The following is a 116,875-nucleotide window of genomic DNA, read 5'->3' on the forward strand; positions in this document are numbered from 1 at the left end:
GCTCTTAAAGCAAATATCTGACCTTGAGAAAGAGATGTCAAGAATTTGTTGTGGAAACAGAGGGGAGAAGAGAAGGAGATTGCTAATACAAGGCTAGTGCTTAATGTCTAGATGAGCTTAAAACACAGGAAGACATAGGATGCCATTGCAAATCTTCGGTGCTTCACTTTGAACCACAAAAAAGACTTGGGCTTAGTCACTCAAAAATATTCACTGTTAGATGTGGGCAATTTCTTTGAAAAATAAATATTACTATGGCTCAGCCATACACCAGTCAATTTTTTGCATTGTAAATAAATTATAATCCTGATAATTTAATTTTACTTGCACAGATTTCAACAGTTTAAAGACTTCTTAATATTGATGAGTTTCCATATTAGATTTTTTAATTTTTTTAAACCAAAAAAGACCCTTCCCATGCACACATATTTAAAATACCAGCATTTTTTTGAATTAGACCAGTGTCTACTTTTCATACTGTATTACTTTGGTTCAGGTGCCTACTTTCAAGGTTAAAAGTGTCCATGTTCCTTTCCCACTGAGAGATGTGCTTTGGAGTGCTTTTGTACCTGCTGAGAAATCTTTGGAGGAAAACAGTAATTATATGACAATGTTCTTTTTTTGTCTTTTGTATTACAATAGCAAAGAAATGCACAAAAGTCACAAGATCTGACATCATCGCTAGCCCTGGAAATTCAGACTGCTTTAAATAAGACAATGTCATGGATGAGACAGAGCAAATGACAACCCACCATTGATCTGGGAACTGAACATTACTTAAAAACCAACCAGATTAGAATTTTTACCTTTCTTAATTATTTCATATACTCAGTCCTACTGTCACCTCAGTGTTATGTCCTCTAAGTCTCAACTTCACTTCCCAGCAGGAACATCACTATTCAACCAGCAAGTGCATCCCCTGGTATTGACATACACGCAGCCCCCAGGTCTCTAGGATCTTCCTCCATGTTCAGGACCTTTCCTCTAGCCAAGATCTCCACATTTCTTTTTGCAGGCCACCTTCTTTTTATTGAGACCACTTCTTATTGGGAACCTGTCATTTTATCACCAGCTCTTCTTTACAGAATACAAGGACCCCATTTTCCCCAGTCTCAGTAGTCTAAGCACAATGAATATGATCAGCCTTGAACTGGTGGCTCTGTCTTATGTCTCTTCATTAATTTCAGGATTCAGGATGTACCACTTCTTTTTAATCTGGTTGTTACCAAAATTTGCTACCAGCCTGGACCAGTTGCAGTTAGTTGCTAGCTTCTAGGCTGGGCTTGATGGTGCAGAAGTTCAGCTTTAGACACTCTCTCCCATACACATACATCGAATATCTCTTCCCTGTAGCTTTCACAATGTAAGTAATTTTTTCACCTAGGGCAGACAGGGTAGAGACTTCCTCACCCAGTGTTATCCTGGACTAGGATTAAAGTTCTTGGGACGAATGCTTGAGGACAAACAGATACTGAAGTGTAATCTGGCTGGGGAAGCACTGCTGAATCCTACCTGGGTTCTACTGGAAGAAGGAGACTAGCTGGGGGTAACTTGTACATTTCTATCTTCCCTAGTAGACCATGAAGGCCACCCTTAGGTTGCCAAACCAGACTCAACAGCACAATCCTGCAAGTTTAGTCATGAGGGAGGTGTTAGGATGAGTTAGACTAGACAATAACAGAGTTAATAAAAACACTGGTAAAAATTGACATCAGCACATGCAAAGAGTAGGCAACTCTGTATTACAAGGCTATTACAAACTAGCATAAATTCAATGCAGCAAGCTTTAGAGTGCATCCTCATAAGAGTACGGTTATATTGCTTCCAGATCCAACCCAGCTCCCATGGAGCCCATGGGGACATCTCCACACTGTGAGCAGTTACCATGCCACCTTGTTAATTCTCTACCAGCTGACTAGGATGAGACTGTCATTGTTTTGGGTTTGGATGGGTTAATACAAACTAAAACTCACTTGCCATTATTTCATACAAACTAAAAATAAGACAAGAATTAATCTGGTGGCTAGGGTGATATTATTTTACCGAAATTTGCTCCATATTTGCAGTATTTCAATGCAGATTTTATTAGAGACTCTTCTGCCTTTTTCTTCTTCTGTATTTCCAGGAGCTAATTTCCATTTGCAAAGTTATTTCAGCTGGATCAGATAGCTAAGCTTCACTTCATTTAAAATGGCTGAAAATTATTTAAGTCTGTTCATTGTGAAAAGAGGCCCCAGAGTGTTGGGCATTCGCAACAGAAAACTATTTTTAGTCTGTTTTCTTAAGGAAGCAATGCCTGCTTGGCAAAGTTGTTTGTTCATCCATCTATCAATTTAGCTCCAATAACTATGAACATCATACTGATTTCAGGCAAATTTGGAAAATTTGCAACATTCCTGCAAATTGTGTTAAAACTCTGTGGTTAGGTAGAAAAAGCCTATTATTTCCTTCATAATGCAGGGAAAGGAGGTGCTCAGGCACTGTTCTTTTGGGTCAGAGCAGGCTGACCTGTTCATCTTGTTATTGATTGACTAGCTGCTGAGCTTGAATTCAGCCACAGCACATCTGGCCTCTTCCCTGCTTGGTAATTGGAGGACCTGGAGTGAGTTAAAGCTATTGTAGGAGAGCTGAGGGACGTGTAGGTAAACTTTGCAGGATGAAGGGAAATCCATGGTTATTGAGCTGAGCTTTGTGAGAAACATGTGGAGAAACAAATCTGTGAGAGAGCAAACTTCATTAGTTCTGCTACCCATGTCATACTGTCTTCTCTTTCCCTCTGAAGTTTCTTACTCTGATTTTTTTTTTTTTCCTTCCATTTATATTCAGAAATCTCACCTGAAAGATTCAGGTCTTTTCAGCTGCCAGTTTGAATATATTTGTCACTGCCATTGAGCCTACATTTCCTGAATAAAAAGACAGTCACCTTTCTGGGCACCTCCTCCCTGAGCTGCTTGGGCTCACAGAAGCTTGAACAGCAGATCCATTCTTTGCTTTGTGTCACTTTCCTTCCTTTTATTTTTTGGGAAGCAGATACTGAATATACAACTCACATTGACACTGGGGACCTCTTATGATGACAGTCAGGATTTGTCATGCTGGTTATGTCTGGGTAATTTTCTTTTAGGTGGGAGATTTCAGTAATTGAAAGCATAGAGATTTTTAGCAAAAAGTGCTTTTCAAATTCAGCCTCAAATATGGAAGTGATAGGATGGCCACTTGAGGAGGTAAGAGAGAAAAAAAGGAAAAATAATAGAATTGTTTAGGTGTGCACTTCAAGTATATGTGAGTATGGAGAAGGAACAAAAAAGAAAGAGAGTAACAAAATGAGGGAGTGGAAATGCAAAAAGCCACACAAAAAAAGCAATGTGGAATGTTTTTGAAAAATGCCTTTAAGTTTCAAGGGCTCTGAGGCAGCCTGTTGTTAACTGACAGTGAGGGCCAAAAGAAGGCTGCATGGTATCATATTGTTTTATTACCTTTCATTTTCATCTTAAAAATGTTAATACTTCACTCATTGCTTGACAATTGCTGAACACTCAGCAGATGTCTTGGATGAACTGACAGTATGCATTTGCATCCTGACTACGACAAATTGATTTGACAGCTAAACTGGACAATTTAAACAAAAAAGTGGTTGCAATCAAGACTATAGTCTATCTTCTAGTCAAAAGAATCCCTGGAAAACACTGGTTCATTTGACACAAATATTCCATTCAGCCTCAGAGAAATACTTTGCTTAGAAGAAAAATAGAAGAAAATATAGTCTAACCCTCCAGTTTTACTGTTCCTGCTTCTTCAGTGAGTAAGCATGAAGTGGGAGCCCTAACCTCCTGTCTAAAGCATTTTCTGGAAATCATGCATTTCCTGACAGGAATCAAGTTTTTTTGGTGGGGGAATACCACTAATGAAACACACTGGACTGGTAAAGATATTAAAACACTGCATCTTCTTAGGAATAGTTTAATCACTGACAAGGTCAGGGATTCATTCTTTTCCTTTTTTTTCTCCAATGAAATGAAACAATTCAATCTGCATCCTTTGGCACAGCTTATGCTGTGGTAGCCCTGTGGCATTCCCCCAGGACATGTGGACTTCCCTTACAGGAAGGAAGGGGAACTAGTTCTCATGCATCTTTTCCAAGTGCTTCAGTTACTACTTCCCTTTTTTGAGTCTGGCCCTTGACATTTTTTGGGTCTTTTCTTGCTGAAACTATTTGGCTAGTCAGTTCATATTTGCAGTCTCAAGATGACTGCACCCACGCTGGCAGTTTTACTGGTGCTTTTTTAATGGTCTTCTTGCTAGTTGTGCTTAGAGCTGTCCTTGGAGATTGCAGTTCAACCAGAGCCCACTGCACACAAGCGTGCTACAACTGACATTCCTTCCAACAAACCTTGCCTTGAACTTTCTTTGTTGGTGTCCTGATTTTGGCTGAGACAGGGTTAATTTTCTTCCTAGTAGCTGGTGCAACACTGTGTTTTGGATTAAGTATGAGAATAATGTTGACAACACACTCAGTTGCTCAGTTGTTGCTAAGTAGTGCTTTCTCTAAACCGAGGGCTTTTCAAGTTTTCCATGCTTTGCCAGTGAGGAGACACAAACAAGCCATGAGGGAGCAGCACAGCCAGCACAGCATCTGAACTGACCAAAGGGATATTCCACACCACAGAGTGTCATGCTCAGTATATAAACTGGGGGGAGCTGGCTGGGAGGGGCAGTCTCTGCTCAGGGATGGGCTGGGCATCATTCAGTGGATGGTGAGTGATTGTATTGTGCATCACTGGGGTTTTTTACCCTTGAGTTTTATTTCTCTCTCACTCTCTTTGTTACCTCCCTTTTCATTACTATTGTTAGTAATAGTATTAGTATTATACTTGACTTTATTTCAGTTATGAAACTGTTATTACTTTAAACCACAAGTTTTATCCTGTCCCAATTCTCCTCCCTGTCCCACTGGGGTGGAGGAGTGTGTGAGCAGCAGTGTGGTACTTAGTTCCTGCTAGAGTTAAACCATGACAGTTGGTATTTCATTTACAATTATATTGCTTCCAAACGTTTACAGTAGCTTTATTAGATCCATCTGGTATTCTTCATAATCCTCCCAAACTGTGCCAAACCCAAATAATTTGTATCACAAGCAAATTTTACTACCAGACCATTCATCCTTTCAGACTCTGAATACAATACAGAACAGTGGCTCCAGCCAGGGTCCTTGGGCATCCTGCTATTAACCTTTTTCCATTTGAAGAGGCAATAATTTATTCTAGCTCTTTATAGTCTCTCTCTCAGATAGTTTCTAACTCATGATATGACTTTACCTTTCACATACACTTCTCAAGTTCCTTTACAGCCCCTTGGAAAAAGACTTTATTGACAGTGTTTCAAGGCTCTCAATTAATTTTGTCTCTTCATCCTTCACTAGCCAGTATTTTAATACTGAAATAATGTTTGCATCTTAGAAAAGAAATGTTCTTCTTGCCATTAGTAAGTGACTTCATTTTGGCTTATCAAAACCAGTGCATGGGAGGCACATTTGCTAGTTTTTCTCTCCCTACTGTTATGACTGTTTGTTCCAGTCTACAATAGTCCTCCAGATGCCTCAGAAATACACCTTTAATTCTTTACCTCTACACTGACTGAAACTCTGTAACCAGTGCAATTCCTAAAATCAACATGAGTTCCACTTTAGAGAGTGAATATTGTGTTTTTTCATTTTCTCCTTGCAAAGTAAATGTTTGCCATAACACGTTGCCTTAACTTTTTGAGGTCAGTTTAACAGCCCGTTTAATTAATTTTGTGGGATGGATTTTTGAATTCAGCTGCTTCTTATTTTAGTTTTTACTAGACATTCTTATATCACCTGCTCCCAGTTATGTAATGTGATTTAATTTCACCTTTAAAAGATGTCTCCAGGAATCTTTTGCCTCTGTTATTGTAAAAACCAAGAAAGCCCTGAATTCTGCACAGGTAGTTATTTCCTGCCATTTGATTATACTAATTACTGTGAAAAGAATACAATCTTTAGGCTGGAGAAGGCCTTTAAGACGAGCTATTAACCCAGCACTGCCAGGTTCACCTCTAAACCATGTCCCAGAGTTCCACATCTGTATGTTTTTTAAATACCTCCAGGAGTGGTGATTCTACCACTTCCCTGGGCAGCCTGTTCCAATGCCTCACAACCCTTCTGGTGAAGAAATTTTTTCTAATATCCAATCTAAACCTTCCCTGTACAACTTTTACTCTCATTCTGTGATGTGTTACTTGGGAGAAGAGGCTGACCCCTACCTGGCTACAGCCTCCTTTCAGGCAGCTGTAAAGAGGGATAAGGTCCCCCCTGAGCCTCCTTTTCTCCAGATTAAACTCCCCCAGCTCCCTCAGTCTCTCCTGTAAGACTTGTGCTCCAGACCCTTCCCCAGCTCTGTTGCCCTTCTCTGGACACCCTCCAGCACCTCCTTTCTTGTAGAAAGGAGTCCAAAACTGAGCACAGGATTTGAGGTGTGGGCTCACCAGTGCTGTGTACAGGGGACAATCCCTGCCCTGGTCCTGCTGGCCACACCATTGCAGAGCCAGGCCAGGCTGTCACTGGTCTTGGCCCCCTCGGCACGGCTGGCTCTTGTTCAGCTGCTGTCAACCAGCACTTCCAGGCCTTTTTCCCCTGGGCAGCTTTCCAGCCACTCTGCCCCCAGCCTGTAGCACTGTCTGGGGTTGCTGTGACCCAAGTGCAGGACTCAGCACCTCACCCTGTTCTGTCACAGCCTTGGCCTTGGCCCATCGATCCAGCCTGTCCTGATCCCCCTGCAGAGCCTTCCTACCCTCCTGCAGATCAACACTCCTGCCCAGCTTGGTGTCTGCAAGCTTGCTGAGAGGCAGTCCATGTCCTCACCCAGGTCATTGATAAAGATATTGAACAGGAATGGCCCCACTGCTGAGCTCTGGGAGATGATGACTGTGCATAAACAGATCTGTATCTCTGCCAAATATTTTCCTTCTTCGATTATGAATGGAGGACTTGGTGTTTTTAAAGATTATAGTATACACTTGTTCACCCTCAGTTCTTTCAAATGTGTACAGACCAATCACCTCAACATTTTGGTATATTTGCTGAACTTTTCAACAGGTTTGGTTTTAGGTTCATTAAGTTCATTAAAATAAAAATCTTAGCAGCTGGCAAATCTCTACCTATTTGTATTCAAGAAGAGATTTTAGAAATGGCTGACTTTAAAACTTTATACAGATATCTCTTTCTGACACCTCTTCTGGAGGCAGAAAAGTGGAAAGGCAGCTGCACATCCCTGTCATGGCTGGGGGCACTGTTAATTGAACTTGTGCTAAGTGACAGATCAGCAGCTGAGTGGATTGAGGTGACTGAAGAACTGGCTATACCTGGGCTGCAGGTGAGCAAACTTCCTTTCATACCTTTTGCTCATGACCTCTATATTTGTATTTGCCCAAGGCGGACTGTGTGGGAGGTTTGCTTTTCCTCTATTTTACTTTGTCAGCCAGTTGTGTCAAAGTGTGGCAGTAATGCCATAAATACTCTTCTTCTTCTCTTTCTCAGCAATCATCTTTGAGCTCAATTAAAGGCTCTCATTGCTCTATCATTGTCAAAACTTTCTTAACCATGGGGACCCATTTGCAGCAGTAAACCCTTAGAAAAACAGCATGGATGAAAGGATGCATTGAGCAATAGCCTGTGTGGCCCATCTTGCCTCAATTATCATGAGGCAATAGTCAGGGGGAGTACTTGTCTTCCCACAGCTGCCTGGATTCTCATCAATATCTTGAGATGCAAGGGAATATCACAGACACTTAACATTTTGATCCATTAGATGAGGCATCTGACACAAAACTCATTGAACTTAAAGGATGATTTTTCCACTGATTTCAACAGCTCTGATGCTGCTGCCTGGAATGTTACTTCAAACAAAGCAGAAGATTTGATTCCTTGGATGTTCCTTCTGCCTGGAACCATTGCTGACCTCTGGCAAATAAAAAAAACAAAGTCTGCCTGGACTTATTGACTTGTTTTGTGTGGAGCCAGTGTTATGATGTCTGGGAAGACATATTTTTCTGTCAAGTAAGGTCTACTTGCAGCAGTAAAAGTGGGAAGAAAGCTTACTAATATGCATCTGAACTGTTTTGAAACTCAGGCCATGACACTAATAGTTGCAGTACAGAAAGAGGAGGTGCTGTACCCCAGCAGAACTCAACCCACCTAGCTTAGTTTTTCCCCCAGCTAACACTAACTTGGCAGTCAGACTGAACAGTTTTCCTGATGGAAATTTCCTGATGCAAAATGAGCAGTTTATTCACAGCAGCAACAAGCATGCTTTCTACAGTCATCTGGTGAAATTCTTACCCATGAACATGTGTCTAACAGCTGTGACAGTGGATAGTTTTGCTACATTAAATGTTATTAAGGTGCAGGTCTGGGGGGGTTGTGCTTGTTTTAGCTGGGGTAGTGCTAATTTTCTTCACAGTAGCTAGATTTGGGCTGACTTTTGAATTTGTGCTGAACACAGTGATGGTGATATGTTTCTGTTATTGCTGAGCAGGGTTTGCACAGAGCCAAAGTCTCTTCTGCTTTTCATACTGTAGTGCTGGTGAGGCTGGGGGTGCATGAGAGGCTGTGAGGAGACACAGCCAGGACAGGTGACCCCAACTGGCCAAAGGGATGTTCCAGACCATGGGACATCATGCTCTGCATATAAAGTGGGGGGAAGAAGCAGGAAGAGGGGGACATTTGGAGTTTGTCTTCTGAAGTTTGTGTTGAGGCATGATGAGGCTCTGCCCTCCTGGGGATGGCTGAACACCTGTCTGCCCCTGTGATGCAGTGAATTAATCCCTTGTTTTCCTTTGCTTGTGTGTGCAGCTTTTGCCTTGCCTATTAAACTATTTAAATCTCAACCCAAGTGTTTTCTGTCCTTTATCCTTCTGATTCTCTCCCTGATCTCACTGGTGGGGCAGTGAGGGAATGACTGCTTGGGGCTTGGCTGCTGGCTGGGGTTAAACCACAACAGGGTGAGAAGTATCAGTAGGCACAAATGGGATGTAACTATGCGCAGTCTGAGAACTAGGAGACTATCTGATCACTGGAGCAGGAAGGCTTTGGAACAGCTCTTTGGTTGGAGGCCAGAAGCCTAACTTTCAAGTGAGTATGAGGAGAACTGGTTCTCTGTTCTTCTATTTTGACGCCAGTCAGGAATAACTGTTGGCTAAGTTCAATGTCTGTAGCTGGACTTGCACACATTGTCAGAGTCATGCTTGTTACTGCCATTATTGACACTTGCTGAGCATCACATGCACTCAAATGAAGTACAAGCAATTTCAAGGAGTTCACACAGTGGAAAACTTTGTTCATGCTGGCAGGAAATGTACCTTGTAGTTCCAATTTACAAGGTTTGAGCAATGTAATTTATTTTCCTTTGAAGTGGAATGCAAAGGTATCTATCCCATAATTCAGTGTCTTATCTTACCTTCTGTGTTCAGGGTCCCAAAAGAATGAAGTAACAGCATCAGCAGATTTTTGCATTAGTGTTTCCACATTTTTTTTCTGTTGTATGTATTCAAAGGAAAGGAGCAGCAAAGTTAGTACTAATAAGAGAAACTGGGATCCTACTTTTAGAGCAGAAAGCGTGACAGTCATCAAAGATTAAAGAATCTGTGTGCAGATCCTCTGAGAAAAGAAGATCAGGGACCTAACCTCTGGATTTGAAGGGCTCCATGCTGTGTGTGATACTTGGAGGAGAAAGAATAGCACAATATGTATGCCTGGGCCTCACCCAGAGCCCAGGGAAGTAATAGAAACTCTTTTTGCAATGGACAATATTTAAAGTCTTCCATCTGCTTTTAGGTGAGACTCTAAAAAGCCGAAGGACGCATGGGTGTGGAATACCTCTGCTAATCCTTTGTGCCCCACGGGAGGTTTCTGTCTCTCCTGCTCCAGGCAGAACCCCTCACTAGCAATCTGAATGACCAGACCTGCATCAGTAGGGAGGGATAACCTGGCCCGTAGTGCACTGAATTCCACTGTTGCCCAATAGCTGTATTGCCCTCTGCCAGCTGAACGGTGTCTGATTCTGCAGAAACCTGTGTCACATCTCTGTAAACATGCTGTCTGAATATGGTAAATCTCCATGTACTCTGATGTTTTCTCCCTTAAGTAGTACAAAAAATAATGGGACTAATTTTTTTTTTTTTTTTCCATCTGACTGCCTTCTAGATAAATACTAAAACTCCAGAACACTGGGACAAATGAGTAATAGTCACCAATGAGGGGGAGGAGGATAAATGTTATAAAACAGCATCTGGTATGTATGAAACCAGCACAAGACTGAGAAATCCAGAATCTCCAATTGCCAGTTTGTTTAACTTCTCTCCTTAAGGAAAATGCTACAATAAAAAAAAAATCAGAATAACTTTCTCTTGAAAACCTTGAAGTTTCCTCTCATTTCCAAGGCAGTATTAAGTTACTGCTTGAAAAATGTTCTTGTCTGTGTGAAGAAGAAACTCAGTGATTCTTAAATCCCTGTTTCTCTTGAGGTCTCAATGTTAATTTTACTCATCCACCACACAGTGACCACTTGACATTCGAAATTGGCTCTCAAATGCAGTAAGCCTGGGAGCCAGACCAAATGCAAGTGGGCCCTCATAGTTTCCTTGGAGCTAAGTAAAATAGACAAATAAAACTTAAATCAACAGCAAGGAAAGTACTTTTAATACTCATGATGAATGTTACTATTTGGAATTCAGTGATTGCCAAGTCCACAGATCCTACTGTGGCAAGTAATGCACAAACACACACACTCACAAAAGACAGGGTTCTTGAGAGTCTGCGTTTTTGGCTTTTGGTTCCTTTTTAAGCAACATATGTTACATGCCTTCTCTGTTTCTTTGGTGTATACTGGTGCCTTCTGGGACAGATCATCAGTGTTGTGGAAAGAGGCTGTGAAGCCACATTATGTTGTCGTGTTATATATGTCATGTCATGTTGTGTATATCATGTCGTTACGCAGGTATACACTGTGCATGGCCATGGCAGCTACAGTAAATCTGTGGATCTTTTTAATATTTGCTGCCTGGTTCATCCTAACCAGCTCTGTAAATTTTAGACCAGGTCAAACTTATTTTGACCATTTGTCACAGGAACTCTCTTCCTGAGTGCCCAGCTGGGGGATATTCCTTCCTTTTTAGTTTTTCGCCTTCCCATTTTGACTTACTTCTGGCCACACACATGCTTTGCCAGCATGGAAAGACTACAAGCCTCCCTGCTCTCTCTCTGCCCTCATAAGTAAACAACAAACAGTTTAGCAGTTTGGAAGAAGAAAAAGAGTAAAGGGTGCTGTGACATCAGGTCTGCTTTCCCCCACAGCTGCAGGGCTCTGATCACCAAACAAATGATAAGGCACAATCAAGATTGCTGAAAGTACTGCAAAAATTAATGAATATTGCAGCACATATGATATGCCTTAACTCAGAGGTATCCAGAAGGGCTCTGAAGGGAATTTAACAAGGCTAATTCTAGCTGGGCTGCCAGACAAGTCATGAAAGACCCTGTAACTATGGTCATGTGAAAATCGGCCTGGGCAGCCTAGGGAGATAGGCAAACATCTAGAAGTACCAGCATGAAAGACACATGAAAGGTGGTGCCGATAGCTTCCATAATAGCAGCCAGTAAGTGCAACAGGACAACAGCAATGTTTGCCAAAGCACTGTCAATGGCATAGAGGCTCCTCAGTGGTGACAAAGAATAACATAGAGGGTACTGGCATAAAGACAGAAATTACATCATGGGGAGGGCTGGTGGAATGAAGAAAGCTCTCAAGGACAGATTTATTTTTGTGCATGAAGAAATGTTTCTGAATTTCAAGATAGATAACTCCTGCCTAGAACTGAAGATATATGTGCATAGTCATCAGGAGGATTAGACAGATGAAGCCAATAACTTTGCAAATGTGTACAACTCTTCTGCTGCTCACACCTCAGTCACATGAATACTGATAAATATATCCATCTGCTATAAATGTAGAAGCTCTTTGCAAAACTTATTTGTCAGTTGCTCAGCTCAAACCACAGGACAAAACTTGTTTCTCATAATGAACCTTTCTCTTTGTGGTGGAAAGATACATGGAATATATTCCAGGTACATCATACATGGAATGGAATGGAAGCTGGCTCACTCACCAGACTAAGATTGCTTAAACATGAAACATCATTGCTTGTCTTTGAGTTCAAAAGGGATGCAATCATTATTTTTACCTAATAATTAAAGGAAAAAAGATCAAGCTGGAAATCAAAAGACAATCCCTTTCATTGCACCACTGGAAACATTATTGTGAACAGTCTTTACAAAGCCACAGGAAAGACCAAGCTAAAAGAACACACATTTTGGTAGAGTTTTAATTCAGACCATGTAATTTAATTCTGAATTATAAAAAATCAAAGGGAAACTCAATTTTAAAAAAATACCTGTTGGATTATGCAGAATGGAGTTCCTCTTCTTAATAGCTCTGAAAATATTACTGTATCATGAGACTCCATCAATCAGAACAGAAAACCCAAAGAGCAAGGATAAATCGAAGGTTAAGTGCATGTTGCTGAGGAACACCCTGACCACCTTCCTTTTAGGATTATAAACCGGATGAGTTTGTGTTGATGGATCTATTAAGAACAAAAAGCAGCAATCTATATTTACACAGAGGCTTTCTGCCCATGCATTTATCCCAGTGTGTACAACCACATTGTATTTTGCCATCTCAGTTAACAAAATGACACTATTTCTCTGTGTGATGCTTTTCTAACAGAAAGAATGATCTTAATCTCAAAAGGCTGGTTAGTACTTTATTTCTAAACTTTCCTTTAGCACAGAAAAACAGAACACTCCAATATTTTTTTGTTCTTTCTTTTTGACAGAAGTGAAGAACAAAAGGAAAGGAAACAAAGCCCTAAATCCATAAGATCAAACTCCTTCCTGATGTAACTCCAGTGAAATAATGTAATACCGCCCATGGATGCACCCAGTCCACTTTTTTTTTCTTTTTACACAGGAACCATAGAAGTCCTAAATATTTCAGGAATCTCAAATAGGGCAATGTCTATACAGCAGGACTCAAGATGGAGATTTTGGTCTGGAAGAGAATTTTATTTTTGCAGTTTGTGTCTTTTTTTTTCTTTTTTTTAAATTTATTTATTGCAGGGCCTGGAGGTTGTATGTCTTCAGGGAGACACATGGTTGCGTTCTAAATTAAGAGGTGGTCTGAGTTTGGTCTCAGTGGAAGTTGGAACAGGCCACACATGCATGGGAAACATGCTGTTACCTAACAATCTTCTGTTATATCAGGGGAACACTAGAAAGGTGTACCATCAACATACTCCAGGAGTCTAATTTTTCCTTAACTGATTTGATGCTGCAGGCTGTTTGGTGCCTTTAGTTCAAAAATTGTGCTCTTTAAAATTACAGGGGTTGTTCATTTTGTCCTAAAACCTGGATTTATAAAATCAAACCTTTATAAAATCTGAAACCCAAGGAATTGCTACATGTTACTGTTAAACTACTTGTTTGCAGATTGATATATACCCTCTGGCAATGCCTGAATTCTCGTACAGCAGTGACTTGGAGCTACATTAAACAATACAAGGAAAACTAAAACTACTTTTATTGCTTTTCAATGACTTTGATGATTGATGCTGACTAAAGAGTCGTTGCTTGAGCTTTCATTGTGTTGGCAGCACCTCCTTAAGCTACCGTCAGGCTGTGTCGCTGCGGTCAACAGCAGAGGCATCAGAAGCCCTCTCTGCTGCAGAATCACACAGGCCAGCTCTGAAAGGAGCTTTCAGGGGGTTTGGGTCACTCTGCTGCTGATGGTTTGGGATAGTGTTCTTACTAAAAGTGATACTCTGTGGCCTTTCTCACGCCCTTACAAGATTTTGTTCAAGATGCTATGTACTACTCTGCCCCTAGGTTATATGTTACCTCAAGTTCCAATCTGTGAATACCATTCCTAACTTTTGGAATGTCACTTAAGCTTACTCTTCCAAATGCTTCTGCTCTTTTTTAATGCTGTATGAATGGTATACATGAAAAAAAAAAGGTTTCTGTTTCCCTCCAGTCGAGAAAAGCACCGAGTTCTGAATGGAGAAGCAGCTGATCAGTTTTGGGCATGTGAGTCTGAGTAAAGAAACCGGGGTGGTTCTTTCCGCCCCCCTCCGTTTCTCCTAAGAGTGGATTAAATCGCACTTTTTAAATCAAGACAGTGTGAATGGTGTGCCAGGTCACATCCCGTCTACCTCCTCACAAGCCGTAACAATTTCTGAAAGATTTAGCGTACACATTCAGGGTTCATGGAAGACGTCCAGCGCTCTTCTAACGGCTTGGATCTAATTAGTCATTCAAGTTGTTTATTTTTAAATAAGGTACAGAGGAACGCGATAATTTTAGGATGCCGGTGCGGGGTGGGGGAAGGCGGGGAGGGGTGGTTCTTCCACGGAGGAGCTCTTCCCGAGGCGGATGGCGAGGTCGGGCGCTGGAAGCGCTCCCCGTGAGCGGGAAGTGATGCCCGCAGGCTGCTGTGGATGCGGCCATCCCCCGACAAGCCCTCGCTCCCACTGGGGAAGCCGCGCCCTCGGGACCAGGCGGCTCAGGGATCCATCGCTCCCAAGACTCCCTCAAGGCCGCTGCGGGATTAGCTCCGCGCCCGCCCTGCCCCGGCTGCTTAAGGCGGGCTCCGGGGCTCAGCTCCGGCTTAGCGCGGGGCTCCTGTCCCCGCGTCCCCTCGGGGACCGCTCCCCACCTGTCCGGGGCGCTGCCCGTGACGTCATGGAAACACCCCTTCCCCCGCCCCGCCGCCCGGGAAGGCGGGCGACAGCTCCGGGCGGGGCGGACGAGGCTCCTCCTGCCCGGCGCGGCCGTCAGTCGAGCGCGGCGATCCCGCCGCCCGTCCCGCTCCTGGGCGCTCCCCGGCAGCCGGAGCTGAGCGCTCAGCCCGGACCGGCTCTTCATGCCGGCTGCTGTCGCCCCTGCCAGGCTCCTTCTTCCCTCCCTCCTGCCTGTGGGGCGCCGCAGCCCGGGGGCCATGGCGGGGGCTCCCGGCGGGCCGTAGGTGCGGAGCTCAGGTGGGTGTCCGCCGTACGGATGGGACGGGACGGGGCGCAGCCCGGCGGCGGCGGCCGCTCCCCTCGCTGGAGCGCCGCGGGACGAGGCGGGGCGGGGGGCGGCAGCCGGCGAACTCGGCACATGAGAAAAGTGGCGTTCTGGCGCCCAGAGAGCGCCTTTCTCGCCCGAGCGGCAGCGAGAGCGCCCAGGGCTGCCGGCCGGGGCGCGGGCGGGCGGCTGCTGCCGGTGCCGCGCCTTATCCCCCCTGCCCCGCCGAGCCACCTCCAGCCTCCTCCTGCGGCCCTCGGGCTCTCCGGCCGCGCTGTCACAGCCCCACGCGGCTGTTCTGGAGCGACAGCCAACTTAGCCACCTTCCCTGCTCCGGAGAGGTGCTGCTGAGGGGTTTGTTTGAGTGCCGGTGCTCTCCATGTGGCGCCGGGACGGAGCGAATTCCAGGTGAGCTGGGGCGCAGCGGGCGGCCGCTGGCCCGGGGGTGGGCTGGAGCAGCTCTCCCCGCGGCTGCGGGCTCCGGGGAATCGCCCGGCAGCCGGCTGGCTGTCAAATGGAACTTCAGAAATCTTGGGCGTGTTTGCAAACCTATCGATCTGTGCTCAATCTATGGTTCTCTGCGCTCATATAAAGTAACGAATTTTAAAATTTATTATTTTATTATTTTTTTATAATTTTATTATATTAGTATATATTTTATTATTTTATTATTTTTATTTCTTGCCTCTATCTTAAATAGGTTAATTAAATCCAGATTGTTTCCAGGTTGATTTAATTTCCGTTTGAGGACCAATTAAGCAATATGAGCTTTTAAATAGTCCATTATTTGAAAACTGTTTGGTGTGAAGTTCAGTGACAGTGAAGTACTCTTTGTTGAGAGTGGTGTTTTTTTTTTACTAGGAGAATATCTAGAAGAGCTGGAGGAAAGGGCGTTTAATAAATGTAAGGTAGTTTTCTGCCTTATATTTTTGTCCTAGGCCGCTAATGATGATAACAATGTTCTTCTGTCTGTTTTCATGAGAAGGGACAAAGGGAACAGTTGCTTCATCCCTTGACTTTCATCGATTAATCATAGAGTTCAGAGTGTTTCACTCATAGAGTTCAGAGTGTCTCACTCTACTTAATTTCAACACAGCTTGTAAATCCGGTTTGGGTATTTAAATCATGTGTTTTTATGAACATTTTATATAAAGCTGTGGGTAGTGACAGTTTTAATTTCCATGAGCTTTGTTTTGTTATTGTTTAAAATGGTTTTTTTTAAAGATATCTTTAAATATTACTTCCCAGTCTGCACTCCCAATAGATTAAGCTGACTAGTTTTCCATTGTGGCTCCTATCCATTTTCAAAGCAACAGCATTCACAAGTCTCAACTGTCTTTCTCTTTGCTCCTATTTTGCCTTCCCCACACATTGCACTAGGCCCATTTGTGTCCTCTCTTTTATAATTTTATATACTATCTGGGTTTGCATGCAAGAAAGGTGACACGGGACTTTTAGATGTTGGAGATGCTCTCTGTGTGTGCACTGAATAGTTGTGGTTGTGCTGAAATTATTAGTGTTCACCTCCTGTTCACCGAGGACAGGAAATGATGGTAAGACTCAGCTGGAGTCTGCCTGTTGCAACACTCTATGTGTGGCTAACTCATTCACTGTTGCAAATGTAGATATTCTGTATTTTACTCAAAACCTTATTTGGATTTTTTAAGTAGATGTGTGTACATTGTTGTAAGAAATTAGGTCTTGTTCAAACCACATTTATTATAAACACATGCATGTCAGCTAAATTCCTGCATTTGTTGCATTCTCTAGGTCTTGTTACATACTGAGGAGAAAATAGAGTCAATTGGGCCATTTCCCAGACCTTATGGTTTCTAATTGCAAAACTGAGTTTTCAGTTTCTACAAATGGTGCTCTTAGCTACCAAATGAAAAAAGGCTCTCTATAGAAAAGTTAATTCATATCTAAGGTGCTGATATGCTTTAGGTTGAAGTTGGATTTGCTGCAAAGTGTATTTCAAAACCATGCAGTGATGAACGAGGCAGCAGAATGAGTATGTTACTGTGCATGAGGTACTTTTACACGTCAGAAGCAGTGTAGTATCTGTAGCAGCATATTTTGATCTCATTAAATTTAATCTACTTTAGGACAGTTAAGATTTGACTTACCAAAGTAGCAAAGTTTTGCTGGTAAAAGGCTGGGGTATGGATACTGTGATACACTGCTACTAAGGTACCAAAGAAACTTCTAGGAGAATCTAATTGCTCTTTTTCTGTATCAAGTTTCAGATAATAGGATGCAGATACACTGAGATCTGACAAACAACTCTCTGGACCAGGACTAATATGTTACCAAATATACCCTGCTCTGCTCTTTGAGATGCTGGATTTGCATGTCTGTCTTCTGCATTAGTGATTATGTTCAAACGTTATACTTTGGGGGGCAGACACTGTTTTTAGGCTCCTGCAGCTGTCACTTGTGCTATGCCCTTGAATACTATGCCTTGAAATACATATTTCATTGCTAAAGTTTCTCATTTATCTGAAGGACAAGGAGGTTTTGTGTATTTTGACATTCTGTCCTGTTGTGGGTACTTGTCTTTATTCTGCTAACATAAAATGTATCTTCTCCATGTTAATTTCTGATTACCTTAGAGGGAGGTTTTCTGTCTGCCTTCAAGGTTGAGTGATGTGGGTGTTGATGCTAATGACTATGATAGCCTAAGTAAAGGTGTAGGCATAATAGCTAAGAAAAGCACAGCTCTGGGTCTCACCCTGGGAGGCAGGATATCTGTAACTCCTTCTTTTAATCTGTTTTAGCTTGTTACTCGTGCAAAGTTCTTGAAGATGCTTGTGGCTTTCACATAGGGTATATCTTCAGAAATAAATTCTATTATATATGAAGCTATGACATGAATGAACAGCGTTGGGGTTTTGGAACTCTGTCAGCACGAAGCTCATGCATGTTGTTACAAGTCACTTGAAACCTTTAAAAGTGAAGTTGAGGGCAGCTTCAGCTGGGGAAGAAAACGGAGAACTTGAACGAATTCTTTCTGATTTTCTGTGTTCAGCTGTTGCAACTGAGATAATTATTAAATGATCAGAGCTGTTGTGGCTGCTGGGTTTGCTCGTTTGTTCGGGGGGTTTGGTTTTGGTTTTTTTCTGAAATACAAATTCAATTCCAAGTCTGGTACCTGCCTTGCTGCTAAAAGCAGTGAGGACTCTAGGAATGGTAGCTGAAACTGAGAAGTGTACTTGGCCATTGCAGCTCAGTCTTTCCTGTCCTGCCTGTCTGGTGTGCCTGACTCAGTGCAAGCTCCTTAGGGTAGAAGTCACATGTTGGTGTGTGGCACTGAGCACAGCAGGGCCTAATCCTATTTCAGCGTCTGGGCACTCCATGATGTTAACCATGAAAGAAAAGAAATAGAGTTGATCTGCTTTCAATCTGGCAGGTGCTGAGCAAACAGCAAAAATGTCTGTTTGCTATTTGCTAATGATTCTCAGTCTTTGAATGCAGGCTGTTCTAGACATGCCTTTTGAATTGTGGAAAATACGTACTGATAAGCAAGACTTGACAGGAATCCCTGTTATGTGCAACAGGAGGAACAAATGAGAGAGAGAAAACTGACTTTCACTGACCACTAAGCCCTAAGTTGAACTAGCACATTGAGAGTTGCTATGTGCATCTAGCTCTTAGAGATATCTCTGAACTAAATAATTGTACATCTGGCTGTGAGACAGACATCCTGACATAAAGATAGTGACTGCCTAATAGCATCTGGTAGGTCACAGGGGGAACGATGCAGATAGAATGTTTTATGTGTCTCTATCGATATTGTAACTGCTTCGACTGTGAAGACTGGTCCTTTGAAGTCACTGAAAAGCATACTAGGCAAGCTCTGCATTCCTTGTCTAGCCATGAGGTGTGTGTATATATCTGTGTTTTTAGATTTGTCATTTTCAAGTCCAGTTTTTAAACTCCAAGTACCTGAACTGAACATTTCCTCTCTAGTCTTTAAGTTACGGGGTTTTGATACCTGAATCATGTTTAGTTTGGCAAACACAGCTGCTGCCATGTCAACACTTAATTATTTCCTTCTGAACATTTTCTTTGGCAATTATATTATCACGAGTGTGTAAACAAACCTCCCTCTGCTTTCCAATGTAATGCATAGATTGAGATTTAAAGGCATTTTTCTATTGATTAATCTTTGCATATTAGCAACTTTTTAAGTCATCTTCACGTTCTGTCTGTATGCTGGTTGAATTTAAACCTGAAAAAAAATCTCAGCAAAACCATGGTATGTGGTACTACAGTTGTCATGCAGCAATTGTATGTAATTGCTGTACTTAGAACAAAAAAAAAAAAAAGTTGGGCTTTCTGGCCGTTCTATGTATCCTCTGATGAAGGTAAAAATCTAAAATATTACCTTTACTGAAAGTAGTCATACTTTTCTCCCATCTTATTTGGAGATAATTATTTTATTATTGCTCATGATGATACTGCAGAGTCTGTTATCATGACTGTAATCTCCTATCTCTTGTGCCAGTCACTTAGGTCGCTTTTAGGTCACTTCTCTCTTATCTGATGCCACTTATTCTCATCATTCTGAAGGCTTTTCCTAGTCACAGTGAACACTTTTTTACTGTTCCAATTTTGGTCTGTTCCACTTTCATGTAGTTGTTGATGAAAAGGAATGAAGCTGCTGGTGTTAATGGCTCTGATAAGGAGCAGCTGTGTGCATATACTCCATTTGCCTCCCGTGTCTACTCTGCCCAGAGAGTAGCTGAAACCCCTGAAGAGACAATTTCTGAACAGCCTGGCAATCAGCAAAAGAACCATGTGTGCAGGAGACTTTATCCTTCTCAGTGCACAAGCCCATCTGTGTCTCTGTTAATTCTGCTAGTTACAGAAGGTTAAGTCCTGCCCTTCAAGTTTTCATGTGAGAAGAGTAGGATGTAGGTCTCTGGTACTACTTTTTTCCATCTTGCCAGTCACACATGTTAAAAACATTTTATTGTAATGTCTCTCTCTTCTCCAAGATAATTGCTTTGCCAGTGGGCCTAGAAAAATAGCCTTGAGGAGGGATGGAGTTACTTCATGCTCATAGTTGCCGAAGTGAAACGTACAATTCTTATTTTTACATAACTTTTTCTGTCTTGTCTGCAGTGACAACATATGACTTTGAGACCAGTTATGCTAAGTGTTACTGGCAAAAAGGTTCTAGTGCCACCTCAGGCTGTGAGGCATAACCATGGCATCTGCCCTGAATATGATGTGGAATGGATCTTGCTCATACTGGCAGCTGAGACTACATTGGCTGTAACTGTGCTGCCAGGAAAGAAGTTTGTTTAATAGGCTGATAAAATACTATGCTCTGAAGGAGAGTGAATGATTCTATTACTTTTCAATATCTCTTGCTTGTGACAAATACGAGTGCTGAGATTCCCTACACAAAGCTTTGGTAGCATAAAATCTGAATTTAAGTGCAATTTATGATGGGAGGAAGGGAGGAAGTTTCACTGTGAACACGATTCAGTCACTGACAGTCTCGTATACCTTAACAGACACTCGCTGTTTCTTTTTTTAATCTTCTGTGGTAGCGCTCGACTGATTTAAAATAACAATGTGTAAATCAGCAGCAGCAACAGCGATCCTGAAGGCGAGAGATTATTGTCTGTGTCTTTGGGAGCAGATGAAGTGAGCTCCAAAGGATGTGGGCTACTGAGTCTCTGCTAGCTCAAGATAACTGTGGTTAGGAGTTTGTGGTGCCTTTCTCAGGTTCACTCCCTGGTACCTTGCTGCTTGCCAAAGGAAGGCAGGCTGGTACTTGCTGAGAGATGCCTTTCTGCAGTTTGGTAGCTGTGTGGGGTTTCCCCCCTCAACTGGATGTATCTGTGTGTGCAGTGTAGAGGCACGTGAGCTCTTAGTTCATGGGAGATGTGCAGCCATTTAGGTAGCAGGTCCATCCTTTTAGCAATGACTTCACCACCTCCAAAGAAGGCAGGCCACCTAGAATGCATCATGCTATTTGGAGCTGACAGCATTTTTGCTGAAAGATTGAAGGTATTTGCTTATTAAATAAGCAATATTGGAATAAAGAAAAAAAAGATAAGGAAAAGGTTTTAAGACTGTGCCTGAAGAGATGGCTTCTGCCTAATTTTTTTTTTTTTTTTGCTAATAAGAGTAATTAATAGGACTCTATGGTCTACCCTGGGAACTTGTCAGAACTCCATCTTACTTGCTGCTACTATTAAATAGGGTTAGATTAATCACTCAGAACAGCCGTGTTCAGTTTCCTTAAAAGATAACATTCTGATAATGGCTTTGTCACCTCTTAATATATGTGCTAGGACCAGAGACAATTGCCCATTGAAATTGGGGAGGTTCCATCTGAACATCAGAAAGTTTTTCCTTCACTGGGAGGGTGACTGAGCACTGGCACAGGTTGCCCAGAGAAGATGGAGTCTCCCTCCTTGGAGATACTCAAAAGCTTTCTGGATGTGATCCAGAAAAACAGGAAAACCTGTTTCAAGTGATTCTGCTTAAGTGGGGGGGTTGGACCAGATGCCCTCCAACTGGGGGGTCCCTTCCAACTTGAACCATTCTGTGATAATTTTACTAGGATATTTTGAAGCTTAGTGTAGTGCAACTTTACTCTTCAGAATCTTTGATGAAGAAATTAATTTTAAAAAGCCAGCCAGAGTCTTGGTGGGTTTTTTTTCTGGTCTTGCCTGGGCCTTAATAAAGCCAATAATAACCTTGTGATTGGGATACAGGTCATGTCATACAACAGAGTGCATCCATGATTGGAGTAGGCTTCTTGTGGAGGATTGTTGATGTTTGTCTGAGAGAATCTGAGTTTTAGAAAGAGCTAAAACTACTGGGGTTTTCTAATTCTAATTTCTAATTCTGCTTGATACTGAAGTCAAATAACAGCAATATGTATATGAAGAGAGAAGAATCTAGGCTAGATCTTGTCCTATTATTGAATTCTAGTAACAACCATGTCAGGAAAGAAGAGTTAATATTTCTTGTTTGCTTTCTGATTAAGGTCATGGTAAGGATTAATAGAAGGAAAAGAGTTTGAGTGTTTGTCTACAGGACTTTGTCATGTCTTGGCAAGAAAGATATTGGTTTTTAAGTTGTGAATTCAGTATGTGTGCTCTTACAGAAAATTTCTGTGCCAAAAATATCGGCCCAAAGTATTATGATTGATTCATGTCTTCCTTAACTGAATGGTACTGATATTGTTTTACAGAGTGACCTAACTAGGAAGTTAACAATTCATTGTTCTTACACTACTGCCATAGCTGCTGAAATTCAGGAAGTATAAAACACATTCATTCTTTCCTGTTGTTAAAAAAAAAAAAAATTACATCAATGAATTCACTTGCAGATTTCTTAGTCTTTCAAATCTACCAGTTTCAACTGTAAGACATTAAACCAGAAGCACTCACGATTTTAACTTTATAAACCTTATAAAACTAATAATAAACTAATAAAACTAATAATAAACTTAAAAACTTATAAAACTAATAATTATTATTAAATATCTCCCAGTGCTTAGAGGGTATCAAATTGTTGAGGAAGGAGAACTTGCTGAGGTTGGGAAGTACTACTGTGGATAAACGAAGTTCTTGCATTTTAGCTGATATTCAGTTTGTTTTGTTGAAACAAGCTTTTTTAACATCCTATTTCTTAGAACAGGAATACAGATGCTTTGCTGAAATCATGTTTTTTCACTCACTGAATAAATATGGAACTTTAGATTCGGAGATAAGATGTTAGAATTTTCCACAGGATGGCTGAATCACAGTCTTCTCTCCACACAGGGACACAATTTTACAGCTTATTTTCCTGTGTATAATGCTATATTGTACTTTACTACTTGAAGTTCAGCAGGACCAGTGCTTGCACTTGAAAATCAACAGCAGAGCCATTGCCAGGATAACACTTTCACTGATGACACTTGCTGTTTGTTTGCTTGTTTTTGAAAGAAGAAAAAGGAAGTAATGTCAGGCTTTGACAAAATGGCCTATTTGATAAATGTGGTTTATAAATTCTGTTTTTTCCTTTATTGTTGGAACACTTAAGTATACAATTGAGTACACTTTCTTCTGCCATGTCATATGTGTGCAATTGTTAGTGTAGTGAAGATCCCTTGCAGATAATATTATGTTTTAAAAGATCAGGTTTCAAGTAATGGGATCCCATTGAGTATCTTTAAATGCATACAAGTAATTGTTTTCACCAGAGAAGTTTAATAACCTGCTTTTAGTCCTAGTTGATTACTTTGATAAGCTGAACAGGGAAAATGCAACTTCCCATTTATTTCTGGCTGTAGTGTCAGCCATCTGTTTTTAAAGAAGTGGTTTTCATAATTTCATAGTAATTTGGTGCTAGAACAGTGGCTGTGTCTCAGTGACATCAAGTGACTGTTCTCACTTTGGGAGGTAACAGCTTCCTATTTGAAGAGGCTTGGGAAATCTTGGTTTCTGGGGCGCAGCTCAGCATTTGAAGACATTGGTGTTTTCCTAGCTGTGGATGCTATTTCAGTGTTGGCATTCCAGACATGACAGTTCACACTGAACTACCAAACACTCTTGTCAAGTGAGTTTGCATTATTTACTTTAATATGACTAGAATGCATGGTTAGCATAAACACACCCTTCTATTCAGTGCAGAATGAGAGTTGTTTGCTTCTGGTTTGCTCAAATTTAAATAGTAGTTCAGTCTCCAGAGCTCTTCTACAAAAGGTTCATATTTGCTTGCTGTTAAGTGAATGTTGTGTTCTAAGCTAAAAAGAAAAAAAAGTTTGTCTCCTGACCATTAGAAAGATGCAATCCCTTTCTCACTGTGGCCTGTTTCCCAGCACTCACGTCTTAGAGAACTAGAATTCTTGAGGGATTTTCTTTCTTAATATCATTACTCGACACTCTGCAAGTGCATTGCTACTTGATCTACCTTGTGATGGCTTACTTAAGAAGAGAGATGGTATAGGCTGTGCATTTGTTGTACACTAATTTATTGATAAAATCATGTCTTACAGTAGCCCAGCATTATGCACTTACAGCTGAGAGGAAGGGTGGTATTCTGTAATGGAACAAGGGATGAAGGGCAGGAAATTAGGATTTTATATTTTTTCTTAAATATTAATGTACAAAACTTAAATTCTTCTCTTTTTATTCTGGTTTACCGACTGCTTTTTTATTTCCTTGTGGGTTTTTTTGGCCCTTGAAAATCATGAGGGTGTTTTGAGTAAATACAGCCAAGTCATTTTATGAAACTGTTTTGCCCAGTCTTTGAATGCCACTGACACATTTGCATGCAAAAATGCTTTGCAAAGTGTAGGAGGAGTGCAAACAAAAATTGCAAGGCATGGGTAGGTTAGATTTGTGCTCAGATTGACTTTGAAGAAGGGAGTTGTTCTAATCTCCTAGTTCCTCCTTGCAGTGCGATTCTGAAGTGCTGGTTTCTCCGAGTCCCAGAACTCTGGGGGCTGTAGTTGTCTTTGGAAAGGCAAGGACATGCAAAGCATTGACATCAAATCAAGAAGAAAATAGGTGTAACTTTCATTGTCAGAATTGGTGTAATTGAAGCTACCTATGACTGGTAGCCTAAACATAGATTCTAAAACATACCATTTCCTTAATCTGCCACTTTTAAAAATTATCTTCCTTAAAAAAACCCCCATGAAAACACAAAAACTTTGCACAGAAGAAATACGTGTAAGCGAGTAAAGATGAAGTAATTTCTTTTTATTAATGGAAACCTAAGAGTATTAAGGCAAGGTCAGTTTTCAGCCCAGATTAAATCAGCGATAGTAACATTGGCAAGTGGTATATAAGGACTTCCTTGCTGAAGGTGGCTGTACTGACACATAATATGACTGGAAGAGAGTTCCTGGATTCTCATGTTCAGTATTTGCTGCAGTCAATGCATTTGTATATTCCTTTTTGTAAAGTTCCCAAGCATCATCATAAAGTAGTCAAAGCTTGTCTCATTAACAAATTGTTTAAAAGGTTACGTGCTTGGACTAAAATTTTATTCCAGGATTCTGGCTAAAAGTACCCACAATCAGTTTGTATGCCCAGCTGGATAAAGTTGGTATTTAAAAGAGCATGTGCACCCTTTGTAAAGTGGTTTTCTCTTTGTGTAGGGGACACTCTCTTTGCCCCTGTCATTTTAGGAGGTTTGCATTTAGACTTGAAGAGATGCAGGGAATCTTGTGATATAGCTGATTAGAGATGCTCATGGTGTTCATTTCAGGACAATATTCTTGCCAGTTTCTTGTCTATTCTTGTCAATCTTCCTTGCATAAACTTACATATATCTCACATGTGTCTTAGGTGCTATTTTTGAGTTTTCTGACCAGATTAGCTATTGGCAGTGCCTTTTTTTTTTCATGTTTCCCTATATGGCTCTGTAGAAAATGCCTTCATTTAAGTCATGGGTAGCTCTTTTCTCTTTTCATACCTTCATCAATTTGGTAATGAGTTGATCAGACATGTATTCCATGCATGTGAGTACTTTCCTTGGTCACTTCCCTCTGTCTCAGCAGAATTTGTGCTTGGCTCACTCCTTGCCTCCAGGGCTGATGAATGGCTGTCACTGCTTCTGTTCAAGTGGCTCCTCTCACCTGCTGTCCTACTTGCTCAGTGCATCAGATGTGCCTCTCTACCTTTTGTCAGCAGCAACTTTTAGTAGACTCCTCCATTCCCTTGCCAGTAGTAGGACTATTAACTAAAACTAGCTCTAATTAATAATTCTTGACAACTTCTTCTGGTGATCCATGTCCAGACTGATAATTTTTTATTGTCTGTGGCCAGTCACTTCTGAAATCTTTGACCAATTAACACCATTACTAACTTTTTTTTTAATGCAGCTGTTGTCAAGTCCAGATGAGATCTAAGATTTCTCCGGTCTGTTTTCAATTCTTTGTAAAAAGTTACTCTGTTACTACTGTCTGCATGGTACTGATTGTAGTAGGGCTGATGTAATTTTGCTTTTTTCCCCTCAGCTTCAACTCTGAAGACAGGTATTCTGTTTGCTGTCCTGCTATCAGAAAATATCTCCAACTGGGTTTTTTTTTTTTGTCTGCTTTAGAAATACACATTATAGGTTTTAAATTATTTTATTGGCTAGAGGTGAAGTAGATGCAAAAGCTTGAGAATACATGAAAGTTTTGTTTGCAGCTCTATGTACAATTTAATCAGCTTTTTATTTTATTTTTTTTCAGAAATCTTTTAGTGATTTGATGTGTTTTTCTTCACACATGCTCAGGAAGATATTACTTTTAATTTCATGCTGGTTTTGGTAGTTTCCAAGTCTGTTTGTGGTCAACATCCTAGACTTGTTTCTTTATTAAGAAATTTTCACTTCCAGGGCTCTACTTCATAGTTTGTATGTGTTGCTGAAAAATTTAGTTTCTGATATCTTTTAAATCAAAATTTTTTTAAGCTCTAACTTTATTCCTTTATACTTTAACATCTGAGGTGCAACTTCTTTAATCAACTTCTTCTCTGCCTTTTGGGAGCTGTGGTGGTGTGCTTATCTAGTCTGGCCTATTTCATCTTTCAAGTTTTCTACTGCATGCTGCATCCCATGAGGCATTTCCAGATCTGTTTATGCACATTTAATGAAGCAGCAACTCAGCATTTTCAATTCAGAGAGTCTGAACTCCTCAATCTACCTGACTACTTAAACTTCATATGAGTCAGAAGTTAATGTCTTGTAATGCCCAACTTACTGGGATATTTTTTATTGTAATAAAGTCTGTAGCAATCTACTGCAGACTTTGAACAAGGCTGTCTTTTTTAAGTGTGCTTGGTTTTGGTTTGGTGTTTTTTATTTTTTTTTTGCTCAGATTCCATAAATTCTTTTGCAATGGTGTGTTTGGGATTTTTTTTTTTTAATGTATCACAATATTAAGTAGTGTATGCTTGAACACCCCCTGCCTCTATGGGCTTTTTTTGAATAGTATGTACATTTCATTATGCTTTAGCCACTAAGATGCTGTTGTCCCTATGATATTTAATCTTGTATTTAGTTCAGGTGTATTAGTATTGCAGTGGAGGCCTGTTTTTTGTAAGTACACAAATACTTTAGAATGTTTTATCTCGTCATGCCTGTTTACCCAGGCAGACTACTTGTCTACCTGAACCCTGTTCTAATCAGTGCTAGGACTTTCAGCCCTGTATCAAACATCAGAGATAAGAGTCCTTCTTGGTCACATTCTCATTTTCCTTTACTTGTGCATAGGGGTTGGATGTAGAGGTTGTGTGGGTGCCCAACAACTCTCACTTCTCACTTTCATCTGTAACACCCTCCCTGGGTGTGTCACCTTGTCCTTCATGGTCAGTGTCCTTGTGTCATAATTGAGAGTCCTTGAGCAGGAGAGTCCTGCTGAGTGACTCTGAAATGCTGCAGTGTTTCACCCATCTTTCTCTCTCATTATTTTAATGCCTCTTTATCAGGTCACTTGAGCTGGATCAATTGTTTGAAGTCCTGCCATATAAATAATCTCTAGAGTCTGTCCCCCCTCCTTAAGTAACCTTGAACACCCAGATAGAATATAGCTTTGAATCAGCAGGGAACTACATAAAGAGCAAGGGAGAAGGAGAAAGCCAGTATATGTGAAACTGCTCACTTAAATGTGCCTTTTTATATTTTATAAACATAAAAAAAACCCTCATGTTGCATTTAAGAGAGTATAAATAATTAACTGAAAGTAGTTATGTCATTTTCTTTCAATCATAAATACAGTAGTAGATGTAGATGTTGCCAGGGTTTATCAGCAACTATTGCTACAGTAAGGCAAATTTGCAGGTCATCAGATGTAGAGAAAAACATCTGGTAAATAAATAGATTCTGGAATTTGTCAACATCTTGACTGATCTTTTTTTTTATTTTTTTTCTTTTCAAGAAAATGCTTCTGAATAAACTTACTGATTAGGTTGGTGCTTCTGTAGGATGGTATATATTTATTCTGGTAGATGTTATATATTTACTCTGATGGATCTGTTGTTTTAATGTGATTGCTTTTGAATTAATGCTTTCATGACAGTTTTGTGAATATTTAGGCCACAATTGTCCTGACCTGAGGCCGATAATGTCTTTTATTTTTGTGTGTGGCTTTCTTTATATACACATAACTCGTAAGAGGGGAAGGAGTTACACTGTAGGTGTTCTAATTTTGGAGAGGAGGGCAAAATCTCTTTAGTATGATGGATGGCAAGAAAACAAATTACCTTTTTCTGGTATCTTTTCTCTCCTGTTAATCCCCAGATCCAGATTTAGAAGCATTATGTGTCTGTCCACCGTAGCTGGGTGCTTTCTTTCTGGTCTGACGCTGCAGTTGTATTGGCTGATCTCCACTGTTCCTCCCTCCTTTCACTTGCGTGGGATTTTCTGCTGATTTCTTAAAAGGCATCGTGTGGTGTGTCTGTACTCACTGCACCTCACATGGTGATGGATTTCAGGTGTGGGAAGAGGGTGAGAGGCTGCTTGGTGCTCAGGACTTGTGCAGCCCTGGCTGACAGCCTGCCTGCCCTGCCTGTCTGCTCGCTGCTGCCTGACAGCGGAACAGCTCAACTCGGAAGAGCCCTGTGGAGGGCACTGAGCTCTGATTCACAGCAGCTAACACACAGCACTAAGACTATATTTATCCACAGTACATGCATGATGTTTTTTGTACACTGTGGGTTTTCTTAACCTTCATTTGTTCTAAGTAGTCTGTTGTGATTGGCAGAGTTTTAAAATAAAAACAAGTTCTATAAGAGTAACCAGACCCGGTATACAAAGTGCCTCCAGTACTCATCCCTATTTTTGATGCTATTTATCCACACTTTGATTTGTTACTTCAGAAAGAAAAATCTTAATGGGAATGAGTGTCATGACTTTGTACTTCACCAGAAATTGGTAAATGAAGTCTGCACCTGCACTGACCCTGGGGAGCCTTTGTGTTCTGGGGCAGCTCAGCTAGCAGTAGAGCATAGATGTCCCAATGCAGAACATTGCATGTCAGGAGGCTTGCTCTCAAACCTCTCTTAAACATCAAACAGACATAGTTCCTTTAGCCTGTTTCATTCAGCCTGGTCTGTACCTCAGAAATGGTAGGTCAGAGGGCAGGAAATCAGTGGCATACCACCTTTGGTCTTGTTCAGTGTGGTAGGTACTTCTTGGCAGCCCTCCAGGCAGTGTTTCTAAAGTGCTTGCACAGCTCTAACACAGGCAATCCTGGAATTTTACAGCTGAACTGAAGGGTCAGGTAATGTGGCATTTGGTGATTCATAAAGTCTTGTAAATACTTTATTTTCCTTAAGTAGCATCATCCTTCTTTTCTCCACTCAGTAAAGGAGAAGGGGATGAATGAAACCAGAAAGAAAATAGTAAGGTGGTCAGGTGATGGTTTGGAGGGGAGAGAACAAAATTTTGAGTTCTAGCCTGAGGGAAAGTGGGAAGACTTGTCATTGTTACTTTTAATTTAACTCCATGGACTGTAGAAAAACTGTGAGCACTTTAATTACATAATGACCTCTAAAATGAAGGTGAACAGAAATGCTGACTTTGTAGAGCACATTTCTAGGTCTCAGCCAAATTTTCTGAGTGAAACCCGTTATCAGCTTGGAGAGGGGAAAATGAAGCTTGCTATATGGAACTTTTCGTCACATTTTTTGAGATCTTTATTGGGTGTTAGAAGGCAGAAGAGAGAATTTGTTTCATGCCTTTATCAGAGTGCTGCAGTCTCAGCTGTTCCAGCAGATTTTGGACCCTCTTGTGTAAGTTGTGCCAGTGCAGTGGCTGCAGGGAAGGGGCAGGCTGTGTCTGAGTGTGTAGCCTTGTTCCTCTTCCTGCCCCGTGGTGCCCAGCGAGGTGGTGGCACAGGAAGAAGTGTGCGGGCACCGCAGCAGCTTTCTGACAAAGACAACATCTCTGACTGGAAGCACAGGGCAAGCAAGATTTGCAGTCTGCTTAAAAAGGAGCAAAATGGCTTAGTTTGAAAAGGTATGCGTGCTTCCATCACCTGCTGTAACTGGAACCAGAGTGGTGGAATGGGGAAACATTTGGTCTCTTGAAAAACAGGAGTTCTGAATGAGTGTTGGAGACTAATGTAATCATCTTAATGGTTTGCTTCCTGCTTTGCTGTGGTAACATGCCACTGTGTATGCCTGTGTGCTTTTCCTAACGAGAAGATTTTTCCCTCCTTGAAAGACAGAAAATCTGAGGGGGAGCTATTAAATTCTGAAAGCTATATTTAGCTGGGAGCAATTAAAGCTAGCACTGTATAATGACACTTGAGACTAGCTTATCCATCAGGCAAACGGTAAGATTTTAATGTTTGATTTCAGTCAGACTTGGCGTTACTGTTAACTTCTGCTTACATTCACTAAATTCTGCATTTTAGAAGGTGTCTGGTTGTCCTGGTTTAGGGCAAATTTGGGAGAAAACCTCCAATGGGGCTCCCCCCGGGAAGCAAACCCACGTGGCCCTTTTCTCCCACCCCCCAACCGGTTCGGGAAGAGATTTCTCTGAGAGAAGTGGAAAAAACCTGTTTATTTCACAGGCACAGCACTACCCAGCACAAGAATGAACTATATCAAATTACAAAACCTCTCGCCCTTCAGAAGAGATGACAGACTTCAGAGGGTCTCTTTCCTGTGGGTGTTCGCTCTGTTATCAGTCCCTCTGGCGCTGGAAAATGCCGCTGCCCAGGCTGGGCTCCCGGTAGTCCACGGGTGCAAGCTCCCGGTGCTCCCCCGAGTCCCCAGTCCAGAGCAGGTTTGATTCGTTTCAAAAAAGGGAAAGAAAACAGTCCAGGAAGACCTCTCTGCTCCGGCTAGTTGGAAAGCCAAGGCGATCTGTGCCTTGTTGTCTGTCTGTGCTGTAGTCAAAACTCCCGATGCGGGGGGAGCAAGTGCAGTCTCTGATAACAGACTCGGTGCTTCTTTTCCACTCACTTTTACTCTCAGATGGAATTTTAAGAATACAAAACCTGTGTCTGGGTTAGGTGGACGAATGGGGATACAATTTAACATCATCAACCCAGGACACTGGTGCAGGTCGTTTTGGAGAAGATATTTGCTTTCTTACTGTTCCTGCTTTGTTCCTACTTCCATTTTCAGTGTAAACCCCATAGTCCCATGTGGCCTTTGAAAGTCAGCAGGTGCCTGGTTTGCTCTTTTCATCATCTTTATGCTTGCAGCATGTGGGTGCAGTGAAATGACTCTGCAAACACTATGGCTAAAGATTTGGCTTTTTCCCTCTTTAGTTATTAATTGGATTAACTTTCCACTCTAATTTCTGTCTGCAGTCATGTTGATACTGGCTTTAGTAGAACTTGCTGTGGGGATAAATGGCCAACTTTGAGATGGGGGAGAATTAGCTGGTTCCTCCCCAAGGGCCCAGTTCTGCTTGATGCAGACTTGCACCAAATTGCACTCTATTGCCAGACTGAGTCTTTGCTACACTTCTGGTAGGCTCTTCTGGAAATAGTCAGAAATGCATAGCTTCCTTAGGACCAATAGAGTACAAAACAGCTTAATCAATTGCTGTAGAATTGTTGAAAGGTCAGTTACTGCATGTTCATTCTTTTTTTTTCCCTTGGGTACCAGATAATTAATTTTCTCAGTTCTGCATTAAATGAACATCCCTCTATGATGCTCACATGAGCTATAGTCATCCACTGTGAGATATGTTTATTGCTCAGTTTATCCTTCTCTACCAGTGCATCAGACTCTAGAAAATTTCTGATGTCGAATGCTTGTATGTCTGTACAACTGTAGGTTACTTTCCTATTACACAGACACAAAAAAAAATTATAAATTAATCAACAGTGCCATTGAGCTTATCTGGATTTCCCAGATGATTTTAGAAATTGTGTAGCGGTGTTGCAAAATATTCAGAAACGTAATCATACAAATGCTCACTGATCAGAAGAGATCTCTTGAGACCAGTAAATTGTGGGGGAAATTTCCTCCTTTTGGAAGGAGGAAAACTTGATGTTTGTGCAAAAATGTGGAAAGATTGTGGAACAACAAAGACATGACTTGGCTTTATGGGGTGACTAAGTGGTTGATACAACCATTGGCTTCCTAAACTGCTGATGGCCTAAAGTGTCCAGTGAAGGATGCTCAGGTTGTGTCTCTTTATATCTGTCCCTTTCCTTTAAGGTCCTTCTGGGGTCCCTGTTACTTCAATATGATATGTAATATACTCCAAGTAACTAACATAGTTCTTTGTAGCCTATATCAGATTTTTTTTTCCTGTTTTTCTTGTGTTTTTCATGCAAATAGCACAGAATTAAAGACAAAATTTTCAGATCTACCTCATTGCGTTTTTTTCAAAAGCTTTTTATAAGGTTATTCTGTTGCCTTAACCATGAGAAGTTTTTAATATATGATTGGTTGGAAGTTTCAAATGTAGAACAGCTTAATTTTTGAGTTACTGGGAAAAATGCCAGCCATAGATTTGGGAAAGTCTGAGTAATAAAATCATAAAGCTGGTTCATTGCTCAAATATGTTGTTATTTCAGCTGCCTCTGCCCACTGCATGTTCCTACAGGCTAAAAATGTCAATAGGCTTTTATATTAATAGCTATTTTAGGATTCTAATCTTAAAAGGCAGTACAATGAAAGAACCTTAGATTAATCAAAAATATCAAAGTTAACACATCAAGTGTTCTTTCTTACTCTAGTTTAAAAAACTTCCACCCTTAATACTTAGATGATTAAAAATGCACAAGTTCATGAGTTGAACTACCCTAAAATTAAATCACAGATGTTTAAACTACAAACCAGATGGGGACAGTGGCATTTTTAGGAATCGATATAGAAGAAGCGAGAAATTGAGTGTAAAATTAGGAGATATTAAATGTAGACAGCTGTTAGGAGAAGGCAAAAGTATAGCTCAAAACTCTTGAGTTGAAAACAGGGAAAAGAATTTCTTCTTTCCTTGGAAAATATGCTAAGACTGTAAGAATAATATTAAATAAGGGCAGTAATGTCAATTCAAGAAATGCAGAAGAATTTGATTTCATTACTGAATTAAAGCTGTAGTCTATGACAGCATGTAGAAGTAATTGCTAAGAAAAAGTTAAATTGTAATAGGAATCTAAATTCAAAACTTATCACAAGTAATCTGAGGAATTCTGTTTCTCATATTGATTTTGAAGAAAGATCAGGAAAGCCTCAGCATTGGAGAAAGCTTAACAATGTGCTGGTTCCTATAAACCGTATGTGGTACTCAGACACTGGTTAATCTGGGGCTGATTGATTGCAGACTATTGGAAAATTCATCATCCAGCTGATATGGTAACTGACTCGGTGCAATAGAAATCCAAATCTAATAATTGGAATGAAGGACCGTGCAGTCCATGAATATAAAGGCAGACTAAACCATTGTCCCTTTTTGGCTCAAATGGAGCACGTTAAACTTTGTCATAAGCCATTTCTGTTTGGTAGCGTTCACGTTGTACAGGGAAGTCCTGCAGGCTGCTAGAACTGTAAAATTGGATTGTCCTCAGAAAAAGTGCATTTGACTAAATGTCAAAACCCTGTGTTAGTTGCTTTAAAGCAACAGCTGAATAATGATACAAGTGTGTCAAGGAGTGTAGTACCCTGGCATCTATTTCTGTTCAGGATTCTTCTTTCTTGTTTTGTGCTGACAGGATGTTTGGGTGGGTTCCCCACAGCCTCAGTAGAGTTACACATTTGTGCAGAGTTCTGGGTCTTCAGAGCAGGAAGGGTTTCTGTTGCAAAATGCATTGCTTTCAGACTGTATTAGTAGACTAAAACTCAAGTTGCTTAGTTATACGGGAGAATGTGGCTAACCTGGCTTTTTAATGCTTATCTTTCAGAAAACAATGTCAGCTGTAGATACTGTATATTAGGGAAATATTTTGGGAGGGGAGACTGCACAAAAAAACAAGGCAGAAAAATGTTCAGATACTCCTATATTCTACTTGTTACTTCCCTTGTGCTTCTCAGGAACGAAAGGATGATGCAGCAGGAAGTTTTATTTCTCATCTGATTCTTTTGGTTTGTTTTTCAGATCCAACACAAGACTCATGTGAGCTTGCCACATCTTGTCTAATGGTACTAGCTCATATTTTCACTTCTGCAAGAGAAGAGATTTGTATTCTTCCTAGTGGCAGTGATGCTACCCACTCACTGTAAGTCAGTCATCCTTCTATCACAGCTGTCTTACCCTCCTTCTGGGCAAGCAGAGGTTAAAATAGTGGGGAGCCTGTTTTAGCCTAGAGAGCAAGATCAAGGAAGCTGTGTAAAAGCTTCCTGGTATGAAGAATCATTTCATATGAAGAATCAGTGGAGAATGGAAGAGGACTACAGTATAGCTGTGAAGGGGCAGCTGTTCAGTCCCCTTCTGGGGTAAGATATTGTGCTTAATTAGGTGTCTAGAAGAATAGAAGGAAGTAACAAGGAGATAGAATAGGTAAACCCAAAGTTGTTCTAACCTTTTATTCTGCTGAGACAAGGGTAATTGTTCAAAAATACCTCAAAGCTGTGTTACTTTTGAGGGAAATAGGGAAAAAAAAACATTTGTTGAGTTGTACTGTGTTTGGGTTCCCTTCAGTCTAAGGCTTTAGGGTTTCCACCGATCACCCACCAAGTCAGGAAGGGGGAACTCTCACCCATTGCACCATTGGACTGTGTGGTTTGTGTCTCATTCTGAAATAATATCTCTAGACTGCAGCCAAATACAGGACTTGAGCAAGGTTGAGATTGAGTTATCAGTGACAGTGAAAAACTTCTTGTCCTGCTGGTGTGTTTTTTCACCTGAGTGTTCACTAATTGTGAGATTTAGCATTAGGAGAAAATTCTGTCCTGAGTCATATTTCCAGTCATGGCACTTGGGTATTTTGTCTTTTCTAATAGTATGCAAATGTAGTCACAATGCATTCTGAATGCTTAACAATTTCTCTTTTGGTGTAGGAACATTGATGATGAGATGCCAGAAAGTTCAAATACAACTTCTTAATGCTTGTATATGTGTCTGTGTATAAATATGTATATTCTTGTCCTTTTAAACCTGTGGTCACTAGATTAGTATTCTAGAGCATATAGGATGGTTAGGATGTTGTAGGCCTCATGTGCATGTATTTTACATATTTGATTGCAGTTTTGGAAGGCTGGCTGTTCTGAGCTGTGCAGTTCTAACTGTCCTGTATATAAACTGATGTTTTTAAAGTCTGTCTTGACAGACTTACATGTATCTTATACTTGTAAGCCAGAATATAGCACTGCTGTTTGCACTTATTTCTTATTGTACTTGTACCTGTGTTTGTGTAAGCTTAATCACTGCTTTAAACTTGGTGAATTTTTAGGCTGAATCTCTGTTTCTCTTGTGAGAGTGTAAAAAGTATCACTAGCTCTATGATGCCCAGTAGGAACTTGCTTTCTTCTGGAAAGCTGGAGATGAGCCATGAGAACTGAAGTATGGAGCAGGCACAATCTTTGCTAGATGTGACTGCTGTAAAGCACGTTAAAAACCACATATGTTTTCAGTTTCTCTGAATTACAAGCTGTAAAGGTGTCAGCAGAGGAGAGCAAGGAGGGGAAAAGCTTTTCACTTGGTTATTTCTGTTGACAGGTACTGCCCTACTGCTCCAATGGGAGGTGCCCAGTTGCTGTAGGAACCTTTTGCCTATGAAGATAGTGGAGTTTATCAGCACTATTACAAAACAGTTTGCTGATAAAGTTGGGAAGTTCTATGTTTAAGTAGCAAACCAAAGTTTTGTGATTGCCTAATGGATTTCAAAACATTTCTGTATGAGGCAGAAAGCACCATAGATCTGCCCCACCCCAGTGTGCAGCACGTGGCAGCTTTATTTACAGAGAGGGTTCCTGCGGAACAGATTTGTTTGTGATTTTACATGGGGTCATGCAGGAAAACTCTGGGTAAGACCTTATCTGCTTGTCCTAGTCTTTCTAGTGTTCCCCATTGAAAGGGAACTTTGATAGCAAGGGTGGTAGATTTACAGGGATGAAAAATGGACAGCATTTGAGCAGTTATGAAAAGGGAATTTTTCATTGCTCCTCTAATAGCGGCAGCAGAAGACTGAAATGGTAATTGGGATTTATCTTAACAATAAAACTTCCATTTTCATCCTGACATAGTACAATCCTGTTGTATGTTCTCGGAATGCATTAATACTTTGTAACACCCTGTTTTTTGAGATACATTAAATCTTACTTTGGCACATGGTATAATTTCACTCAATAGCTCTGTATCTTTTGAAAAAGGAAAGAAACAGTAGTTGGTGTTCCAAGTGAATTCACCTTTAAGTGGCTATCTTAAATTCATTTTTACAAGCTTGAGAGTTGAATCTATGGCTGTTACAGAAGCAACTTCCATATGTCATTGAACCTTTGGAATTCTTTACTGCTTTCCTGAACACAGAAAAACACAGTGAAAGAAGTGATCCTCAGTCCACAAAATTTTTTAAGAGACACTTCATGGAATCCTTATGTATTCTGGTATTAAGTACTTTCTACTAGTTTTGCCAATCTAAAATTCCAAGTTGGGTTCTTTGGTACAAATATTATATACATTGACTATTTGGTTTTATCTCACTTCTGAAAGGTATTTAATTCGATTTACTAAGCTGAATATTGGCAGCTCAGTGCTCTCTGCTGGCTCCTTATTAATAGTCCTATATGAAAAACTCTTCATACAGAACAAAATTCTATGTTAAAATATGACATTTCGTACTTCCTCTGAAGGAAAAAGAGGCCAAATCTTAGCATGCATGTAAATGCAAAAATAACTAATGTATAACCCTAGCTTTTGTGTACAAGCTCAGGACTATAAATTCAAGCCACTTCTCTCATATGTGTTTCTTTTGGAATTAGCTATGAGTATTTGTACTTACTTGTCCTGTGAATAGTAGCACAGGTAAGCCTCCTACAAAAAAAAAAAAAAAATGAAGGGAAGAAAAAGGCTGTTTGTTAACTTCTTGTTTTATTAGTTGCTATTGAAACTGCTTTTGTCATTTTTTAAGACCAAAACAAACTGTTACATCTAAGTACCATGGATAGCATCTGTGGTTGGGAGGGGTGAATAAGCAGGTTACCTACCTCTTGGAAACATAATTTGGTTTTTTTTAGATTTAGTCATAGATACTTTAATCTAAAACAGAAAACACCTGCTTAGACAGAGGAGCTGTTTGAAATGAGCAGACTGCTGATTTTTTATGATCTCAGAATAAAGTAAATTTTAAGACTTGTTTCAGTAGAAAATAAGTGCTTGTGAAATTACGAAAAGGTGGATGAAATATACAGGCATGGTTTCATTAATACAGCATGATAATATTTATAATTTAAATGCATCTTTTAGGGCAAGTTTTTGCTTGTAAATGCTGTCAGGCTCATGTTTGGCTTGAGGTGGTGCGACAAGGCTGTGAACTCCTGGGCCCTGTGGTGCCAAGGTGACAGGCCATTCTCCCTGGATTAGGGACAGAGTGGCACACACAGGAAAAGTCAGGTCTTTTTAGTAGTTACTGCTTCCTACTTTGACAGAGACTATGAACTCTAAGTGCTTGAAATAGCTAATTAGCATAGGCAAAGGTAATTTAGAAGATCACGAGTCTTGTCTTACGTTATGGAAACGTCAGATTCCTTACGCTTAAATGCAGAGAAAAGTAGCGGCTGCTGTGTGTCTGCTTGTTCCAGAGACAATCACCTGGGTCACCCTTCCCATTTTAGCAGTGGGAAAAAGTTGCCTTCTTACTGACATTACAGTGAGGATTTTACGAAGTGGGATTCCTCATTCTGCTTACAGAAAGTGATACAGATAGTCCATAATTCTTACCAGTGAAAATGTTTTGATCACACCCTCACTGAGCAGAAGCATATACTTTTCATGAACTCAGTCCTGTAATGTACATAATTTTTTTTGCTTGGAGAAGCCAAAAGAGCTTGCCTCTTCTTTTAAGAGTAGCTCTAAGAGGCCATCTTGTCTTGCAGCATGTGCTTGAGCACGTGCTTCTGCCAGCCTTATCTTTTTGAAAAAAGATGAGGTAAGTTTTTCCTGTCCTTTGCTTATGGAACCTCTGGTAATTTCTTTATTTGTCCATCAGCTGAAGAATAGAAATAAAGCCACAGACAGATCAGAAGGCAGAAAATTTGTCATGCTTCTAAGGTGGCCTTAGAAGTGAAGACCCACAGCTGTATAGCTGTGTAGTTGTATAGCTTCGGGGCCCCTCTTTGCAGTTGTACCACTGCAAAGGCTTTGTGTGCAAATTGCAGGAGAGTGGAAGAGAAGGTTGCAGTTGTTGGTGGGCTCCTCTGGAGTGGTAATGAAGGTATGAGACTGAATCCCCAATCCTGCTGTGTATAATAGTGAATGAGGTATGGCTTTGGCCTCTAGTGGCTGTTGGTTATTCACCAATTCCTAGTTTATATGCCTTATACTCACATTTCCTTCAGAGAAAGGGTCATATTCCTGTTTTAATTCATAAGGCAGGTTCTCATAGCACCAGGCATTTGAAGACAAAATTAAAATGACATTGTTTCTTTAGGTTGGAAGAAGCTTCCTATTAAGCAGATATGTAAAATATTATGATTATTGAAGTAATTACTTCTCAAGGAGAAATAAAGATTACTTTAAGGACTGAGTACAATGTTAACAGTATAATTTTTTTGAGCTATGTGTATAAAGTTCAGTGGCTTCTTCAGATTCAGTCAATGGGCTTCTATTACATTAATGTGTTTTAATCTTATTTTATCCTTGTGTGTTTGACCAAGAATGTAATGTCATAGATTTTTTTGTTGCACTTCTTATCAAACCATGTATGAGGGATGAAAAATGGTCAAACCTGATGAAGTGTTATTATCAATAGTGATGAATAAACAGATGTTTTTAATGAAAATGTAAAATTTGCGGTATTTTTTTAATGTGCTTTTTAAAGTTACCCAAATTTATGCATCTCACACACAAAATGTCTGTTGGGGCGACACATGCTTTTTAATGATCAAACCACAGCAAGAACTTTTCAGAATATAAATACATTCTCACATCAACTTATGTTTCAAGAACATTAACATTCTGAGAGAAAACCAGGAAAGGTGTCACCTGACAGGGAGTAAAACACACTGACACAATAATGAGCATCAGAGCAATGATGAAAATAAATTGATGATGAAAAAGCTTTAAGAAGCCTTCAGTGCCAGCAGTGTTTTTACTGCGACTTTCACTGTTCTTCCCTTGAGGGACATCCAGGTGACTTCTGTCTCCAGATCTGGAGGAGACCTGGGCTCTGCTGCTGGATCTTTGCAGAATGGCAATTTATTAAAGGAAAGGAAGTTTTTGATCTAAGACCAGATTTCATATGATGTTTTACCTTGAAAAGTAGCAAAAATTTTATTTATTTTTTTCCCCTTAAGCTTTGCCTGTGGAACATTTGTCCCCTGGAGTTTACTTCCAGTGCTTAAATATCTCAAAAATTTGATGACTGTCCACAGGTGTGTTTGAATGTACTTCAAGCTGTACTTTATTTTAAACAGCAGGAATTACGCTTTAAGAAAAATCAAAGAAACTCAAGTTATTATTCTACTTTAGAAGGCTAATAATAAAGGCTGAATCAAAATATTGATACTAGTCTTTCTGTAGCACAGGATTTGTTCGGAACTTCTAACAAGATGTCAAATGCCACAAAAAGAAATAATTCCTGGGGGCTCTTACATGAGCTAAAATGTAGAAATTCTCAGCTGTGTTAATGGTCCAGAGGCAGCAGAACTCACTGTGGTGACCATGAAAAAGCTCTGTGTTTCTGGTTGAGGGACACCAATAGAATTTGGTATTGGTGATAAGGAGGACTGGAGAATGGCCCTGTCCCTTTGTGTGGGATTTTTTTGATGCCAGCTTTTATTAGGCAACATTTCTTCGCTTCTAAAGTTTTAAACTGTTATCGTTGTTTTTAACACATTGTGATGAGCCATGTGCCACTCCCAGCCTGCTTTTATTTTTGCCATCACTGGGCAAAATCATAGTAATAGGTAGTTAGCAAAGTAAAATGTACCTTATAAACTAGCTTTTTCTAGTTACCATCTGGCCAGCAGCTTTTGGGGGAAAACCTTTGTTTCAGGAGAAACAGAAAAAGCATTCATTGTTTAGTTCAAGCTTTGGAACTCCAAAGGAAATTGGATTTTCCACTGTATGGAGTGAGACAGGCTGCAAAATTTAGAGCTTAAAAGTTCAATGGATTTTGATTTGTCATGAGGGTAGTATAAAATAAACATTTTCTATGCCAGCAGTTGTCTGTTTGTTCTATCTTGCCAAATTATAGTTTGTACTTCACCTTTAACATTTTTCCATATGGTTTATGTTTCAAGCTTGAATTTTCTGGGTTTTTTGTTTGTTGGCTTGTCTTTTTTTCCCTCTTTTTGTTATTTTGTGATTTTTTTTCAGTGCCATATAACTATTGAGGAAATCTAAAAGAAACCACTAATTAAGAGGTGGTGATAGCTAAGTAACAGCTGCTAAGGGCATGATTCAGCATCTCCTGCTGCAACTAGCTTCCCCTGCAAGTTGTGAAATCTCAATCTCTCCTGTATTTGCAAAGTCCTTGGTAAAGAAGTGCAGGTAACCAGGGTGCAGGGACTGCCACAATGGGTGTGTTGACACCAGGTGCCCACCTAAGCCACTCTGTCACTCCTCTCAGCTGGATGGGGCTGAGAAAATATAATGAAATGCCCATGGCTCAAGATAAGTACACAGAGAGATCACTCAGCAATTGCTGTCATGGGCAAAACAGTCTTGACTGAGGGAAATTAATGTAACTTAGTGCCTGTCAAATATAGGATAATGAGAAATAAATCTTAAAACACCTTCCCTTCATGTCTCCTTTCTGGGCTTAGCTTCCAAATCTACTTCCTTCCTCCCAGTGAACAGGGAGTGAGGAATGAGGGCTGTAGTCACATCATCACAGGTTGTCTCTGCTGCTCTCTTCTCCTCAGGGGAAGGACTCCTCCCTCTCTTGCCCTGCTCCAGTGTGGGGTCCCTCCCATGGGAGACAATCCTCCAAGAATTCCTCCTTTCCATGGACTGTAGTTAATCACCAACCAAACCACCCCCTGTGGGGTCACAGAATTTGTGGATTACTTATGAGATGGGATTTTGGTTTTAAGTTGGAGGCCTTTTTAATAGTACCTTGTAAGAAATTAAGGCACCACTAATACCATCTTTTGCCTGGATGTCTGGCTCTGTGTGGGATGTTCCAGCTGTGCTGTACAGGCTGAACACTGAAGAGTTGGACTCAATGATCCTTGTGGGTCCCTTCCAACTCAGAATATTCTGTGATTCAGTTGTCACCTGTGGGAATATAAATTCATGTTTTTTTCAGTTACATAACTGTGCATCACATTTGATTTAACTTATAGCCCAGAAATCTGACAGTAATGCACTTGATATGATGTGTGCATATAAAACACAAAGGCATTGTCGTAGGAAAAAATCAATGTGTGTATTATGACTTGATTAAAAGGGGATCATTAACACTTGAACAAGGTGCTAGTATCACTTCAGATGCATATATAGAAAACATGAATATCAATATGCCTTTACTTTGCATAGGTATTGGAAGTGAAACAGTTCTATGATCAGCAAGAATTACAGGGTTTGCCATGGAAAGTGCAGCAGAAGTTCTCATCCTGATGAATGTAACAGAGCTGCTGAAGGTGTATTTGGGAGAGAGGAAGGCTGCAGTCTCCCCAGATGCCCACCTGAGGCAGGGGGCAGGCTGATTGATCTGAGTACAGGGACCAGCTCAGAAGGCCCAGCCATGCAGATGCTGAGTGAAATGTCCAGATCTGAGTCTCTGCAGTGAGTCAGAGCTCAGGGGCTTCTGCCTTGGCTTCCAAATGTGCTGCCATCAGTCTGGTGTAATCTAATAGGCAGTGACCTTTAATTGCCTTTTGGCCTTATGGCATCAAGCTGCTATTGCCACAAATGACAATTAGTAAAATTTTTTACATTAGCCTGGAGTGAACAAGGGGTAACATGATAAAAAGTGCAGGGTAAGGAAGGTGTGTTTTCCCTTATAAAGAATATTTTATTGCCATTGCAAAAGCATTCATATGTCTGCATGTGTTTGAATTTCAGAGTATTCTGAAATGTTTGTGAAAACTAGCATTGTTGCTACTTATTTATTTAACAGTAGCAAAGAAGTTCTGGTTCAGTAGGTTAAAAGAAAGATCAAAGAGAAGACTGTTTAGTAGTTTTGTATGAGTTGTGGCAACTCTGTTTGGACTGTTAGCTTTCACCTGATTTACTTAATTTGCTACCTGTGAAATACCCTGTCCATGGGCACATGAAGGCTCATTAATGTTGTTGAAATAATGTCTCTCTGCTTGCTCAGCTGAAGAAAAGTCAGGTCTGCAGCATCCCTGGAAGTGGGTCTGAATCTCAAAAACTGTGGTTGTTTATGTACAAAATGTTAATTGTCACGCTGCTTTCTTCAGACATAACTAATGTGGGACTTAGTTTAGATACATTAGCTGAGAATCGTTATGTTCACAGGGGAAGTAATGCATTTGTCACATGTATTTGCTTTCTCATGCTTAATGCATAACATCCAACTTGACAATTCATGCACTTGTTGGTGAGTTTAAGCTTCTTAGATTTACTGTGTAAGGTGGTTAAGCTGCTGGTTTTAACTTCCAAGTGCCTAATGCTTTTTCCATGTCCTCACCTAGCTCCAGAAAAGTATCCCAGGCATGGAGAATGGGGCAAAGAAGACAGAGAGAAACTGAGCTGTTCAGCCTGGTAAAAGATGTGAACTCTGAGCAATTAGCCAAGTCCCCGGGCAAAATGAATATAAAGTCAGATTCCTCTGTGGAAGGCAGCAGCATTAATTGGAAGCTTTAATTATTTTAAAGCACTGTATGCTGGATTTGTATGGACAATCTGTAAGAACAAATGACGGTCTTTTCAAAATTAGTTGCTAATGCCATGGGGAGTAGAAGCAAATTTATATTCCAGTTTTGGGAATAATACTGAAATTTTCAATAGATTGGCAATTGGTAATAGGTCAGAATTTGTTTCTGGGGATGCTATCATTTATATGAAAGAAAAATGTGAGGTGCGAAAGCTTTTACTGCAGAAATGAACTTCAGCTTAGGGTGGCTGTTTTAGGAGGCACCAGGATGCAATCAGCTTTCACTGCATGCTGTTCACAGCCTGGCATGTGACTACCATTTGTCCCATTTTCAAAATCCTTTTCCAAAAACCTAATGTGCTAAAAGGAAAAAAACATAAGGAGAGGGATCAGAGTCTTTTTCTCCAAGTAATTCAATAACTTTTTCTACTTGACACAAATATAAATTATTTGCATCTTTATGTATGCACTTCAAAAAGGATCTGTCATGTGGCTGTAGCAGTATTTTAATTCAATTGGCTGAAATGACCAGTTAGAATACAGCACCACATCCCCATGAAATGTTTTGTGCTGTACTGTATTTTCTTCCACCTTTAAAAAGTGTGATACCCATTCAACATGATTAACAGTCTGTTCCCAAAATCATCTCTTGTGATGCAAGTGACGGTGGAGTGTGGCAGGAGATCCTGCTTGTTTTGTCACTGTGTTTTATTGTTCAGCACTGACTTGAAGCAGTGATCACCCTCACTGTGATCTGCCTAACTGATACTGTAAAATCACTCTAGAGAAGAAATTTTCTCTCACCCTGAGAACCACATGGGAAGAGTTTCAACAACACCTCTTTTATTATTCTCACTGTTAGTGTGAGTGTCCTACTCTGGAAAATCATTACAATGAGGGGTTTCGTGGGGCTGGCAAGAAGTCAGGTGAGTCAACAGGTTTGAGAAGAGTCTGAATAGAAGCTGGGGCACTGCCAGCTCCCACAGCCACGTTATTTGTTTGCAGCTGGAACAGACAGTGGACTGATTTTCTTATTTTTTGAGTACAGAAGAGAAGACTGTCAAATTCAAACACTGATAATGTAACTTCTCCAAATGTCAGCCTTCCAGCTGCCATTGGTCGTTTCGAGATTTATTTTTAAATGTGATGTTCCATGTAAATCCTTTTTATTTTGATGCAACAACACTAAAGATTTTTGGATTTTTTGACATATTTTATGATTTGATCTCAAAAACATGGCATACAAAACATGGCATATACTAGAAAAACAGTATAACATGTTAGGAGAAATAATTTGGTACATTTTTATATGGAAATCTTATGGGGTTTTTACTTAAATTTACTTAAATTCACTGTAATTTTTTTCACATTTTTTCCTCCATCTCCTCATTTTCTACATACATTTAATTTTTCTACCTTTTCCCTATTAAATGCATAGAACAAAATAATGAAAATCAGTTCAATGGTTCTGTTTTAACTGCCTGTATTGCACAGGTATATTTTTTTCTACAAGACAGTGTGAGTTGTGACAATGCTTTAAAGTCTGCAAATGTCATATTTTCTGGTCAAGGCTGGGTGAAAACTTTGTGCATAGAGTTTCAATGTTGAACAGCCTTTGAGAAGACAATTTTATGTCACAAGTGTAATTTTATATCCTGAACTTTGTAAAAGTGGTTTCCTCTTTTTTGCATTCTGTATTTTATAATGTTAGAAATATGCTCTTGAATAAGTTTCTCAAACCTTTTATGCTGTAAGTGTCACTTGGTGACAAAACTGTAAAAAACCACATTCAATGAAAGATTAATATTAGTAAAAGTTAAGAAAAACAAATGTAGGTCAGCATGGGTGAAGTAGGTGTGAGTGCCATCTGCTAAGAAAATAGCTTTCAGTATTATTCCTTCAACTTCATATGTTGTTTTAGTTATTTTAGACATTTAATTTTAAAAAAACAAACTTTTTAGTGTCTTCTTCTAAGACATTGCTGTGTTCTGCTTTCCTTTTCAGAATTCATCAAGAGAGTTACATGAAATAAGACTTGTTAAGTATTGTCAGAATTCACTGTATGCACTAACCATAATTTACCACAGGTTTGATTTATTTCTGTGTCATAATTCCTGATGCTCTAGCAAAGCCAATGCAATATGCCAGCAGTTTAAAAACTAGCACAAAACTGATGAAGGATTGGAAGGAGAGTAGAGAGAGGGTGCAAAGACTGGTGGAACTCTCTTAATATTAAGATGTTTGAGGGGAATCTACATCACTTGTGAAAGCTTCTGTTTATTGCTGTTTTATAGCCTATAATTAAAACCCAGCTTGTTAGTGGCTGTTCAAGTAAGTATAACCAACCTCAAGAATGCTATGAAGCAACCAAAATGTTGGTTTGTACACATTATAAAACTCTTCATGTTGTTGCCTGCCATCTCTATGGCCTGCTTGCAGTGACTGGAGCTGAACTAAAAAATGCATACTACTTAGAAATCAAAAATATGGATTATTTAGTTGTACCACCCTTTCACCGAGCTCAAATCAAGTTCTGTGTAAATTATTCATTCTCTCATATTGCTGAGGCATCCTAATTAAAACCTTCCATCTTTTAAACTCTAAAAATACTTGCGAATGAGAGCATAGCTAAAGCTTTTTTTAATCATGGGCCATTTCATTTGTTTTTAATTAAATTCAAATAGATAGCTGCTAGCTTGTGCCAACCTGAATCTAAATGTAAAATTAGGGACAGAGTATCTTGTTCAGAACTGTCTGGATCAATTGAAAATAACACTGCTTCCACTTTCTTGGCCACCAGCTGGTGATGACCATCCCAAAGCAAAGTGTGTGAACTACTTGCTGTGACAAAAATCATGCTCTACTGAAGTGGATCAGAGAGGGCTCCTGTGATTTATTATTATTTTAAGTTTATTTATTTATTGGCAGGGAAACTACTGATCTTCAGGAAAGCACAGTAACAAATTGCTTGGGAGCAAGAATTTCTTTAATTACTTTGGCAGATTTGAAAATTAATATGGATTTGAGCTCTGACCCATCAATGGAAGCATTGAACTGCTATTGAGACCCATAAAAGTTCTCAGCAGCTTTGTATTAACTCTGAGCTCTATTGCTGGAGTCAGGCCAGATTTTTACCTTGGGATGTCATATTTTGCTAGACTTGTATAAAACTTACTGCATTAAAACTCTTTTAGTCTTCCTTGTTCCGGCTATATGTAATAGTTACATTTTTTACAGTTTTCCTTTTTTGGCTAATCTCTGAACTGGCTTTTAGATTTTGTACGTTTGTAGCTAGGCAGAGGCAGGGCAAGATCTGACATGAAGTCACTCACTCTGAGATGGACCTTCTGATCTTCCCAAATAGAGGTTTGCAACTTCTGCAGCTTCGTGCTTACCAGCTACGTCCAAGTTGTAACCCTAGTTGGATTTGTCTTCCTCTCCAGAATTTCAGAACTTGAGGACATGGTGGTGGAATTGTATTATTTGAGATGGGAAGAGGATCCCCTTTACAGTTCTTTCCTGTTCAAGAGCTGCCCTGTTAACCAGAGACCCTCACTTTTTTGTGGCCTGTCTGTTTTTTGTCTGACCCAGCTGTTGTGATTGATAATTTCCTGTTTCTTATTAATTAGGTAAGCCATTGCATGTAGTCATTCAGATTTATAATCTGGATTCCCACATCTCGCATCTCTCTGCTTCTAGGCCTCTTTTAGTTCATCTTTTCCCTATGCCATGAAGATAATGTTGCAGAAAACTTGATCCATGGAACCGCTTTCCTGGTTCCCATTGTCAAGGTGTTCATTACAAACATAAATATGAATGGATTTAAGACCAGATGTGGTGCAGAATCTTCCAAGAGTGTGGTTCATGGCATCTGTGACTCATGGTTCCTGTCACCTGCCTACATGGACGTGGGTGATGTGTGTTTCCAGGCAAAAGGACAGCTGCAGGCATCCTCCTGGCTGTCCTGGAGAAGCTCCTGCTAAAGCTTTAATAGTTTTAATTTGTATTTAAAATGAACACATTGCTGTGAGAGATTTAGATTAGATATTAAGAAGAAATTCTTTACTTTGAGGGTGGTGAGGCACTGACTCAGGTTGCCCTGAGAAACTGTGTGTGTTCCAACCTCAGCAGTGTTCAGTGCCAGGTTGGATGGGGCTCTGAGCAACCTGGTCTAGTGGAAGATGTCCCTACCCATGGCAGGGGGGTTGGAACTGGGTGATCTTTAAGGTCCCTTCAAGCCCAAGCAGCTAAGCCATTTGATAATTCTCTGGTTCTCTGTATACTTTTTTTCCTTCTTGCTGGCTTATGGTGTGATGTTTTGGTTTTTTTTTATTGAAAACTTGGAATTGGCTAACTCCTACCTTTTGTCAATAATAATAAAATTAATTAGCACTTGTAGTACAATTGTCCTCAGGATGCTTTATATGTTATTTCCTACAATGCATTTCTAAATTGCTGATTTTTGTTTGCACATTTTGTGTTTAGAAACAGGGTGTTAAGAAATTTGTGGCCTCGAACCTAAGGTGGTGTTAGAAAGAGTTAACACTGGTCTGCTAACAACTCCCTGCCCTTGTTTAGAACACCACACACCTCTTTTGTGGTTTCAAGCTCTCTTAATATGAAAAACCTTCTGAAAAAAAAAAATCTACAGAATATTTAAAAGAAAGCTGTAGTGCTACATATGCGAGTACTAATATTGTAAAGTATTCTGAAAAAAGATGTCCTGGAGTGGACTTAGACAGAAGCCTCTAAAGATACATTAAGTTGATCAAGAAATGCTACATTTTTATAGCTCATCATCATTGCACTTTATAAAATGTGTAAATGAATTTCTATGCATCCTAAGAAGAATTGAATCATGTTACCACAATTATTAAAGTTAGTAAGATTTAAATTTTGAGCTAATAGGCCTACTTACAAAGGAAAAATACTAAACAGTCTCAAAGGGAAGTGCTGTTACCTTTGTACCTTTTTTCTTTTAGGAATTAGTGATGCACAGGACGAACAACAATTCCAATGTATCATGCTAAAACAAATTTCTGAGAGGGGGATCAAAATTTTTGTTTGGTTTGTTTGTTGGTTTTTTGTTTGTTGTTTTTCATGTTTGGTTTTTTTTAAAGAAAGTAGATGATGCCAAAGTGTGAAAGGTAAAATAGCACATTAAAGAGGACAAAGCAGGTTTCTTGAATCCTGCCTGTCTTTAATGAGCATGTCTAGCTTTCCTGCATGAGATAAAGAATATGTGCTGTGTTTGCTGGTCACAGCATCCTCATATTTTCCTTCAGCTATGGTGAGCATCATTCCTGGGCCACTAAAATTCTTCCAGTATTTCTGTTCGCTGTTCTACTTGAAACCAGAGGTGGCTGGGTTTGAGTTTCTTTCTCCATAGTTAAACCAATTATGTCAGCTGGTTTAATAAAATATTTTGTTTGCCTTGATAGGTTTGTGCATATCACAGCATTACGCAGTCCATCAGGTCACAAAGAGCCAGTCTGATTCCAAGTTACACTGATGCCTTCAGTGATTTGACAGAAAAGTGATGTCTTTTTCTTGATATGCAGGCAGTTCTGTCTTAAGATCTTGAATTACTACATGCTGGCAGACTGACAGATATTTCCAGAGCTAACATTGTGCCTATCAAAACTGAATCCGGGACAACAAACTGTGTATTTCAGTAACACTTTAGCAATAATGACTGCAGTTTTGAAAAGGAATAAGCCTCAGGGCTTATGTGAAATATCTTTGTTTTAGTGAACAAAGCAAAGCTTTAAGTAGTAAGAGCAGAAAAATGAAAGACAACCAAGCTCCTGCCAAATGTTTCCCACTAAGGGATGTTATCACTAAGAGCTGGGCCTTTCCAAGGTTTTTAGTGCAGAGAGTAAAGTGATACCGTGTGCCTGTTATTTTCCTTACTGAAAATGATAATAAGCTTGTCTCTCTCTCTCTTCTGTTGCCTGATCATCTTTTGTAAGGTTTTCTCTAGCTGAGCAGCAGTTCAGTGCAAACAGACCTGCTCCTGGTTTGTTATTTGAGCAGTCTTTGACTGTCTACCTCATTAGCACTGCTGTGTGCAGTGTGCCTGCTCCCTGCCCAGGGTTTGGTCACAGCTCAAGGGCTGTTGTTTTATGCTCCACCCTCTTGCTGGGGAGACTGTGGACCCCTCTTTCACTGGGTCACAAATTGTTTCTTGTGTTCCCCCAGCTTTTGGCCTACTGGTCAAGTGTTCAGCCGTGCCCAGACTGGACGGGTTGTGTGCAGCCCCATCAGTCGTGCTAGTGAGCCCTGAGCTGCCAGGCAAACCCCTTTCTGAAGGGGGCAGGGAGAGAAGAAGAATATTAATGATTTAGGACCTGACTGTGAGCTAGGTTAGACCTGTTAGTTATGATTCTCCACTGTGATTGAAAGTTGGGTGGAGAAGGTAGTATGACAGCTGACTAATTGCTGTAGAAATACTGTCATTACGGTGTGTATTTTCTGGATCGCTCGTCACCAAGACTTTTAACATTTCTATCTAGTTTATATACCCAGTAAGTTTGGGTTTTTGCTACAAGTAAGTGCAGTCTATCAGAGAACTCCTGGGGGGATGGAAATAGTGTCAAAAATATGCATTTAAAATGAATCCTGTCATGTGCAGTATAATAGTCGGTTGCTGTGGCAGATGCGAGGAAAAGGTGGTATTTTTATATGTACTCATATTTCAGGAAGCTGAATGACCTATTTCTAAATTTATATAGTATTTTTATAATGTAAGGACTGAATTATCTGCCCCAAGGTTTAGTGAAGCAGCAAAATATTTGCTTTGCTTCAGGAAAGTCTAACTAGACTTGACATCGAAGCATGTTGTTTGGTGTCTTTCTTGGGACGTATTCTACCGGATTGTTTCGGGGGTTTTGTTTTGTGGCTTGTTTTCTGTTTTTGTGGTTTTGGAGCTTCATTGCTTTCTGTGCACTGGAATATAGAGGATTTCCTTTCATCAGGTGTTAAACATTATACATGATAAGCAATCTCTAGTTAAATGCACTACGATTGTTTGTCTGGCTTTTCCCCTTTCCCTCTCTGTCTGTCTCTCTCTTGATTAGACAGTTAGGAGAGTTTTCTTTGAACTAAATTTTCCTCATTTGGGTCACTGACATGGCATTATCAAATTACTACAAAAGCCTCCTTAAGGAGACAAGCTAGATGGAACTGTTCCTTTACATCACAGACTACTTCAGAGTAGTATTTTTTCATGTCTGATGAAAACATCTGCTCAAGAGAAGTTGTGATTCGGGTGAGCACCTATCTGACAGCAGGCAGATCTGAAATGCTTCCTGTTGTTGTTGGTCTCCCTAAGCTGTTTGAACTTTTGCTTTCAAAGGTAGGTTAAATAACCTATCAGTAAGAGTTGTTTTAAGCTGCTTTATGTTTGTTTCTGAAAATTTTCTTTAGTAAAGACAACAGCTAGTAACAGAACAGGATTTATGGGCTTTGACCTTCAGTAGTGTGCATTTTAAAGTAATTGAGGAACAGCAAATACCTGCCTTGAAAAGGCTTCTCCAATAGTTATACACTGTGTATCTGTAGCCTATAAATAATTCTTTCCTATTTTGAGCCAGATGAGACACTGGGATAGATTAAAGTGGCAAATTGAACTATAACAGAGAGAGACATGAAAGCAATACTAGGAAAAGACTATTGCTTTGTTTATCCAGGCAGACAGGAGTGAATGTAATTTAATAATAGGTGCAGAGCAAAGGTTTCAGCACAAAGTCTTTTTTAATTCTGTGAAAGTCACTCAGTGTTGCTTGCATCTCTGCTTTGGATTGCTCAGTTCCATGTTTGCTGTTTCCACCTGACTCTCATCAGGCTTTATGTTGTTTCTATTCTTCTATCCAAAAAACCTTAATTGACTACAGAATGAGATGTACACTTCCAGTTTTGCTTCTCAAAGTCTCTAGTGTTCCTTCAATGCTGAATCAGCTTTGAAGCAGCTGTTAAGGCTTTATTTTTCCTCCAGAACCATGGCAAAAATAATTGCATAATGTTGATTTTTTTATTTTTTTTACTGCAGTTATACATAATTTTTTTCCTGAAGTTCACTTCAAAATCTATGATTTTGCTGTAAGCTTATTGTTTTCAGAGTTGTGAGGGGTACTGCAAGGCTGCTTTGAACCTGTGTGATTTTAAAGGTTTGAGGACAAACTGGGATGGTACTTTTTTAAAAAAAAGAATTGTATTCCCATTTTACATATTATCATATTTTTACATTAGCTGTAATTGATGTAGAATGATAAGGCTCTTAGTAACAGATGATAAGTAGAGATAAGTGCTGTTTATCATCTTATGGTGTAGCAGCTCTAACTAATATTTGATGCTCATGTATTCTTAATTCTTCAAAATGCACCTGGTGAGGTCATTTGCAGAGGTACTCTTGGCCTACTTTTGCAGCTGTTGACTTTATAGAAAAGAATTAGGCCAATACTTAGCACTCATGAAGATTACTGTCCTAAATTTATTTGGATTTGCCTCAGCCTCACACCTTTAAGATGTCTTTTTGGAGTAGACCAAAGTAAGTGGCCCTGTGTGCTCCAGAGAAATGTGGGAACAAATACAATTCTGGGGCCATCCTGTGGCGTGGAAAGGAGCAAATTTTAATGAATCTGAAGCAATTGGATCATGATGACCTAAAAAATCGAATTTTGTTGCAATCTTCACTTCATTAGCATAACACTGCTTTTTATGCTTGCTTTAAAGTTGTAATTGCTCTTACACCTGCTGACCTTAATTTCCACAGGTAATGCAAAATATTATTTCCTCTAGAGACACCTAGGCACTACTGCTGAAAGCCAGTCAATCTAGGATGAAGGATCAGTGTTTTCTCACCTTCCTGGAAGAATAAGTGAGTTACTGTTGAAGGGCAGCCACAGTTTTCTTTTTTCTCTTCTAAACTTGAAGAGAATTTTAAAAAAGAAGCACAAAATTGTTGCTAGAATATTTAACTGTTTTTATGGAGGAGCTGGGGCCATTATTTTTATTCCAATATACTTTTTCATGCTCAAATCTGGAAGTCTTAAGGTAATAAGTTAAATTACTAGGAAACACTAATAGAATAAAGCACTTTGGAGAGAGGACACGTTTTTCACTCCTGAATTCTTCAGGGCTGGTAAGAAAAGTCCAGCCCATGCAGTAATTCATTTGAAGGAATAAAGGAAAATTCAAAAGCCCAACTTTAGAAGTAGACTGACAAAATACTTCAGGTGCGCTCTGCTGGATTTACCTCACCTGTCTCCTGCTCCTTGTTCAAGCACCTCTTGTTAGGTAGTGACTCATCTTCAGCTCATTTGAGTTCTGGAAACGTGCCCATCTCACTCTTTTTGATTCCAGAAGGACAAATGACATTGCCCTAGGAGATCTTAAGTGCTTTCTTAGGTGGCATAAGTCTGTGTCTGTCTGACGTCAATGGTAGCAAGTGGAGCAGTGCAGTAAAACTGGATCCTTGTAGTCAGTCACTTAGAAGACCTAACATCAGCCCCTGCCCAAGACTCATCAGGACTAGCTCTAGCCTGGTGTTGTGGACTCAATGCTTTGAGCTCTGGATGCAGTCCTGGAGCATATTTAATCCAAAAGGGATTCGGTGTCCATGCTCCAAGACTGCCCTGCAGTGCAAACCTTGTTGTTAAAGGAGATTTGCAGAGGGAGTACCCCACTGCTCTGTCCTAAAACATTAGTGTAGCCAAACCTTAAGTTCATTTAGACTCCACAGCAGAAACATGATGACAGAAATATTCCTACAATTATATGCCTTCTCTCTGTGTTGAAGTCCAAGAGACCTCTAGGGTTTCTTGAATTTCTTGACACTTCTATGACATCAGAACTATTATGCTGTGTGTTCAAACAGGCAAAGGATATTATATTTCATAAATTTAGTGTTTCCTGGAGATATACACTGCGCTTTTTGCTGCAAATTAGAGCCTGTTTCATGCCATAAACTCAGCCAAGATGCCAGATAGTCGCCAGAGAAAGCTGAAGGTGCCCATTCTGAACAAGAGCAGTGAAGGGAACAGGGATTTATCTGGGCAAAGCGTGTTCCAGAAGCAAAGCGCTTGCTGCGTGGTTTCAAGGGGATATCTGAACAATGAGTTTGCAGGAAAAGTGTTTCTGTTCCTGTTGAGAGTGTTTCACCCCTGCTTGTTGATACAGATGTTACCATGTTGTTAATACCATGTTACCAAGTTAGTTTTAAAGAAATAAAAAAAAAAAAAAAAAAGGAAATAAATCTAAACCTGTTAAAAGTATTATTTCTTAATGACATGCCACACAAATTTGTCTTCCAGATAAAAAGTGACCATACCTGCCCCAAAATGCACTACACCTAATCTCAGTCATAACTTCAGTCTCAAATCCATTTGTTGGGCCCAAATCACATAGACCTTGCTGTCATATTGCTGTACTGGGGTTTTTTTTGCCTTCATTGTGCTCACTGCCTTTGTAGCTCTCTGATGCTTCCTGGAATATTATTTACCAGGCTGACTCACCTTCAGTCCTGGAAGAACCCCAGGAGAGTTCATTTCTCACCTCACTTGTGGAGGTTGGGGCTGTATCACAGATTTGTTCTGGAGGTAACAGTATTTCTAACTAGGTAAAGTAAATGCCACAAAGAGAGATTGTGTTTCAGGTGGAAAGAGGGCATGTTGATTGAAATGTTACAGCAAGTTATATTGCCAGAAAGCACAGCAGATTGGGAAAGGTTTCTGTTCAGAAGCTGGATGCTTTGGACCACAGCTGCAGGGAGAGAGGTTTAAATATAGCACCTGGTTTTAATTTTGTGTTATGGTTGGCTTTTCTTATCTGTGGCTTTTGATGTTTTGTTTTTTTTAAGGAAAAGGAATTCTTAAAATGCACAAAATGTTTTACTAGGGATCTGAAATTACTGCTTCTCTCAGAATAGAATTTAAACCTCTTCAAGAAAAAAATGAATGGCAAACTTCAATAATCAGTGATCCCAGCTCAGGACTGTATTGTGACAGTGCAAGCAAGGCAATTGTGAAGTAGTGCCTCCCTGTTTTGGCAATGAAATCTCTCTTTTCTCTGTGGAAACTTCCTTACCTTTCTCAGTGGTTGTTCTTGGACTCTGCCTAACTGTGAGTTCTTTGCCTGAGGCAATAAAATTCAAAGTGATACACAATTTTTTACAGCCACCTCAAGTTTTGGGAAGCATCACCCTTTTGTAATGTCCTCTATTTGTTGTTTTGTTTTGTTTTTAAAAAAGTATGCAGTTACCATGACAACTTTTACCCATGCTGGAACTCCATTACTGGGAGTTCCTGGTGCGGCTTTTATTTGCATGTGCTGCAAGGAGCACTGTTATTTAACAGACTGTTAATTATTCTTCCAGTCCCTCACTGAGACAACTGATGTGACAGTAGACAGAGCTTTCTGACACCACGTAAAAGTGGTTGTGCACAGCTCTATGCAGCTAAGTTTTCATGCTCACTACTTTTAGATATTACTCTTTTATGCAGAGGTTGGGTTTTTTCTCTTATAGCATGAAGCTGTGCTTAGTTGTTTAAATTATCAAGGAGAAGAAAAAGGGGCATTTATTTGATTGCATCATGATTTTTGGTGACATTTTATTGGATATTTGCCTCTCACTTTGGATCAACTTTGGGCCATTTCGTGTAGATACTTCTGACTTTCTTTGTGTGTTTTTATTATTTTTTTAATTAATTTAAATCTGTAAAAATCTGCTTGATACTGTACTTTGTCCTCTGAATAAATAGCAATAATTAAAATGTTTTTTAGGATTCAAAATTCACGTCATTCCTGTTTGAGACTTCCAAATTTATCTTAAAATGATTGTTCAATTTATTTCTTATGAAATATAGTAATGTGCTCAGCTTGTGTTACTAAAGGGTTTATTATGATTAATGCTAGAATATGGCAGCAAGAGACAGTGTCTGATAACTTGGGTTTGTTTTTTTTTTTTTCTTTTCCCTTTTAGGAGTTTCCATGGGATACAGATCATGCCACTGGACTGCATTTGGGTAAAGGATGAGCTCAGTGTTTCTCTGAGGAGTCTTCCAACACATTTTCCTAATTACCTTTTAATGGTGTTCTAAGTGAGCTTATGTGAAACAAATAGCATTGGATCATGAGTGAAGAAAAAAACTTTGGTGCATCCCAGAAAATGTTGTCTCCTTCAAGAAGTACTAGCAGCTGCTCCTCCAAGCAGGGAAGTCGACAGGTACTTTTTTCACCAAGATGAAAGCATTGCTAAGATTGGCTGCTACTTTTTTCCTTGGATATATGCAAATTTCTTAAACCTTGTTTTCCTGTTGCTTGCTTGTTTTATTTCATCACTTCTTTGCTCTCCTATTTTTTCTTTTGTTTATTTCTTGGGTTTTTTTGTTTGGTTTTTTGTTTGTTTTTTGTTTTGCTGGTAGCAGCATCCTGAGCAAAATGCAGTGAACACATATTACTGAATAGCAGGCATGTGTAAAGCTGGAATGCTTACAGTGAATTTTGATTTCTATCTTATTGTATGTATGGTGTCTTTATGGTGAAATGGAGCTGCTGCAGCAACTTGGTCTCGGTGGTTTGATCCTGAAATACCAAATCTTTTCTGTTAGGCAGAATATTCTTTTCTTTTGCAGCAGAATATTGTGTAACTGCTCTGTTTATTTCAAGTTTCCAAGGAAAGGTGTGCATGAATGTGAGAAAGATAATTCATTTTTTATGAACCTGACACAGGGCTTCTTTGAATGCCCATGTGTGCTGGTTGTTGCCGTAGAACTGTAGATAGCAAAATGAGTATTCGTTTAACACGATGCATCTGTGGGCCAAATGTAAAGGCTGCTTTGTTTTCTGCGGAGATGATGCTAATCTTTAAACCTCTCAGTTTCAAAAGATGTGTCTACAAGTGTTTGCACCTGACAGGTGAGGCTGCTGAAGACAGCTTTGTGGGCAAGAAATGCTGACCTGCAACCGCACTGAGAATTAAACTTTAATGTGCTCAATCCATGTTTGCAAAGTCATGAGCAAAGTGCTCAACATAAACTTTTATTTGTACAAGTGCTGGCTTAGTGGAGCTCTTGAAGCTGCCTCAGGCAGAGATTTTAATTGGAATTGAGCATCCTGATCCCTCAAAACCTTTGGAGTCCTCATATGTGTTTTGAAACAGCACCTGCTCTTCTAGGACTTCTGGCCCTGTTCATACAGTTGGCAAAACAGACAAATGTTTGAACAATTTACAGTTTTTTGAAGTGCTGTGCTTGTGAGAAATGCTGTGCATTTCTAGTATACTGAGCAATAAAATCCTTGCTCTTAGGACTTCTTTTTTGTTTTCCTGAAATATTATCTTTTATATCCTCCATATGAGATTACCTTTGAAAAGCATAATTTAAAATATTTGGTATTGTCTGTTCAACAGTTTGTGTCTGTCAAGTGTTATAATGTGTTATTTAAATAATAAGATTTACATGAGTATGACTAAATCTACTGGTGTTTAATACAACCAGTATTAGGAACCATACTTATGCCATTTATTTGCCCTTTCCATCTGTATATTAGTTTAAATGACAATACTTCAAGTGTTCCATTAAGAAAACAGCAACTATCTAAAGCTGTATGAAACTGTTAAAAATCCCTACTCAGAAAAGGACCACATGTACAATAACCTTCAGGAGCTTTTGTTTATTTGTTTGGATTTGTTTTGGTGTTTGTTTCAAAATCCTGATAGGATAGTGGAATATAAGGCTTCTACTGATACTTTTTTATTGATAGTATCCTGAAAGTTTAAATGAAGTTGCCAGGTGCTGTGCAGGTTAGGGAGTGACATGCTATGATTTTTGTGTTCTTTTCTTCATATTCCAGCTCCATGAAGGCTTATTCCTCCTTCAAACACTTGCATCTCTCATGCTTGTGGGTTAGTGACAGATCTTCCCAACTGGTGCTTTTCTCTGTGCTACTGCTCTGATCCAGTACTTCTTTGAATCTGATTAAGTAGAAAGAAGATCTGAAAATTGTAGAGGGAAGAAGAGTTTGAAGCAGGGTGAAGTTTGCCCTAAAAATAGCAGGATCTAAATTCCAAGTCTCCTGATTTCCTAGACACAGGCTTTATTGTTGGTGTACGCCAGCACCAAGTGAGTGATCTGAGGCTGGGATAGGGAAGCACAATAGTGCCAGGCTGCTGTGCCTGCTGAAGTTTAGTTACATGTTGGAGGGCTGTTTGTGTGGAGCTTGACTCCTGTGATGCAGAAAACGAGCCACTGTGCTAGAAAGGAGTTGACTTAAGCAGGGCTGCAGGACTGTGAGGGATCCACTCCTTCCTTTGCTACATGTGGTGCCTCTTTCCTGCCCCATGTAGTACGTTTGCTGTGTGAGATGAACAGGTTGACAATTAATCCTCTTCTGCTAAATTCACCTTCACTTTGAAGCCCCATGAGAAGTTGGAGGCTACTGCCACTTCCCAGCTCTTTGCTTTTCTCTTCCCCTCTCCTTCAGTTATGGAAAGGGATCTCTGCCACAGAGACACAACTCAAATTGAGTTTTGTGAGGAAACAAAACCTGCATTGACTTTCCTTAAATTTAAATTGACCTGTGATCAAAAGAAGGTATGTTGTGCTAGTTATTTTTAAATCCAATATGTTAACTAACTTTTAAAATAGATCCACCAGGGAAAAGCTTTGTGACAGGAGAACCATTTAAAAAAACCTTCATGTTCCATAAAAGAAAATTAAATAATTCCTGCCAATTTTATGAACCGTAACAAATGCCTTAGTTGCAGCTGATGCCAACCCTTATCCTCCACAAAGCAGGTTTCTATTTTTGGAAGTTTTAAATATTTGGTACAACTGACTGCATTTTGCACTGGAAGAAAATGTGGCGCTGTCATCTGTTTCGTTCAGGGTGCTGCAATCACAGGCGTCAGTCTGAGAGCCACTCAGAATCATTACTTCATAACTTCCCCTGAAATAATTTGCCTTAAGGAGCTGTATGGTGCAGAATATTGCAGAAAATGAGAAGGCTTTTATTATATCAAACCAAGAAAATGAATACTTTTACCTAATAATGGACTTATCCCTGAAGACCAAACTCCATGTTTTTTTTTCCTCAGCCATAGACCAAGTATGAGCCAAGGAGTGTGTACAGTGGGATTTTTCAGTGCTGATCTGAAATGAGCACCTCTGGACCTGAGAAAAGCAAAAATTTTGGTCCTCCCTTAGCCTCAAGTGAAATTTCTTCCCTGACAGCAAATGCAGTGTTGATCATTTTGTGTATATTTTGGCCCATAATGATGCAAAATATTTTGTACTATCATAATCTTAAAACACAACCAATCTAGACATCAGACTTATGCTAGAATTGTTAATGCCATTCATCTGGGAATTTTGGGGTCTTTTTTGGGGGGGTGTCATTGTTTTTTTGCAAGTTAGTGCCATGTTTTGAGCCGTCTCTTTCAGTTCCCTATTGCGGAGTAAGAATAAGCAAAAAGGAGTATAATCTGAATGCTTTCAGGAAATCCTTTGTCTCCAATTTGCTCCTCTGCTATTTCAGAGGGATGAGTTGAGATGATAATTGACCAGCCTGGTTCATTCGCTTTCATTTTAGAGAGTAAGCAGTTTTCTTTCACTTCTGCAGCTGCTCCCAGGAATAGCCAGCTGACGCTTTTTCCTCATTCAGTGAGGTGTCAAATCTTTCGCAAAACAAAAAACCTGGTCAAGATCTGTAGGGTCTGGGGGGAGCAAATGGATCCAAAACCAGTCACAGCAGCAGTGTTTTTGAAAAATGTGAGAGTTTGATCAGGTGGGAAAGGTTGGATTCTTCTGGAAAAATGCATATGGAAGAGGACCAGACTGTGCTAATGCATCATGGCACCTTGCATGTATCCAGAACATCCCCAAACTGTTAATTCTGTGAGCTTTTAAAAGGGTCCATTTCTAATTCAACTAAGCTACCTTTATGTATAGCTGACAGTTGAACTGTGAGGTTCCCAGGGTAGAGAGATGAGTATAGCAGACTTGCCTTCTACCTGAGATTTGGCAGGCTGCCAAGCCCACTTGAGGGGAAGCAGTGCTTCCACTTCAGCTTTTCTTCCCATTTTCACACTTTTTATTTGAGAAGGTACATTCTAGGGCACCTTGCTGACCTGAAGAACTGTGATAAATATGAGTTTCCTGCAGGAATGCGAGAGACAGCTTGGGTCTGTGCAGCAGGAGAGGTCCAGGCAAAACTGGATTTGTAATGGAACATTGCATTCTGTATTAAAATTTGATCAAAACTATTAACATTGTATATTCCAGATGGTGTCATTGGCTGAGCTATATCTCAGCTGATTCCTTTCTCTTCACCTCACACATCCAGTATCATGGTTCAGTATCATCAGTATCATCCAGTATCACTTGAGGAGTCCCTTTCCTTCTAAGCTTATCCGTATAGAAAGATGAGGCTCTGTGGTTACTCACTGCAGCCTTTTTGAGTACTTAACAGAGAGTATAAAAAAGACAGAGAATAATTTTTTACGTAGTGGTAGGACAGGGGGAATGGTCTTAAACTGAAAGAAGGCATATTTAAATCAGCTGTTAGGAGATTTTTTACTGTGAAAGTCATGAGACCACTGAAGCAGGTTGCTCAGAGAACTTGTTGATGCCCCAGCCCTGGAAGTGTTCAGTGCCAGGTTGAATGGGGCTCTGAGCAAGCTGGTCTAGTGGAAGTTGTCCCTGCTTATGGCAGAGGGGTTCAAACTAGATGATCCTGTAAGGTCCCTTCCAGCCCGAGATAATCTATGATACTGTAAATATTTCTTGACTGAGATCAAATTTCTGCCTGTCTCCTGCAATCAGACCACGCTTTCAATGATATGCTGTGTTTATGCATGACCAAACTCTGTGAAAACTTGATCCCAAACCTGGAGAAAGTTCTTTCATTAGGTCCAACACGAGAATATTGAAAAGGATCTACTGTTCACTACTACCAGGTTAATTCTCAGTGGAAAAGTTATGTGTCTGGGTACTGCAGTTTAATGTATTTTGGCAAGACAAGGGAAATAGCTTACTTGGTATTTGGGCAAAGCAGCTTCTAAGTTCTTCTTGTCTACTTTCAAGAAGAAAGAAACAAAACCATAAACGCAACATTTTTCTTAATCTTGCAGCTGTTCCCGTTAGTTCTGAATTAGAATTATATGACAAAATGTGTTCCCTCAATAAAAATTTTGGTTAGGACAACTGCGCTTTTGACTTGTGGAAGTCTCATTGGATGGTCTGTAGGGTGTTGGTTGACAGGAGCTGCTCAGCCCCACATTTCCACTGCTTGTGGCCTATTGCATGCTGAGTGTTGGGAGACCAAATTCAAAACAGGAAAGCAGAGCAGCTTACCCATTTGTTCTGTTAAATGAGGCACAAGGAAAGTAACAGAGAAATAATGGAGTGCTACCAAGAGTGTGGTGGAATTCATAGATGCCTTTTCAGATATGGTTTGCTTGTAGTGCCTTATTACACAAGTAATAAGCATATTACCTGATGTAATTTTTTTCTGGGTTTATAGAGATGAATTTTAAGGATTCTGAAGATAGATGAGTGAGGACAGCTAGCGTACTTGCTGATTTTTTGTTTAATTTTATTTCATTTTTCTTTTCATGTATTTTTTGGAGCCAGTCAAGCTCTTTTTGGGAATACTTCCCTACGTATCTTGCAGGGAGCACCATGAGTACTTACCTACCTGGAATAGTTCTCTTTTCCCTAATGTGCTTCACACTAGTCCTTTATTGTTATTATACTCTATGTATTAAAGTATGCTTTATCTTTTTCAAATGTAAGGGGATGGTACTAGCACATACCATTTCCTGACAGTTATTTATAATTCTACATCTGCCAAATCCTGGCAATAAATAATTCATGAGATCTCTGATCAGAAATCTTGAAACTCATGTTACATTGTTATTTGTAGTTGTTCCATAAATAAAAACTATAAAAAAACTATGAGATTTAGACTCGTCTCTGTTTGTTGCCGCAAGGTCCCTCATTTAAGAGTTCCTGGTGGCAAAAAAAAAAAGGGATTTCACTTTTAATTAGTTTTACCTGATAAAGGGTGAGCTCTGTTTTTCTTGTAGTTTCCATTTATGTCATATCCCTTGTAGTACTTGAGTTACTTCCCTGGCTTTTTAATCTGTTTTTCATTTAGTTTGATTTAATTAATTTTATTATTTTTGCCTTAGGGAGGCTGCAATTTGCACCAACACAAAACCTTGTGTTACTGAGTATGGACAAAAGAGTTTTATAGAAAAAAGGTCTTCATTTTCAGTGTCTTATTTTTTGCTTCATAATCTGCAAAACCTATCCTTTTAACATTGGCTGTTTCTGTCTCTCATGACAGAAGGTTTTTTGCTAAATTCTGATTATGCTATGGTTATGCACTGTGTGTGTGTGTGTATGTGCAGGAAAAGATAGATATAAAATTCTGGCAAGCACATATATTCAATAAAGGATGGTGTCATAAAAATTATGTTTTATTTAGTGGTATTGTTTCTATCAAAATTAAAGAGACCCTTATCTCTCTGATGATACATAAAGTGTAAAGATGGATCCTTGGTTATATTTCAACATCAATTGGGTTTTGTCTTTTTTTCTTATAGCCTTCTTCTTGAATCTCTCTTAACAATTCAGTTCTTTGGAAGAAATAAGATCTACATTTGGATTTTCTGTTTAAGCAGGACAGCTGGGAAATTGTAGAAGGACTCCGGGGAGCAATGAATTGTACCCAGGAGCCACAGAAGCAGGAGGGCTGCTTGCTGAAAAAGAGGAAATGGCCTCTGAAAGGCTGGCACAAGGTAGGAAAGGAATGTGTATCCGAAAGCTTGAGTGGGACTTACTTGGTGTGGCTTGGTGACAAAAAGGTTACATAAAAGCAAAGAAAGTGTTCTCCAAGGAAATTGAATGGGGGAAGATGTGTTTGTGCTATTTTTCTGTTTGTGGCTTTTCTAATGGGTTTTGTTTGTTTTTAATTCTCTACATTTCTGTTTACAGAGATACTTCTTTTTGGACAGAGGGATTTTGAAGTATTCTAAATGCCGAGCTGATGTAAGTGATCTGAAACCCTTTAAGGCCTTTATAAAATAACACCACTCTTTTATCCAAAATAACAGTAATTCCCTACTGCTGGCAACAAGAAATAGAGTTTTCAGCAGTTCTGAACAGTAGGTTGAGAGGGGAAGAAATGCTGATTTCAGAAGGTAGTATTTATTATCTTTCTTTCATCTGGAGTGATTGTGTTTTTACTTCTTACTTTTTTGCAGATAGAGAGAGGAAAACTTCATGGCTGTATTGATGTTGGACTTTCTGTCATGTCTGTAAAGAAATCAACAAAATGTATAGATTTGGATACAGAGGAGCAGATATACCACTTGAAGGTAGATCTTCAAGATTGTTATAACCTTGCTCCCAAACTACTGCCATTAGCTGTGTAGGTTGGAGCACTTTATTTTTTAATAGTAAGAGGTTTGTCAGTTACACTAATGACTTCTTAGTCTCATCAGATTAGCTTGCACTTAATAACTGGAGAGGTCTTATTGTACTGTTTCAGGGCCCAGAATCACTAACCCTGTTCTGAACAGAAACCTTGAACATGCCTCATGTTTAGCAGTCAGTGCTTTTTTCATTTTGTGCACAAGTGCTTTTATTTTCAGTATTTTCATCCTTGTCTTATCTATAGGAAATGTTTTCCATGGTCAGGTATGGGGATTTATACTTGTGGAATAAATTGTTTTAAGATACATCAACAAAATCAAATTTCTATTTGTAATTAGATAAACACTGACCTAGCTTTAACTATGGCAATTAAGAAATTACAAATTAAATGTGAGGGGGTTTATTCAAATTTTAAGGGTTTTTTCAATCTAAGTTGCCTCTAGTATTGTGTTCTGCGTTGGAAGGCATGATTACTAACTGCAGGTTTTTTTTCCCTGACTTTATCTTGTGATTAATTTTCTGTCATGCCTAAGCAGTGTGCATTTTGGTAAGAATATCCTTAGAAAAACTTCCCTGATACTTTGCCAGTAGAGGTCAGCCAGGCTAGCTGTCTAATGAGCACAAAATACCATCATTTCTTTGTTAGTTGTTTTGAATGTGAATGTCATCAACCCTGAAATTTTTTGTAGGTGAAGTCTCAGGAGCTGTTTGATGAATGGGTAGCAAAACTTCGCCATCACAGAATGTACCGTCAGAACGAAATCTCCATGTTTCCTCATGACGCCAATAATATTTTCTTCCCTGTGTCTACTACTACAGACTCTGTCCCTGGTTTCTGTGATTCTTCTCCAGGTAGAAAGGTAATAGTTCTTATTTATAGATAATGAGCTTTCATAAGGAATTAAATTAGTCTAATTTGTGTTCATTAAATAAAGAGCATAATGGAAGTTTGTGGTGGAACTTCAGTTATGCTCTAAAATGTCAAGAGGAAAATTTATTATTTATTGATTTATATCCAAGCAGTTTCCTTTATGATGCTGTTAAATTTTGTAGTAGTTTTTCACTGTTTTAATCCAGTAAATTGTATTTTCACAGTGAATTTCAAAACTGTATATTGAGTTAGAATCCTCATAATTTTTGGGACATATATCAGTATTTGTCTGATATGTGCTGGTGAATATTAGTCACAGAAGACTACTCAGCTAGGTATTGTTTTCTTTAGCATTTTACTGTATATCCTTTATCTTATAAACCCTCTCCCCTTTTACATGAATGAAGCTGACTACTTAACTAAGGATTATATAGGAATTGTACAAGAAGCCATCAATTTGGACCACTATTTATATTTTTAACTGTGGGAGAAGCATTACTCTGATCAATCTAAGGACTGGGCTGTGGGTGGATATGGGGTCTGGATGGGTCTAGTCATCAGAGTATTTTTCTTTTAGTAAAGTCTGTGAATTAGTTTCATAAATGACATGACAGATACTCGGTCCAACCCCATAAATGGCCTCTGCAATTTCACGGAGGATGGTGTGTGTTCTGTGCCTGAACACAGCCTCTGTGTCTTCAGCTGTCTGTACATTGGCTGACCTTCACCCAAAGCAGCTCTTCTGCTCCAATGTAGAATCACTGGTTGCTTTTGAGAATCAAAACCACCTGTTCTGCGTTACTACAATTAAAATGTAATAACTGTTTCTGTCAGCTTCAGAATGATTCCTGAGCAGCAATGCCCTCCTTGTTCTCCTTCTACCCAAGGCTTTCTTTTCCCTGGTGTAATTACTTCACGGTCTGAGTAGGCTCATTCCCCAATACCCGGAGTTCAAGACTTTATCCTGTAACTGAGGATGAGTTTTAGCAAACACAGACATGTGTCTGAGGAGCTTTTTGTTCGAGAGGGAGATCTGTGTGAGCGGGCAGCTGAAGGAACAATAACTCACCCTGCGGTAACAAGGCTGTTCTGCAGAGACGTGTCTGCGCGCATTTCATGTGCCAGCAGCTCCGTGGCCCTGACAGCCTGATCTCCCCAGGCAGTGTCTGCAAGGGAATGGCAAATCTCCTGTGGCCATCTAGTTATTTTCTCCTGAAAGACAGTGGGGATAGAAGTGGGGAAGAATATCAAGGGCAGAAGTGGAACATTGCTAAGTCCATGGTATATTTATGCTGGTGCCCTCTTAAAAACCCCAAAAACCCCTGGTCACTGTGTGGCCCAGCATATCTAAAATCTATGCTTATTGTCAGGAAACTAACCATTTCTTCTTTGGCATGAAAGACTTTAATTCAGACTATTAATCCAGATTTGCGCTGCAAAGAAGCCCTACTTATTTTCATGTGAAAAATAGAAGGGGATAGTTCTAAAGCTGCAGTTAATCACCTTAGCTGTGCTCAAGCTAAATGGAAGTCTGCCAATTCACACCAGCCTTAGCTTGGCATTAGTTGATATCACTCCAGCACTTAGGTTATTTTAAGAAATATATATCAAGTGAACTTTGAGTTGCATTTTATTTGCTTTTAGCAACACCTGATTGGTTTTCACATCTCTTTTTTTTTTTTTTTTATTGTTGTTGAGAGACAGGTGTAGGTATCTACACATGTTTATATGGAATTCTTGGATTCTGAAGCTTAACTGTGCTGATCCAAAGCAAAACTATGAAAACTGGAGCTACACAAGCTCTCTCTTGTCTGCTTCTTGGCAATCCCTACTTCCTTCTTTCCTCATGCTCATGTCACTTATGTGTATGACTTCTGGAAAAGATGGTTAGGTGAGGCCAATTTCTGAAGAGATAAATGTGGAATTGGTTCACAAAATGCCAATATAATTGACCGTTATTAAATTCAGTTTACTTGTGCTTTTAAAGGTACTGAGATTATTATTTGGACATGTATATGTGTGTGTATATGTTTATATCTAAATATATGACTAAAGCTTGTACAGCTTTATGTAGGAATAAGCCAGTTAAGCTGTATTAATTTAAAAACAAGTGCTCACTGATGCTTACTGCTATTGCACACTGACACAATACCAAATGACATCACATGGATGTTGCATTTTATTTTATTCTGAAACTCAGGTTGGTGGTTATGTTGTAAGCTTTAAAGGGGCAACAAAGAAAGCTGCAACTGACTGAGATGTAGATGAATTTTCTTATTAATAGATTTAAAATTAGCACTTACTGGAGTTCTGATATAAGGTGAGAAGGGGGTAAAAACGTTTGTAAATTGTATGCTTCAGAGAAGAGCCAAACAATTTATTCAGCTTTTCTCATGGCCTGTAAAATGGCTGTGTAATGGTACTAAAATGAAACAGTTTAAAACTGATTATTAACAAGATGTTGAAAAAGCATGTGATTTGTGCATCTTCCTGACCTGGGTTTTATTGAAAATGAAAGGTTTAATGAGATGTACAAATAATTGGGTATTTGAGTGGCTATTATTTGTAGTTACATCAGAGATGAAAACAGCATTATAGGCTACTATTAACTGGTAATAGTACTGGGTGAAAATTTCTTCCTATTGGAAGTTATTTAATTCTACTGCTCATGTAGCTCTTTACGCAGAATTTCCATCACCTCTTGAAGGATCTGATGATAGGCACTGCTGAAATTGAACTAAGTGTGAAAATGTGTACTGAGGTGTTGTCAAAGGGTAGTCTTTACCCAGATAAGGTGTATGACCATCCCTGTATTAAGGCCTGTCAAGCCAAATCCATGCCGAAGTCATTCAACCTTGTAAAAAATTTTAAATGACATCTAGTGTCAAAATTGTAAGTGATATCTTGCGTTTACACTGAAAAATAGCTTCAACAAATGTGCATGTTACATCTGAGTTACTTTTGGGGCTTCTTTGGAAAGCATGGAGGAGGAACAAAATATCTGAATTTGGTCCTCTTCAGATATGGTACTTTAATTGTTTTACAGAATCACTAGGTTGGAAGAGACCTTCAAGATCATCGAGTCCAACTGAGCCCTAACACCTCAACTAAACCACGGCACCAAGTGCCACATCCAGTCTTTTTTTAAACATATCCAGGGATGGTGACTTCACCACCTCCCTGGGCAGACAATTCCAATACTTGATCACTCGAAAAAAACCGTTTTTCCTAATATCCAACCTATATTTCCCTCAGCGCTGTTTAAGACTGTGTTCACTTAATTTATGCAGAACTTTGCCCTCCCTCAACATTAAGTTTTTGGTAAATTTTCATGGTTCCTTGACTTTTTCTACTGCTTGCAGACAGCAGTTACATTAGTTACCGTGGTGTTGTGCTCAATGACTATATACCTAGTCTAGATCATACACTTTTTTCCCCTCCATGTAATTGATGCCTTCAGTCCTTGTCCATGAATCATGGTCCTCAACTGCTGGTTGTCAGAATTAGTGCGCACAACATTAAAATATTGTGTGTTAATAATTCACTTGTTCTTCTTTGGAACAGGCAGGCAGCTTGACCAAACAAAATTCAACATCTACTGGAGGTAATTTGTCATTTTCTTTTTCGAGTAATGAGTCCAGGATTTCGTCTTGGCTGCAGTCTTCTGAAGACATGGAAAAATGCTCAAGAGGTAATGATATTTGAAGAAAGTTGAAAGTAGCCTAATATTAAATAGCTTAGTTTCTCTTAACAATGAGATTATTATACACTAAGTAGTTATTACTGCTAGAATTTTCTCTGAAACTGAAGGGAAGGAAAGAGGTGGTTGTTGGTTAAGTGGTTACTCACTTGTTTGCAAAAGAACTGGTAATTTTGGATGTGGGGGTATCAGTTGTGGGCAGCTCTTCAAGGAACCAATGCATTTCAGTACATTTTCTTTTATATGGGAACATGACATTCAGTAGTAAGATTTGAACGTCCTTAGACTGGAAAAAGGGAAGCATCCAAAACCTAATAACTTAAAAAGCACTAAGTCTTTGTACTTCAAAGTCACCTTCTGCTTTCATGCTTTCCTAAGAGCATGAAGATCTTCCTCATGTTGGCAGTGTCTATGTGCTATTTATTTGCTAAATTTCTACCTACCAGCGAGCTTCATCTCTAGTGCAGAGGCGCCTCGCCTCTAGGTCTGAATGCATAATTCAGTGTTGATGCCCGTGGCATTGTTACCCTCAGCATGAGGAGCTCTGACAAATCTCAAACTGTAGAAATTATCACATTATTCTCATTTTTCTGCATCCAGCTAGGGGAAGATACCATGATCATTAAACACAACATATAGATGCTTTTCAGTATTTTGAATTTGAACTATATTGACTATAGGATACAATCATTTTATCCAGCAGTCTTTTAGTCAATGAATAACTTAAGCTAGTTGCAGTCAAAATAGGACTAACCTACAAAGAAAACTGTAAGTGTCTCTGCTACTTTAGGGCAACTGAAAATACTCTGTTATTCCAAACAGACCTCTCCAACTGTCATGCATATTTACTGGAAATGAATCAGCTGTTACAGAGCATGGATGTTCTTCACAGGACATATTCAGCTCCTGCTATAAATGCTATGCAGGTTTGTTGTTTCAAAACAAAACCAAAAGCTCTTTTCCCTTACAATTCCAAAAAATAACCCCAAATCCTAAAGAATCGAGGTGTTTCTTAGAGTTGTTAGATTTATGGCAGCCTCTATTGTTTTTGTCCTGTGTGTTGTTAAAAGGTTGGACCTTTTGAAAGCCCAAAGAAGGAAAAGAGAACACACAGGAGGTGGAGATCCAGAGTTGTTGGGAAAGAGGCTAAAGGAATGTTACAGGTAATTTCAGTCCTTTCAGAGCCCATCTTCTTCCAAACCTTAGTTATTGATCACTTCTTGGCATGACCAGTTAAAGAAATAGGAATCCTTTTTAAGCAGAGTCCTATATTAGCTCATATTAAGTGGTAATATATCAGACAAAAATCTGCAATAAAATCTGTCCTGTTATCTTCAGGACACTGGCCATGTTTTTCACCCATTTTCAGTTTTCTCTAATTTGTTGGGTTGTTTTGAGTTTTTTTTATGAGTGCTTATTTTTGCAAATTCCCTAGATAGTTTTGTACACATTTGCATCAAGAGGCCATGTGATTAGATACTTATAAGTGGGGGGGAAATAACCTAGCATATTTAACAGTTCTCAATGGACTTGTTTTTTTTGAATTTGGCAATCTCCCATTATGGCACTTTGGGCAAAGTTATATCTCTGGTTTCATTTGCCAGGTGCTGTCCATTCAAAGCTTATTGATAATTGACAGTAATTTTTTTCATTTTTTGGTGTCTCCAACACGGAATCCAGGTGGGTACAATAAAACAAAATTTTCCTTACAGTTTATAAAAACATCACAAATTACTATCCTACTTACAGGTGCCTTCAGTATTTTCTGCCCCTATGAGACTGCATGCTTCCAATCCAAACTTATCTACAATAGATTTTGTAGAGGAGAAAAATTACTCTGATGGCTCTGAAACATCATCAGAATTTACTAAAATGCAAGAGGACTTATTTCACATTGCACATAAAGGTAAATGAAATTGTCTTTTATAAATGGTTTTATATCATCCCAGTTTAGATAATGATATGGCTTTTGAGAATTCTTCCTGTTTATTTTTTAGAAAATGCAGTAATCACCCTTCGTTTAATTTCCTTGAGGAATTGCAAGTGTTGATCTTGTGATCAAGTGAGATCTCAAGTCATTTGAAAAAGTTGGCTTAATCACCACTTTTTGGGTTTTTATTTAATAGAGAACTGTGCCTTGTTTTATGTGCTAAAAGCCTAGATTGCTTTATTTGTTGCCAAAAGGTAAAATACCTAAAATCTGTTGCTAGAAATACAGCAGACTCTACTCTCTTGTGTTTGCACGCATATTTGTGCATATGGGCACATTTATGTTTCTATATTCTGTGTGCTTCACAGTAGTTCAGAGTCAACATTTGTTGGTGATGCAAGGGTTGCTATGGTAGTAACCTATTTTTAGTGAATACAGAAGAGTAAATCATGCAAAGCAGCCAGAGGGGGAGCTTGACTAGAAATATTTCTTCCCTCAAAATCATTTTTCATTAGCAGTGCTTTGTTCCATCACCCTTGCACCAGAAACATTTTTATTGTTTAAGTGATCTTGGTGAGGGAGGCACTTAAGCATTTATAGCTGAAAGGCTTTTGGGAGTGTAGGCTTTGTCCCCTTTGGCACACAATATTGGTTGATGGTATCAGTAAGCATTCTTTGCTTGCTGTTCCCCTTTGGTGTCGATGTATCTTGATTCTGTTATGTAAGGAATGTATGTAAGTAGTAAACTTCATAAAGCCAATTATAGTCAAAACTGACATATGTTTTCCAAAAGAAGAAAAGAAGTGAGGGTGGGATGCGGTTGGAGAAGTTGCTGTTAAGCAGAGCAAAGAAATTATCTACTCAAGATCATCTTACGGGAATTGTCCATTATGGAAATTTTTGTTAGATTGATCCACACGTTTGAAGGGACAATTAACTTTGTTCTATTGGCTGTAGAATCATTTTACTAAAAGGGTAAAAATTTTTTAGTACTTTAGAATTTTTTTTCTGTAAAGTTTCTTCATAGCACACCCCTTCCAAGAAAGAGTAATGGAAAAAACTTGTGTCACCTTTTTGGTGCAAATTGAATAAAATGTATCATTAGTAGTTTAGTAGGTAATAATTCTTGAAATTAAATATACTACATATTAAATGTTGCTGAAGGTCACTGAAAACTCTGGTCATGTTATCTACAAGTAAAAGCCTAACAGAATATTTCATATATTTCCCTCTCCACCCTCTGATACTGTTAAAGGTTTCTTTGGATAATATAAGATTTAGCTTTGGTAGTGGTTTGCAATGTTGGAATACATCTTAAGAATAATTTTTCAGAAGACTAAACGAGGTTACATAACTACTTAGTGAATTGATGAAGATTGAGGTTGACTTGGAGTGGATGATCAGGAGAGAGAAGTATTGGGAATTTCTTATTGTTTGCCTTTTTCATGCATCCAAGCTCAGATTTTCTATCATCATTTCCCTGTAAATGGATTCATTTTTGCATTGGCAAGTCTCATGACTGTATTACAGGGCTTGATTAGGTCCTCACAAGTCCCTTAATGCTCCAGTCAGATGAATGTTGAAAACCTACACAGACAAATACTGCTCAAATAAATTTTTATTCCTTGTGGTTAAAGAGAAGATGCAATGTCATAAAGATGAAAAAAAATTCTAAAAGTGCCTTTCCTCTATAAAACCCCCTGTAGTGATTTTAAAATTGCATAATCTGTTGTCTGATTTAAATGTATTGGGCTGGTGATAGTGCCTCAGGAAGGAGCAGAAGCAGCAGCATAACATGCACATCATTCAGGATCTGACCCTTTGAGTCACTAAATCTTCTAACAAGCTGAAATTTCGCCATCACAGAAAGAGATAACAAAACACAACACCACATTTGACTTGCTTGTGGGGAAACTACTAACCCTATAGCTGTGGCACAATATGTGTATTAGCTGCCTTTTTTTGATGGTTTTTTTTTTCCTATTTGATTTTTTTTTCTTTCATCTCTTCATCTCCCCCACTGGAATTTATAGAGGAATATGGAATACAGTCAGGACCGTCTGAAGATTCAAGCTAATTGGGAAACAAAAGCAAGTGAAGAGCAGATGTGGTTAGTTAGCTTTGTCGCCATCTGTTACAAATAATCAGAGTAATTTTGACTGTGGCTAATATAGTCAAACTAGTAGCCTTCACCATAAACACATTTCCTACAAAAAATCTACCCTAAAACCTTGATTAATATTACTTGTTTTTGGTAACCCACTCTGGATCTCTCAACCTGAGTTCTTGTTTCTGTCACTGTAAATGATGCTTTATTGGAGTTTTATGTAATTGGTGTGTATACAATTGGTAGCAGCTCTTTTTAACTGACACTTTTTGTGAAATGGTTCTAGTTTACTTCACCTTGAGGTCAGCTTTCAGCTCCATATCCACAGAGAGAGAAAAGCTGAAGCAGATGCTGGAGTACGATGCATCCTCATCTCCATCTGCACAAATAGTGGGCTTGAAGAATGCCTTAACATCTGTAAGTGACATGCTGAAGCTCACCAAGCTTCATTGTCATCAGATACTACATTTAAATTTTAGAGTAGTTAATTTCTCTTTCTTTAGTGTCAGCTGTGTGCTTAAAATTTGCAGAATTTAATCACAGTAAGTTATTATAGATAACATTTTTCAAAGAATTTGCTAAATGTTAAAGGTATTGTCAAATCATTGTAGTTTGATGGATTGATTTAGGTATGTAGTCTAATCATAGAAGAATCAGAGGGATGCTCTGTGAGTCTGTTTTCTTTTGAACATGCTACTACTCACTTCTGATGGGTCGCAGGTTTCCTTTTCCTTTTCTTTACCTAAACAGCACTCAAATCCTCACTCTGTGACTTGGCATAAAATAAAGGTGAGAGTGGCTGAATGCAGTCAGCTGCCCCTTCTAATGCACTAGAACTTCACCATGCTGCACCAAGACACTGCATAGCAAATTCAAGTGCAACTTGTTTATATTGGCTTCCAACCTCAATTATCTCTCAGTCCTCTAAAAGCAGCAATGGAGCTGTTAGGGCAGAGTTCTAAATGACAAAAGATTGTGCTCTTTAAAAAGGTGGGGGTTTGGTTGATGTGCTTTATGTAATTGGTCGAGACCAGAACTTTTCAGCTTGGTCATGTTTAAAAACATCAACCAAACTGATCTGATTCCAGAGCAATGAGGCCATTCATTACCCTGGCCTTAAAATTTCAGTGTTTATTGCAAACACCACATCAGAGGCAGGGGAGACTCTCTGGCATGGATCAACATGATGTCAATCATCTAAGAATTATTTCAGTATGAAAACTTCCCTTTGCTTTATAAAAGCTGCATGTGATTATAGTTTTTAAGCATATGACATGTCTCTTTGCCTGGGCCTACAGAGGCTGTGATGTCTCCACAGTATTTAGAGAAAGCTGAAGCCTGTTGTATAACTGTACTTGTTCACTTGCACTTCTTTGTTTATGGCTTTCAGATGTTCCACTGCTGATATTTGAATAGGTGACTTAGTTTTCCAGTGTTATTTGTCTACCATGTTCTACCAGAAAAATCACTGCTAAGATTGCTGAACTCGGTGAACACTCAGCTTAGCATGAATGATTTTGTTTTCTGGGCGGTGAAATTTGGTTGTCCATCTTCGTCCTGTATACGTCCTTTGAAAATCATTCCTTTAGGTCTTACCTGATACTTAATTAGTCTTGTAGCCCATCCAGAAATCAGCTGTGAACCTTGGCTTTTTCAGCAAGGTAATCACCTGTGAGGGCTCTTCCTAATATGCAGATCTGTAATGTCATGATGCCAGCAGAAATTTTCTCACCCCATACAGCAGAGATCCTCTAGGAGAATGGAATGAGCTTCCTTTGAATAAATTTGGAAGCATAGATATGATAATCTTGACATTTTTCAGACTTCCTTGCAAGAATGAGTCTTGTGTTATTGACTTTGGCTTAGTGTTTGTTGTTGTTCATTTTAGTTTGTTTTCTGTACAGGAGGAGCAAAAAAATCACACACAGGTTGAAAGCTATCAAACATAAGTCTGTTTTGCTCCCATCAACCTGGCAGTGGAGGAAAAATGAACAGATTTCAAGTGGATAAACCACCACAAAACTAGCATATCTGTCTCTGCTTCTCCCTCATTAGGATAGTATCCTTGACCTACACACATTCTAAGAAAAGAAAATACAGAATGGAAAATGATACATTATTTCTGGTTTTGGGGGAGGAAGAAGAAAACATTTTGTAGCAAATAATTGAAATGGGAAGATGCTATTATAGGAGAGCTATTTTGCACTTGCCTGATGAGGATTTAACACAGTGCTGAGCATTTGACACAGTAGGGATATATATACCTTTATGCCAAATTCAGACCACATATAGGTAAAGCCAGAAATAAGTTTTCTCCCCTCCATCATCACATTGAGCTTCCCGTCTTTCTTGCACCCAAGAAAATTTTCAACACAAATTACTGCCAAAAGCAGAAGCATTTGTGGGATAAAGCGGATGTGTAAACAGCAGGGCTCTCCACGTCCTGGTATTGATTCAGATCACTAAAACAAGATGTAAGTCTTCAATATTGTTACAAAATTAGTAACACAATCTTTTATTTCAGAGACATTTTCATTGCAGGGTTAGGCTTCTTCCTACAAGTCTACTGTAATTGACATCTGTCTGCCAGATGCACCCAGAATAAGTAAATAACATGTAACAAACATGCGTTTGAAGTAGAGCCTGTTTATTCCGACTACTGCCACTATAATCTGATAGGACACAAATTGTACCTGTTACCTCTGTGAATTTGTCTTCTTTCTCTGTCATTGGAAGGCAAAGGAAACTGCCAGTATGGGAAAATCAAATGTTTTTGGATGTGTCAAGAACTACTGTTGAGAGAGGCTATGTTGGAGGTGGGGGTGAAGGAAGGGAGCTTGAAAAGAAAAATATCCCTGCCATCTTTAACTTTTTTCCTCCACTTATGTCTCTGTTTCCTCATACTGAAAAATCCAGTTTTAATTTGAGAGATAAGGAGTAAGGTTTGAAGCATTTATAATAAATTATTTGCTGAACCAGTAAAAAAAATTATGTGGTGGTGGTGTTTTATACTGCACTTTAAATAGTCTTTGCCCCTTTTTATGCAATAAAGCCACGTTCGAGTTAGTTGAGAGAACTTTATATCCCCAATATTTTTGTTAAATATTCCAGGCAATAGCACAAAACACAGATCTTAAAGACCGGTTACGCAGAATACATGCCGAATCTAAGATCATTGATTCAGCATCTAATGCAAAATCGAGCCCAGATTTGGTGAAGGTGGGTATGGATTTCCTCTTTCAGTGATGTCCGTTCCTCCAGCCCCTACATCTAGACAGTGCTGCATAGCTGCCTCTCGTCCTGTTCTCCGTGTCTCCCCTGTGGTGTGGTGTGGTAGCAAAGCCAGTCTGCTTTCCTGGTTGTGAGTCATTTCTGATGATGCATTGTGTGATATTTGATTTCAAAGGCTTTCCTTGTGAGCAGGTTTCCTGAGCACATCTTTCATTGCTTTTTGCTACTGGTTCCTGGCGTTCTCCCTCGCCTCCTGCCTGCTTCTCGTTCAGCATGTACAGAGCTGCCACCTCATCACCCTGTGCCTGTTTCTCTTGCCCTTTTAGTCCCTTGTTAAGTTCTGCAGATCTTTTGTCACCCATCTAAGTGCTCCTTGGCCAGAATGTTGGCTACCAGTGTGGATCCTGTAAGGTTTAGAACAATTACCTGACATTTCCACGAAAGGATCAAAGTTAATGGGACATACAAGAGCACTTTTAGTCTTCTTTGTGTGAAGCCAGGGAGCTTTCTGTATCCAGTTAGCCGGTTTGAGATTCCTCTGATGTTCAGACAGGTTTTTGGCTTGCTGCAGAATGCTTGTGAATCTGGTGTAATTATAGGTCATAAGATGTAGGTGTTAATGGTGTTAATGAGGGGAAGCCAGAACTGTGTTATTTCTGATGGATTTTCCTAAATGTTAACTCATAGAGAAACCTCTGCTGTGCTTGTGGTATAAATCTTTCATTAGAACTTGAGTGGATGTAATGCTAGGGCTTTTACGTAACTAATTATTTCCTTTTTTTTTTTTTCCTTAAGACAGTTTAGTCATTCCAGAACAGATTCCATCTGTTCACTTCTGGTTCAGTTCTGTTTTAGTGGAGCTGTGTTTTGGTCATATTTAGCTGTTCAGTTTGGCTTTTTTTTTTTTTCCTTTAGGTAGTTGATCATTCTAATGCCTTTTGCTTTAAAGCCCACAAGAATTTGAACAGTATTTAAACTGCTATCCAGAAAAGCATTCATGCATTGTTAGTTTCATTTTGTGGAGGTCCTTGCAATGACAGTGGGTTATTTCTGAAACTTGTTGTTATAAATGCAAAGGCAGATTTGGGTTAAATAAAAACAATTTATTATAAAACAATTTCTATAAAAAAATAAACAATGAGGGAAAACCACAATAAAACAAACAGCGCAGCGCTGGGTGGACAGGGGTCTATACTCAAAGGTATAGGTGTTCCCAAATCCACGCAGGAGGGTAGACTGTCCGGGGTTTTTATAGGGATTTTTAGCCTTGAGGCCAAATTCCAGGCAGGCACCATTCATCAACAGTCCTTGATTGTCGTATGAATTGATTTCCTGGCATTGGAGAATAGAGTCGAATGGACGTCCGGACTGAGTCCTCCTCATAATGTAAAGAAATTCTGAGTGGCTCTTGTGGTTCAGGCCATCCGGATGGGATGGCTGGATCCGGGTTGGAGCCGATGGATATTTCGGCTGGATTTTTTCCTTTTGTTTACTTGATGGCTTCCCCCAACGGTAGCCCGCAAGGCGAGGTGTTCGGGTCCGGTGATGAATATCTCGTCGGTGCTTCTCCGTTTTGGCTTGATGTTTCGTGTCCTGCCTATTCTTCCCCGTTGATGGTCACCGAGCCTCCTGTCCCTGTCAGTTTGAGGAGTTTTTTTTTTTTTCCTGTCAGCTTGATGGGCCGTGTCCTGTCCATTCTTTTCCGTTGATGGGCGCCGGCTAGGGTCATTATTTCTTGAGTGGGAATTCGTGGCTAGATCTGGGAAGGGCTTGTGTGTCATACTGTACTTTATATTTTATTTCGTTATTGTTATATACATTTATTTAGATTTTTACGAATTTTTACAAGTTCATTTCTCACAGTCCCCCGCCTAATAATTCATTACATTAAAAATTCGTGTTATTTCATCCAATTCTGCAGGGGAGGACTATAATTTTTTTTTACTCACATTCATCTTTTTCTCAGTTTGTTAACGAATTTCTCACTATATGCTTGTGTGCCAGGTTATATTTATTTTCAAAACTTCTTTTAAGGCTTTTAATCACATTTTCGTTTTCTTTTTCCTCTTCTAATTTCATTAGTTTAGAGAGAGGAGTAGGTCTCCCTTGCGCTTTCTCAGGATCAATTGGAAGTGTGGCAATCTGCATTCCTTGCACAACAGAGTGAATTAGTCTGATGAAGCAAGGAATTAAGCAGGGAAGGAAAATGATTCTGGCAACTGAACAAGTGATGAAAAATAATACTAGCTTCTTCCACCAAGCCCCTTGCCCGAATATCTGGTCCCACCAGGAGGCTTGTAGGATTGAATTCCATTTTTGGACTGGCACAGTGAGCTACTTTTTTAATTTCAGCAGCCAATCTTTTTATTGTTTCTCGTAAATCGTCTATTTCTATACAACACTCGGATTCGTTGTATCTGCCACACACTCCTCCTCCTCGGTTAGCAAATAATCGAGAGCTAGTCTGTTTTGGTACACAAAAGCTCTCATTTGTGAATGTTGTTTGGCTAGGAGTTCTAGGCTTCTGAAGTGTGGTTAGAAACTATCTCTACCACCGCTTGTAATCTGATAAGTCTGTTGAGGAGATAAATGGGGGTTCTGTAACCCCAGCTGCCATCATTTGCCTAAGTAGCGGCCCGTAATATTGAATGATCCTTTTGGCAGGTCATTCTTCCTCGTTCCACTTCTGGTTGCCTCCCGCTATTGGTAGTTTCCGTTTTAATTCCTTCCTTTGTCTGTTTAATGTCTCAAAGAGAGGGGCTCAATGATTTACTCTCTGTTTTAGGTAGAGTAAAGAAAAAGGACCGAATTATTCCAAGTTGTGCAGGATCCTTTCTATTTTCTGGGTAGCTCGCTGTATGCCTTTTCCACATATCTAATATATACTATTAGGAGCTTTTTAACCCTTGTTCAACTTTGCCGGATCATCTTAATATTCCTTCAATCCTATTAGCTCATGGAAGGGATTGGCCCCAGAGTTTTTGTACCAGTAAAAGTTCAATTATTTCCATCCATTCACAGTTATTCCCCGGGGAGCGACTCCAATAGCCCGCGGGTGGTTCAGGTTGCCAGGTTTTTGTTTTTGCTTTCTGAATTTACCGTGAGTGTGCTTACACACGGGGTATAGCCTACTAAATCAGTGAATTCTTTTTCCTTCTGTCTTTGTTTTGTTTTTGATATTTTAGAGCTTTCTCATTTTTAGAAGTTACTCTGGGGTTAGTCCCTCTCCCTTCCAAGCCATCTTTCAGCTGATTTTAAACCGCCACAGATCTAACAGTTAGATAGACCTAATTCTGTGGCTATTTCTTGCATTAGATCTATGAAAAGATTCTGGTTGGGGTTTGGCAACCCCCAATTGCTGTATTGTTTCTCTAATTGCTCATAATGTTCACTAAGAGAGTTAAGCCTCTTCTGTTCTAGTTTCTTTTTCTGAGCTTCTGCTTCTTGCCTCTTTAACTCTAGGGTTAATTGTTTTATTTTGTTTTCAGGGTCTACCCCTTCCTCATCCCTGGAGAAGCAGAATACTTGGTTGAATTGCAAACATACCCGGTCATCACTACTTTTTAACAAATCAAGGATTATCGGTTCATTATTAAAAAAAGCCTTTTTTTCATGTTTTAAATTTTTACTTTCCCAATATACTTTCCCTCCCATGGTACACATTTTTAAATTCGCTTTATTGTAACATAAAGGGTTAACCGCATAATATGCCAAAAAGGTGGATTGTCTTTTCCCCCCCCTATCTAGACCGTTTTGTTACATTGACTGCAGATTGGAATTGGGGGAATCATTTCCACTTCTCTCTTATACCTGAAATGGGAATTTTCAGTCTTTCTTTTCATAGGAGTTTTAGACTGCCCGTTCTTAAGCCTTGCCCCTGAGTGGTAACACTGGACCTCCCCCTTTAATTCACAAAGATTATACTGAGTGCTGTTAGACGAACAACGTTCCGGAGGACAGTAGTTAACTATTCGTCTGGTATCTGTGGCAGTCTGACACTGCTCACACTTCCCCAGGAGACGCTCCCCTGGAGGTACCTCGGGAATCATTCTCTCGGCTAAGCACACGGCTAGACTCAGGAACATCAGGATTCCCCACCGGTGTATCCCTCTGCCTTGCCCTTCGCCCGTATAAAAATATACGGCGGGGATTAACCATCTTCCCGGCAGCAGGGATATTCTTCAGGGGCCCTTGTAGTTCTTATGGTGTATCTCCTTTTAAAGGTAGCCCACCGAGACGACTTAATCGTGTCTGTCCTGCACGGTACTTTTACTGTCTTTCGGCACTCAATTTCCAAAGCCTCTGCCTTGGAGTCTAGTTTCCCTCTTATCCCCTTTTTGAAAAAGTAGGAACCACTCAGGAGAGTCGAGTTCCAACAATCTCGCCCTGGTGGCAAGTATTAAGAAACGGCTAGTCAGCTCCTGTTCTTTAGTCAGACAATTGGTACACAGTCTCTTAGGTTTGTGTACTCTCCCCAACAGTGGGTTACTCAAATTTGTTTACAAACAAGCACATTTAAAATGTATAAATGGAAAAACAATCACAGTTTGCGTTGATGTAACTTATCTGGTCTGCAGCTCTACGATTTTAGAACAATCATGTACTAATTTTTTCTGAATAGAAACTGAGCAGGATTTTTTGTGCAGTGGTTTTCAATCTAAACCGGGTGAGCTGATTAAGATGGCTTCATATTTTAGAAGCCTGGAATCAGTCAGCCACTTCTCTGCTTTTTGCTGCAATATGTTTTTCACATCGTGGGGAGTGTAAACTACTAGGGGAGAAAAGTTATTTTCCTTGCTTCTCTTATTAACAGACCCACTGTAACATTTGCAGGAAAACACTAAGGCTAACCCCGACTGATTGGATCTAAGATCTTTGAAGCCTATAGCTTCCCTTTGTCTGCCCATTCCTGAGTCAGGACTCCCTGTGTTGTTTGTTTACTCACATTCACGAACAACTGGATATTCTTTTATTCGTATCTGGTAGAGTTAGTACTGGGGCAGTCATAAGAACAGTTTTTAATTTCTGGAAATTAGACTCATTCTGTTCAGTTTCACTTTAGCCTGTCAGTGTTTAATCTTTCATACAAAAACTTCACTTTTTCACTGAAACCCTCAATCCACTGCCTGCAATATCCTCCCAAGAGCCTTAGAATTTGTCTAATTTGGCCTTTTTGTTTTTGGTGCAGGCAATGCAAGGATGTCTGCTACCCTCTCCGGGTCTAATTTTTCCTTGAGATATCCAATGTCTGAGGTATTTTATTTTTTATTTCAGGCTCTGTGAATTGCAGCTTGGATTTTGATACTTTCAAACTTTTCTTTCTTAGAAAGTTTAACAAGGCAATCGTGCTTTTCTTCACACTCTCTTCAGTCGGTCCAGCTATTAGCAAGTCATCTACATACTGTGAAAGCTTTGTCCTGTCTTCAAGAGCAAATTGGGTTAACATTTGTTCTAAAGCTTGTCCGAAAAGGTTCGGAACTCCACAAACCCCTGGGGGAGGACCGTCCCACTTTAGCTGTTGCTTACGGTTTGTATCTGTGTCCTCCCACTGAAATGCAAAATAATCTCTACTCCTTTCATCCAGAGGGCAAGTCTAAAAAGCATCTTTCAAATTAATCACACTATACCACATATCTTCTGGTGTGAGTCTATTTAGTAAAGTATAGGGGTTGGCTACCACCGGGAATTTAGTCCGGGTCTTAGCGTTTACCGCTCGTAAGGTCCTGGATTAATCGGACGCTACTATCCGTCTTTTTACAGCTAGGAATGGGGGTGTTGTGTTGAGACATGCAAGGCTCTAAAGTACCCTCGTTTAGGAGGTAATCAATTATTTGTTTCAACTCCCTTCTCTCTTTGAATGCTATACTTCAGGGTTTATTTTCTTTTCATTTTTAGGAGTCAACTTAAATATTTTCACCACTAATTCAGAATTTTTAATCAAGATAATTAATTCTTAAAGCAACAATCATGTCCCTTCTCAGTAAATTGTAATCTGCTTCTTCTACTAATAGCAAATTCCTTAAGCAAATTTTATTTTCAGATTCTATTTCCACATCTTTTATTACAGGCACTTCAAAGGGGTCTCCCTTTGCACTGATAACAAAAACTTTTTCTCTGCTAGCCACACATCCGTATGGCAATTTCTGCAGGGTACTTTTCTCTGCCCCAGTATCTACAAGAAAACTTACTTCTTGTCGTTAGGGGCCCACTTTTAATTTTATTCAAGGGCTTCTCGGATGTTCTGGTCTCTAATTAAAGAGCCCCTAACACTCTTAATCTTCTTGAAAAATTTTCTCATCTTTTATTCTTTGTTTACAATTCCGCTGAACGTGTCTTACTTTTTTACAGTAGTAGCATTCCGGGCTCTCTCCGTGGGGCCGGGCTGCCCAGTGAGAACCTCGACTTTTTCCGGGTAGTGTTTTAAACTTACCCTGCATCTGTTCTTGTTTCTGGACTTCTTTTTACCGCTGTTACTAAAAATTCTAGCTTTGCGATTTCTGCTTCTCATCTTCTCTTCTCATGTACACTTTTTGAGCTTCCCTTAGGAGCTCTTGAAGACTTTTTATCTTGCCACCCCTCAATCTTTTCTAATTTTCCTCCTAATATCTTCCTAAGATTTAGCAACAAATTGTGTTTTTAACAGAACCTCCCCCACAGGAGAGTTCGGGTCAGTCTCAGAGTAAATCTGTAAACTTCGCCGTAATCTCTCGATCTATTCAGTGGGTGGTTCCTTTTTTCCTTGACACTCTTTGAAAACTTTGCTAATGTTCTGGCCCCTAGGGACCGCTTCTCTTATACCTTGTACAATCATGCTCCTTAAATCCATTATGTTCCGTCTGCCTTCCTCTGTCTGTGCATTCCAGCTCGGGGCTTGCGCTAGGGCCATTTCTGGTTACCTGGGCATCCCCTGTGGATTGCGTCTGTCCCAGTCTCTGATCCCGGCTTGTTTAATCATTTCTCTTTCCTCCGGATTAAAACAGTGATCTCAGGATTGCCATAAGATCGTCATAGGTATAAATGTTATTCCTTAAAAATTCATCTAACTTCTCAGCCACTCCGAGAGGGTCATCTAACAACCGCCCCATCTCTTTTTTAAATGCTCTTACATCTCCAGAGTTAAGGGGGGCATTCACAAAACCCGACACTCCCCGGGGCCGTCGTTACTTCCCTAAGAGGGAACAACCGGTGCCCCTCTTCACTCTCTCCCCATTCATTATCTATCATTCTCGCTCTTAAACGGGTTCTACTTGCGGGAGGGGAATTGGTGATTGTGTGTTGCCTCCCTGTTATTAATGGTGGGAATTTTGCCGCCACCCGGTTGAAGGGAGGAGTCCCCTCCGTTGTATGGGGGGGTCCCGGTTGTGGCGGCTGGACCGGCAGGGGCGGATAGGGTGTTCCCCAGCCTTGCGCAGAAAAAACCTCCGAGGAGGTTGCTGTGGTTACGGTGTTTACAGGCGGGGAAAGGGGAAGGGCTGCCGGCATCGCTGCTGGCCCCGAGTCTCCCGTCTGAGACACACGTATCTCAGTGGGTTGGTCTCGGGGGCCCAAGGGTGCTGTGGGCATTTCTTGATCTACAGAGGAAGGTCCCGCTGGTCCTCGATACGGGGGTGGTAAGTGATCGAGGGGTTCCCAGGACTCAGTTTTCGACTCACGTTTTTCTTTTTGCTTTATTGGAAATAGCCCTACTCTGGCATTTACCCAGAGCTTGGCGTATTCCCTCTCCTCAGGATCTGAGGGGACTTTGTTCTCCACATAGGAGAACAACTTGTTACACGTCCATTTTTCAAATGTGCCTAACACTGGCCAAGTGAGGTGACTTCTCAACTCCTGTCCTCCCCAAACCTCTATACAATAATGTATTAATTTCTCCTTTGATTTCCCCTTCCTCTGGGGACAATCTTCCCAGTGTTTTAGCATCCACCCCAAGGGACTTTCCAGTGGGATGTCTGGTGATTCCTCCCCTGATCGGAGGAATCTTCCTCCTGTCCTCCTTCCTTGAAGCTTACTCTTTTTCTGCCCTATACTTCGCAAATATATTCTTACCTTTCTTCGACTTCTCCGTGAGTCGATATCAGTTTCTGCGTTGTGTACTTAGGAATCAAAATTTGCCGATACTCACCTTTCAGCGAGCTGAGCTGAGGTCTCTTGTAATCGGAACTTTGATTCTTCCCTGGACCTCTCCCTGGGTCCGTTACTAAGAGGGTTTACCAGCCTCGAGCTCGACAAGACGTCCCTTCCCTCTTAGTACCTTGCGATCAGTTCCCGAGGACACCCTTTGGTCTCAGGTTTTTACCAGTGTGTGTCGAGGGAAAAAAAAAAAAACTTTCACTCTGTATCGCTTTCCTTCGCGGCCGGCCAATTCCTCGCGGGAGGATGGAAACGCGACCTTGAAGTCCGCACTCGCTTCGTGATCAGATCACGTCTCACACACTCGCCCGATCGCCCCGCTCAACCAGCAGTACTTACAGCTATTTTCCTGCGTGGGTGTCCCTTGTGCGCACTAGACGTTTTTACGAGCAAAGTAAGCCGCGGCTCCCGAAGGCTTCCGTGCCTTCCGAGCTCTCCGATCCGGATTTATCCTTTTATTGTGGTTTTTACCTCCCCCTAAATTTGGTTCGGGTATCGGGACGAACTACGGGGGGTCTCAACTCACCAGGCCGCCAAAAACAGCGGGGGTACCCGTCCTGGGCAGCGAGATTTCCCCGCAGTTTCCTCCGATCCGAGTCACGGCACCAATCTGTTATAAATGCAAAGGCAGATTTGGGTTAAATAAAAACATTTTATTATAAAACAATTTCTATAAAAAAATAAACAATGAGGGAAAACCACAATAAAACAAACAGCGCAGCGCTGGGTGGACAGGGGTCTATACTCAAAGGTATAGGTGTTCCCAAATCCACGAAGGAGGGTAGACTGTCCGGGGTTTTTATAGGGATTTTTAGCCTTGAGGCCAAATTCCAGGCAGGCACCATTCATCAATAGTCCTTGATTGTCGTAATGAATTGATTTCCTGGCATTGGAGAATAGAGTCGAATGGACGTCCGGACCGAGTCCTCCTCATATGTAAAGAAATTCCTGAGTGGCTCTTGTGGTTCAGGCCATCCGGATGGGATGGCTGGATCCGGGTTGGAGCCGATGGATATTTCGGCTGGATTTTTCCTTTTGTTTACTTGATGGCTTCCCCCCAACGGTAGCCCGCAAGGCGAGGTGTTCGGGTCCGGTGATGAATATCTCGTCGGTGCTTCTCTCCGTTTTGGCTTGATGTTTCGTGTCCTGCCTATTCTTCCCCGTTGATGGTCACCGAGCCTGTCCCTGTCAGTTTGAGGAGTTTTTTTTTTTTTCCTGTCAGCTTGATGGGCCGTGTCCTGTCTATTCTTTTGTTGATGGGCGCCGGCTAGGATCGTTATCCTTTGAGTGGGAATTCGTGGCTAGATCTGGGAAGGGCTTGTGTGTCATACTGTACTTTATATTTTATTTCGTTATTGTTATATACATTTATTTAGATTTTTACGAATTTTTACAAGTTCATTTCTCACATTGTGCTATGTGCTATACACACACACAAAGAGACACACATGACAAAAATAGCTTTCAGAAGGTCCTTTGGAGGTTGCATTCACAAATTCCCTCTGGCATGGCTTGGGATGAAGGATGAAATCACTTATACCGGAGATGCTTCATTTCAAGATTGTCTGAGGACTGTGATACAGCAGTGCTGCTTTGAGGAAGACAGGGCTGCTGCACAAAGCTTGTCACTAAATGATACATTGGGTGCTGTGATACACCTGTGAAAGTTGGAGCAGTATAAAATAGTATCCCAGTCTGTTGGGTAATTTAATTGTATTTCATCATGCCAAAGCGGGAATATGGAACAAGACAACCTGAGGCTTATGTGTTAGGTATAAAAAAACTGGTGCTCTTTTATGAGTCTTTCCTGCCTCACTTTCCTTCTTGCATTCAAAACAATACTGGAAACAATCCCAGTAGCAACGCTTATGTGTGTAAGGTATTTTTTTTTCACTTGTAGGCTGGTGTAACTGCCTTCCTACAGGAGGGACAATGTTGAGGTTCTCTTTTATCCCTGCTGTACAAGGAGGGGTTTTTCAAGTCTTTTGTATAGCAGTTTGTTTTGTTTCCATGTCAGCACTACCAGCATGTACCATATAACATTCCAAACAATAGCAAAACTTACCAACAGAAAAGCTTTGAAAGGTTTGTCAGCTTGACTGGGGGCTTGTCAGGCTGCTCACTATGTTGTTCTGAAAATAAAATACTACAATTCCTGAAAAATTATGATATGGGAGTCATGGTTATAAGCTAGTAAAGCACCTCATGTAGAAAATCTTGAGAGCAGCAAATACACTCATTTGGGCCAGCTTAGCTAATTTCCTTTGTGTTTGTGGAGTTATCAGGGAAAACAGTAGCACACAAGCTTCTCCAACTTCTGCACTGCCACCACAGAATGAGAAGTCTCACTGGTCACCCCACCTCTGCCAGGCCACCTTTTGGAGCTCTGCTTACACCAGTGATCTGCAGAGCCTCTGTGGAAGGGGCTATCAAGATCTCTGTGGCCAGACAAATGTGCCTCCAGCAGCAAAAGCAATTCTGGTTACATGGCTTTAATAATATGCTGGTTTTGGGAAACATGGAGATATCTTAGCTGTGTATATGAAGGAATGGTTTCCAAAGTGCAGCATAGAAAATCAGTGAAGAAAAAGAGCTAGGAAAACATACTATTATAAAGAAAGCAACTTTACCCCTCTAAATTTTGTAGATTACTCTATGGCACAATCAGGAAGGAATGTGAATCTAGTATGTAATATAAAGAGATGGGAGTTTTGTTCTTTTGTGGGCATTTTGATGATACGATTGGGTATATCTGGCTAAATCATTCAAATAGCAAAGCTTTCTTATATGCAGCACCTTAGGTGATTTACTCAACATGCACTGCTTTATTTTCCTTCTTTTTTCCTTCTCTTTGGTCTGTTTTACTTTGTTTTTAAATCCCACTTCAAAACACATGCTATCTTTCATGTAAGTTGAAGAGGAGCATGTGCAATCTTCTCCCAGTGTTTTACAGCCCTTCAGGTTAGGAAACTGGAATTGCATGCATGAATGTTGTTTGTGGTACTTCCCGGCTCAAAACTTTTTTTCTTTTAAACAGGAAAATTCAAGAGAAGAAGGCAGAGGTCTGGTTCACCAGGTCTCCAATGAAAGCAGACTGTCTATTGCTGACTCTCTCACAGAATTTTTTGATGCACAGGAAGTCCTTCTGTCTGCTAGTTCTTCAGAAAATGAGGTATGAGCAAGATTGACATCATTCAGATGTATTTTCTTATCTTCTTATTGACATGCAATCTTTCTGAGTGCTGTGTATCAGACGACTGCCAGAAAATTTAAATTTTCAAAACATTTAGAAATTAATATGCCATTTATATTTATTTGTTGTCATTGTCTCTTCACTGTAAAGGGTAGCAATTATTATGAAGAAGTCTTATATACACAGTGAGGGAGATGGCAGTTAAGTAGTTCACATGCAGATACTGCAGACATTGCAGTCTGCCTTGAGCCATTATACAGGTGAACTGCATCACAAAAATACTTACTCATATCTGTCCTTGTGGTACTTGTAGGTACCTTGAAGCTGATGTCATGCATATTGAAATTTATTAGAGCATTGTTTCCTCTCTTGGGCGCCATAAAAATCTTGGCTTTTGATATAAGGAAAGCCTTCTTAGTTGTGAAGCCAAGGAGAGGAAGCATGTCTCTACTCAAGTTAAAATTTCCATTATAGAAATCTCTCCCAGACTCGATTGTGTCTTCTTAGGACTTTGTAGTACTTTTCTGTAGTACTGAAACACAGCTTATACGGTTCAATTATATAAAACAATAATTGTAGGTGAAGGTAATGGTTTTTCACATGCATTTGGAGTTATTTTAATGAGTGATGCATCTTGCTTTTTTGCCCACCCCACACTCAGGTGTCAGATGACGACTCATATGTAAGTGATATCAGTGATAATGTCTCAGAAGATAACCTAAGCAATGACATGGAGAATGAAAGACAAACTTTAGGTGAGTTCAGTGGATTTTTTAAGCCATGTTTTGAGAATTTTGTTTCTCTTTGTTTGGGATATTTTTTTCTTCTCTTACTAGACAATTAGATATTATAGGTTTTGAGGTGTAAAAAGCTCGTTTTTTTTCTCATATAGACTCAGATTGGTCTGGAACAGCTGATTCTGGCTAATCTGCTTATCTGGGCACTGTTGATTAAGCAGGATGGTGGTTCTGTATCAGCAGGGACGCGCCTCCTTTCTTGGCTTCTTTCATGCAACTCCCACTCCTCTCAGTTTCTCATGACCACAGGATTTTTTTCAAAGTAGTAAGGCCCAGATGCTTTCATTTTTTTCAAAAAGTTATTTTTTTCTTTCACACTTTTTTCAGTCTGCAATTTAGCAACTGCATTTGGAAGTCCTGTTGTTTTAGCAGAACTCAGTGTTTAAAGGAACATGAGACTAATTACTCACTGGCAGCTCTGGTGCATGACCATAAGAATTTCCTTCTTACATGCATAAATCATGATAGTCTTGTTAGTACAAAAGCTCATTTGTGCTTCTAATGGAAAGAGACTCAGAAAAAGGAGAATTGTCATTACAACCTAATTGGCCTTGTGCCTTCAACTTATTTCAGCTAACCACAATATTCTTCCCAGTCTAACAATATATTTTTATTTTCAAAAATGCTGAACAGTGATTTCTTATTAGCAGCTGTTTCCTGATCATCTCCAAGGAGAGCAGATTCCTATGAACTTGGGTAGTTTGATATGTATTTTGTAAATGTTCAAAATGAAGGATTTTTAATTTTTTTCCTTTAAGATTAAAAAAACCACAAATTAATTTATCTCATGATCTGGACCTTAGAAAGCTGTATTAATGCTGGCAGTTCATCTTTTTCTAACAAACACTGTCACTGAAGCTCCTCAGTATAAGAAGCACCTCTGCATGCTTCTGGTACCTGCTATTTCCGTGCTTTGGGCAGCCTGCCACTGCCATTAATAGAAAACTGGATGTCTTTTTCCTACAGGGTTTTAGCTGCACCATAAATTGTGGGATTGTGACAAAATCCTCTGGCTACTGTAATGTAGAAGGTCAGATCAGATGTTGATAATGGTCCAGTTTGGCCTTGAAAGTCATTGACTCTAACTGGAGGTCAGATGGCTAAACCTCCTTCAGCATTTATCTTGTCTGTCACAGCTCTTAGAAACTAGAATTGCCTGGGTCTTTCTGTAATGGAGGCTAGGCAAACTTCATTGCTTAGAAAATTTGGCATCTTAGTATTGAAGTTCTTGCTGTATACTCTGGTCTTCTCAGCAGCTTACCTCAGTTAGTGGACTGGTCCAGAATATGTAAATAGTTCAATTGGTATTCTACTTTTAATTAGAAGCTGTCAAAAGACATAGCCAAATCCCATTTCTGGGAGCTCCTTTAAACAAGGATAAGTTTTTAGCATTTATCTCATTACTGAGATATGTAAGGGATATGTAGAGATATGTACATCCTTCTTTTTGGCCTGTTCCAATATTAAATTAATTATTCCAATAGGGAAGTATAGAAGTCAGCTCCTTAGCTCTCAACAGTATAATTGTTTCAGGTAGATTTTTTGACTCATAGTGCCCATGCCATTTTTAAGCAAAAAGAGAGACAGAGGCAAGGGACTGCAAATAGTTCACCTGACCTTGTTAGAATAACTCAGTCATATGAGGTATTAGGACTTCTGGTTTGCCAGTGGCAGGAAAGGTGGAAACTCCTTCCTCAAAACTCTGAGGCTACTGATTACCCTTTAAAAGCTCCACGTGAGGCATGGGCTGGGAGGCATAGCAGGCATGGAGAAGTTTGTCCTTGTGGTCACCTGTCACTGCTGTAAGCACTGCTGACACTGTGCTTTTGTCAGTGTCAGGGAAGAGGAGGTACTGGCTAGGTGCATTTAAGGGAAGGGATTCTTCAGGCATGTGTAGCACAGAAAGAGATGTGCTGCCCAGTGTGGGTTTAATTCCTTCAAGACAGAACTGTGTGAGGAAAGCCAGAAAAGGACCGGGGTTGACAGACTGAGGCTATGCCTGAATGTCTCCAAATAGTAACTGATCCTAAGGCAGGAGCTTCCTAGGTGCTCCTGAGGATGTGGAAAGATAAAATATGTTCTTTAGTGGCAAACACATTCCTCTCTGAAACAAGAGTGATGTACAGCTAAGCAATATAATCACTTCAGACTAGTGCCTGTTGCAGAAGCTTGTAGCTCTATTTGGATTTTTCTACAAATCCTGTCATGGCACACTTAGAACTATTTATCCTGTTCTGATTGCTTTGATATAGCAACACAGATTTCAGATATTCATGTCAAGGACTCTTGACTTGAGTCTTTTTATTTTTATTTTTTTTTATCTTCAGCAAACCCATAACTACTGTTGCTTCAGCTTTTCCATCCTTAAATCACGTCAGTTCTCCATCAGTGTAGGGGGCGTATCTCAAAGTAACATCACTAAGTATAAATGCTATGGGGAACAACATGGAAAAGCCTGAATGTTAATTCATGGTACTGTAAATTTTCCTGGTAGGAGTATGCAAAAAAGTAGGAAAAGATCAGTAGGAGTAGTTATTATCCTTACATCTGTAAATTACATCTCGCCTTCTGAGAAGTGTCAACTTAATTGAAGCTCTGTCAAGGAAGGAGGTTTTATGTCCCCTAAATGGATAGGAATCCATCTCTGTTACAAATAAAATAGTTATAATATTTACTCTCTCAAACTCATTGGAAAGTCTGAGCCTTTCCTTCCAGACTTTAAGGGAAAAGAAGGTAATTTTTTTGCATCTCTTGTACTTGGCATTTTATTTCTGTTAATGTACATAAAATGCTCTTCTTAATTTTGTCATTTTTATAACAGGCTATTTTGAAACCACAAGTGAAATACTTAAATGAATCGTGGGTGGAAGGAAGTTTTGACAGAAGAAAAGATGGTTGCATTTTAATGTATGTTTGCAAAGGGGATGGAACTAAGAAAATGTGGATTTAATTGTTCTGCCACTTCCTTCCTTTTCAGATTGTATTTCTGAAAGCGGAATTGGATGTAATTCTAAACGGAGAACATGTTTACCAGCTCCATGTCCTAACACAAGTAACATCAGCCTTTGGAATATCCTGAGGAATAACATAGGAAAGGATCTCTCCAAAGTGGCCATGCCTGTTGAGTTGAATGAGCCACTAAACACCCTGCAGCGCCTCTGTGAGGAGCTGGAGTACAGCGAGCTCCTGGATAAAGCAGCGCACACACCAAACCCCTTCGAGCGGATGGTAAATACCTTATTCCAAATAATTGGGAGCATTCAATAGAATAAACATAGAAGCCATGCTGAAGAAATGAAGTTGTTCTATTCCACTGTTTTTTTTCTCTCAGCTGAGAGACAAACTCTCCAAATGTGTCTGTACATACTCACATAGCCACTATTTATGACTCTTCTGCTTCATTTCTCTTGCTTTTTCAGAAAGTCTCTCCTCAAGTACCTTGCTGTTCTGCAAGTTTAAACAAAAAAGGAGCTTAGTTCTGTTTTGCAGCTCTTGTTCTCTAGAGCAGAAAGGGAGGAGGGGATTGAACTTAGTTCCCTCTCAAAGATGAAAGCTACAATAGGTCTTTTTCAAGGGTGTCTGATCTGGTAACACATTTATTCACAGAGATCCTGGATCTTCCAGCCCTACATGACTGTGATATCTCTATATTAACTAAATGAACTCCATGCTTTTTAGTAACTGGTTTTCAGAAGTTTTTGTGTTTATCCAAGATGTTCAGGATCTCAAAACCAGGCTGCATGTTTATTTGGGTACAATAATGTCATCCTCTGCTAGTGCAGAACCCTGAATTCTGCATTTGGCAAAAGAATAAGAGAGAAATGCATTTCAGTTGTTCTACTTCCAGGTGTATAAGAGCTACTTAATATGAAGGCCCATAAAAAAAGGATTAGAAGCTTCCTAAATTCTCTTAAATGGAAGATACAGATTTTCCCATAAACTGAATTAAGCCTTTTCAACTCAATATATCTTATCTCAAAATAAGGTTATTAACGTAAGTAGGTAGTCATGTTGGAAATACTGCTTGAAAAGTCTCTTTCCTCATTCTGACACTTTCAGGGTGTTATAATTTAAGGCCTATTCCCAGGGTGTGGTCATTCACCGGGGGTTTCAGTCCATAGCTTTTTTTGTTCTTTTGAGAACATATGCTAAAAGGAAAAGGAAATGAGCAGTAGTTGTTCAACAGGGAGGGAAAAGAAGCCTTTTCCCTCCTCCCCACACCCAAACATCTGGAAATTACCTCAGACTGGTGTATTCTTTGCCTTTGAGAAATTCCTGAAGCAAAATTTAATACTAACTGTTGCATAGTAATTGTAATAGTTCATAAAAGAGCCTATCTTCAGTGCATTTGTTTTCTGAAACTGTGAAAGAGTATCTACATTTTCACAAGATGAGAAAAAGGGAATGAAAAGAGGAAAAAAATATTACAAAAGAGACTTGTATCAAACAACTCTGAATTTTAATTCCTCACATTATGCTTGAGGTGACTAGAAAAATTCAGAAGGGCTACCTGTGTGTCAGTCATAATCAACAGTTTTATGATTAGATAATAGCACCCAGTAGATAAAAAATAATTTAAGTCAAACAGCATTAGAAATAGCAAAGTTGGTGAAAACTCATCCGGTACTTCCTGTGCCATGTTTATGAAAAGAATAGTGGATACATTTATGGAGTCACAGATTAACTATAAAAAGCAGTTATTATGTGAAATTTAACAGTGGCTTTTAAGGTTACTTCTTTGAACTGTGTTGCAGAATGCTAAACTGTTTCAAACACTTTTCAGAAATGCTGTTTTCAGCTGGTGAAATTTCCAGTATCTGACCATAATAATTCTATTCCTGACCTATTGAATGACTCTGAAAATTGAATAGTCCTCTAATGTGAGAACTAGGGCTTTGCTTGCAGGAGGCATGCATGTTTGTAGTCTGCAAATGAAGGGGAAAATACAGAATCAGGATAAAGCTTGATTTTATTTTTTTGTGTCTGTTGAAAATTAATCTAAGGCCCAAATATGTACTTCCCAGGTGTACATAGCTGCCTTTGCAGTCTCTGCCTATGCGTCCAGTTACTACCGAGCTGGAAGTAAGCCATTTAATCCTGTGCTTGGAGAAACCTATGAATGTATTCGTGAAGATAAGGGTTTCCAGTTCTTTGCAGAACAGGTATTGTATGCTGCAACCCTTAGAATTGCTACTCGATACGCTGCTGAATTCTAAATGTGTGGCTGGAATCCTCTAGAATTAATGGCAAAATACAAGATTATTTAACATTACCTGAGCCCAAGGGACCTTGCTGAATTACAAACAAAGGGATTTTTTTTTTTTTTATTTTGAGGAAGTCTGCTAAGTCTGGCATGGAGCATCACAAGCAGCAGCTAACACTAGAGGAGCAAAGGCTGGCAAGCTGCCTGCTCCAGTAACAAGATAACTTGTTTATGTATAGTGCAATTCCCCATGCTGAAATCTGAACACAACTGCAACAAAAGTTTACATTTGTGGCATTTTCTTTTGTGTGTGATCATTAAAAATACTGTATCTTCAGCTGTTTAATGCCTTCTTTTATAACAAATGTATCCCTTGTGTGAGTCAATCAACCTCTAGTATTTCCAATGGCACCATGACTATTTCTGCTTCCTGTCCAAATACACAGTAGTCTTTCAAATCTGCTACTACAGCTGAATTGGTGAAGGGTGTATACAGCACATCATGGTCTGAGTGTTTATGAAGATTATTCCCCAGTAGGAGAATAATTATTAAGTATGGGTGGAAAATACTAAATTTAAACCAGCCAAGCTACCAAAATCACTAAACTTGAAGTGTATGTTAAAAAGAGACAAAACTCAAATACCTGCTGCCTGGCAAAGTAAAAATGACTGAGAGCCGTCTTATTCTGTCTAGACATAACAAAAAATACAAAAAGTGCAAGTGGGCAAAGGTGTGCAACCTAGAAATTTGATCGGAGAAAGACTTCTAAGAGGCTTCCTTTAGGAAATGAAAAGTGCTTTTGACTGCCTGTGAAGGTACAACATTTTGCACATCATGTTTTAGAACTGACAAAAAGGAATGTTACGTGATCTTTCCTTAATCTCAGGAAATGTCACAGGCAAGAGTAAAAATAAGAAGGGGAAAAAAAACCCAACAAAAAATAGTACAGTCAAATTTAGAGAATCAAATTTAAAGTTCATTGTGCTACTTCAGTACTAAGATGATGTGTACAGAGCACTGCAAGTACCAGCACAGCATCAAATTTGAGTAACAAAGTGGTGAATAAAGGTTATTACTGAGTTTAATGTTACACTGAATTAAAGGAAGATATTTTCTCTTGAATATTGGGTAAACCAGTAAAAAGGCTAGTTTTTATAAAGAAGAATTTTACTACATGAGCAGGATTGTGCTATTAACAACTGTTGTTCTAATACAAGAAATAAGTGACATGAGTGACCACTTTTAGAGTGGTAAAGTTACCATAAGGATATAGGGTGGATAAATGTTAGGAACAGAGGGCAGTATAGGAGGAAAGAAATTTAATGCAGCTTGCAAGCATTAAATATTTCTCTTTACATCAGGAACAGTGCAGCTTGCACAAGCATTTTGATTCTTATTCCAGATACCTTGTTAGTGCAGGCAGAATGGAATTTAGGGGATAGACTGATAGAAGATACAAAATAACAAAGATTCTGTTCTATCAAGAGAGTGAATTTAGGGTAACTCCTGTTAGCACCATGACCTTACTCTGGAATTATAACAGTTTAAGTGAGAGCTAAATTTAACCCATGTATTACAGTGACATCTGGGGTTAATCTGGGTACAGTATGTAAGACAGTGTTGCTCTTGCTGGATTAGGCCATAGCTGAGAGTAATTAGTACTTTCTTCTTTTTTTAAAATACTTTTTTCTTTTTTTTAAACCAAGTAGAAGGTGTTCAATAAATAACTGGAGGCCTGCAGGAAAAAAAATCCTCAGTAAGAGATTTGTGAAATGAGTAACAAAAAAAAAAAAAGTTTATTTGAGCCATGGTTAAGAAATTACGTAGCAAAAAATAGCAATTTGACTTGAAAATAAAGTTGCCCAAGGAACAGCAGGCATTACACATCTTAAGAGCTGGTCCTTGTCAGTTGTTAGTTATGTTCACACAGAAGGGAGAATTCAAGTTGAGGAAGAGTGGCTGCTTTCACTTTGTGCTTTTTTTGTTTATTGTTGCATTTTAATAGTCTGAATTGTTTGTTTGCTCACAGTCCTTGCTTTGCTAGTTTGATGGTTGCCCTAATTCATGCACCTGCTATTGCCCAATGCTGATGAAATGCAGTGCATGTGGTTAGAGTTTCACACTAGAAACACCTGGGGTGTCACTGCTGTACTAGTAGGGATTGTTGGATGGAATTTCCTGGCTTGATTTCTTCACCCCTGGCCCACTTAGAGATGCTGATCATTATCTCCTCCCTCATACTCAGGGTTTTGTGGTTATTTAATGTACAGAAGCTTTTGGCCCTTTATTGTGTTTTTGGTTTTTTGTGTTTTTTGAGAATTTGTGTCACAAAGTGTGATTTTTGTTAATCTGTTAAGAGTTCCTAAGGGTAAATTTAATTATCACCTTAGAGAAAATGTTCAAAGTATATAGCTAGATTTTCACTCAAACAAAATCTCAGGCCTTTTAAAATAAGTGTTTCCCATTTCTTTCAAGATTTCTTAGGTCTGAGAACCTTTATTAATCTCACTGCTTCCCCCTTCAGGACACAACTGCAAAGGGAAAATTAATGTTCAAATTGTAAATGCCATATGTGAATGAAGAAGAAAATAAAACAAAAGAAGCCAAACCAAAATGACTGTTCAAGTGTTTATATGTTAATCTTTTCTCCCCCTCTCCTTTCATGTCTTGCTCTTAGGTCAGTCACCACCCACCTATTTCTGCATGCCATGCTGAATCTGTGAATTTTGCTTTTTGGCAAGGTAACTCTTCAGTTTATCATTTACTTTTACAGTGTTCATAATGTTTTCATTGTTTGTCAAACGCAAAATATCCAGAAATTAGGAAAAGTTGAAATTCCTTGCCTAAATTTGTATTAGAATGGTTTTATGGAATGCTAACCTATGCTGACTTGCATGCTTCTTACTCAGATCTTCTGCCATTATAAAAATTCTCAAGATATTTTGCATTATTTGGATTTTTTCACGTAACATTAATTGATTATTATTTTCATGTACAAATATCTGCTCTTCTTTAAAATCAGGTTTGTCTGGGCTTTTTTGGGGGATGTTTTTCTTTAGTAAAGAAGAATTGTATGTCAAGGTATTTATAAAACAAACGAGCTCAAAGACAGCATGAAAAAACTACAAGTCCTGAACCTTGGCAAATCTTGTAAACCTATTCTGAAAGCAATTTTCAAAAATTAGGGTAGCAGCAAGGATAAATACATTTACCTTTTCTTTCTCTGCTGGCATTATTACATTATGTACTGCTAGTGAAGGTGTCAGCCAGTTACAGTACCTGTGTGGCCAGATAATTTTAGAGTGTACACAAAACAACCATGTCTTTTAACTTAAAATCCTTCACCCAGGGGTTTGTCAAATCACAAGGTAGCCATATTGTAATCTTTTTTTTTTCTGACTGGCTCTGCTGACTTGATTATAGTTATCATAGATGGAGCCATACTGAACAGATATCGGAACCCATTAGTCTGGGTTTTATTATTCTCTGTAATTTTTTGCTTTGTAAACAAATACAGGGACACAAAAATCCTTTTCTTCATAGCCCAAAAGCTGAGATGACCAAAAATTTATTCCCTAACTTGAAAACTGTATAAATAAGATGAGATAGGAGCCTGTCTTAATAAAAATAGATGAGATTGATTTGTTTAACAGATCTTGACAGCTGTTATTATTCAAATATTTTAACACTTCCGTTTAGAGAATGAAGTTCTTCTAATGAGAGCTGAGAATCTGATTGATATGAGAGTCAGATTTGGTCTTGATGAGCACAGCACACTCAATCAGGGTGCAGCAGGGCTTGGGGGTTTTTGTTTGCTTTGTTTTTAAATATGCTAGCTGAGCTTATGGGAGGGCTAGAAGGCAAGTTTTAAATGCTGCGACCTCTTGTAATGAGGCTATATTAACTTATGTGGAAAGGTTAACACAAATTTAATCATAAAGGCAGCTTTTCAGCGAGTTCAGTTCTTTCTATGTGCAAAGACCTTTTCACTTACTGTGTCACCTTCTCAGCTGAAAAGGAGGCAGCAACATTGCCAGAGTAGTGCTGTCATCCCACCACACACTGACCTTAGTTCATGTGTTCCATCACCAAGAAATCTCCTGATCATGTCCAGTGAACTAGAAGACTGGGCTCTGACAGGGAACAATAGTTTGGAGATAGCTTTCCATGACTCATGAAGTTGACTCTGCTTTTGCAGAGTGTTGACACATGAACAGTGGAAATTAAGGAAGTTTCAGCTATTACAGCATCTGTGCTTGAATTAGCGTGAGCATAGCTTTGAAATAACACTTTGCTTTTTCTTGTCTGTCCTAAAATTATTGTGTGATCAAGTTTCACCCTGGCTCCTCAGATGTTTCCCACATGCTGATCTCTGTGGGGCAGCTTTGCCAATTATGAGAGAATTTGGCACAATCTGGTAATGCATTTTAACTCTTAAACTCAGTAGGGTGCACCTTTGCCCTTTCTCTTCCACTGCAGAGGAGAGAAAGCCAGGACAGAATTTCCCTCAACAAGCACTTGTTGTGCAGTGTAGGAATCACAACAGAATCGTTGTCACTGAAGAAGCTGACCCAGCACCAGACTTCAAAACCAAAAAACCCAAAAGGTCCTTTTCTCATGTGATAAGAAAGCAACTTCTTTGCATGCAGAATTCTGCCCTACATCCCATTCTGGTCTTTGCAATGATAGGCAGCTCAGTGTGGCTCACTCCTCACTTGCACATACGTACTCAGGAGATACGTGAGTAACCTCTTAGTTGTGGTTTGAGCATCCATCTCTCAAACAGGGTAAGAGTTTCCCCCCAGAATTGCACAGGAAATGGTGTTTTGTTTACCTTCTGTTAGAACTAGCATCTTTTTGAGACAGGAGTTGAATTTTCCCCTCTTTTTCAGGTGGGGCAGGGAATGGAGTTCCTAGAGTCTAAAATAGGGAGGAGCTTTTCTCCTGAGCTCTGAAGTTACTGTCTGATTATCTAACCCAATTTAACAGTATACCCCTTTTGCCATGCTCCTGTCTGTTTCCTTCTCTTCCAGGTGCTTTTGCTCAATAAATTTGGCTAAACTTGCATTGAGTTTCCTTATCTTTTTTCTATTTTTGAAGAAATGGCATGAGACTTGGACATGTCTTTCTGTGATTCAAACAAGATTTCAAAGATCAGTTAAAATCCTCTGCCATTTTGTGCCCTTTGGAACCTTCTTTAGTCTCTTGACTGTGGATGTTCTTGTTATATTTTTGTATTTGAAATTCTGGTTTTATTTTTGAAAATATGTGCATTCATTTACTAGCAACTGAATTGCAGACAAGTATACACTGTCTATGGCTTATTTAAATTTCTTTCTTTTGAAAAAGTTAGACTGTTAAATATCTGTTACTTTGCTATTTAAATAACCAAAATTACAGTGAAAAATCAAATAAAGCCAACAGCAACAACAAACCCTCCAGCCAGTATTTGAAGGTCCCACAACATTCTTTGAACGCTTCTGTTGCACTCTGTTATTCTGAATTTCTTGAAAATAGAGCCCAGAAACAGCCTGATTCACCTACCTGTGACTAAACCCATCTTTTTTTTACTTCTTGTTCCAGATGTCAGATGGAAAAACAAATTCTGGGGAAAGTCCATGGAAATTGTTCCAGTTGGCACGACACACGTAACTCTTCCAGCGTAAGTGCTGCTGTTGGGCACTGCTGTTCATGCACAGGCACAGATGTGCTTGCACACACTGGAGCCACACTCATTCAGAGCACAGCCAGCTCTGCTCTGCCCTTTGGAAGGACTGGTAGCTATGGTTTAATTTAAAGAGAAAAGGGGAGGAAGAAAGACCTCACCAAACCAAACCCAGAAGCATCAATCAGAAGCACTTTCAAAGGTTATGAAAAATAAACAGTGAAAAAAAACCCCATCACTCTTGTGTACCTTGAAAAAAGAAAAGTTGGTATTTTCATACTTCAGTTGAATTTCAACCTTAATGTATTTCAAACTCACAGGCAAAGACTGTAGGGTAAAGGAAGCTATGAATTCTTTTGCTTGAGAATCGGTTTTGGGGGAAGAGATGGTGTTGTTCCTGTCTTTTGTGACTATATTTGTAGGGACTCTGACACCATTCTGGGCTGTAGGCAAGGCCAACAACCATCATCACTGCAGAAATAATTACTGTAAGTGATAAGTAGAACCAGTTACATATCTGGTGTTTATTATCCAAGGAAGCAGCCACTGTAGTGAAGTGTTGAGTATAGCTTGTTTGTTTCCTTTTGTTTTGTTGTTTGTTTTTTTTAAATAAAAAATCTGCAGTGTTTCAATGCCAGTTTGTCAGTGTCCATTATTGATGAGCAATTAAAATCCCTTAAAATTTGGCCTATATCCATCATGCTCGCAGAACCAGAGGTCTAAAGGTTGAGTATTGTTCCAATTAAATCTGTTTTCCAGTGAGAGAGTACAAAATTAATCTGCCATCTTAAAAAAAAAAAACAATAAGCCAAAAAATTCAAGAACCTAGCACTCATCAAATGAAGCATGCCTTTTTCTTTAAAGTGGCTAAAATTGAAACCTAGTAAGACAGTACCCAAAAGGTAATGTGTACACCATGTTACATTCATAACACCTGCCCTCAGCTTTGGAATGAAAAGTTTCTAGGATGTGCATGAGCACTCAGAGCCAAGGTAACTAATATGTTAGGGCCTATGATGGGCTAATGAACTGGGAAGCAATCTGATTCATATGTGATCTCTATGTGCTGGTTTGTATCCCTGTGTATCTGATACAGAATTGGGTACAAAACAGGTGCTGTGGCTATAGGGAAAAATTAAGCATTACTATTAAGGTTCATTTTGAAACAAATACATTTTTTTTAAGCATTTATGATAAAATGTGATGTGCATAGGTAAGGGCAGAAAAACAAGTTACTGTGTGATAAATTGGCTGTGTATCTGCTAGTCTGTACAAACTGTCCTGTGTGTGCCTTACAAAGCAAGTGAAAGCAAGTGATTGAGGGGAGGTGGGGAAAGATTCTAATAACTTCACAGGATGTGAATGAGGTACTTGCTCTGAGGAAACTGGTGCTTTGCAAGTTTGTATTTTACCTTACCAGTAGCGAGTTGGCCATCCATAACCAGAACAAATTGTAGAATATGTCTTCACGAGACTTTCCTTTCCTTGATGCTTTATAAAACTGTTTATGAGAGCATCTACCTCTTTCATAAAAGGTAAAATGTTGTATTCCCTATTGGTATTTGTTTATCTCTCCCTGTTTGCTGTTTCCCAGTGTGCAACTGCATCTTGAACTACCTGGTGAGAACTTTTGCTCTTGCCTAAAGCACACATATTAGGCTCAGCCTTGAGGGCTTTGAGCCAAGCTCATTCCTCTCAGTACGTGTTTGGATCACTCTGGTGGCCCATGTTCTTGTGTTTTTCATTGTCAAGCTTGGAATGGGCATGTCAGACTGTAGAAGATACCAGAATGATTACTTTTGGAAACTTAAAACTGGTTAGAAGGGCAAGTAAATTGAGGGAAAACTGAATTCAAGACCAAAGTATGTAGCAGAAGTAAAAAGGATTTTCTGGGAGGTGGGATAGTTGTCATAGGGTTTGTTTTTGAGAAGGTTTGGAACAAGAAGATGAATCATTCTAGTAAAGAAAAAAAATAGTTTGTTTTCTCTAATCAAGTTCTCTGCAAATTTTTTTCCTCAAGTTTGAGCTCACTTGAACATGGCATGAGACTTTTCTTGTCTTGTATTTTTCCTTATAGTTTTAAAGACCATTTTGCCTGGAACAAGGTGACATCCTGCATCCATAACATCTTGAGTGGGCAAAGATGGATTGAACACTACGGAGAGATCATCATAAAAAATCTTAATGATGACACGTGCCACTGCAAACTGACTTTCATAAAGGTAACCACAGCAATGTTGGCACTGCCTTTTCTAACAGGCACAGCAGTGGGAGGGTGCTCTCTGCTGAAGCTCTGTACTTCTGCTTACAAGCTGTAATTACCTGTGATTCCTTGAAAACTGTATCTTTGAAGGAACTGCCACTCATTAGACAAAAAAAAGAAGCAACAGCTTTCTTGAATGATTCCACTGGAAATGGAGGGATTTTTGGGAAAGGAATATCTACTCTGGGTTTGATGAAAGGACACAAGGTGTCCTTGTAGACACCTTGTAGGCACAAGGTGTCTACTGACAGTGGTTTGCCACATGCCTCCTACTAGCCCCCTGGCACATGCTGTGGTTGCAGTCATTCTGCAGCTGTAGGACCAGTGCTTATGCAGGCTGCTTCTCCTGATGCTCTTTGCTAGCCCTTTGCAGGTGCTCAGAGGAGTTTAAATAAGAGCTTAGGGTATTGCTCAAAGCTTTTGCTTCAGTACAAGTACAGTGTATATGACTCCTTCAGGAAATGTTCTTATAACTGAAATTAAATTCAGTTTTTGGCAATAGATGAGTTGTAGTAAAGGAAAGTCAATGAAAATGTAAAGCAATGCCAAAATTTCTAACCTGAGAAATAGTTTTATAAATCATCCTAAGAGACTTACCTTTCTCTATATCTGAGAGAAGGTTCTGCTTTATATAGAACAGACCATACAGATACAAGGGAAGTACTTCAGTGTACCTATGCAGCATGGCATGCTCCCCAGCAAGTTTGGGGTTATTTTATTTTATTTATTTCCTGAATACTTTGTGCTTTCTAAGAAGCATTAGGATGATGATTTTTTTTTTCCCCAAATACTTACTTGAAAGTACTTTAACGTATTTTCAGAGCTGCACTGGAAGTTCAAATACTAAAGTCTGAGAGCCTGCAAATCTTACACCTTTGATATTGTAAACTGCTTATAGTGGAGATGAATGTATGAGTTCCTTCTCTTCCTCTTCTGCAAATTTGGGAGACATGTAGATAACCAAGTCAGGACTCAGGGCCAACTGTGTTTGGGCAAAATTCAAGGTCAGAATTCACTGCACTTCACCTCATACTGCCCCTACAAAAAGGCAAACCAAATAAATACAATTCTCAATGTTAGTATTTTAAGAAGCTAACATATTAATGAGTTAGTGTTTTAATGTACTAGAAGTTGTTTGCATTTGATATTGTAATGCACACCTCGATTAACAGGTTTCCTTGCTCTACAGCCTGGTGCTACTAGCATGGCAAAATGGCCTGCACTTGAGCTCTTATGCACCTTCCTTCCCTTTGTTCCTTTTAATTCTAGGCTAAGTATTGGAATCCAAATGCACATGAGATCGAAGGCAGTGTCATGGATAAATCTGGGAAAGTTGTGCATCGGCTCTTTGGGAAGTGGCATGAAAGTTTATACTGTGGGACAGCTTCATCTTCAAACTGCATATGGAGAGCAAGTTAGTGATCAGAATGGCTCATGTACACAAACTGAGATCTTCTTGAGTATTAAAACAACTTACTGTTTTAATCTCTTTATTAGGCCCCAATTTCTTGTTATTCTTCTGTAGAATATTAGATTTTTGTCAAGCATTTAAAAGCTAGATAGAAGAATATATCATTTAGATAATATGAGATCATAATCCCATGGCTTCCTGTATTTTCTCCATTCTCCCTCATTTTCATATTTGGGCATGAAGTGAGTATTGAGGACTCTAGCAGGAAGGGGGAAAAAGGGGAACAAACTGCTCCTACTGCTTGTGCAGAGAACTGTTGTTTGTTTCATGTGTTGAACACTGGAGGATAGCCTACAAAGCTCAGTTCTGTAAATTACAGTGATAGCTGAATTTCTCCCAAGCTTGTGGGGTTTTGCCTACTGTGTTTTGAAAAAACATTGCGATAATAGCATGGCCTTCATCACGGTTGTGCTGTGAGTCAGCTGAGAGGACATAAATCTGTCTTGCTGCAGTGCAATTGTCAAGGGGGATGTTCTCTTTTGTCACATTATTAAAAACTTCTTGTTTCCCCAAGAACTGACGCTGTGGATCAGGCATAAACAAATGACTGGAGGGAGCTTGAAATTTTCTTTCTCACTATAATAGCATTTAACTGGAACTCTGAATGCACTCTTTTCTTCTGTAGATCCGATGCCTAAAGATTATGAACAGTGGTATGGATTTACACAATTTGCACTGGAGTTAAATGAACTGGACCCACAAACTAGGTCGTTACTCCCATCCACTGATACACGTTTTAGACCAGACCAAAGGTAAGAAACTTTAACTCTGAAATATTTTCCTTAAATAGTTCTTAATCTTCTGTTCACTCACTTTGCCCTGAACTCAAGACTATTTTCTGTGGATAACTGCAGTGGCTTTCTATTTTTACATTAATGTGAATCTGAAACAGACACTGTAATCACTTATTGAGAGATGGTCTAGTTGTTATGGAAGTGTGTCCTAAAATTGACTCTTGGATGCCTCTACATAACTGCCTTTCCTAGGATGTTAGAACTTAAGTACTTTAGGTACTGGATGTTGGGCATACAGTATTTGAATAACCAAAAACTGAGACACTTGCAACTTTTTTCTGCAGTGAAATTTTTACTGTTGCAAATTTCCAAGTAGAAGAATCTAACATAACTGTGGCTCTGAGCTTGTTCCAAGAGTTATCTTTCCTTAAGTGCTTTTTCATGGTGCAGCTGTCTGCAGAAGTAGCTGTTTACCTTTCAAACACTGTGAAATACCTGCTGAAAAGATTAATTTCTTCTGGGGGGCAGGAGAACAATTGTCTCATATCACTGCTGCTGCAGGTTTCTAGAAGAAGGGAATATCGAAGGAGCTGAAATACAAAAGCAGAGGATTGAGCAGCTACAGAGAGAACGACGGAAGGTGCTAGAAGAAAACAATCTAGAGCATCAGCCTAGATTTTTCAGGTACTAGATAATAATTAGCATATACTATCATTTATTAAAATTCTTATTATAGATCTTATTCTAAATTGCCACGTGACAGGCTCCAGTTTTTTTCAGGGTTCACTTTGGTTTTGTACTTTGGTGATGTAGAATAATCCAGTCTTAGTTAAAGCTCAGAATTATGTATTAGTTTTTTATTAGTGCATCCCTGAATTTTATGAAGCATGCTGAAGTAGCTGGATTTAGCTCAATTGCCTCTGCTTAATTCAGGGGGATTACCTGATGTGGAATTGTGCAGAGTTGGAGCCCTTCGCATCCAAGGCTGTTTTTGAACATGTTTCCTGTGTTTTATGGGGAGAGAATTATTGTTCTGAAGGCACTTTATCTCTTCCTGTTGTAAATCAGTTAAACAGGAGACTTGAGGTGTCAAAAGACTAAAAGAAATGCTAGCGGTCTTTTGCCCTCCAGCTTCTCTGTTCTCCTGCAGTGAAAGAGTTTGAGCCAAGATAAATGTGGTATGGGCCTATAAGCAGATCTGAGATCCTATTTTTTCTGGATATATCTATACTGTACTTCTGAGGAATACAGGAATATTGTAAATAGGTGCAAAAGGGAATGGCTTAGGCTACTTCATCTCTGACAAGCTGGCGAGCTAACTCATCCCATGCCCATTACACCTACTAAAGGGAATCAGGATAGAGGCAAAGACTAATACTCTGTGATTGTATATTTACAATGAGAATTGTGAATAAGATTCAGGATTTGAATCCTTACAATGAGGATTTGAAAGTTGAGATTTATTCTGTAGATTGAAATGATGGAATAAAGAATTTAATTATTATATAGCAAAAGTATTAGAGCAGATACAAGCTAATGCATTTGGCTCTTCAATAGTGATGTTCTCAGGTGAACATCATGCTATTGGGATGCCTCTCCATGGCCCAGTGCAGACACACCCATTCAGCTCTCCAAGCTGTGCTGCTCCTGGTTCGTGGGCTGCATTTGGTATCTGTGCATGCTGCTATACTGCATTACACAACATATGGATGGAAAATATAAGCTTACATTTGTTTAATCTTTGGTAGGAAATCCAGCGATGACTCCTGGGTGAGCAATGGAACCTACATGGACCTTAGAAAAGAACCTGGTTTTTCCAAACTGGACAGTCCTGTCCTTTGGTGAAAGAGGAGCTAAGTGAAGATATTCTGTGCTGTATTCTTGGATCTGATTTAAAAGACATATATATAAAATATAACTATATATCTATATGTACACACAAATATATACACACACACATACAGAATGTGTGTGGTGTGTGCAAATGTGCATATCTCCAGAATCGTGCTTAATTTAGAATCTGATAATTCATTTGTTTCCTTTACTCAACTATTGCAGTGATTGTTTGAATGTATAAATATCCTAATTTCTTTTTTATAAAATATTTAATAAATAGTACTGAATGTTAACAGATAGAAAAGAGAAGAGCTTTTACACTACTTTTTCAATGTGTAATATTGTCAGTTCTGAGTTAAATTATGCCTTACTGAATTGCATTGGAGACAGTAGCATCAGCATCTCCTAGCTGTGCTGAGGAAGAGTGCAAGCCTTAGTAACTCAAACTGTAGGCAGGCTTCCACAGTGCAATGAGTAGTTCAGCTGTCTCTGGGCTGGTATAAATTGCTAAAACAGATTATCAGCTGGTGCTGAAATCTGATTATGATCTTTTGCTGTCTGTAGGAAAGATTTAAGTGAGCTTTTGTTTCTATTAACTTTCTTCTTAGCTTTATGGAAGAGGTAGTTCTGAGCTTACATTGGTGGTTCTACTGCCTTATACATAAACTGTACCCGGTTACATGCAGTGCTGGAAAGTCAGGAATCGCCAAAATTTTCCACTGGGAAAAATTTTCACTTCAAATTTATAGCCCCCAACAGGGCAAGAAGAGGAGATCATTTGTATATACTGCTTGAGCACTAACTAGATGAAGAAGCTCTCTCTTTTTCCAGTAAGTGAAATCTTACACAGAGCACGAAATCCTGTGCTTCCATAGCTTCATTTGTTTTTAATTCACTCAAAAATTGCAACAGTAAGACTTTTTAAGAAGTAAGCAAACAGATTGTTTTAAGCTAGAAATTTTTTCCTAGTATTTTGATATTTTCTACCTCTTAAATAACATATTTAAGATCTTATATTTAAAAAATTACCACCTGCCTTATGGAGAAGTATATGGAGTCTTTGATCTTCCTCTGTTTGTTTGTTAAGTTCAGATAAATATTTAAATGTCTTGCACTAAATCAATTGCATCCCTTTCCTGTAATTTTAGATGTATGGTTCGATATGTGCAGCTACTAAACCATAGGTCAGAAATTTAGCAGGAAACAAATGTAGCAGAAGCCTCACTTTTGAATGAAGATTACAGAGATGGGCAGTATTTTTGGGTTTTTTCCATCAAATCGCGATGCCATAGTCATTAACAGAATAATTTGCATTTCCACATATCTGCAATGCAAGCCTGATCCATGATTCTTCAAATCTGCTCTGTGTGTCTGCAACTCTCTGCCAGCAATGCATTTTTCCACATGACAGATCTACATCCTGTCACCACACCCTTTTCTTTTCTTTACATGCCACTGTAAAGACACAAAACAAACCCCAATGCTGGCACGTTAAATTGGCTTATGACTGGAACAACTGGACATGGCATGGATAAAGTAGACTCCTAGGAGGACAGACTAATAGCTTAGAAAAGCTTGCACTTTACTGCAATTGTGCTGCATTGTTCTAGAGAAAATCTATTATAAATGGATCCATGTATTATATGTAACATGAAAGAAATACTATGAAGGTTTTAAATTTTAAACAAAATCTGTGGTGTCAGATTAGATGTATATTTGAACTTTGCTTTCTATTACCTTGAAGCCTCATTGTCTCAGAGGCAGATGAATGCTTTTTCACTGTTTTTCATTCTGCCCAGGATCTCTGCCTCACCATCATTTCTGTAATTTATTACCAAAGAAGTTAGCATAATTATATCTAATTAATATGTCTTGGAAAAACTTGACTACCACGCCAGCAGCTTGCAACAAGGCAAGGTTCACACTTACATGAAGACAAAATCTGGGCTTTGATTCCAAAGGAAATCTTAAACTTTGGGGCTGTTCAGCTTTTCAAGAAAAATGAGGTTCTCTTCATGACTTGTTCCCTTCCTATCTTTTTTCCTTGTATTAACTGTCAAAACCTTGGCACAGAAATGAGTTGATAGTTGCAATTATCCTTGCTGTTGGTAATTACAAATTATACTAAAAATAAGGGTCATTTAAAAACAGAAGAGGGTAGAGGAAATAAAAGCTTTCAAGAAAAGGAGCAAAATTTGTGGAGGCTGCATTAAGCTTGCTCATTGTCATATTTGGCAGCTACTGTGATACTATCTGATCTGATTGCTGGGTTTGTATATTCTGTGTGTGGAGGGAATTCCCCCATACAGGTATTAAACAAAACCGATCTCACATGGGGTATTTGCGTCATGATTTTTGATAACCCAGACTGGCAGTGCCATGTCTGATTTCTCTAACACTCCAAACTGTCTGAAACACATAGGATTAATGACAAGAAGCATTGGGCTGAGCTGTGCCTTACACAAAAATTTCTCCATCAAAATTTCTGTATCAAGAAAGTAAACTCCAGAATTAGCATTGTCTCCATAAAAATGCCTGAGAATAATCCAGGGCATTTCTTAAATGCATGAAGCAAAATCACTGAACAAGTAATTGCTCATTTTGTAAATCTATAATACACACCTCCAAACACAATGTAACCAGTTGTGAGTGATCCTCTGACCCCACATTTGCAACTGCAGTATAGTATTCTCTACTTACTTTTGTATGAAACAGTTTGGTTTAGTTAAACTTCTGTTGACTGTATATTAAGAAGTGGAAAAAAATTGTCTTGATGTTAGTTCTGTGTATTTCTGCATGTAAATATATTCAACATTCACAAACTTAATATATTCTATAAAGTTTTTCTTGGTAAAATATGCAATTTTGGTAATTTTCTTCCCCAGAACTTCAGCTGTGTTAATGGTTACAAAATTTATATTAGCTTTTGGCAGTGTAACTAAAACAACTGAGATTTTTAATTACTGACACTGAGGGACTTTTTACCCACTATTTCTACCCTGAATGGTAAAAAAGCATGTATCAGGCAACTTAACTGCTTCCTTTCATACAGAGCTGTGATCCCCAAGGTGTGTAGCTCAATGGATCGGTCTTAAAATTTCCTGATGGACCCTTGCCTGCTGTTATAGCTCTCTTATTTCATGACTTTATAAACGCTGCTTAATACAATTTTGGAGGCCAGTTTGAGAAGCACTCATGCAGCTCTGCCTTTGCTTGTGTGTCTCTTCATAAAGTAAAACCCTCACTATAAACTTCCATCAAGGTGATGGAGCAGCTCAGGCCTTTGGGTGTTGAAACCCTGCTTCATTTTTCAAGTTGTAAAGCATAGAAAGAAAAAAAAAAAGAAATTCAGGGAAATATCGTACATAGGAACAGAAACCCACAGCTCTACTTTCAGATTTGCAGGCTTGATGCTTAGTTTCTGATTTTGTGTAAATTTGGGATTACAAAACTGCAAATTTGGTATTACAAAACTGCATCACGTGTTCAGGAGGTGACTTTGGGTAGCATAAACTGCTCTTTAGACCAAGTGGAACTAGAATGCACCATTAATCACTGCATTCCTTTCTGGATCTCTGTTCTCTGAGCTATGCTTGATGTGACAGCCACAGCACTGAACTACTTCTTTTAGCCACTTTTTGAAACACAGATCCAACAGTCTGTACTTAGGTTCTTTATGCAGAGCTTGGAATGTTAGGTGCCTAGAAGAAAGACTAAAACCATCCCAAATTTTGATAAGGAAACATCCTGGAGCTCTGTTCTTCCACCAACCAGTTTTCTTTGAAGGACTGAAACAGGATTGCTGTTTTCTTTTAAAATCTGGCCCCTGAAGGACATAGTAATTGCAAACACAGTCACTTTAATACCTGGCTGCTTAGTGTTGAATCCAGATCACTGTACAGAAGGAACACCAATTCATGGGACCAGAAATTAGGGCCCAACAAGGGACAGCTTTCGTGTTGCACAATGGTCCAATGCTGGTCTCAAAACAAACAACCTACACAAAAGATCCAACCTAACAAAGACCTCACACCTTTCCATGCCCTCCACCTTCCCTCAGCTGTTTACAGTCCTGTTCAGGTTTTCTATGTGGTCCCTTATTCAGTGTCCCATTTTTCTCTTTATTAAAAAAACCTGATGAATAGGAAAACAGTCCATTCTAACAAATGATAAATCATATCTAAAGGCTGTAGTTAAATTCTTTTCCCCATAAATTCCTTGTCTATCTTCCGTGACTGTGAATAAGACTTCCTTACACTCTGCAGTCGGACCTGGTAGTGTGCTATGGAAATATGCAGTTATATCTGCTCAGCAGATCCTAATTACTAATGTCCTTGCATCTGCTTTTGTGTGAATTTCTTGTGTTATCTCTCCAAATGACCAGCTTGGCAGAGCAGGAAACTTTCAGCATATCTTGCTTTGTTCAGTATGGCTTCTTTTTTGTGTACAACTCATGCAGAGGGGGCGAGCTGAAGAGGAGTGCAAAACTTGGCCCATGGTGCATTTTAATAGAGAGAAGGATGACATGCATCCAACTTGTCCACATAACTGAGTACATCTTGCAAGGGCTAGAATGAGATGGTGCTGTTCAAAGGAGTGACATTAAAATGAAAGGTTTTTTGGTTGAGTGTGTTTTCATTCATGAATTATGCCTACAATAAATAAAATTCCGTGTTCACTAACTCATCCTTTCTATTTTTTAGCTACTGGTGGGTGCAACTTACTCCAGCAACTGTGGGCTCATAAGAAACTGCACATTATATGGCTTACCTTTTGAAACTTAGTAAATGCTGTAACTCTCAAATGTATTACTGTACTGCTCGGTACTTAGATACTGTTCTTGCTACAGCTTTTTGAAAGCAATAGGAGAAATTTTCCACATAAGTAGATGCCATATGTTAAATAATTATTTTAAATGGTTCATTTTTTTTTAATATAAATTGTGGATTTGGTGTTTTGAATGTTTAAAACAATACTGTAATAAAGCTTATGAGAATGTTTGGGATGTTGATCCACAAGAGGTGATGACCTCCACCAGCTCCACACCTTGGAGATGGTTGGCATCCCTGAGAATCAGAAAGTCTTTGTGTTAACGGTATTTTTCTAGTTCCAGTATTGGAAAAACATCCCACATGTATAGGGTATTACATAAACAAAGCTCCTAAATGCTGAATTTGTTGTTTGTTTTGATAGGGCATTCATTAGTGATTCCAGAATGAGGAACAGAATCTTATATATTAGAATTATTGCTGACGTTCAGATATTTGAGAAGTCTCCCTGTAGTCAGGACCATCCCTGTTTTCGACTTCACTCCAAAAATTTGTAAAAACATTGGAGTACCTTGATGCACAACTTGATTTATTATTTTTGTCTCTGTAACCAATTTAGTTGGATGTTAATAAATTCTACTTGCAAAAGGTCACAGAGCACCCTGATGTTTTCCCAGGGGTTGTAAGTATCTTTCTTCAAAGGTTGTTAGTGAAAAAAGTCTCACTGCTGTAGTGATCTGTGCTTTTTTACATTTTACAAAATAGCAAGTAGGAAAGAGCTTCCATCTGCTAGAACCCTTATTTGTCACTCTTACAATCTGTCTGGTAGTTGTGCAATGTTCCAGTTGTACTGCTCTACACAGCTCTGCTGCATGGCTATTGTGCCAGACACTGGAGCAGGAAAAGGGGTAAGCTGATGGAATCCATTTCAATGGGAAATTTATTCTTAAAAGCAGTTTTTAGCAGACACCTGTGCAGCATAAATATTATGCTGTAGTATGAGTGTAGAAGCCACGAGCTAAATGTGCTCCATAAAACAACTTTTGTAAACAAGGAAACATGGTATTTACTGGATAAAATAAATAACTGGAAAGAAAGGATCTCACTGTGGTGGTTTTTCCCTTAGAGATGGTGATTCAGGACAGCTCTGCCAATCGGACCTCAACTGTGTCTCACAGTCCCACTATATGTGTATAAGATGCAATATGGTTGGATCTTGAAAACTGTGGAAGTACAGTGAGTGTAACTCTTGACTAATGTGAAATTCCTGACTGCAGTTCTGCAACACTGCAGCCTCAGTGTCTACAAAGATTTGGTGGGAAGGAGCATGGAGCTCTGAAGAAGAGCTGAGAAAACTGGATCTCTAAATTTGTTACCATGCAAAATATCCTCAGCTGTTGCACATGGCAGAATCAGGATAGAGGACAAAAGAAAAAGCAGTCTTTATACTGGGCAAGAATCAGCTCCTGGTTTTTTGAAATCCAGACATTTTGGTTCTATTGGGTTAAGAACTTTGGAACTTCCTCATCATGTTAGGGGGAATTATTTCGTTGCTGATTTATTTCATAGAGATCTGATACAGTTTAATTGGTATCTGAAATAGTTTATTATTTGGAAATATTTAGTATTTAGTAAACATTACATATTTATTATATTTATTTAGTACAAGTTGCTGAAAAAGTTGTGGTTTACAAAAGCAGTAATATTTTTTTCATAATTATAAAAGGAAGAGGAAGATTGCAAGGAATGCTCATTATTGGTGCCCCACTCATGAACACTCGGGGCAGCAGGAATTTCTCTTACAGAGAAATAGATATGAAGTGAATTTCTTGTGTCTGCCCCTCAAGCTAATAGCATGCCAAGTGCCCTCAGTGTGGTCAGTGCTGTTCAGACAAACCAGGCTGTTTCCCCTACAGAAGTGCAAGATAAACTTGGTTTGTATAGATCTTGCATCCAGTTTGTGTTTAAGTTCAGTTGTCTGTTCGTTTACTCTAATCTCTATTTTAAAGTCATTTTGCTTACTGCAAAATGATTCAAACCTTCATAGGGTGAGGAAAAACACTGACAGATGAGCAAAGCTTGCTCTACATAGTAACCAACACATCTTGGCTTTTTTGTTGTTGTTTTGGTGGGGTTTTTTATGCCTCTGTTGTATTTCTTTCACCTTGCAAATGTTGCTCTCCATGCTTGGTTTATTGATTTTTAATTCAAACCTCTCTGTTTTATGCATAAGAATTTGTAGGGTTACTCTCTGTTTTTAAATGGGGTTAAATGCTGGCCAGGTACCAAATTCTGTTCTATACTTCTGAATTTATATCTTTGCTTACTCTGTACTGAGGGAAATATTTGAAATTACTTTGTGCAAACTCTCATTTGAGGTAAATCAACATTGCTCTACTGAGCTGAGTGTAACCGAGGCTTAAGTTAACTGAGAATTTGTCTCTGTGGGTTTGTTGATATAAGTTTTTACAGGCTCTTGAAACAGCAATAAATTCCTGGAACACGAGATGTTGTGTGTATGAACATCCGCTGATGTTTCTGACTGTAATTTCAGACTCCAGGAATTATTGTCTTCCTCTAAAATATTAGGGTACCACTTCTCCTTGAGGACTTTGTGCACTGATACTGCTATTCTAGTAAAACCAGCTGTTAGAATTGAAAAGTACTTTTTTTTTTTTTCTGCTTAGTTAACATTGCTTGTCTTCATTAAAACTTCTGGATAAAAATTTACTTCCAAAATTACAAATTCCTTACTTTTCAGCTTGCATTAAAAAAAAAAAGAAATAAGATTGCAGTAAGTCAGCTTCGAACTACTGCAGCACACACCTTGAAAAATCCTCTCCTCCTTAGGTTTTTATGGGGATATGTCTGCAGTGCCTAGATTGCTGCCTAAGGTAAGGAAGCTTATGTAGATTTATCAATAGATGAGAACCTGTCTAATAGCTGAAAGAGATTTACGGTTTTGTTTACTGCAAGGTTTGTTATAATTTCAGCAATTGACAGCCTGAAGATGGAGTGAAGTCAAGAGATCATCCTACTTGTATTCATTGTTTGCTACTTGCCCTTCATCAAGGAAGCAAACTCTGTAAAGGCAACTAGAGCTGTATAGGTTTTTTGATGGAAAAATCAATTTTTCTTATAAGGTTCAAAAATAGTGCACCAAATTATGAAGTTCTTTGGTGGGGAAAATCTTTTACTAAGGGCTTTGCCTAAGAGAGCTCTGCAAATAGGTCAGTAAGGGCAAGATTGACTTTTTCCGAGTTCTCTAGTTACTGAAGGATGATGAGCTTAGCCCTTCCTTTCATTTTGGAGACAGAATAAAGCTTCAGTTAAAGTTCATGCAAGGTAGAGAACTCCAGGATATCATATTTCTCACCTTTTGTGAATATCAGGAACAGAAAAAGAGGATGTGCCATATCACAGAAAAAAAACCACCAAAACCTAGTAGGAGCTCTATTGTACTTTATCTAGGTGCAAAGCTCCCTAAAGCTGATGCTCATGTCTTGATGCTCTTTGGTCTCGATACCAGCATGAATTGGTTGTTTGACATGATGGGGGAAAGGAATGGGAGGAAAGAGTGTATGTTGAAATATGATTCTCAGTATTGAAGTGTGCAGTCATGAGATCCCAGGAAAAAGGAATAACTGCAGTTCATGCTTTCCCAGTACTGGTTGCTCATTATTTCCTTTCATGATAATGCTTCCTCTCAGGACACAGCTGGTCTTCCTTCTCTTTTAGAAACTGTATTGTTCACACTGTGCTACGTTGGCATTGGTGAGGCTGGACAGTAACTGTGAGAGAGCCAAATAAGCCCCATCTCAAGCTGACAGCAACCGGTTCTGCAGAAGTACAATCCCATCTCCCAGTTGCAGAGAGTTGTCTCTTTGGCAATAAGAAAGCCATCCACTCTAGGGTGCTTGCATCACCTGTTACAGACACCATTCACCCATAAATCAGTGCAACATTCAGATAAACAAGGGCAGTACAAGCAGCAAGGACACCAGTTTTAGTCCTGCAATTAAGCAAATAAATTACATTTTTAATTGTCAGAGAAGAGGCCAGACCTTTATTTCATACATGAGGTTGTTTTCCAGCATAGTGAAGACCTGGTCTGCATGTGGAACTGCAATACAACAAATTGTATCAACAACCTGGAGTTGTGTGACTGTGTCCCAGGCCATCAACAGTACAAATTTGCAGGACATGACTGCTCTGTAGTGGTTCCCACTCTTCAGAAGGACAGCTGCAGCCTTTTCACAGAATCAGTCAGGTTGGAAGGGACCACAGTGGATCATCTAGTCCAACCTCCCTGCTCAAGGAGGGTCATCCTAGAGCACATGGCACAGGATTGCACCCAAACAGTTCTTGAATGTCTCCTGCAAGGGACACTCCACATCCCCTCTGGGCAACCTGTTCTAGTGTGGGGTTGCTCACACAGTAAAGTTCTTCCTCATGTTCAGGTGCAATTTCCTGTGCAGCAATTTCTGCCTCTTGTCCTGTTGCTGGGCACCCCTGAGAACAGCCTGGCTCCATCCTTTTGGTACTTTCCCTTTAGACACTGACAGAAATTCGTGAGGTTCCTCTCAGTCGTCTCTTCTCGAGGCTGAACAGCCCCAGCTCCCTCAGCCTTTCCTCGTAACAAAGGTGTTCCAGTCCCTCAATGATCTCTGTAGCTCTGCTGGACCTGCTCCAGGAGCTCCATTCTCTCATAGTGAGAAGCCCAGACTAGGACACACTGCTTTTATATCTACCGATCTGTTTTGACCCAAAGCACCCTCTTTATGGTACCTGCTGTCCTTTTGGGCAACACTGTTGCATAATGTAAAAAGAACTCCCATGCAATTACCAGCCCACACGCTTTTTAGCTTCTTGCCAGCCCTTGCTCCTTGTTTCACAAAGAACTGTTTTCCTTTTTCATTCTGTTCCCTTTCATGGTAAAAACCCAGGTATGTTCTTACCCCACTGCCTTTAGGACATTGAAAAGCAAGCACTTCTTATGCTGAAATGAGGACGAGCAATAGCAAGCTGAAAAATGAAGTGGCTTTAAGAAGAAATATGAGGTCTTCCTGTTGGTACCAAACAGGGCTGAACTATCACCCCTGTGGGAAATGGGATGGGTTCTGTCCTCCTTTGCAGTCTGTTTCTACAGCAGAAGATGCAGGCAGCTCCTGGCAGCTCCTGCTGCAGAGCCCCTGGGAAGCTGCAGGAATCCTGACTCACTTGTAGGAGCAATGCAGCCTCACCACTCCTCAGGACCCTCTGTAGCCACTGACTTCTTTACTTTTTGTGGTCTTCTCCTCAATGCATCTGCCACTTTTATAGGCCATGGCTTTAGTCAAATATTGCTAAACAAATTTCTCATTTTTTTGTCTTTGTGGGCACTCAAAATTGCATTATTTTTTGTTCTGGAGAAACCCCTTTCAGATTGTCCTGCTATTGTTCCTGCAAGAGAGACTGAGCTGACAACAGATAATGAGAAGGGGGATCATGGACCTGCAAAACAACTAGAAAAGAAAACAAAGGAGGCACGAAAACCAAAAGGGAGAGAGAAAATTTGTTTTAAATCACAATAAAACTGTTGCTACAAATGTAGTACATGACAACAGGCATCTGGTGTTACTCAATGAAATATTAATGTTAGCTCTGAACATTTTGTAAGGTTTGACTATGGCCATGCTCCAGTTCTGCAGCAGTGCAACACAAACACCATCTGGCTGGATGCCCCGTGAGGGACTGCAATTACATACTACCTATTCTTCAGAAAATTCTGCCCAAATCATTGGCTCCCACAGGTGGATAGCGAGGTTTTTTGGGGATGCTTGTTCATACACTTTCAGTGGATGCAAAAGGAAACGCATGAAACAGAAAAAATCTGGAGAGTTGATCAAGAAAAATTTACAGCCAGCTTTTCTCTCTACAGGCAGCTTCAGCCATGGGCTCTTTCCCAGGGATCTTTTAACTCCTGTTGCTTTGCCAATTTTGTCCTAAATCTTCTGTGCATTCTTTAGATACGCTTTCCTTAGTTCTTCCATTCACAGTAACTTCAAGGTTGTCTATGAATAGCAAAATCACTAGCAAATGCCCTAATTATAGGGTGACATTTTTTACTGATCTGAAAATGTAACAGTAAAATAATTCTGAGAGGAAGTACAATTTATTAAAACAATAAAACTGTAAGCATTTACAGTCAGTTACTTAGCTACCCATAGTAGTAGGCACTGTACAGCTCTGAATGGTGCCATGTGCTGCTGTAGTTAGATTTCAGAGCAGTGCCAGAAACCCTGACAGAGTGCTTACAGTCTGAAAAGTGTACATGTGCAGAGATGCAAATTTGAAGGGCTTCATTTTTTGGAGGCATGGAGATAGGTATCCTCTGTTTACAATGCTTTATTGAAAAACAAAATCCTAATAATTTTTATTTAAATACAATTCGTAATTTTTGACTTTGTCACTCCTGTTCTAGCTGGCCGAGAATTAAACATACAGAAAAAAAGAATAAAAATTATGCATGATGAGTAAGCAAAATTTCAGATTTTATTACTGATACGTTTTTTAGACTTTTGAAGTTTAAAGTTGAAGTTTAGAGTAGTCTAATACTTTTAAAATAACTGTTTATATACTGTTTATAATACTGTTTAGGACCTAAATGAAAGCTGTTTGGGGCTCCTACACAATAGTTTGATAGCCATTCCTTTTGGCTAATTTATGAGGAAGTTTTACTGCTAAATTGCTTGAACAGTATAGCAGGCAGATGGTTTTTGATAAAATATTAATGAAACCAGATGGTTTCTAATAAACTATTATGGAAGACTTTTGAGACATGCAAGAAATGTTATCTATTCCTAAGTCATTTATCCTTACTGTAAAAGAAATAAAGTTCTGTGGCTGCCATCTAATCTACAATTTAAAGTTAGAAGCACCAAGTTCATGCAAATTCATGCAAACTGTTCTCCATATTATTACTGCAAACATCTTAGAATTATTGCATGGTTGGGCAGAATGACAGAGGGGAGCCCTGTGCTACACACAGCGTGCACTACAGAAAGGCAGATGTGGTACTACCTCCCCCCATGCCAACGTCAGTGCTGAAGGCAAAGAGCTCTGAGTGAGTTATAGCAAACAGGTTGTACTGAACACGTCTGCCTCCTGCATCTCAGCATGGCACACTCCAGTGGTCCTTCCAAGGGACTAGAAAGTGCAGAAGTGAACTCTGTTTTCCTCATATTGGTCTGTAAAGGCAGCAGAGTTTAGCCTGGCAATACAAGATAGCCTCTAAAGAGTGGCCAAACTCAACATACAGCAAAATCTTCAGATGGTCAAAGATGTTACCGGCCCATAGTTAAGAGCAGAATGGACAGAAGCTCACATGAACACGTAGGGAAGCACAGCCAGAATGGTTTTCTGGATGCTTTGAACTCACACAGCCCCTCCTGACTCACTGCACCCTCCCACCCATCTCCCCTTCTCAGGACATGGTCCCTTGCTAAGCCTGTCACTCGCTGCTGGCACAGTGGCAGGGCTGGTGAGAGCTGTAACAGCAGGAGAGGGAGAAAGCTGTTGTGTGCAACAGGAAATGTTTCAGAGGACAGAATGGTAGAGGCAAAAAGTACAGAGCATCCCAGCAAAACAGAACATGAATTTCAATGTGGAAGAAAAATGAGGCTGGTTAGTTGGTTTGAAAGAAATAAAGAAACAAACAGAAATTGCTGCTCAGATCTTTTATTCTTACAAAAGGAAGTGGAGGGGGAAAAAATAAATTAATTCTTTTGCTAGTGATTTGGCTTATGTTGCTGGACACCTTTAAAAAGATTTGCTACCCCAAGTATCCTTCTCTTCTAAACAGACACCCAAAATAGCTTCATGCTTTCTTCCCACTTCCTCCACAGAACTGAGCCTAGCAGAGCCTTCTCCAGCCAGCGTGAGGGTTTTAAAAAGGCCTAGCATGCAACACCAGAGACTTTTCAATGACCTCTTGACACGTCAATATGCAGACACATTTTTAGTGAGTGCTTTCTAGCCAGGCTGGATGCAGCCTGAAACAACACATTGATGGCTACAAGGGAATTCTTTGCCATTAGTACTGCTGTTCATCCTGTGAAAGCATTTTTAAAAGTTTTTAAGATAGAGATTAGTAAAAAAGCCGTTTAAAAAAGTCCCCCTTGGAAATAAATTTGGACTGACATCATGACAATGGTTGAAAAAAATGCCAGATTATGCTGTCATACAAAAAAAAAATCTAATACCAAATGCATATAGGATGCAAAAACCTTTTCTGATATGGAATAACCATTCTGCAATGCTGACATCTTGTGGTAGCAGTGCTCAGTGATTTTTTTAAATGTCACACCTGAGGAATTTCACATGGCCATACTCAAAAAGCATACAACTATTTCACTGGGATCTTTTTCCCTTTCAGATTACTATCTTTTGTGTTATTACTCATTATGTGCATTATCCATTTTTTACATTGTGGCTGTGAAGTCACTTGCCTCTCTTCACTTATTTAAAAGGTAGCCAAAACTTGTCCCATACCAAGAGCAGTTTGT

The 116,875-nt window shown here is 39.4% G+C and overlaps 1 protein-coding gene across 5 annotated transcripts; it reads left to right on the top strand.

Annotated features, from left to right (window-relative positions):
* Nucleotides 1-14,939: 14,939 nt before the first annotated feature.
* On the top strand, nucleotides 14,940-106,387 carry OSBPL3 (oxysterol binding protein like 3). 5 transcript variants are annotated; one of them, XM_088054191.1, is made up of 24 exons: nucleotides 14,940-15,108; nucleotides 34,148-34,268; nucleotides 54,973-55,215; nucleotides 61,675-61,794; nucleotides 61,991-62,044; nucleotides 62,260-62,373; nucleotides 63,121-63,291; nucleotides 66,867-66,993; nucleotides 67,825-67,928; nucleotides 68,073-68,165; nucleotides 68,752-68,908; nucleotides 71,326-71,456; nucleotides 74,151-74,258; nucleotides 85,435-85,569; nucleotides 86,252-86,345; nucleotides 89,365-89,615; nucleotides 91,412-91,549; nucleotides 94,269-94,332; nucleotides 97,175-97,253; nucleotides 99,334-99,478; nucleotides 100,789-100,933; nucleotides 101,616-101,742; nucleotides 102,286-102,408; nucleotides 103,473-106,387. In XM_088054191.1, the coding sequence occupies exons 3-24, from the start codon at nucleotides 55,123-55,125 to the stop codon at nucleotides 103,567-103,569; spliced, it is 2,670 nt and encodes an 889-aa protein (XP_087910317.1). In that variant the 5' UTR covers nucleotides 14,940-15,108; nucleotides 34,148-34,268; nucleotides 54,973-55,122; the 3' UTR covers nucleotides 103,570-106,387. The 5 variants fall into 5 exon arrangements, with proteins under 5 accessions (XP_087910317.1, XP_014104179.1, XP_087910331.1 ...); XM_014248704.2 differs by having other exon boundaries at nucleotides 61,678-61,794; XM_088054205.1 differs by lacking the exon at nucleotides 74,151-74,258.
* Nucleotides 106,388-116,875: the final 10,488 nt, after the last annotated feature.

The sequence above is a fragment of the Pseudopodoces humilis genome, chromosome 1 (genome assembly GCF_049639895.1).
Source record: "Pseudopodoces humilis isolate 2021_Gansu_Grassland_sample_001 chromosome 1, ASM4963989v1, whole genome shotgun sequence".
Taxonomy (NCBI): domain Eukaryota; kingdom Metazoa; phylum Chordata; class Aves; order Passeriformes; family Paridae; genus Pseudopodoces; species Pseudopodoces humilis.

What these genes read in the sequence shown, in the direction of transcription:
- OSBPL3 (XM_088054191.1), top strand. Translation starts at nt 55,123, where the DNA reads ATGAGTGAAGAAAAAAACTTTGGTGCATCCCAGAAAATGTTGTCTCCT. An exon ending in CCAAGCAGGGAAGTCGACAG is followed by an intron (nt 55,216 to 61,674) that starts GTACTTTTTTCA and finishes TTTCTGTTTAAG; the next exon opens with CAGGACAGCTGGGAAATTGT. An exon ending in TGAAGAATGCCTTAACATCT is followed by an intron (nt 71,457 to 74,150) that starts GTAAGTGACATG and finishes TAAATATTCCAG; the next exon opens with GCAATAGCACAAAACACAGA.